The sequence below is a fragment of the Aethalodelphis obliquidens genome, unplaced genomic scaffold (genome assembly GCF_003676395.1).
Source record: "Aethalodelphis obliquidens isolate GAN/ISIS:26980383/991018 unplaced genomic scaffold, ASM367639v1 scaffold15, whole genome shotgun sequence".
Classification (NCBI taxonomy): Eukaryota; Metazoa; Chordata; class Mammalia; order Artiodactyla; family Delphinidae; genus Aethalodelphis; species Aethalodelphis obliquidens.
In genome coordinates, this window is record NW_020837959.1 from 14,975,467 (window position 1) to 15,119,645 (window position 144,179).

General features: G+C 39.8%; 2 protein-coding genes and 1 non-coding gene across 10 annotated transcripts; 1 reads left to right on the plus strand and 2 right to left on the minus strand.

Moving 5' to 3' along the window:
• Positions 1-54,337: 54,337 nt before the first annotated feature.
• GPR180 (G protein-coupled receptor 180) lies at positions 54,338-92,135 on the minus strand. Of its 6 annotated transcripts, XR_003434677.1 has the most exons (11): positions 91,917-92,135; positions 90,304-90,462; positions 83,824-84,024; positions 77,181-77,361; positions 76,989-77,038; positions 73,790-73,947; positions 70,669-70,860; positions 68,657-68,734; positions 67,346-67,669; positions 61,387-61,472; positions 54,338-55,133 (listed from the first exon to the last, which is right to left on the minus strand). XR_003434677.1 is itself a non-coding variant. In XM_027115998.1 (10 exons), exons 1-9 carry the CDS (start codon positions 92,059-92,061, stop codon positions 68,157-68,159), a joined length of 1,230 nt encoding a protein of 409 aa, XP_026971799.1. In that variant the 5' UTR covers positions 92,062-92,097; the 3' UTR covers positions 67,558-67,669; positions 68,150-68,156. The 6 variants fall into 6 exon arrangements, 5 of the variants coding, with proteins under 5 accessions (XP_026971794.1, XP_026971795.1, XP_026971799.1 ...); XM_027115998.1 differs by lacking the exons at positions 54,338-55,133; positions 61,387-61,472 and adding an exon at positions 68,150-68,222 and having other exon boundaries at positions 67,558-67,669; positions 91,917-92,097; XM_027115997.1 differs by lacking the exons at positions 54,338-55,133; positions 61,387-61,472 and adding an exon at positions 68,150-68,246 and having other exon boundaries at positions 67,558-67,669; positions 91,917-92,097.
• A 3,521-nt stretch (positions 92,136-95,656) lies between these two features.
• On the plus strand, positions 95,657-114,043 carry TGDS (TDP-glucose 4,6-dehydratase). 3 transcript variants are annotated; one of them, XM_027115999.1, is made up of 12 exons: positions 95,664-95,859; positions 97,831-97,897; positions 98,948-99,016; positions 100,239-100,329; positions 103,394-103,536; positions 105,740-105,838; positions 106,804-106,863; positions 108,209-108,252; positions 108,854-109,019; positions 110,445-110,503; positions 111,257-111,354; positions 112,580-114,043. In XM_027115999.1, the coding sequence occupies exons 1-12, from the start codon at positions 95,774-95,776 to the stop codon at positions 112,648-112,650; spliced, it is 1,053 nt and encodes a 350-aa protein (XP_026971800.1). In that variant the 5' UTR covers positions 95,664-95,773; the 3' UTR covers positions 112,651-114,043. The 3 variants fall into 3 exon arrangements, with proteins under 3 accessions (XP_026971802.1, XP_026971800.1, XP_026971801.1); XM_027116000.1 differs by lacking the exon at positions 98,948-99,016; XM_027116001.1 differs by lacking the exons at positions 110,445-110,503; positions 111,257-111,354 and having other exon boundaries at positions 95,657-95,859.
• A 10,525-nt stretch (positions 114,044-124,568) lies between these two features.
• TRNAF-GAA (transfer RNA phenylalanine (anticodon GAA)) lies at positions 124,569-124,641 on the minus strand. The gene has a single exon. It is a non-coding gene; the product is annotated as a tRNA-Phe (tRNA).
• Between the last annotated feature and the right edge of the window lie 19,538 nt (positions 124,642-144,179).

Sequence of the window (144,179 nt, forward strand, 5' to 3'; positions counted from 1 at the left end):
CGTTAACGTCAGCGCCCCACGTCGCACCCAGGCTGCCACCTTCGCCCCGACCCCGTGTGCGAGCAAAGGAAAGTCAACTTCCGCACCACCCAGGGCCACGCGCTCCGGGCGCTGTCCCTGCGGGGCGCAGAGAAGCGCCGGAGGGTGAGAGACGCCCTTCGCGCGACAAGGACGCGCAGGTGGTTTCCGGGGTGGGGTGCGCTCCCGCCCACAGCGAGCGCGCTCCCTGGGTTTTTTTTTTTTTTACCCCTAGAGCTTGTCCGAGGTCAAGAGAATGAGGCCCATAAGAGCAGGGTTTACCTTCCTGCTAAAGCTTGGGGAGATCAAGCCCCAGTTCCTACCCCATCACACGGCCCGCGGCTTTCTCGAAAAGTGTTCCCTGAAAATGACTTGTCCGCTGCTACAGGCTTGGGGCATGTATTTACCACTCGCCCCAGCCTAGGTCCTGGGCCAACTTCACCAGCGAAGTGAATGTAAAGGACACTGTAGTCCGCGACTGGAAGCTCTTTTTCTGCAGGAAGAACAGGGTCTAGCAGCTCTGGGAGGTAGAGCAAGACTTGGAGGAGGTCTGGAGAATTCTGGATGGTTCTGTCGGCTAAGGAGTGCTCCCTGCTGGGAAAGCTCTCTTAGGAGAGGGTCTGGAGTGGGTGAGAAGTAGGCACGTGGCGTCCTGGACTAAAAGATGGGGAGCAGAGCCGGACAGAATGCATGTGGGAGAAATTTCGTCTATATAAGAGCGAGGCAGAGAGCCCTAAGTCATCGGGGATGGGAATGAGCCCCCAGTAACAACTGCTGTTCCAGAGCTCCTGTTTCGTGCCAGTGAGCCTCTCAGATGTCCAAGGTCAGGAAGCACCGTCTTCGTGTGAATGGTGCCCCCTGGAAGCCATTTCCCCTGTTTCTCTCTAAAACTTTCCAGTACTTCCTATTTACAGATGGAAAGCCAGGGGGGCGGGGTGGAGTTTTCCCAAGGTAAATAGTGGAGCTGGGATTCTAGACCGTATTTGGCGGCCCCAGAGCCTAAACGCTTTTATTCACCTTGCTGCCTCCCACTATAGAGCTAAGGAAGAAACCTTCCATATTCTTAGCAACAATAAGATTTCCTCCCTTGACAGCCTTGAAAATCAAAACCGAAGCCCTTGATAATTTGCTGTTTCCGGTGTACCCCACTCTCCAAGTTGAAATCCACTCTGTCATGACTGCCAGCAGATCGGTCTGGGGATGCTGATAGTGAAGATAAAATGTTTGTCTCACTTTTCTGCTTTAACAAAACAAACCATCAAAAAGCCTTTCCCCTCGAACCACAAATGTTCAATGGCAAAAAGGCTTCTGGCTTAATATGACTTTTGAGAATGGGAGAAACCCATGCCTGAAATCCCAGCTGGGGAGTGGATCGCTCAGATGATGCCTCACCTTTTCTTCTCTCCCCATCTCCTCTGTGTTTCCTTCTCGTGCTCATAGTTCCTCGTGGGTTTTCTGACATTTTTCTGAGTTCAGGTAAGTAAAACTCTTAGCAAATCCTGGTGTGATGCTTTAAATGCTTCGTTGTTAAGGATGTGAGAGGGTAGAGAGCTGTGCTGTGCCGGATTTAGAATCCTTCTGGCTCTGCTGAAGGATACAACACAGGAACAAAGGAAAATGAGCCCTGGTTCCTCATGTTATCTCCTGCCATTTTCCAAGGTGCTCAGTGCTAATGAGCAAATACTTTCGCCTCCACCCTCACAGTTACCTACTTACGAGCTTCTGTGTGCCTTCAAATGCTTCCTTCTCTCCTGTGACAATGGATGAACAATCCTCGCTCCCGGTGAGGGCTGGCTTCTCTACTTGGGCACAAATCTCATCCCCTCTCTGGTAGGCGGCCTTTCAAATGCCCCCAGTGATCCCCACATCCTGGAATTCATGCCTCTGTGTAAACCTCACCCTTTGAGTGTAGCCTAGAGCTAGTGAATGGCTCCTAACAAATAAAATAAGGCAAAGTGATGGGATAGCACTTCCTGGTTAAGTTACAAAACAATGACTTCCCCTTCTTTCTTTCTCTTAGCTCTTGTTCTGAGGGAAGCCAGCTGCCATTTCGTGAGCTGCTCCATGGAGAGGCCCTTGTGTCTCTGGCCAAAGGCCAGCAAGGACCTGAAATCTGTCACCAGTAGACTTGAGTGACATGGAAATGGCTTCTCACTTGGTTGAGCCTTGAGATGATAGCAGCCACGGCTGACACCTTGATTGTAGCCTGGGGAGAGACACTGAGCCAGAGGCCCTCAACAGGTGCTCCTGGAACCCTAACCCACAGAAATCATGAGATAATCAACGTGTGTTGTTTTAAGCCATTAGGTTTGGGGATGATTTGTTATGCAGCATGAGATAACTAATACACCACGTGACATACTAGATATGGCTCCAGAAAATCTCTCCCCTTTCCTCTTGCAATGTCAAAAATTTCCCTCTACTGAATCATTCTTGTCAGTATATATACCAAAAAAAAAAAAAAAATTGCTATCCTCTCATTAAAAAACAAAAAACCTCTCATAACGCCATTTTTCCCTCTAGCTATCACTTCTCTGCTCCCCTTTACAGTGAGTTGATTAAAAAACAAAAGATAACTATATTCCCTATCTATAATTCCCTGTTTCCTCTTAAACTCTCTCTAGTTGGGGTTTGTCCCCCTCCTCCAACACCACTCCACCAAAATCTGCTCTCATCCAGGTCACCAGTGACTTCCTAAATCAAATGGTCAGTTCTCATCTACCTTGATCTACAGCATTTGACAGAGTTGGTCACTCTCTCCTCCTAAAAGCTACTTGGCTGCATGGGCACCACACTCACCTGGTTTTTCTACTTCCTCGCTGGATACTCTGCCATTTTCCCTTCCTGGTTCTACTTCTCTCCAACCTCTTATCAAGTTTTATCAGGAAAGATAGGAACTCTTTCAGTATTCTCTGCTATAGACCGAATGTTTCTTTCCCTCCCAAGTTCATAGGTTAAATCCTGATGCCCAGTGGGGAGTGATTAGCTCATGACAGTGGAGCCCTCATGAATGGGATTAGGGCCAAGAGATCCCAGAGAGCTCCCTTGCCCCTTCTGCTATGTGAGGACACAGCCAGAAGACGGCTCTCTGTGAACCACAAGGTGGACCCTCACCAGCTGTTGAATCTGCTGGCATCTTAATCTTGGACTTCCCAGCCTCCAGATCTGTGAGAAATTTCTGTTGTTTATAAGCCACTCAGTGTATGATATTTTGTTATAGCAGCTGGAACTGATTAAAACATTCTTCAATCTGCCAACAAACTACAATTGTCTTCTTTTCTTTTGAATTTTATTTATTTTTTTATACAGCAGGTTATTATTAGTCATCAATTTTATACACATCAGTGTATACATGTCAATCCCAATCGCCCAATTCATCACGCCCCCACCCCCACCCCCTCGCCGCTTCCCCCCCCTTGGTGTCCATACGTGTTTTCTCTACATCTGTGTCTCAATTTCTACCCTGAAAACCGGTTTATCTGTACCATTTTTCTACGTTTCACATATATGCGTTAATACACGATATTTGTTTTTCTCTTTCTGACTTACTTCACTCTGTATGACAGTCTCTAGATCCATCCACGTCTCAACAAATGACCCAATTTCGCTCCTTTTTATGGCTGAGTAATATTCCATTGTATATATGTACCACATCTTCTTTATCCATTCGTCTGTTGATGGGCATTTAGGTTGCTTCCATGACCTAGCTATTGTAAACAGTGCTGCAATGAACATTGGGGTGCATGTGTCATTTTGAATTATGGTTTTCTCTGGGTATATGCCCAGTAGTGGGATTGCTGGGTCATATGGTAATTCTATTTTTAGTTTTTTAAGGAACCTCCATACTGTTCTCCATACTGGCTGTATCAATTGACATTCCCACCAACAGTGCGAGAGGGTTCCCTTTTCTCCACACCCTCTCTAGCATTTGTTGTTTGTAGATTTTCTGATGATGCCCATTCTAACTGGTGTGAGGTGATACCTAATTGTAGTTTTGATTTGCAGTTCTCTAATAATTAGTGATGTTGAGCAGCTTTTCATATGCTTCTTGGCCATCTATATGTCTTCTTTGGAGAAATGTCTATTTAGGTCTTCTGCCCATTTTTGGATTGGGTTGTTTGTTTTCTTAATATTGAGCTGCATGAGCTGTTTATATATTTTGGAGATTAATCCTTTGTCCGTTGATTCGTTTGCAAATATTTTCTCCCATTCTGAGGGTTGTCTTTTCGTCTTGTTTATGGTTTCCTTTGCTGTGCAAAAGCTTTTAAGTTTCATTAGGTCCCATTTGTTTATTTTTGTTTTTATTTCCATTACTCTAGGAGGTGGATCAAAAAAGACCTTGCTGTGATTTATGTCAAAGAGTGTTCTTCCTATGTTTTCCTCTAAGAGTTTTATAGTGTCTGGTCTTACATTTAGGTCATGAATCCATTTTGAGTTTATTTTTGTGTATGGTGTTAGGGAGTGCTCTAATTTCATTCTTTTACATGTAGCTGTCCAGTTTTCCCAGCACCACTTATTGAAGAGACTGTCTTCTCCATTGTATATCCTTGCCTCCTTTGTCATAGATTAGTTGACTGTAGGTGCGTGGATTTATCTCTGGGCTTTCTATCTTGTTCCATTGATCTATGTTTCTGTTTTTGTGCCACTACCATATTGTCTTGATTACTGTAGCTTTGTAGTATAGTCTGAAGTCAGGGAGTCTTATTCCTCCAGCTCCGTTTTTTTCCCTCAAGACTGCTTTGGCTATTCAGGGCCTTTTGTGTCTCCATACAAATTTTAAGATTATTTCTTCTAGTTCCGTAAAAAATGCCATTGGTAGTTTGATAGGGATTGCATTGAATCTGTAGATTGATTTGGGTAGTATAGTCATTTTCACAATGTTGATTCTTCCAATCCAAGAAAATGGTATATCTCTCCATCTGTTGGTATCATCTTTAATTTCTTTCATCAGTGTCTTATAGTTTTCTGCATACAGGTCTTTTGTCTCCCTAGGTATTTTATTCTTTTTGTTGCAGTGGTAAATGGGAGTGTTTCCTTAATCTCTCTTTCAGATTTCTCATCATTAGTGTACAGGAATGCAAGAGATTTCTGTGCATTAATTTTGTGTCCTGCAACTGTACCAAATTCATTGATTAGCTCTAGTAGTTTTCTGGTGGCATCTTTAGGATTCTCTATGTATAGTATCATGTCATATGCAAACAGTGACAGTTTTACTTCTTCTTTTCCAATTTGTATTCCTTTTATTTCTTTTTCTTTTCTGATTGCTGTGGCTAGGACTTCCAAAACTATGTTGAATAATAGTGGTGAGAGTGGTCATCCTTGTCTTGTTCCTGATCTTAGAGGAAATGCTTTCAGTTTTTCACCATTGAGAATGATGTTTGCTGTGGGTTTGTCATATATGGCCTTTATTATGTTGAGGTAGGTTCCCTCTATGTCCACTTTCTGGAGAGTTTTTATCATAAATGGGTGTTGAATTTTGGCAAAAGCTTTTTCTGCATCTATTGAGATGATCATATGGTTTTTATTCTTCAATTGGTATTCTTCAATTGGTATACACCATATTCTTAATATGGTGTATCACATTGATTGATTTGAGTATATTGAAGAATCCTTGCATCCCTGGGATAAATCCCACTTGATCATGGTGTATGATCCTTTTAATGTGTTGATGGATTCTGTTTGCTACTGTTTTGTTGAGGATTTTTGCATGTGCATTCATCAGTGATATTGGTCTGTAATTTTCTTTTTTTGTAGTATCTTTGTCTGGTTTTGGTATTAGGGTGATGGTGGCCTCATAGAATGAGTTTGGGAGTGTTCCTTCCTCTGCAATTTTTTGGAAGAGTTGGAGAAGGATGGATGTTAGCTCTTCTCTAAATGTTTGATAGAATTCAACTGTGAAGCCATCTGGTCCTGGACTTTTGTTTGTTGGAAGATTTTTAATCACAATTTCAATTTCATTACTTGTGATTGGTCTGTTTATATTTTCTATTTCTTCCTGGTTCAGTCTTGGAAGGTTATACCTTTCTAAGAGTTTGTCCATCTCTTCCAGGTTGTCCATTTTATTGGCATAGAGTTGCTTGTAGTAGTCTCTTAGGATGCTTTGTATTTCTGTGGTGTCCGTTGTAACTTCTCCTTTTTCGTTTCTAATTTTATTGATTTGAGTCCTCTCCCTCTTTTTCTTGATGAGTCTGGCTAATGGTTTATCAATTTTGTTTATCTTGTCAAAGAAGCAGCTTTTATTTTTATTGATCTTTGCTATTGCTTTCTTTGTTTCTATTTCATTTATTTCTGCTCTGATCTTTATGATTTCTTTCCTTCTACTAACGTTGGGTTTTGTTTGTTCTTCTTTCTCTAGTTCCTTTAGGTGTAAAGTTAGATTGTTTATTTGAGATTTTTTGTGTTTCTTGCAGTAGAATTGTATTGCTATAAACTTCCTCTTAGAACTGCTTTTGCTGCATCCCAGTGGTTTTGGATCATTGTTTGTTCATTGTCATTTGTCTCTGGGTACTTTTTGATTTCCTGTTTGATTTCTTCAGTGATCTCTTGGTTATTTAGTAACGTATTGTTTAGCTTCCATGTGTTTGTGTTTTTTTCCCTGTAATTGATTTCTAATCTCATAGCGTTGTGGTCGGAAAAGCTGCTTCATATGATTTCAATTTTCGTAAATTTACTGCAGCTTGATTTGTGACCCAAGATGTGATCTATCCTGGAGAATGTTCCATGTGCACTTGAGAAGAAAGTGTGATCTGCTGTTTTTGGATGGAATGTCCTATAAATATCAGTTAAATCTATCTGGTCTATTGTGTCATTTAAAGCTTGTGTTTCCTTATTAATTTTCTTTCTGGATGATCTGTCTATTGGTGTAAGTGAGGTGTTAAAGTCCCCCATTATTATTGTGTTACTGTTGATTTCCTCTTTTGTAGCTGTTAGCAGTTGCCTTATGCATTGAAGTGCTCCTATGTTGGGTGCATATATATTTACAATTGTTATATCTTCTTCTTGGATTGATCCTTTTATCATTATGTAGTGTCCTTCCTTGTCTCTTGTAACATTCTTTATTTTAAAGTCTATTTTATCTGATATGAGTATTGCTCCTGCAGCTTTCTTTTGATTTCCATTTGCATGGAATATCTTTTTCCATCCCCTCACTTCCAATCTGTATGTGTCCCTAAGTTTGAAGTGGGTCTCTTGTAGACAGCATATATATGGGTCTTGTTCATTCAGTGATCCTGTGTCTTTTGGTTGGAGCATTTAATCCATTCACATTTAAGGTAATTATCGATATGTTTGTTCCTATTACCATTTCTTAATTGTTATGGGTTTGTTTTTGTAGGTCGTTTTCTTCTCCTGTGCTTCCCACTTAGAGAAGTTCCTTTAGCATTTGTTGTAGAGCTGGTTTGGTGGTGCTGAATTCTCTTAGCTTTTGCTTGTCTGTAAAGCTTTTGATTTCTCCATCGAATCTGAATGAAATCCTTGCTGGGTAGAGTAATCTTGGTTGTAGGTTTTTCCCTTTCCTCACTTTAAATATATCGTGCCACTCTCTTCTGTCTTTTAGAGTTTCTGCTGAGAAATCAGCTGTTAACCTTATGGGAGTTCCCTTGTATGTTATCTGTCGTTTTTCCCTTGTTGCTTTCAATAATTTTTCTTTGTCTTTGATTTTTGTCAGTTTGATTACTATGTGTCTCAGCGTGTTTCTCCTTGGGTTTATCCTGCCTGGGACTCTCTGTGCTTCCTGGACTTGGGTGGCTATTTCCTTTCCCATGTTAGGGAAGTTTTCAACTATAATCTCTTCCAATATTTTCTCGGGTCCTTTCTCTCTCTCATCTCCTTCTGAGACCTCTATAATGTGAATGTTGGTGCATTTAATGTTGTCCCAGAGGTCTCTTAGGCTGTCTTCATTTCTTTTCATTCTTTTTTCTTTATTCTGTTCTGCGGCAGTGAATTCCACCATTCTGTCTTCCAGGTCACTTATCCGTTCTTCTGCTTCAGTTATTCTGCTACTGATTCCTTCTAGTGTATTTTTCATTTCAGTTATTGTATTGCTCATCTCTGTTTATTTGTTCTTTAATTCTTCTAGGTGTTTGTTCTTTAATTCTTCTAAGTCTTTGTTAAACATTTCTTGCATCTTCTCTGTCTTTGCCTCCTTTATTTTTCTGAGGTCCTGAATCATCTTCACAGTCATTATTCTGAATTCTTTTTCTGGAAGGTTGCCTATCTCCACTTCATTTCGTTGTTTATCCGGGGTTTTATCTTGTTCCTTCATCTGGTACATAGTCCTCTGCCTTTTCATTTTGTCTATCTTTCTGTGAATGTGGTTTTCCTTCCACAGGCTGCAGAGCTATCGGTCTTCTTGCTTCTGCTGTCTGCCCTCTGGTGGATGAGGCTATCTAAGAGGCTTGTGCAAGCTTCCTGATGGGAGGGACTGGTGGTGGGTAGAGCTGGGTCTTGCTCTGGTGGCCAGAGCTCAGTAAAATTTTAATCCGCTTGTCTGCTGATGGGTGGGGCTGGGTTCCCTCCCTGTTGGTTGTTTGGCCTGAGGCGACCCAGCACTGGAGCCTAACCAGCTCTTTGGTGGGGATAATGGCAGACTCTGGGAGGGCTCACACCAAGGAGTACTTTCCAGAACTTCTGCTGCCAGTGTCCTTGTCCCCACGGTGAGCCAGAGACACCCCTCACCTCTGCAGGAAACCCTTCAACTCTAGCAGGTAGGTCTGGTTCAGTCTCCTATGGGGTCCCTGGGTCCCAATGTGCACACTACTTCTTTGTGTGTGCCCTCAAAGAGTGGAGTCTCTGTTTCTCCCAGTCCTGTCGAAGTCCTGCAATCAAATCCCATTAGCCTTCAAAGTCTGATTCTCTAGGAATTCCTCCTCCCGTTGCCGGACCCCCAGCTTGGGAACCTGATGTGTGGCTCAGAACCTTCACTCCAGTGCGTGGACTTCTGTGGTATAAGTGTTTTCCAGTTTGTAAGTCACCCACCCAGCCGTTATGGGATTTGATTTTATTGTGATTGCGCCCCTCCTACCATCTCACTGTGGCTTCTCCTTTGTCTTTGGATGTGGGGTATCTTTTCTGGTGAGTTCCAGTGTCTTCCTGTCGATGATTGTTCAGCAGTTAGTTGTGATCCCGGTGCTCTCACCTGTAGTAAACTTTTATGAATTTGTCTTGGCAAATAAATAAACAGAACACAAGTGTCTTGCCTCTCAATTCAAGTTAATTTAAAAAAATTTTCAAAAACTATATGGATGGGCTTCCCTGGTGGCACAGTGGTTGAGAGTCCGCCTGCCAATGCAGGGGACATGGGTTCAAGACCCGGTCCAGGAAGATCCCACATGCCGCGGAGCGGCTGGGCCCGTGAGCCATGGCTACTGAGCCTGCGCGTCCGGAGTATGTGCTCCGCAACGGGAGAGGCCACAACAGTGAGAAGCCCGTTTACCGCAAAAAAAAAAAGCAACTATATGGATGAAGACAACGTGGTATGAATGGAAGAGAACAAAACTAGAAGCCAGAGATCTGGTTCCACAAATTTCCATTTATGTCACCTTGGGCAAGTCACTTGCCCTCTCAGAGTTTTTGTTTTCTTATCTATAAAATGTTGACCTTTCTTGACCTTGATCTTTCACTGATCCTCAGAATAGACTAGTATTCTCTCCCCTCCCAGAAACACTTTCTTCAATTTGCCTCCAGGACTCTGCTGTCTCTTGGCTTTCCTCCTGTCCACTCCTTTCTGTATCTTTTTTTTTTTTTTTTCTGGCTTTTCCTCTTTTTGCTAGCTTTAAACATTACAGTGCCCCAGGGCTCAAGTCTTGAGCCTCTCTTGGTCCCTGTCTACACTCACTGCCTTGGTGATTATACTAGTTTTTTTAAATTACAGCCTAATAAACTACCACAAACTAAATGGCTTACAAGGACACACATTTCCAGCTCAGAAGTCCAGGTATGGTGTGGCTGGGTCCTCTGCTCAAGTCTCAAAAACTGAAGTCAAGGGGTCGGTTGCTCTGAGTTCTCATCCAGAGGCTCCAGAGAAGAATATGCTTCCAAGCTCAGTCAGGTTGTTGGCAGGATTCAGTTGCATGAGACTGTGGGACTGAGGCCCGGTTCTCCTACAAGCTGTCAGAGGGGAGCTGCTCTCAGCTCCTAGAGGCTGCTCATATTTCTTGCCACATGGCTCCATCCTCCAACTTCAAAGCTGGCAATGGAGAATTTCTTATGCATGCAATCCCTCTTACTTCAGATTTCTTTCTTCTTCTGTCTCTGCCCTCTAGAGCCAGATTCAAAGGACTTATGGGATTAGGTCAAGCCCATTTGATTATCTCCCTTGATTTAACTAAAAGTCAACTGATTAGTAACTGTTATTGACTGAATGTTTGTGCCCCACCCCTTCATATGTTGAATCCCTAACCTCTAATGTGATGGTGTTTGAAGATGGGGCTTTTGGGAGGTAATTAGGGTTAGAGGAAGTCATGAGGATGGGGCCCTCATGATGGTATTAGTGCCCTTATAGAAAGAGATGCTAGAGATCTTTCTCTCCCACAACCCCTCCACCTCTCTCACTGCCATGTAAGGATACAGGGGGAAGGTGGCCATCTATAAGCCAGGAAGGAGCTCTTCCCATGTCGGCACTCTGATCTCAGACTTATTTCCTCCAGGGCTTTGATAAAATTGATGAGAAAATAAATTTCTTTTGTTTAAGCCACCCAGTCCATGGTATTTTGTTATGGCAACCCAAGCAGACTAATAAAGTAACATTAATTACACTTACAAGATCCGTTTTGACATACACCATAACATAAGCACAGGAGTGAAGTCTCATTTCACAGCTTCCGTCCACAGTCAAGAGGCGGAGACTTTAAAAGGGCTATAGCATTGGGGTGATGTTAGAATTCCATTTACCACAGTAATCTCATCTAGTCTTATGGCTTTAAAAATCAGCTACATGCTCATGATTCTCAAATTTATTTGTCCAATCTAGACCTGTCCAATACTTAGACTAATCTGTCTAACTACCTCCTAGACATTTCCACTTGGATATTAACAGGCCCCTCAAACTTCACATAGACGCAACCAAACTCTCCATCCTCCCACCCAGACTTGCCCCTCCCACAATCTTTCTCATCTCAGTTAATGGCAACTCCATCCTTCCAGCTGTGCAGGCCCAAACCCTTGGAATCATCCTTGATTCCTCCCTTTCTCTAATGCCCTACATGTCACCCATCAGGAAATCCTCTGGGATCTAGCTTCAGAAGTCCAAACCATCATCATATCTCATGTGAATTACTGCAACAACTCCTGCCTTAATTTTCTAGTGCTGCCCTAACAAATCACCCCAATGTATCAACTTAAGACAACACGCATTTATTATCTCAGAGTTGCATAGGTCAGAGGTCTCAGGGTTTGGCTGGGTTCTCTGCTCAGGGTCCCCCAAGGCTGAAATCAAGATGTCAACTGACTTGGACTCTCATCTTCCAACTCCCTTAAGATTGTTGCACGATTCAGTTGCTTCTCATGGTTTCCCATCAACAACAGATGATTAAGTCCATCTCATGTGCTGTATCTCCTTGACTTCTCTTTCTGCCACATTTCTCTGACTCCCGCTGAAGAAAACTGCTTTTAAGGGCTCATGTGTTTAGATGGGGCCCATCTGGACAGTTCAGGACAATTTCCCTATTTTAAAGTCCATAACCTCGGGACTTCCCTGGTGGTCCAGTAGGTAAGACTCCGACCTCCCAATGCAGGGTGCCCGGGTTCGATCCCTGGTCAGGGAACTAGATCCCACATGCATGCCACAACTAAAGATCCTGCATGCCTCAACGAAGATCCCATGTATCACAACTAGGATCCAGCACAGCCAAAATAAATGAATAAATAAATACTAAAAAAATAAAAGTTCATAACCTTAATTGCATCTGCCAAGTTCCTTTGGCCATGTAATATATATAACATATTCCCACTTTCCAGGGATTAGGGGGTGAACATGGCAGGATCCTTCTACCTGTCCTGGCTCCTAAACTTCCTGCTCATACCCTTGTTTCCTTACAGCCTGTTCTCCAGACAGTGGACAGACCTGTAATGACGTCCCATCTCACACAGAGCAAATCCACATCTTCATAATGCCTCACCTGCCCTACACAGTTTGGTTCCCCATTACCTTTCTGACCTCATCTCCCTCACACCTAGCATGCTCTGCCTTCTAGGCATGTGCCCTGGGCCTTCCTCAACTGCACAATCTCTTTCCCTCAATATCTGCATGGCTCACCCTTCATCTCCTCAAAGTTAGTGCCAAGATTCAAACTTAGTGAGGTCCTTCCTGACCACCTATTTAAAACGGCAACCTCCAAATTCCCCAGGACTCTCTTATTCCCTTTCCAAGCTTTATTTTTCTTCATAGCACTTTTCACTTTTGAATGTAGTATTTTATCTATATTTGTTTATTGTAAGCACCAAAGCAAGCCCCATAAAATAGAGATTTTTTTGTCCATTTTGTTCACTGCTTTATCTCCAATGCCTGAAACAGTGCCTGACACACAGAAGTCACCCAGTAAAATTTGCCAGTTGATTGAATACAGGAGTATAAAATAAGGATAGTAGCCTGCCCTGCATAGAGGGTTGGGAACTAGGGGAAAGGGGTTGGACCTTACATGTTATGGTGTGCCCTCTGTCAGACAAAACTGTAAGCTCCATGAGAACCATGCTGGCGTCACATCTGAGGACCTGGCGCAAAGCAGATTCTCAATAAATGCTTGCTGAATAACGTTGATGTCACTATGCTAGATTCTGCAAGTACATTATCTCAAATGACCCGCACTCCTGTGGATTATTATTAATTTCATTTTACCACTTTAGCCATCTTCATAGAGTGAGCCAAATGAGACAGTGTGAGAGTATGTTGTGAGGGGTCAAAGTATCTGGGTCATCCAGTCCACCTCTGCATCACATGCAGGCTTCCCCTCCACAAATGTGCACATTTTTGAAAGCATTAACTGTTGAGAAGACAGCATGGCATGGTAGCAGGACTGTGGAGCCAGCCAGGGAAAGGTCTGACCATTGCCTCAGCCATTGACCACCTGTGTGAACTTGGGGTGGTTACATGACCTTGCTAAGCCTCCATTTCCACTTCTTTAAGTAGTGCTAATCACTGTACCTTGTAGGGATACTGTGAGGATTAAATGAGGTAACACAGGTGAAATACCCAGCAGAATGCCTGCTATTAAGCAGGTACACAACAACGTGAGTTTTCTTCCTTCCTTTACGAGCCCAAATCCACCTCTCTGTAACGTTTACCCTCTGACGCGAGCGCTGCCCTTGGGAGCAGTGGAGAATGAAACGGCTCTCTTCCAAATGGCTTTTGAAGGCAGTTATCATGTTCTTCCTCAATCTTCTCTTTCTAAAGGTGAAAATACTCAGTTCATTCAACCATTCCTTCTGAAAACTGGTTTTGACTTCTAAATGTGCACTAGTTTGACAACACAGCTTCTAAAATGTCCTAGGAAAGTCTAGGGAAGACTTAAGTTAGAATCTAAGTTCCATGGAGGCAGGACTTTTTTTGCCTGTTTAGTTCCTGATGTACCCCCAGCACCAGGAAAAGTGCCTGGCACACAGTAGGCCCTCAATAAATATTCATTTATTTAAATGATGGACCTCCAGAGGTGGTCTCTATGGCCCTGTTCTGGGCATCATTCTGCTTTTAATGCCAGCTGTGCTTCTCAAGTCTCAGTGGGTTCTAAGTAAGTGGGAATCCACTTCAAAATAGTTTTTTAAAGAGAATTTCTTGGACAATACCCTCAAGGTTTATCAGTTAGAAAACGTGAAGTTTGTACCACATGATTCTCAGGGACCCTACTAATTCTAGGCTTTGGTGGTGGCCTCTTTTTTAAAAATTGAAATATAATTCCCATAACATAGCATTCACCATTTAAAGTGTACAATTCAGTGGTATTTAGTATATTCAAGGAGTTGTGCAACCATCACCACTATCTAATTCCAGAACATTTCCATCACCTCAGAAAGAAACCCTGTACCTATGAGAAGGACTCAGTTACCTCGTCCTTCCATCCCCTGGGCACCACTAATCTATTTTCTGTTTCTCTGGATTTGCTTATTATGTCCATTTTATATAAATGAAATCATGCAATATGTGGCCTTTTGTGTCTGGCTTATTTCATCTAGCATAATGCTTTCAAGGTTCATCCCTGTCACATGTTCTCCTTTTTATGGCTCAGTAATATTCCATTGTGTGTATATATCATATTTTGTTTATCCACTCATCTGCTGATGGACATTTGGGTTGTCTCCACTTTGGGGCTTTATTAATAGTGCTTTTATGAACATTTATGTACAAATTTTTGTGTGGATTTATGCTTTCAATTTTCTTGGGTATCTCAGAATGGCATTGATGAGTGATAAGGTAACTAACTATATGTTTAACCTTTTGAGGAACTGTCAAACTGTTTTCCACAGTGACTGCACCATTTTGAATTCCCACCAGCAACATATGAAGGTTCCAATTTCTCCACAGCTTTGTCAACACTTGTTATTTTCAGTTTCTTTGATTTTAGCCATCCTAGTGAGTGTGAAATGGTATCTCACTGTGACATTTGATTTGGTTGTCTCTTCTAAGTCAGAAAATTTAAAGATGCTCCCTCCAGGGGCTTTTCTGGCGGCGCAGTGGTTAAGAATCCGCCTGCCAATGCAGGGAAGACAGGTTCAAACCCTGGTCTGGGAAGATCCCACATGCCTTGGAGCAGCTAAGCCCGTGCGCCACAACTCCTGAGCCGGCACCCTGGAGCCCGCGAGCCACCACTACTGAGCCCACGTGCCTAGAGCCTGTGCTCCGCAACAAGACAGGCTACTGCAGTGAGAAGCCCACATACCACAACGAAGAGTAGCCCCTGCTCGCCTCAACTGGAGAAGCCCTCGCACAGCGACGAAGACCCAACACAGCCAAAAATTAATTAATTAATTAATTTTAAAAATAGATTCTGATTTCAAACTCCACATGATAAAAAAAAAAAGATGCTCCCTCCAACTGTCCATATTATCCTCTTTGCCTTAATAGTAGTCACACATTTGTTCAGCAGTTCTTAATTTATGTCTTCAACCTGCACCACTTCTTGGAGTAACAAGTTTGTTAAATGTATTCTCTGCCTAAAATAATGCTTGCTTTTTTCACTAAAAAAAAAGAAGAATTAGTTCAACTTTCACCAGTTATGCCTTAGTCCTAATCATACATTAGTTGAGGGTTTTATACTCAACACCTCCTTACTCGTCAAGGTTCTGGGGATATGATGTGTCCCTCTAGGGTTTGTCTACCAAGAGCTCTGAGTTTTTCAGTGCGCTGTGAGCTCTGGCTGCAGGGAGAGGTTCTAGGTCAAAACTGAGATGAGAAGAGGGCAAAGAGGTGCCATTCATCCCTACACAACTTCTTTTTGTTTGTTTGTTTGTTTTTTAACATCTTTATTGGGGTATAATTGCTTTACAATGGTGTGTTGGTTTCTGCTTTATAACAAAGTGAATCAGTTATACATATACATATGTTCCCATATCTCTTCCCTCTTGCGTCTCCCCCCTACATAACTTCTTGTTGAGATAAAAGCCAAGCCTCGGCCAAATAATCCTGGACCACAAATTCACAGCAGGGAAAGAGCAACCAAAGACCACACACAATTAGCGTGACACAGTGGCTTTCAATTGGGACAACCTTGCCCCCCCCCCGCCCCCCACCCGGGGAGCATTTGGCAATGTCTAGAGACATTTTTGGTTGTCTACTGGCATCTAGTGGGTAGAAGACAGGGATGTCGCTAAACATCCTGCAACGCACAAGTCAGCTTCGGACAACCAAGAGCTACCTGGCCCCAAAGGTCAACAGGGTAAGGTTGAGAAACCCTGGTGTAATTAATAGGATATCAAAGAGGACTTCTCCTAGCTTTGATTTTCAGCGTATTTCGCAGGCTTTGGTTGACCTATTTGGTTCAGCCTCTCTAGTTGAGGCCCCAGGTGATAGTGGAAAACAGAGTTTTATACTCTTATTAACAAGCAGTACTCAAAAATCCTGTCAGTAAAATTAAAAGAAAAGAAGAAAAAGAAATCCCACCAGTGACTGCAGTGAGCTCTGGCCACCTATGAAATACATATTGATAGGCTCTACAGGGTAAGTAGAGAGGTTTACTTGTGTGTGTGTGTGTGTGTGTGTGTGTGTGCACACGCTATGTAAAAATCACTATCATGTAAAGAAGTGTATCTAGACAAAAAAAGAAGGAAAAATATTATAGAGGTGCACCTGGCATTTAATTAATAAAAGTTATTTTTCTGTATTTTGTTGTGCATGGGATTTGTCAGACTTTTAAATTTATAACTTATTTTATGATTTCTCATTCTAAATAGATATTTACATTCACACCTACTTCGTATTAACTCTGCATGATTTTTCTTGAAAAGAGCCCCCAGTGGTAGAGTCGTCAGGTCCCACAGGGATCTTCACCACCACAACGTTCTGCCTTTCCCCACCCACTGGCCACTGACTTGCTTATAATTATATGCGATCCTCCCCTGCCTGAGCTCACTGCACACCAGCTGTCCTCCCCACTCCACAGATGCTGCTCCAGGGATTACCAACAACCTCAACCTGGCACCTCCAAGCGATGGTCAGCTGCCAGTCCTCGTGCTGCCCAACCCTCTGCGGCATATTGTACACGTTGCCCGCTCCCTCCTTCTCGACCCTCTCCTCTTGGCTTTCAGACACCACACCCTGCTGGTTTCCTTCCTCCCTCTCCATCAGCCTCAGAGGCTTCGTCTCCTCCCTCACACCTCTACTGCAGCCTCTTATCGCCTCCCTCTGCCATCCCTGTCCAGATGATGTCATCCAGTCCCATGGCTGCAGGAATCCACACAGATTCCTGCAGTCCTCAAGTCACCAGCCCTGACGTGTCGCCAGAACTTAGACTTGTTTATCCAGTGTTCTGCCCGACATTTCTCTCTCTCTGCACAGCTCATAGGCGTCTCAAGCATCATGTCCAAACCGAACATTTGATCCCCTCTCCCACCTCGACTTGCACTTCCCTCCAGTCTTCCTCATCACAATAAAAGAAACTACCATCTACAGTACCTGGTTGCTCAAGCCCCAAATCCTAGGGGTCTCCCTTTCTTTTACTCTCTAGATCCAAATCCCTTAACAACTTCTCCTGACTCTTCTTCCCAAACGTATCCAGGATCTACCCACTTCTCTCCGGCTTCTCTCTCCTCTTACCTGGGTCACTGCTGCAGTCTCCGGACTAGTCTCTCTGCTTCCACTCTTCCACGCCCTGCCGCGATCCACTCTCCACACGGCACAGTCAGTGTAAATCAGATCATGGTTTCCATCATACTCAGAGTCCAATGCCCTGATCTGCCAGACACTAGCACCCCCATCTGAGGCCCAGCTTCCGCATCTGCTTGCCCACGTGCTCCAGGAGCATTGGCCCTTCTCTAAGTGGGACACACCAAACTCATTCTGCTGTAGTCTTTACTTGCTGTTCCCTCTGCCTGGAAAGCTCTTTCCCATGATCTTCTCATGGCTGACTTCTTCTCACTCTGGTCATCTCTTCAGAGAGGCCTTTGCCAAGCAGCCATTTGACACTCTGCCACATAAACCTATTTTAATTCTCTTCAATGCACCTATTACTATCTGATACATCGTTATTAATTTGTTTATTTATTTGCCTTTCTCCCTACTATAATGCAAACTCCATGAGAGCAGAGACTTTGTATGTTTTATTCACCCTGTGCCTAGAACAGTCAATAAACATTTGAAAAAACCAATGAATGGGACTTCCCTGGCGACGCGGTGGTTAAGAATCCGCCTGCCAATGCAGGGGACAGGAGTTCAAACCCTGGTCTGGGAAGATCCCACATGCCGTGGAACAACTAAGCCCGTGTGCCACAACTACTGAGCCTGCACTCTGGAGCCCATGAGCCACAACTACTGAAGCCCGCGTGCCTAGAGCCCGTGCTCCGCAACAAGAGAAGCCACCGCAATGAGAAGCCGTCGCACTGCAACGAAGAGTAAACCCTGCTCTCCGCAACTTGAGAAAGCCTGCGCGCAGCCACGAAGACCCAACACAGCCAAAAATAAATAAATAAATTTATTTAAAAAAAAAAAGTGAATGAATGAATGAATCCCTGTTTTACAGATGGGAAAACTGAGGCACAGGGTTAAGTCCCAAGGTAATGGTACCACAACTATAGGTGGTAGAGCCAGGGTTAGAACCCAGCCAGTCAGTCGTCAGAGTCCATGATCTTAACCACTAGAACATCCTGCTTTTCACCACCCACTAGGCTCAGACCTGGTTATAGAGACCAGGAGGGCAGGAGGACACAGGGTGGGTCTTCTGTCTTGGAACCAAGGGAGACACTTCCTGGAACACAAGGAGATGAAACAACCTAGTGGGGTCTCTTCTTAAATACTAGAAGGTGGAATGTGAGTAAATTTACAGAGCCATATGCAATCCACTCCTGTCCTGCTAGAACCGTAAAGCCTGCGGCTGACTTTGACAGACCTGCTCATCAAGGTTTCCCAGGGATTCCGAGCAGACGTGAAAGTCACCCTCATCTTCATCAAACTCAAAGCAAAATAAAGTCGCCTTCGGGAGCCAGCTGGGCCTGCCTAGAGGCTGCCAGTTTGGGATTTATAAGGTCCCCTCCCAAGGTGAGTGTGAGGGAGCTGGGAAGCCAGGGGCCCATTCCTTGCTACACCGTCTGTGCCATCGTTCCCTGAGAAAGGAATTTCCTTCCCCTTCAAGCGGCACGCACTTTCAGAAAGGGGTCTCAGGGTTCCTGAGTCTGAGGTAATTTGTTTTTGCTGTATTTGATGAAATATTGCGGCCTATTCTTCCCAGTGCCTAAGTCACTTCCTGAAGTTAAATTGGCCCACGGGGCAGCTTTCTCATAGAGTTAATGTATAGAGGCACCACTGGGGAATTAACTTTTGTTAATTTAAGTACTTAACAGTATCTTCATCCCACTCCACCCCCAATGTCCCCCCCCCAACCCGCCCCCTGCCTGCCGGTAACTAGTTGGTTGGGGTTTTTTTTTCCTTTTTTTTTGCTGATACCTAGTAAAGTAGAATGCTTTTCATGCGTTGTAGACATTCTCCTTGTGTTTTCTGCTCAGCGTTTGACAATAGTAAGGAAGAATGAAAGGGTTATATAGATCCTTGGAATTGAGTATTTTCAAGCTCATGGCTTGGAGAAATTACTAATCATTTTAGCAAAGGTTATGTATTTGGAATCTTTTGATTTAAAGACACATTCCTCCCTTTCAGATGTAATTTCTGTGAAATGATAATAATTCAGCAGTTAGTAGAAAGAGCAGTAAAGCCATATATCAAGATCACATTCCAGCCCTCTATGATTCCTATTTCTGACATACAATAAAGGGCAACATATTAATAAAAGAAATTCAGAATTTATTTTCAGCCAAGAACTACTGGAAAAAGGTTATTTTTTGACCTTTGTCTTTTTTTTTTTTTCTTTTGCTGAAGGAGAACTAAGACCAAACTATCAACCTTGGTAAACTTGAATGTCTTCTATATGTTGCTTAGGAATGATTATTAGAAAGCTAAAACGTATACAGGTGTATGTACTTTAATACTGGAATTTAAAAGTCATTACTTAAATATGGAGAAAGTTAAATCTTAGGCATATCAGAAAACTTGGGATGAACTGAGTTAAACTTAAATTAAATGTGTGTGTGTGCAAGTTTCCCCTATTTTTTGAAGTTTGGAGCATCCAGCATACATTTACTGATAAGGGCTTCGGAAAATCAAGGGCTGATGAGGTCATTACTGGGAAGGTCAGAGGCAGTGTTTCAGTTGAGTAGAGAGACCCACGGAATAGTGCACAATGTGTAACTATATTCATCTCAATCAAAAGACAACATGAGATTTCAGACTTGGAAGGGCCCTTAAAAGTCATCTAATCTCACCACCTTGTATTCAAAAAAAGGCTCTACTGATAATGTGTTATCTTATGAGGGTGGAGGAAGGAGTGCCTCCCGAGCTGATCCAGTCTGGCTGGGTTGTGTGGTAAACTTCTTGATTACTTAATATTATCTGTTATCTGCCAGCGAAAAGGTCTGATCACAAATAAAGCAGAATTCCTAGATGGGATCCTTTGTTAATTGCTTCAATTCAATGCATAGAATTGAGAAGTTTGAGTGTTTGCTACATTCAGATGCTTCTTGAGTAAGGAGGGGTAGGGGGTGGGCAGATGGTGTGGCCATAGAGATCTCAATGTTCCCTTCCAAGTTTCCCGTGGGTCTTGGGCAGCTGAGCTCAGTTAAAAGCTCACATTGTCACTTCCCTAGTCCAACTAGAAATGACTCAAAATGCTGACAGTCTCCTGGAGCGTCAGTGGAGTGTACCTCTGCACGAGGGCAGATACAAGCTCTGCGGTGGAATCAACAGAAGTGGACAGGAGTTCAAGCTCTTTGTGGCCAGATAATAAACAGATATGGTGGTCATAACTCCCCTGATATACAAGGATCCTGCTCGTGAGATGCCCTCACATTAAAAACACCACGGGGCTCCTAAATTCACAGATGGCAGCAGACACTTCAACTCCCCCCTTAACATCTCATGCAAGTCTCATGCAAGCACTACTCAAATAAATGCATTTGTGAATTAAGAGGAGTCATTCTTCTGGACTTGGAAGCCAATTGTTTACCACTTATCAGGTTAAAAAAATGTTTTTCCCTTGATTTTCAGATAGTGGCTGATTTGATTGACTTGTTCAGTCCCTTGAATTTCATAGCAAAACTCAAACAATGACCACTAACGTCTGAATTGTGTGGGGAGGATTTTGGCAGCTGAGTCCACACACCCAAGAGTGAAGTCCAAAGCAGTTTTATTTCCGCACTGGTCACATTTTTATCCATAACGTCCTACTTTTTAAAGGAAAGGGCCAGTTGGCATTTAGTCTGGTGGAACTCCAGGTGGCCACGTGCCACTGGTTATGTAGCACACATTAAAGGACGTGTGTGTCTCTTCTTTCTCATTCCTTTTGCCAGAAGGATGCACTTTCCTGATAAATGAAATGTGGGGACCTCTCTTCCCTCTAATTTGCATGAGAGAATTAGGCAAAGGGCCTACAAGGATCATGAAGGCTCTTGTGCCATTCACCTGGAGTCACAGAGCAGCTACAGAGCTCCACGCAGATAGCGCAATCGCCACCACGTTCGACACGGAAATTACTCTGTAATTGAACTCTATTAGACACTAAGGCTGAGCCTCCCTGAAGGAAGAAATTTGAACATTTGGGAATATTATCTGGGAAATTTAGCTTTAAAAAATATTCATTTGAAATATTGGAGTGATTTATTTAAAAGTACTTTCCCAGAAGTTTAAAATATTCAAAGGATGACCTGGATTCTTCCTTCCTGTTGATACGTAGGGACACATCTTATAATACACACATTCTATCCTAATTGCTTAGTCATTGAATTTCAGTTCTCTCTGGAGAAAGAAGTCAGCCTGCATCATAAAAGAGGAAAGTCTAGGTTCCTAGCCTGGCTGCTCTCCAAAGCCTCAGTGTTGCATCTCCACCTGCCTGCTGGACATTTGAACTTGGACGCCCTGTAGATATCGCAAGGCTTGGCTGACTCAGAGCCCCAACCTCCCCTCTGCTCCCAAATGGCTCCCCCTCCCAATTCAATGCTCACTGCCACCTTCCTTCCTTTTGTCCTGAAGAGCCATGAGCCCCCAAGGCTCACTGGGCATTCCCTTGCACTATCTCTCACACTCCACCCTTTCTTTCAATTCCCATTGCCCCCACACCCCTGCTGCTTCAAGCCTGGATGATTATAATAGCTTCCTAACTAATCGCTTACTTGTTTCTCCCCCTCCAATTCACTGCTGCCACAGTAATCTCCCTAAAACACCACTTAATCATGCCAAACCCTTAATTAAAAATCTTCATTATCTCTTCATTACCACCAGGATAAAGTCCAAGCGCCTTAGTTTCCTTCTACTATCTGGCCTCAATCCACATTTCCAGTTTACTGCCCACTATTTCCCCACAGTCTTCGTAGACTCCGTTAAAACCTGTCTAGTCACACCATTCATCCACCTGGAATGGTTTCTCCAGCCTGTCGCTGAGATTTGTGTTCATTCTCTGAGGCCCATGTCAAGTTCTCCTGCCTTTTTGTGAGGTTTCTTCCCTGGGCGACTGTGTCCCCCTAAGAGTTCCTAGAACACTCAATGTCCCAAGTCAGAGCCTACCATGCGTCATTATTTAGTTCTACTTTGACTATATGTGTCTTAAAATCAGGAGTAGTTCCAGATACATATTTACATCTCCCTCTCATTAGAATCACCACCACCACTTACTGCCTGCCATCCCCAATAAATACCGATTATGGTGTGATCTTGTTATAAGATAGTTGTAGTTTGATGGCCAAAGGAAACAACTGTTGTAGTGTGTCCATTGTGGTCCTTTATATTTGCGACAGCCCGTATGGGTGACTGGCATGCCAGATTATAAAGGGAATTTATGTGGTGTGGACAGGGGCTCAGTTAAATTCAACCAATCCCAAAGAGATACAGTAAAGAAGGAAAAACGCTGGGGAAATCATTTTCAGGGAAAGATTGCACTCCTCTCCACCTATAAGGACTAAAGAATACAATGGAGGAGACCCTCATGCACAGCTGTAGAATGGAAGAGGCTGAAGGGAAAGCAGGCACTCTGCCTGTCCTTGCCTTTGTGCTAGACTCACCAGAGGAAGGCACAGTACACCAGGCACGGAGAAGCATCAGGTGATTCTCCGGATTCTCTTCTGCATTTTAGTTCTGATTACAATATAGATACCTTGTCCTGAAGAGGCTTTAATGGCTTTTTTAAAAAACAACCATATCGTGTCTTCCCTGCTCTGTGCAGCCAGGAGTGCATTTCATCTCAAGGGCCTTTCCTTCTTATGCTTCACCTCAACTCACTGTATCCCTGCAGGAGTGAAGTGCTCTCCTTGTCTCCGTGGAGCCCTGAGAATGGGCACTCAAAATCTCACATGCCAGCATCACAGGAGTGAAAATTTTCCTTAGAGTCATTTGAATAGAGAATGCCTCCTTCCTGTCTTTTCTCACTTTCCTCCCACTTTTCACAGGGAAGAACCATGGGGAAAAAAAAAAACCAAAAAAAAAAACTTCACAAGGAAAGCAACACCAGATAGTTGAGGATGTTGGATCTTCTTTTTTCTTTTCTTTTTCTATCTCCACCCCCAGCCCTTCTTCTCTTTAAACACATTTCACTGGGGAAAAGGAATCTGGGCAACTTGGGCATTAGCATTGTTTCTGGAAGCCAGACGCAAATGATCACCTCTACAACTGGCATGATCCTGTGGGCACTAGCCAGAAGCTTTCCCATGTCATCTGTGTCCCTATGGACAGCTGTCACTCAAAAGGGCCCCCAAGGATGAGTTGATGCCCTCTGATCCACTTGTCCCATGTTTCCCAAAGGGTCTTAGAACAGGCTTTTTTTGTTTCTCCTAATAAAACATCAAAAATGGTATTTCAGTCAATGAGATCTGAGGTCACATTATGTGTGCAAGAGACCCAGAAGACATCATTTTCAAGAGCTTGAAATCATTCCAAGCAGGTGAACTGACACTCTCATGACTTGTCCCCAGGTTAAGATGACTATAAACACTTTTACAAATACAATAAAGTATGTGGCTTATGGAAGTAACCTGTGTTAGAAGGTGTCTTAGAAGAGGTAAGTTTGAGTGAGATTTTGATGTAGATGAGAGGAAGTGGGAGAGAGTGGTGTATGAAAAGACAATGTGGTTGAGTCAGAGTAATTTCTATAAGGATGATGAAAGTTCGATTAAGATGAAATTCTGGATGAAAGTTCACTTTCTCATCAGGCTTGAAACACAGATTTAGTCGAATCTATCTTTACATCCATGGTGACCAGCACAGTGCCAGGCACAATAAATGGGAAGCAGATGTCTGGTAAATTAATGTATGAAAAATTAATTGTTGCAGGATTAAATACATGTAGGAAAAAGTTAACTAGAATATTTCTAACTTTCTTTTATCTTGGTATAAGTTTTTTTTTCCTTCCCCTATTGCCTGCTGCTGAACTTTTTGACTTTATGACAGGGTTGAGTGGCAAACAGAAATGCCCAGGTTACTTTTATATGCACATCCATAATGTTCTACTTGACTCATGGAGGGTGTGTAACCAGAATGCATAATGCACTTTGATCCCTTCGTAGTAGAGAGGCTATGTTAATGCTTAAGAGAGATAATAACACCACTGAAGCATGTTTAAAAGCTTTTTGTTATTGGACGGACATTAATGTCCTCAGAGACCTTCCAGGCATCTTCCAGATCATTTATGTTCTATAGGGAACTTCTCCGTAAAAATTCAACTTAGGGACTTCCTTGGTGGCTCAGTGGATAAGAATCCGCCTGCCAATGCAGGGGACACGGGTTCGAGCTCTGGTCTGGGAAGATCCCACATGCCGCGGAACAACTAAGCCCGTGCGCCACAACTACTGAGCCTGCGCTCTAGAGCCTATGAGCCACAACTCCTGAAGCCTGTGTGCCTAGAGTCCGTGTTCCGCAACAAGAAAAGCCACGCCGTGAGAATCCCGCACACTGCAACGAAGAGTAGCCCCCGCTCGCTGCAACTAGAGAAAGCCTGCGCGCAGCAATGAAGACCCAAAGCAGCCGAAAATAAATAAATTTTTAAAAAATTAAAAAAAAAAAATTCAACTTACCCAGGGTTTTTTCCCAGGTCAAAGTAACAGTTGTCATGACCCTTTCTTGTCTGGGTACAAACTTTATATAACGTAACCTCCCAGTCTAAAGAGAAAACTACAACAATTTCACTCCACTTGGAAGGTCATACATAGGGTGCAGAAAAGAAGTATGAATAGAACAATCATTAATTAGAGGGGAGACAATATGGAGGCCTTTCCCTCTGTGTGACCCTGCAGGTCTCCACAGTAACTGTGTGCTAATTGGCAAACTGCATCTGCAGGTGAGGGGCGGCTGCCCCCTGACCTCCAGGAACACGAGCGCCACCTAGTGAGGAAATCCCACTTCAAAACTTTCAATTCTAACTTTATTCACTTCCCCTTGAAAATGATTACTAAGTTCACACAGACAGGTATATAATTTTAAATATTTTTAACAAAGAATTCTAACTCCAGAGTCAAAAGACTGAGAGTCAGGAAATTTAAAAATCCAACCCAACACTTTGTATCACTATTTAAGATTTCTTTTCACCCATGTATACTTTCAAAAGTGCTGATATGCTGTTTTTCAAATCTAAAGAACACTTTCAAAACTCTGGAAGAAAACAAAAGAGGCATGGATGAGTGGGTGATAATAGGGTGCTGGGTGGCAGAAACGAGGCCTTTTACTATAGACTATGTTGTTTGTTTTCAAACCACATGAATGTATTGCTAATCAACAAATTAGGTTTACAAAGAACAGTCTGTGTATATTCATGTTATAAGCAGCTGTGTAGTTTCAGCAAAAACAGTATTACTTAGTTACATTAAATTTATTTGCTAATTTGCAAAGAAAAATAATGCCTCCTCCTCCAAAAAAAAAAATAATGCCTCCTCATGTGGTTAAAGAATTTTCTCCATGTAAAAATACTTGCCTGCTAAATGTAGGAGGTACTCATAGAAACTTCACCTCAATCACACACACACACACACACACACACACACACATACCTCCTCAGAGTTTCTTACATCTTACATAGGCACACATCTCAGCTACTGATTTTTTAAAAAACACTTGTGTCAATGGTACTCAACTTTCTTGAACAAGCTCTACCAAGTACTTTACCTATCTTGATCCTTGGACATACTAACTAAAAAAGTAAATGGATGTTAAAAGTTACAAAGCAAGGCTTCCCTGGTGGCGCAGTGGTTGAGAGTCCGCCTGCCGATGCAGGGGACACGGGTTCGAGTCCTGGTCTGGGAAGATCCCACATGCCGCAGAGCAACTGGGCCCGTGAGCCACAACTACTGAGCCTGCGCGGCCGGAGCTTGTGCTCCGCAACAAGAGAGGCCGTGACAGTAAGAGGCCCTCGCACCGCGATGAAGAGTGGCCCCCGCTCACCGCAACTAGAGAAAGCCCTCGCATAGAAACGAAGACCCAGCACAGCCAAAAATAAATAAATTAATTAATTAAAAAAAAAAGTTACAAAGCAAAGTTCAAAGGACATGTCCTTCAGGTGGCCACAACGGCTGAAAGAAGACTTCCATTTATCTCCTGCAACCTGGAGAGAAAAGACGCATGGCATCCCGAGCCCAAAGCGGCTTATTGTCACGACAAAGACGGGAACCCAGAAACATCAGGCTGGCCTTGTCAATGTTCCTGCGACACCAGGCCACCATCAGTGTGTTCAGGATGGCAGACCACTGTAATGTCTTCCATCCTGCCTCTAAAAGAATGACAGCTTACTTTGAGGTTATTTTATAAAAACCAGAACTGTCTGGTTAAAAAAATGTGAAAAATATCACATAGTCCTGAAGATTTTTTGTGTCTATTTGTGATTTAATTTTTTTTGTCTACAGACCACTTTATGATTAGGTAAAAGACCCTGGAGACTCCACAATTGTTTCCACAAAATTAAAACAAAGCAATATACAAGCAAACTCGACAGCTTCTGCTACGCAACTGGGTGCAATTTTTTCAAGTTCATTTTGGAATTCTGAACCAGATTTTCAGTGAATAAAAACAACAGAACCACCATATTTTAGTGTATTTTGCATTTTAGATGAATATTTGGGAAAAATGTATTTCTGTCCTATTTAAAGCATAATAATAGAAAATAAAAATACAGGCTTGGGATTTTGCATATTTTAACTATATGGACCACATATTGTGGCCTAAACATAATCTAATCTTGTTTTCTTAAATTAATTTTTATTGGAGTATAGGTGATTTACAATGTTGTGTTAGTTTCTGCTGTACAGCAAAGTGAATCAGTTCATAATCCAATCTTAATAGCTTTGTTGGTGTACCTAATGCCAAGTTGAAGTACTATCTTTATATACATATATATAAACTATAGAAAATATTAATTAGCTTCAGCAATTATTATGTGATATATGTTCACAATTTTTCCTTACTCATATTTCCTTCAGGAATTACACTGAATAGAGGCTGATAGCTACAAAAAAAAAAGTTAAAGTACAGGTGTTTGGAGATTTTAGATACACGCATTTCTGTCTTTTACTGTATAAGGTAGTGACTTTAGCAAAAACTATAAAATGGGTAGAATTGGTGATGAGGCCATTATCTTGTAAAAATGGACTAAAATGAGAGATTTTTTATTTAACTGAAAGTTATGGCATTATTTAAAAAAAGGAAAATATGTACAACGGCAACTATTGAATGATATCCAATTTATAGCCCTAGTCACACGGCTACAAAGCTAAAAAGAAGTGAAATTGAACCATCTTCCAGTAAATTAAACTCATGCCAATATCCCATGGCAACTGCTGGCCCAGCCATTCTCTTCATTCCATCTGAGTTGATCCAGCCCTAAACCTGTCTGTTCTAAAATTGTTCTTACAGCAAGAACCGCAGTCCAATATTTGGTAACGAGTCATTAAGAAGGGAAAAAACCTCACAAAACAGTCAGAACTTTTATTGGATTCTCAATTAGAAAATATTCGTCTTCTACACAGATCTACTAGAGAATGGACCTGAGGACATGGGGAGGAGGAAGGGTAAGCTGGGACGAAGTGAGAGAGTGGCATGGACATATATACACTACCATATGTAAAATCGATAGCTAGTGGGAAGCAGCCGCATAGCACAGGGAGATCAGCTCGGTGCTGTGTGACCACCTAGAGGGATGGGATAGGGAGGGTGGGAGGGAGACGCGAGAGGGAGGGGGTATGAGGATATATGTATACGCATAGTTGATTCACTTTGTTATACAGCAGAAACTAACACACCATTGTAAAGCAATTATACTCCAATAAAGATGTAAAAAAAAAGAACATATTGGTCTTCTAGAGCTATTGGCAATATGGGAAAATTTATGCTATTTTTGTATATATGTGATTTTGAAGCTATTTCTCTAAAAGTGCAAGCCATTTTGGTTACTTAGTTCTTACAGCTGAGGAGAACCTAACATTCTCCATGAAACATTACACCTAGTTTGTTTTAAAAAATTACTGTATAAGACATACTTTACCACTTAGTAGATGGGTTTACATGTCCAACTGAACGAACCATTTGCAGCTCACTCTCCAATTAATGGATAGGAATGGTAACTGTTTCAATTTGACCATTTTAACAACTGGATTGGAGCTAATAACCTTTCTATTCAGAATTTTACCTTAAACAAACATCAGAGCTATTATCAAGATTATCTGAATGAGATAAATCTCTGGTTCATATATAATTCTTTGAACATCTACTTTCTAACATGTAATTACATACTATGGGATCTGAGATACTTCAACACTACTCTCAACATATTCTGTGAAAATTCCATTAACTTCCTAAAGAATCTCATTTTTCTCTGTAAACTTGTTTAAACGGTGACATTTAAATCAGCTGAAGGATGAACCTGAAGCAGCCAGGTGATGAGTGAGGTGGGATTGGCTTTTAATAAGCAACAGGTAATTTTTTAATATAAGTTTGCAATACTTGGAACACTCTTCAACTAAGAAAGTATTTGTTGTTTCTCTGAAACATGAATTTAACTGGGCATCCTGTATTTTATCTGGCAATGCCCGGTGGGCACCTGAGCACAAAGCGGGTGGGAAGGCTGCCACCACTTGAGAGGAAGTGAGGTGGCTGACATGAGGTGATGGAAGGGGCAGAGGGTGAGTTGAGATGGGAGAGCCAGGAACCCAAGTTCTCTGTATGACCTATAGGTATCATTCTGTCATGCCTTCTATTCTGCCTAAAGCAAAGTTTTACAGCACACTAACCACAGGCTAATTTCAATTTAATATAACTTTTCAATTAATAGAAAAACCTGAGAAACATTCTCAGGAAATAGATGTGCTGTAAACTCCAGAAAGATTTGCTTATTCTCTTGAAAGAAAGGTTAAATAGGCTTCAGTGGATAAAGCATGTATATGTTCAATCTCTGCTTTCCACTTGGCTATTTCATCCTGAACTGGCCGAGTCTGTCATGGTACGTGCAGGGGGTCCTGAATGATGCTGTCTGGGGAAACCTATTGTACTGGTGGGCTGAGGTGTCCTGCAGAGGCATAGGATTCAACTCTTGTCTATTAAATGCTGTCCATTTCTGCCCCCTTAGGTATTCTCACATAAACCTCTCTTAGTAGCACATGTAATTTGGCCTTCTCAGATCTCTGAGTCAAGTAAACATGTTAGCTTCTGTTTTACAATTTCTACCTGGTGTTAGAAATTATATCATTATGTAACCTCCCCTGCCATCTTCCCCCACCCCCTCAAAAGTGTGTACAAGTGTCAAAACGTTTGTTTATCATGTATTCCAAATTCATTAACATTTAGCTGGTAGCTTTTTGTCAATATACAATTAAATAATATAACGAAGTCTTTTTGCCCCAACCCTGAAATATTCTAGAGAATAATAGAAAACTCTGCAAAGAACGAAACTGTCTCTACTCTGCAAAGAACTAAAATACAATGATGTTAACACTAGCTGCTACAAAGTCTCCTGGCTTGTCATATGTGTGCATGTGTGCCTCTTCCGTAATTCATTCACTCAATATAGATAAAGCTCTCACGTGCTACACAAAGTATTTTCTGGCACTTTCAAAAGGAAGGTCAAATAGAGCCTTATTAAATTTACTAAATAACTCAGGCATTTTTGAGAGTCTATCAAGTTAAAAACTAAGCACAATGACAAATTCTAGGGATACTTATTGAATCACATTTAGAAAGAAAGATTAAATAATACTGGAAATTCAAAGAGTCCCTGAAGAATAGGGTTTAAATAGTTGTAAACTAAGGGTTACAAATCTCATTTCCTTTTAAGATCACCAAGGGTGCCTTTCTCCAAATACATTTAAGACCTGTAACCTCAAAACTGCCTTCAGCAAAAGAAAAAAACAAACACACATGAAGGAACCCACAAAAAGAAATCTGCATTTCATATTCCTTTTGGGAGGTATGTTAGCTTTCTAAGGCTGCTGTAACAGAGTACCACAGACCGGGTGACTCAAACAATAGAAATACATTGTCTCACGGTCTGGAGGCCAGAAGCCTGAGATCAAGGTGCTGGCAGGTTTGGCTCCTTCTGAGGCTGTGAGGGAGAATCTGTTCCAGGCCTCTCCCCTGGCTTCTAGTGGTTTGCTGGCCATCGTTGGCTTTCCTGGCTTGTAGATGTGTCACTCCAATCCTCTGTCCTCACCTGGCATCCTTCTTGTGTCCTCACATCCTCTTCCTGCCCAACTTTCCCCCTTTTATAAGGACACGGTCATACTGGAATAAGGCCCACACTAATGACCTCATCATAACTTGATTATCTGCAAAGAACCTATTTCCAGATAAGGTCACATTCACAAATACTGGGGATTAGGCCTTCAGCACCTTTGCGGGGAACACAATTCAACTCAGAATAGGGGGTATTGGACAACAATCCAAATACCTCTGGGTTTAAAAAAAGGAAACCATGCTAAGCTAGTATGATTTGCTTAGCCTCAATTTTGATTCAAGAACAGTTGATGTTTGGGTTCAAGAGCATCTTAATCTAGACAGTCACAGGAAGGCAAGTGTCACACCATAAGACACAACACAAGATGCTATTAGATCAGACAGCCATATGGGAGATGATTACAACTCATTTTCCTGACCCAGTGACCAAAAATAAATTATCAAAAGCTTCAAAAATATTGATTTCAAAAGCTACTAGTAAGGTCTGATTTTGACAAGTCAAGATTCCTTATAAAGACATTGCCTAGTTATGTGGTGAAAAGGGACACAGGACAAAGTAAGAGGCAGAGTTCTGCTTTCCAGTCATGGTTTCCTCAGATAGCTGGTAGCTTTAGGCAGATAATGACATTGGCTCTTGTATTTGTGGGTTCCGCATTCTTGGATTCAACCAACCATGAATAGAAAACACTCAGGAAAAAAAATTCCAGAAAGTTCCAAAAAGCAAAACTTGAATTTGCCACTTGCCAGTAACTATTTACATAGCATTTATATTGTATTAGGTATTATAAGTAATCTAGAGATGATTTAAAGTATATGGGAGGATGTGCATAAGTTATGTGTAAACACTATACCATTTTCTATAAGGGACTTGGGCATCCACAGATTTTGGTATCTGCAGAGGGTGGGGTATGGGAGGATGGAACCAATCCCCCTTGGATACGGAAGGATGACTGTAGCTTTTATTAGTCTCAGCATCCTCATGAGGGGATTGGACAAGCGATCCCTAAATTCCTTCGCTGACTTTTGTATCCATCACCACTGCACACTGAACGACCTGATGAGATACACCCATGCATCCCTGAGATGGGCAAGAAGTAGCCCTTTCCAGCGCTCCAAGGTGAGATCCTCAGGCCCTAATCCATGCTGTGTGCACACTGTGTGCTCCACTGATTTAACTTTGACCTGCCAGTAAATGCTATTTTCACTCCCACACACAGTGAAAGGATGGGGTGACGGAATTATCAAGGCCTTGATCACATGAAATGAAAAACATAGAGCAACTCTTACTAGGCAGCATGTCCAGGTGTTCCTCTCATCTCGTAATAACTAACTTCCTCTCCACTCGCTCACCAGCACTGGGGAGTCACTCTGTGAACAGTCCTACAAGGGAAATGGGAGCTAAGGCCTTTGCCTTTGATAGCTTGGTTGACTTATGTAGAAGGTTCAACCAACAAAGGCATCCTTGAACTAAAAGGATCATGAACACATTAAAAAGTGTCCACGTAAGTACAGAGGAAGAGCCACTCTACAGAGCGGTGAGGTCCGGGGACACTGGCCACTTTCACCAGGATGATTCAGAGATGCCTGACGGCGAGGTTGAGAGGCTGACTTTTGTCTTTTCAGAACAACAATCCTACAGAGCAGTTGGTAGCACATGCATGTTTTTGTGACTGTGAACACATTGATGGAGGTCATTAGCCGAATGACTGCTTTAACCGGTTTTCACAAGGATCCAGTTCATATCGACTGGAAAGTGTCTTGAAAGCCTCAGAAAACTACCCCAAATCTGGCTTCCCTTTGAATCCTTGAACACCTCCTCAAAACACACAGAATAGAACTGGACCCATGGACACCTATGGATGAAGACTTGGCAAGACCCTCTCCTTTCCAACATCTCGGCCAGGCCACTTGCAGGATTTTTGTACAATGGTCTGGAAACCTGTGTCTTTTCACTTTTATATTCCCGAACCTCATTTGCCGAGGAAGGGTGTATCAGGCTTCTTGATGTCAATTACTCCAGAGAGGTGGAACCAAGTTAGGTTTGGTTTGGTGAATTTCTCTGAATTTCCAGAGGGGTGATATAAGAGCCCTCTCATATCAGAAGTAGTAGCTGCCGTTGTCCTATCCAGTACCACGTGTGAAGGGGTAAAGAACGTATTTCCAGATAGGAAGTTTCATAACGCTTCCAGCATTCCATGAAGGGAAATGATTCTTCTTTGCCTGGAAGTTTAGACTGACTCCTTGGTTATGAGGATGGAACAGAGATTTTTCTCCGAGAACAAGCTGTTGGTTCCTGCTGGGTGAGAACATTGGAAGGGAATGTCACTACTCAAAGCAGTAAGGCTGAGATTGTCAAGTGATTTGTCCCCTGTCACTGAGCTAGCGCACTGATGCCTCTGTCAGGGCTTTTCTGGCATATGACACATTGGAGGAATCAGAGTGGTGAGCATACGTGTATTTTTACAAAGGCACATACCATACTGTTGATAGAAAGGCACACGTTGTGGGAAAAAAAAATCTGCTGGGGGGACTCAGTGCAGTTTCTACTCATTGAAAATCTTGATCAGATGCTGAGCACTCCTGTGTCAGGCGTGATTTTGGATTTACGATGCAGCTCTAGGCTTCATGGGCAGAAAACAGCCACACCAATATACACAGGAGTCCTTTATGAATCTCTGCGAATGCAAATCCCTAGTCCTTTACTCCCACCAAGCTGGTGATGTGCTTCCTTCTTCAGTTGTCGTAAATGACTCTCAGCTACACGTGTGTGCAAGTTACCACCTGCACCTCCTCATTCCCTCAGCTTCTACCACAGCGGCATCAGCCCCTGACTGCAAATGCAACTTAGCGGGTGTTTTGTACCTAGAGAGAGCAGCGCCCCAAATGTTGCTTTAGGGAGGAAGAATTCATGATCACTAATGGCAAGGCTAATAACACTGGGTATAAAGAAAAGCTGGGGTGAGGGAGGAAATAGGCCTTTATTGCCAGCTGATCTGCCCCGTCAGAGATAAGGGGATCCTTTGGGCTGGACAGTTGCATCAGTTGTCATCTTGGTTGCAGCTCACCCCTTGCCTGGTCCCATTTATCTTCCCCCTGATATTATCCGTGACTCAAAGACTCCCATCCACAATAGAGACTTCAGATAGGTGGGGAGGAGAATTAGGGGCTTGTAGACACCTGGTGATAGGCGACTTGGATTTAGGCTTAGACGTTATAGGATCTCCATTTTAAAACATCCAAATGTTCATTTTGTGCAGTTTGAAATGTGACTTTCAAAGATGACCCTAATCTCTGGGGAGTAGATAGTCCATCCAACCGATGTGAATTTCGCTAGACAGCCCGTTTTTGCTTCCCCGTGAGGAATTAAAGTAGATATGCTAAAAGGTTGTACCTCTTTCAAAGCCGATTCTCCCTGTAAGAAAGTGCTAAACCTCAGAAGGCGATGGAAATGGCTGATAAGGCGTCTGGTCGGTGCCACCGCCTCCGTGGGTGGCTGCTCTTTTGACACATCTGAATTCGGAGCGAGAGGCTGTTGGTAACAAAGTCTTATATACAAAATATCCACTGTCAGAAAGGTCTGCAGTATAATGAACACCCTTATCATCACTCGAATCTTTACAACAGCTTGGATGACTTTCTAATTGTGGCTTAATATAGTTAATTATGGCAACCCTTCCCCATTTTCCAGGATGATGCATTAATATTACAGATCATTAACGTTACAAAATTGGCATAACGATACAGTAGATTTAATGTCCTAGTTACGTTAAGACCTGCTTATAATTTGGCTCCTTTGTTATTTGCCTCACACAGGAAAAGTACGCAAGCAAGCCTCTTAACAGTAGGCAGCATGTAACTACTTGTGTCGTTTTCCCTAATAAATTATTGATACAGAAAACCCCAAATGGAAGACTTCTTCATCTTCAGACTGTATGGGAAGCCAACATTTTCTTTCTAATATCCACTTCATCAGTATAAAAGTTAGAAAGCTGCAGCTCTCGAGCCAGGTTTTATAATTAGACAAGACTGTATTTTACATCTGCAAAATACTCATGCTTAGTGGGGAAAAAAATGAGAAACGCGATATGTTCCATTCTGTTGCAATGGTTATACCATTTTAATCTCTTAAGTTCAATATATATCCTCTAGCAGGCTAGACTTCTAGGATTTCATTTTTAGATCCTTAAGGCTGCATATATCTGTCAAACCAACATAATGAATTTAAAGTGCTAATGCCTAGAAGACCAGAAAAACATTGAAATATATCCTTGGTTGATTAAATTACCACCTCCAGCCACTTTACATCCTTATGTCCAAATAGATTTTCTTTTTACTTACCAAGTGCTGGATCTGGAAGATGTGGAAGATGTAATTTTATGGTAAAAACATGCACATGTCTTTAGACAAGAGCATTTTATTTAAGCATCTTTTTAAAGTCTGTAGAGTATTTCTGTGATAGGGCTTGCAATTTGATTACGGGGCCTTTCAATTATGCTCAACCTGCAGGTTAACCAGTAACTTTCAAGCGTATTCTTGGAACGGAATTTATGTTAAACATCTGAAGTACTAATATTCAAATGTTCATGATAACAATATCTAAAATAATGCGAACTTGTTTTGCAAAAATATACAGCAACCATGAATACTAATCTTTATGTTAAAAAAGTTGTATCTTCAGGAACTGCTTCGATGACAGACTGACAACTCGAGATAGCAAAAATGACTCAGAGATATTCCCTTCTCCTAAACAGGGTGGCTCGGTCGTTTAAGTAGTCTGTCACTTAAAAAGATGAGACCGGGTGCAAAATCTTATTCCTCCTTGTAAAATGGGCAGTCAAAATCACCCTAGAAATAAAAATGCTGTGGACCTGAGTGGGGAGAAAATATTGGTTTTCCACTCAACTTTTACTGCTGGAATTTAAATAGAATCAAATCTGAAAGATTAGTCGTGTCTTTCTATATGCCTGTATTCAGAGACTTAACTACACTGCCTTAACCTGTACACACTTACCACGTGGTCTGGTTCAAACACATATATGAACACACACATACACACTCAATTACACAATCACAGAACTCAAATATACGCATATTTCAGTAATCGCCCTCACACAAAAGAAAAGTAGCAGCAAATGTAGCTGCAGGATGTGGGGCTCATGTTCTAGCGGAAGATGGCTCATGACAAGCATCCGCTGTTGGACACCTTGTCCTGGCCACCAGGCTCTGGAAGGACCAATTCTGACCATACGTTCACTGTTCATACCCCTCCAAACCTGACCAAGGGAGTGAGAGAATGGTCCTGCCATTCCAAGGGGAAGTTTCTAGAACCTTGCAGTACTAACACATGGTGTAAAGACAGTGGGTATCAGTGGTTAGACATCGGGGTGCTGTGATGTCGGGGGGTGAAACTAAAGACCGAAATGAATGCAAAATAAAATGACAAGTATCAGAGGAAACAGGGGCAGGGACCAAAGGCAAGAGAGCAGATTTGTAGTGCTTTGAAATGAAACGTTATAATCCCTCCGACAATCCTGTTGACTATGAGCTATAGCACTAGGAGTACAACACAGGGAAAAAGATACATTGTGGGATAAACAGCTTCTTATAAGGTAAAACCGAATGGCCAAAATAGATGAATAAGGACACACAATGGAGAGGAAAAAAAAAAATGAGTCAGTGGCAATACGAGAAAAAGGCAAAAGTGAACAGACGACAGAAAGGCAGAAGAGAAAAAAATGTAAATGAGTGAGACAAAAAAGCCAAAAGACAAAAAAGAAAAAGAGAACAAGAAGGGGAAAGAAGTAGTATTTTCCTTGATAAAAATGCACAAAAGGGAAGATGAACTTTGTTCTTTTTCTCTTTCTACTCTCCTCTCTTTTTCTGCTTTTCGCCTCGCAGCACGCCAGCCTAAGCTGAGAGCTGTAATGTCATTAAATTGCAAATGCTTTTTCATTTCCGACACACACTGTTTACTTATCTGGCAAAAACATATGTTGGAAGGAATCCGTTAAACTCTGCCCATTGCCTTGGGTAAAAGTGCAATGGAAACGGACCCACCGAGCGTCCTCTTTCTTCTTCTTTAGCACTCCCCTTATCTACAAGACGGCTTCGCAGAAAACTGGCTAGTTCAATGAAAAATGAAGATACAGCGGGAGATTAGGGAAGAACACTGAGCACAAAATTCCTGGAGAGAGGGTCACTCCATTGCAAATGATTTCACTCCTCTAGATCTGCATAAATTACTATTTTTAAGGCATCTCCAAAGTCTGTATATTTTTCTCACTCTGTCAAACATTTAATTTCACGCCCCGTGTTCTGAATATGCTAAAATGCATATCTCTGATGCACCTTTAAGCCAGAAAAACGAATGCAAAATTGAAGATAAAATGATGTGATTTGCACTACAAGCCTATTACTTGAGGTATTTACATATAGTTTACCTCTGCAGTTCTGAGGATGATTTATTAAAAAAAAATCTGGATTAAGCTCATATAAATATGTATAAATCTTTGTTTAGAAAATAGATTTTGCAGCTGTTGTGTCGAAAAAGTTCTTTAAGATTCTGTGAAGAATTTTCCTTTTAGCATGCTTTGAGAGGGAAAAAAAGGGGGACAGAATCTGACATTCTGCTTTGGTTGGGGGGAGAAAAGCGTATTCCACCATCCGACAGTTATAAAGACTCCTTTATTGCCCTTCCTGGCCCAAAGCAGGTTGGCCCCTCCTCGGCCTTTTATTATACTTATTTAATTTTCTTTTTTTCCCCCTTTTTTGCTTGGGCCCAAATAATAGTGCCCTGGATTACTAAACTCAAATGAAATATCGGTGTTTAATGACTGAAACAATCGTGAGCCTTTAGGATCTGCCCCCTCACGCAACCTCAGCCCCTTCTCGCGCCTTTTGTTAATACGCTCTCTTCCAGTGCATCCTCACTGACACCAAGCCCGGGACCTGCCGGGAGCGACTTCCAGCTACCGATGTGAAAATGATTATTAACACACTGCAAGCAAGATCTCTTATCCGATGGGAAAGCAACTCTAAAAATACGATGATTGCTCTAAACAATCCCCACGTGTGTGTTTTTGCCCCTCTTCCTCTCTCTCTCTTTCTCCCTTTCCCCGCCAATCTCGAGTTTTGCCTCTTTGTCTGAAAAATGCTTTATTTAGTCTGGGCTCTCCCATACCCCTCTGATCCCTGTCCCTCTGTAATCGTTGTAGGGGAATTACTCTTTGCTATTTTCTTGTGAGGCTTTGGGTTTAGGAGAATTTAGATAACAAAGTTGACTAATTCAGAGCTGAACACACATTGGACTCTGCAAATATACCTCCTGCCACATGATAAGGGCAGGGCCAGCTTCTGGGCTGCACCTGCCGAGATGCTGTGGGAACAGCTGCTTCTGGTACTGGGTACAGGGAACAGCTATTTCTTCAAAGCCTGCATTAATCCTTTCGCAATTAAACAAGAAAGGGATGTTTACAGGCATTTGATCGCTTTCGGGGGGAGATACGAGTTTGCTTGCAAAGACTGAATTCCAGTTCTGGTGTGCGGCGCCGCTTAAAGTTGACTAATGACAATTTAAAAGAGCGAAACTGCAGTCATTTTCAAAAGTTAAGAGTCATTCTTTTTGCACAAAATGGCTGAACAATCCCCCCTAGTGGTCTGTTTCCCGTTACTGTGATTTATGAACACTCTCCTTTCCAAAACTGCCCACTTGGTTTGTTTATAGGTTCATAGCAAAGAAATTGGAAGAAAAAAAACAACCACCAAAGTCAGACTATTTAGAATTGAGATGAGCTTTCACTGAATTCGTCCTTTCGACACCCAGACAGAGTCTAACTTCCCACAAAGTGATGGGGCTAAACCCTACTGTAAAGCCAGCTTTCTATCTCAAGGGTTTTCTCAAAACTGACAAATAACCTCAGAGCTCTGGTGTTCACACTCCCCTCACTGAAATCAAGGAATAGACCAGGGGTGTGATGCACTCAAAGTGCTGGGTTTGGGTTTCTGAAGGGAAAAGGAGTAAATCATGGAAATGGCCTGTGCCTTTTTTTCTAGAAGGTTTGGCCCCAACTGGATTATTTCAATCCTTTAGGATAGAATTACCTTTAAATGATTAAAGAACCCTGTTTCTCAAGTGTAACTGCTAAGAAAATGCCTGGTCATTGATGCCATCCATTGTCCCATCCTTCTGTTGACTCTGTGCACGAAGGTGGGAAATCCTGCTTCCGTCAGTGTCTGCAGGCGACATGAACTGCCTAACATCCTCCACTGCTTCCCTCTAGGCCCCCCAACACACGAGGCCAGCTCTCACTGGGTTGAGGTCACCCAAGCATTTCAAGCTCTGAACACTGAGATGAGGAGACATCCCATTCTCCTGAGCGCTGGCTTCCTTTCCGTCGGCCATGCTCCCAGTCACGCTCCTTTTCCAGACTAGATAGAAATGGAATCTAGCACATCCACTGATCATGGAAGAGACTATATAGCATTGCCCCTGGACAGCTCAGATGGGGAGAGTATCAAGATTTCCTATATTACTGGACGTCTTAGTCTGTTCAGGAAGCTACAACAAAATACCCCAGACCGGGTACCTTATAAAGAGCAGAAATTTACTGCCCACGGTTCTAGGGGCTCAACGTCCACCATGGTCGGGTTCTGGTGAAGGTTCTCTTCAGACTGCTGACTTCTCACTCATGGTGGAAGGGGGAGGGCTCTCTCTGGAGTCTCTATAAGAATACTAATCCCATTCATGAGGGCAGAGCCAGTCACCTCCCAAAGGCCCCCCCTCCTAATACAATCACATTGAGAGTTAGGATTGCAGCATATGAATTTGTCAGGGGGTGGGGAGGACACACATCCAGAGCATAGCAGTGGAACATGGGAGAAGAAGAATATTAAATATTTACTGAATATTCATCTACCAAAAACAGTGCAAGATAATCCTAAAACCCTAAGCCCTGACTCCCAAGAAGCTTATGACATAAGAAAAAAGTAACATCAAAAAACAAATCCATTGCCAACCTCCTTGCACTTCAGCCTTAAAGCCTGCAGACTTTTAAGTCTGGTTTTCTCCCAAATGTCTAGACTATTTTTTTCAATAACACTTGGACTTGGCTTCATTTCCTTCCTTTCAGTTTCTTCAGTCTCTGTCCTGGTCTACAAAATCATCATTTCTTGCTAGAAACATCTCTGGGAGCCCCAAGGCCTCTTTTTATTTATTTATTAATTCATCTTAACCCCAGTTGCAAGATAAGATCTACCTAACCATGTAACTTTCTTTCTCAGAAGTGTGCTCCAGTTCCCAACTACATCATCGTGAAACTTAATCTCCTTAGCTTTGAGGCCCCCTTAAAAGGACTGTGGCCTTTTCAATCAACCATTTAGTAACAAAACTGTCACCTTCCTCTATACGTTAGACCATAATTGGATAAATCTGTTTGCTCTTCCTTGAACCACGACTTAGATTTTTACATGTATACATACCCCTTCTGTGGAGACAAATTCACCGTCAGTCTAATGAAGCTTAGGCCTCAGGGCCTATCACCTCGGTCATTTCTAAGAACTTATACCTAATTTTGCCTTTGTTTCTTAAAGAGGATCCTTCCCCACCAAATTACGTAACTTTCAGGCTCCACAAAATTGGTACCTGCCCCAGTCCCTCATCACTGCACCTGGATGTGAGCATTCACTCAGTCCAGAAGCTTCTTAAGACCTACACACATGCCAGCTCATCCTCTCTCTGAATTACATGTCTCACTTGTGCATATTATCAGTTTTAGAAGGTTGAGGGCTTTTCCCTGTGATTATATTATCTTTTCCATAAGATGATCTAGTGAACGACTCCACAGTAGAGACTATCTTTTTTTTACATTCTGTACCAGAATATCAAAGTGTTGGTCTACTATTTGAAATGTACTGAACAAACATTTGGCTGACTGTTTTTGAGCACGTTGGAAATTGTTTATTTATAGGTATCAATATTAAAGATTATTAGAGGCTAAAATTGTAACTTCCCAATCGCAAGGTCATTCAAATAAAAATCAAAATAAGCAGACATTTCTGGAGCATGTTCGTTGCTGCATCTTTAAACTTTGAATGGGTGGGTAATAAATACGTCTTGAATAAGTCATACATAAGTCAGGACAGGGGTGAAGGGTGAAGACTGCTACCCATTGGCTTATCACTAAAGAAGCCAGGGGAATTTAACTGGCTTCTGGCATGGGCTAGACCCAGACATCAACCTCTTCCATCATTGGTTCCACTGTCTTCTGTGTTGGATTCACTCTCAGGCATGTCTAACCCGTGCACTAGCACGACCTTCAGAACCTCTAAGCATATATCCCATTAGCACAGAAGCCCCAGAGTAAAAACAAAACAAAACAAACAAACAACAAAACTCCTTTTCCCAAAAAATTTCCAACAAAAATTGTGTCACTGGGCCAACTTGAGGCACAACCTGAGTCACCTGTCCCTCCTGACCTGTGCCTGGGGAATGGGCCAGGCCTGGGCCACATGTGTGTCTGGGTAGTGGGATGGGGGCCAATCCCCCACTGTTTTTTTCATTATGATTGAAAAAAAAGCAGGAGGTGGTTTCCTAACAGAAAATTGAGGAGGCCACTGTCACTTCTTTATAGAAAAACATGAAGAATAATTACAAAGTGACAGAAATCTTTATAAACTGGTGGTTGGAGTATACATTGGTAGAACTGCTGTAAAATATAGTTTGGGATTGTCTTGTGAAGTTGAATATGTGTGTTGTCCCTGACCCAGCAGTCCTGCTGGGTCAGGGTGTGTCCCAGAGAAGTGTGTCCAGAGAAGTGCTTCCACACACGCACAGGAACATCCATGGCAGCAGTACCCAGATTATCCCTGAGTTGTCTGGAGTTGCTAAGTGGTGGCAGTCCATCACCCCTCATTTATGAGCCAGAATACTTGTATAAAGAGAAACGTCCCCTCATCTACTGGTACAGTTTACATAGGTAAGACAGGGTAAACATTTGATTTTTTTTTCCCTTTTATCAATTTTCAAAATCAAGATTTAGTTTCTTTCAACTTTTTGGTATCCTTATAAACTCACATGTTTAACTGTGTTTGATGCATTTTAACCCATTGCAGTTTCTGTTCTTAATAATATCAAATTGTTCCATCTTTGGCTGCTGGAAACCTTTTCAAGTTGGCTCCAATGTCCATTAGATAAGACCCTGGTAATCTTTAATAGTTTCCTTTCTTTCTGGCTTGACAAGATGCTCTGACATCATCTTAGACATTCCCTGCCCCAAAGCAGCAAATTCTGCAAGAAGACCTAGCTCCTTTGAGTGAGAAATGATATACGCAGATGGCACTAGAGGTGCTCATTGCTGCTGGGTTCACCATCGTTTCTGGGTTTTTCCAGTGGACAGTACTAGGCATGAATATATACTAAAGATAAACTATATCAAGAGTTCATAGTGATAGTTCTAATTTAAATTCAGGGCTGCAGGGTTTTACTTAAGCCCTTCTATATTACATTGTATCTCTCTTCTACATTGAGAATGCTGGTTCTCAAAGCACTTAATATTTGATCAAAAAAACTTGCTTTTAGTAGTTGATCATTTTTACTAATTGGACAATTTAATTGACAATAATGTTTCAATTGTTCTTACAGTTTTAATAAAGTTTACTCAAAGAAAATTATCTTAAAAATATCATTATTTTCCTACAAAAAAATTTAAATTGCAATATATTACATTTTAACTAGTTTTGCAAAACATATGGGGGGCTTCCCTCGTGGCGCAGTGATTGGGAGTCCGCCTGCCGATGCAGGGGACACGGGTTCGTGCCCTGGTCTGGGAAGATCCCACATGCTGCGGAGCGGCTGGGCCCGTGAGCCATGGCCGCTGAGCCTGCGCGTCCGGAGCCTGTGCTCCGCGACGGGAGAGGCCACAACAGTGAGAGGCCGGCGTACCGCAAAAAACAAAAAACAAAAAAAACATTATGGGATATCCCACTTCTCTTCTAGTAATGTTAGTGATATGTAATGTTGGCAATGTTAGTATTTTCCTGTTTGGGGCTTGAAATTCAAAAAACATGACTTTTGACTTTTAGTCAAATTTAGTCAGATAAGTCTTCTGTTCACACATTCCACATGTCTTTCTGTGTAAAACATGTGATACTAAATTAGAGCAATGATTATTTAGTTTTGTATTAAAGAATGTCTTGTGAGAGAGCTGGAAATGGCTTACAATGGCGTCAACACATAAAAAGATAGGCCCAAACTTTCAGTTCCTCGCTGGAACAATAAAAATTTTATCAACCCTCCCGAGCAGGTTAGTGGGGAGGTGGGCTTAAATGCCAGTCTAGGATTAAATGCCTGAAGGGTGGGTTCCTTCCTAAGCAGGCCCCTCTCCCTTCCTTCAGGAAAGTTAAGAATTTAAATGTATACAGAGTTATATCACTAAGTGATGGCAATGGAATGATCCTTGAGCTGTAAGAGGCCAATGTCCACACATGTTCTTTCCACTAAGATAAACTGTTATGATTTTTAAATACGTGAACTGGGACTTCCCTGGTGGCCCAGTGGTTAAGAATCTGCCTTCCAATGCAGGGGACGCAGGATTGAACCCTGGTTGGGGAACTAAGATCCCACATGCCGCGGGGCGACTAAGCCCACACACCACAACTACTGAGCCCACGTGCCCTGGAGCCTGCACCACAACTAGAGAGAAGCCTGTGCGCCGCGAAGAAGAGCCAGTGCGCGGCTATGAAAGATCCCACATGCTGCAACTAAGACCTGGCGCAGCCAAATAAATAAATATTTTTTAAAGTAAAAAATAAAATAAAATATGTGAACTATCCACATGCCTAGCTCTCTACATGCTCACATTGTATCTTGTATATATTTGCATATATATGTACACATGTGTATATGGCTATAAACTCATATATACACATATGTGAACATGTACATATATTATACATACATATATTCATATATAAATAAGATAAAGGATAAGTATGTAGGAAGTCAGGCATTTCTATAATTCATAGATATATCCAATACATATATATGGCTGACACAGTCTCTTCAGGTAATGAGTTTTTTATATTAACTACGTGTTTTAACAGCTTGTCTTTGAAGTATATGCTTATTTTAGATCATAAATCCAAGCACCAAGTTTACCTTCCAGTCTTGAATCTTGTTTAAATCTCAGCTTGTGCTCAAGAAATATTAAATTGTTACCATAACGTTACAGGAAACAGAGTGAACAATTCAAAATCAAAGGTCATACCAAGGAAAAAATTAAACTGGTCATTTATGGAAAAGCAACAGTCATTGTGATCTTAACTTTTCTAACCAAGATAGACTATTAAAAAAAAGAGCAATGTTCCAAGTAGATTACACACGAAAGGAAGTGTACTGATTTCTGAAATCCTTACTTATGTAGATGTTTGATAGTGCAACATCTGGTCCCCGGGGCAGGGTGGGGCAACTTAATTTTAGCATTTCAACCATAACTTTAAATTTCTCACAATGCAAAAATCTACTGGATGTACTTTTAGGGAAACCTATTAGTTTTCGTAATAAATGAGACCTTACACCTAGTAAGTATGAATACACATTTGTTACAATCAGGCAAAAACAAATGTTATTAAATTTTGTGTCACTTGGTGGATGTAAGGAGAGTGAACTAAACTGTATACTTCCAACACACAATTCCACAAATGTGGAATCCAATGAGTGAATACATAATAAAATGAAATGAGACATATCTGAAAAGTAGCTGCTGTACTTATGTGCTAATCACACCTCAAAGCATAACATTGTTTGTTTTTTTTAAATAACAGAGGCAATAAAATCCTATTACGGATTAATCTTGTGCCAAATTTTGTTTTTTAATCAAATCTATTCTGAGCTAAAGAAAATTCAAAAATGCAAATGAAGGGCCTGATCCTTCAGATCTTGTGAATATGTAAAGGCTGATACACTTCAAAGATTTTTTTTTAAAACTCAAATATTAAAGTCATCATGAGACACAGCAAAACATACTTATTTGTAAACATTTTAATTTTATATTCCATGTGAAATTTCACCCTAATAAAAGTCTTCAGGAGGGAGGGTTTTAAAATCCTGAAGTTAGATGTTTACTGAATAAATACTGCTCTAGTCTGATTTCTCACATATGTACCACACTTTTAGACTGCAAGTGAGAATTCTATTGTTTCACATGGCAAACCAAACCAAACAAGAAGAAAACCACGTTCGAAAAGAGTCAGTGCTCTCAAATGTGCAGCCCCGTCCTCCCTGGATACACACACCACTTGAACACAAAGGGTGGGTGAGTTCACGGAAGGGTTGTTAGTGCAGCAGTCCCCTGTGTGTTCCCTCCACCGGGGATGAAATATTCATTAGTAGACCTAAACAAACTCTTCAGAACATTTTTATCTCAAAGTGAGAAAATGCTATTCACACAGGCTGTTAATGAAGCCATCCACCATCTTGTTTGATGTTGTTCTTGTAGTTAAAAGGAGCTCTGAAAGGCCTCAGGCAGTGCCTACTCTCAGTTGGCAACTGTTTTATCCTTTGTGGGGCAACTGTGTAGCTGTAACACAGACTCTTCCCATAAAATGCCAACCCACATGCTGCAAATGCAAAATACAACAGTATTCATGGACACCAACTATATAATATCAGGTATCACATAAACTACATTTTACTGCATGAGATCACAGTCTGTAGAAGGACATAATAACATATCATTATAAGGATGCTTCTTCTTAGAATTCAAAGCATAAGAAAGAATGTGTTTTGGTTTCTGTCCTAAAGCCAGAGAACCCAGAAAATATTAGGAAATAAATGTATACTGTTGATGTAATACATTAAACACGTGGTTTGTGCATCCATTTTTCATAAGAATATCTCACACTACTTAGAAGCAAATATATCATGGGAAAGAACTTCACGTTATTTTGAGATATGTGTATATATACATATGCACAAAACTATAAGTAAAATGTATAAGATTGAAAATTTACATCAAGGTTGTAATGACACAGTCAAAGAAATTTTAAGATGCTCTTATCATTCATGCAACTACTACTTCTGTCCCATTGGATGGGTACAGTTATTCAGAAGATGATTTTGCAGTATTTGTACTGGAGTGGAATGGTTGCCAAAGTCCATGGGGACTGTGGGGAAAGTCGCCAAACACAGTATTCTACACCCAGGTGACACACGGGCATTTCAAACTCAATGCCTCAAATATTAGACTCAATATTTAACCCCAATAAAATTGCCCATCTTCATGTATTTTCTATTTCAATTCATGACACATTACCTGTGCTGGGCAGAATCCTAAGGTGAACCCCCATGACCCACACTCTTGAGTGTGGACAGGACCTGTGAGTATGGTGGGATAGCACTCACACTCACTGTGTGTCAAAGGTGAAGGGATTTTGCAGATGTAGTTAAAGCCCCTAACTGGTTGACTTTGAGTTAATCAAAAGGAAGATGAAACTGAATGGGCCTGATTTAATGAGGTGAGCCCTTTAAAAGAGGATCTAGAAGTCAGAGAGATTCTCCTGCTGGTTCTGAAGAAGGAAGCTACTTCAGATGTAATACATTGGGAGAGGACCACATGTGGATGGCCTCTAGGAGATGAGAGTGACCCCTGGCTGACAGCCAGCAAGAGAATAGGAACCTCAGTCTTAACAGGTGCAAGCGACTGAATCTTGCCAGCAACCGCATGAGCTTAGAAGAAGACCTTGGGCTCCAGGAAGGAAGATGGCCCGGCTGCTACCATAACTGTACCTTTATAAGACTCTAGGCAGAGGACCCAGCTAAGCCATGCCTGGTTTCCCAACCCATGGAAACTGACATAATAAATGTATGTTGTTTTAGGCCACTAAGTTTGTGATAATTTGAAAATTGGAAAACTCAATACAGTATAGTAAGGCAAGAACCTGTAAGCAGAAGCATAAGGGGGGAACATCTAACACTGCCTGGGAGAAGGGTGAGCCAGAGAGGCTTCCCAGAGGAGTTAACACTTAAGTTGAGGCCCAAAGATCAAAAGTCAGGGGATTCTTATTAGTAAAAAAATCATTAACAAACACCTTCCTTTATTCTGTAGTTCATGAGAACCGAAATGAATGAGGGTGTGTACTGACTTAGGGGTTTCCTTTAACTGATCCCAGATATCCTGGGTTCACCAGATCAGGGCTGTGAGGGGCTCTCAAATGTCCAGTAGTTCTTCATGCGCTTGCAGGCAGAACTACCAACACTGAACTTTTAAGGCTCCAGTGTCTAACCTTTGGCCAGCGCGAACATGTTCAATCACTAAATTCTTTCTAAAAGTCTAAACTAAATTGCTCTTACTATAGTTTTGAATTATTGCATATAATTGTCATCTGTGAAATATAAAAGAGCTATTTCCTCCATTGACTCTTTTATTCACATTATTGTTTGTTTTTTAAGAAGCCCCTCTGCCATTTCTTGAATCTGTAACTGTCACTCATTTCACATTTTCTCATAGAAACGACCACACTTTTGCTTTGTCTTCTACGCTCTTCAATATGTCCATAGTCCTCTCAAAATACTAAAATCCAATTGAACTGGTTTCAGTAACAAAATAATGCATTTCCAGCTCTTCCATGTAATGTTTCTAAACATTTAGTACATCCAGGCTTTGTAGGGTAAAATATATTCCATTGTTTAGTAATATTCAACAGTAGTCCAATATGAATTTTTCTTCGATACTCTGTGCATACTTTTTTTTTTAATTTAATTTTTAAAATTTTTGGCTGTGTTGGGTCTTCGTTGCTGCATGCAGGCTTTCTCTAGCTGTGGTGAGCGGGGGCTACTCTTCATTTCAGTGCACAGGCTTCTCGTTGCAGTGGCTTCTTTGTTGCAGAGCACAGGCTCTAGGTGTGCGGACTTCAGTAGTTGTGGCTCGCGGGCTCTATAGCACAGGCTCAGTAGTTGTGGCTCACAGGCTTAGTTGCTCTGCAGCATATGGGATCTTCCTGGACCAGGGCTCAAACCTGTGTCTCCTGTATTGGCAGGCGGATTCTTAACCACTGCGCCACCAGGGAAGCCCCTACCCTGTGTTACTTAGTTATACCCCCATTTTATGTGAAACAACTTTGTTAGCTACCTTCATAGCTATGAATACAATGGCATCTTTTTTTTTTTTTTTTTTTTTGCGGTACGTGGGCCTCTCACTGTTGTGGCCTCTCCCGTTGCGGAGCACAGGCTCCGGACGCGCAGGCTCAGCGGCCATGGCTCACGGGCCCAGCCGCTCGGCGGCATGTGGGATCTTCCTGGACCGGGGCACGAACCCGTGTCCCCTGCATCGGCAGGCGGACTCCCAACCACTGTGCCACCAGGGAAGCCCTACAATGGCATCTTTTAAAAATATTTTTTAGGTAAAATTTATATAGAGTAGAATGCATGGATCTTAAGTGTACAATTTGGTGAATTTTGATGTGTGTACATCCATGTAACAAACATCCAATCAAGATAAGAATATTTCTATTACGCCATAAAGTTCTCTTTGTCCCCTTCTAATCATTTCTCACTGTTCATGTTTCTATCACCACAGATTAGTTTTGCTTGCTCTAAAACTTCCTATGAATGTGAGCATACTCCTTCACGTATGGCTTTTTCTGTTTAACATAATGTTTTTGTGATTCACTTATGCTGTTGCGTATATCATAGTTCATTCCTTTTTATTGCTGAGTAATATTCTATTACATGAATATAGCACTATTTTTTAATTCATTCCCCTGTTTACAGATATTTGGGTTGTTCCCAGGATTTGGCCATTCTGAACATTCTTATTTAAGTCAAATGACTTGTGGACATATGTTTTTTCCTTCTGGATAAAGACCTAGGAGTGGAATTGCTGGGTCTAGGATCAATGTTCATTTAACCATATAGGAAACAGCCAATAGGGAATTCCCTGGTGGTCCAGTGGTTAGGATTCTGTGCTTTCACTGCCGAGGGCACAGGTTCAATCCCTGGTTGGGGAATTGAGATCCCACAAGCCACGTTGTGTGGCCAAAATAAATAAATAAATAAGAAACTGCCAATAAATTTTCCAATGTGGGTGTATCAGCTTACACTCCCAACAGCAATGTATATGAGTTTGAGCGGCTCCACAGTCTTACTATTTGGAAACAGCCTTATTAATTTCAGCCATTCTACTGGGTGTGAAGTGGTATTCAGCTTTGATTTGTATTTCTCTGATGATAGTGATGTTGAACATATGTCCATGTGCTTATTAATCATTCATATATCTTTTTTGTGTTCAAGATTTTTGCCCATTTTTACAAATTAGGTTGTGCTTTTCTTATTTGATTATAGGGCTTCTTTAGTCTGGATAAAGTCCTTTTTTGGATATATGCATTGTGAATATTTTCTACCAGTCTGTGTCTTACCATTCATTTTTTCATGATATCTTTTGAAAAGCAAAAGTTTTGATTTTGATGAAGACACTGTCAACTTTCTCTAAGCTTCATAAAAAGCTTACTGCTTTTTGTGTCTGAAGAAATTTTTCGCCAACCTGAAAGTCACAAAGTTTTCTTCTAGAAGTTTTGTGATTTTAGTTTTTATATCTTAGTCCTATTATTCCTCTCAAATTAATTTTTTGGGTGTGGTATGAGGTAGGTGGTTCAAGGTTCATTAGTTCATTATTATTTACATACATCTATCCAGTCATTTCAGTACCATCTGTTGCAAAGACTTTCCTTTCCTCATTTAATTGCCTTGATATGTTTGTTGTAAAGCATTTGATTATGTAAGTGTGGGTCCGCTCTGGACTCTATATTCTGTTCCACTGATCTGTCTGTCTTTACACCAAAACCATATCATCTTGATTATTGTAACTTTATAGTAGGTCTTAAAATCAACTCATGTGAATCCAATTTTGTTCTCATTTTTCAAGAATATTTTGATTACCTCTTTAAAATTATATACTGTTTAATACTAATAAATATAATTTTTGAAAAAAAGTCAGTTTTTTTAAATAAAACATTTCAAAATGGATCTTTTGGCCAACAAAACAATAGCCAACACGGTCCCTCTTTGCCGCGAGGGTCTTGACAAGTCTGTTTCAATAGATTAGCAAGTCTTATATCTTGTGTTGACATGTGTACATAAAATCATTCAAGGAGAGATTTCTGCACTCCCATGTTCACAGCAGCATTATTTACAATAGCCAAGACCAGAAACAACCTGAGTGTTCATCAATAGATGAATGGAGATTTCATATATATACACTTAGAGTATTCAGCCATAAAAAAGAAGGAAATCCTGCTATTCGCAAAACCATGGATGGACCTTGAGGGCATTATGCTAAGTGAAGTAAGTCAGACAGAGACAAATACTGTATGATTTCATTTATATGTGGAATCTAAAGCAACAACATGACAACAAAACCAAACTCATAGAAAAAGAGATCCGCTTTGTGGTTACCAGAGGCAGGGGGTGGGGAGAGGCGGAATTGGATATCAAGAGGTACAAACTTCCAGTTTTAAGATACGTAAGTACTGAGGATGTAATGTACAACATGATGACCATTGTTAGCACTGCTATGTGCTATATTTGAAAATTGTTAAGAGAGTACCTCCTATGAGTTCCCATCACAAGGAAAAAATATTTTTTTTCTTTTCATTTTCTTTATTTCTTTTTTGTATCTATATGAGATGATGCATGTTAACTAAACTTACTACGGTAACAGTAATCATTTAACAATATATGTAAGTCAAATTATTATGCTGTATACCTTAAACTCATACAGTGCTATATGTCAATTATACCTCATAAACCTGGAAAAAAATCATGCAGGAATGTGTGTGAACAGAACAAACTTTAACTCAAATTTCAGAATTTCATTAAAAAATTTTTTTAAAGAAAATGTTGCGATGACAGAGCGACATGTAAATGCTACATACTATTCCTGAAGAAAGCATTTTACAGCTCTTACCAATGACATGCCTATTTTTGAGGCCATGCTTAATACTTTTTTTATGGGATGTATTTGCAAAGGGATGAAAACATGCTTAAAAATTACAATTGTTAATAATGAGATGAGTAAATACACTACTTAAAACATAATAACAAAATAAAATAAAAGATTCTTATTTTCTTTAACACACCTCAAAAAAGCATAATATTTAATAAAAATGAGGAATAATCTGGTTGATGAGAAAGATGCTATGCTACTAATAAAAATCAGCCTATCTGGCTGATTGACCTAGGAGATTCGAATGCTTTTCTTTCCCCTCCCCACAAGTACAGCACAACAGCATCAGTGAAGGACTCCTCCCCACAAATGCCCTTCCTATTCTTCTCCTGGCTGGGGCTATGAATGTTTTGGCAAGTCTGTGAAAGTATCTTCTGCAAACGTGAGAGGCCCAGGATGTCCATCTTCTATGCAGTATAAAACACTTCACTTGAAGTTTGTTTTAATCAAAAGAAGGGAGTATCATGTGGCAGCTAATAAGCTTTAGAGCCTGACACACTCTCAGTTCTGTCACTTAACTGTGCAACATTGGGTAAATTACTTAATCTATTTGAATGCATTACCTCTTAAGGTTGTTGAGAGGATTACATTAGAGAAAGTACTTGGCCAATGCCTTGAACTCTGTAAGTGATAAGTCACCACTGCTGGTTTCTCTTTTAGATTTTCCCCAGAGTAGATGAAGCAAACACTTACAAAACAAATATGTCCAAATAAGCATATGATTTACAAATTCAGTGCATTTAAAATTACTTAGAAACCACAATCATCATATCCCTGAATACTGGGAATGTGTAACAGTGGAAAGTGCATATTAGACTGGGAACCTGGGCCTAGATTCCAGTCCTGAGTCTGCCTCTATGTGACCATGTGACCTTGAGCAAATTATTTACACCCCATTGCCCCTGCCCAGAGCCTCTAGATTCCTTATCTGTAAAATGAGGGGATTGTTTTAAGAGAATCTCTAAGACTCCTTTTCAAATCTGTGATTGTAAGATTTGACTAATTAATATAATTGCCACTCTGTTCAGAGTCAAACTAGTCAAATATTTATGATAAAACGTTTCAAATCCCCTCACTCCCCTCTAGCACTTAGGGAAGATGTCAAAGCTATGGCAAAGAGGGAGCCCGAGTCATTTAACTAATTAGAAAGCTTTTGCAGAAGAACGCTTACTAGCAATAAGACTTTACACTTAATATGGCAGAAACAAATGTCTCCAGTGTCACTTCGATTGGTAGGAAGACGTGGCCTCTGATCCTTCTCAGGTTGACCTCCCACAATAATACCTTTATCACTTGGACTAGTACAGCTCTTAACAAATTATCATACAAATCCTTTCTTCACTAATCTCAGTTATAACTTCTACAAATTAGTTGTCCTCATGGTATAGAACATTTGAATATTAAAGTTTAAATCCTGGATGTATTGGAAAATAAAGTCTCCTCATCTTTCTGTATTCTCATTTGAAGAGAAAAATGCCTGTGTTTCGATTCTAAGATGCATCTATGTTTCAAATTTTAAGATCTTGAAATTGAATGCATCTAATAGTCAATGTGTTTGGAAAGCATTGTGTCATAATTTGGTTAGCAGTAATTTGTTTCTTAGTAAAATTAACGGTAAATCTTAAAAACAATGGAATCTTAGATTCAATTACATACAGTAAAATCTCGCCAACTGAATACAGGAACTTGTGTAAGGCGCCAATGTAATAAATGGTCTTCAAAAAGTCTCGTCAATTGTCAACATAAACAATAGGGACCTACTGTATAGCACAGGGAACTATATTCAATATCATGTGATAAACTGTAATGGAAAAGAATCTGAAAAACTGAATCACTTTGCTGTACACCTGAAGCTAACACAACATTGTAAATCAACTACACTTCAATTAAAAAAAATTTTTTTTAATTGTCAATAGGAGAATGGACTGAATGTTGTCTAAAGTTCTTAGTTCCTAATGTCTACAGAAGTCCTACATGACTGCAAGGTCTTAGTATTAAATTGAATCCCTTCTGCAGAATGAGGAAATGTGCCAACACAAGCTAAGATAAAACCATACTGGCCACTATGATTTCCTCATTGGCCAAAGAAATCAGATGCTGAACTCTACAGATTCTTTTTATCAGTCTTCCCCAAACTGTATTTTATTCTCAGAGATAAGCTGATGTTAAAAAGTAAACATTTTGGGGTTTCCCTGGTGGCTCAGTGGTTAAGAATCTGCCTGCCAATGCAGGGGACACAGGTTCGAGCCCTGGTCCGGGAAGATCCCACATGCTGCGGAGCAACTAAGCCCGTGCGCCACAGCTACTGAGCCCACGTGCCACAACTACTCAGCCTGCATGCTGCAACTACTGAAGCCCACACGCCTAGAGCCCATGCTCCGCAACAAGAGAAGCCATCACAATGAGAAGCCCATGCACCACAATAAAGAGTAGTCCCTGCTCACCACAACTAGAGAAAGCCTGCACGCAGCAATGAAGACCCGATGCAACCAAAAATAAATTAAATAAATAAATTTTTAAAAAGCAAACATTTCATAAACTTAAAATCAGTTATAATTTAAATCATTGTCTATAAAATAAACATGTATTTGTTTATAAAAATATAAGCAGCAAACAGTAAAACTTATGTATGCAAGTGCAATGTCCTCATCTTACAAGCCACCTTCCCATGTCACAGACCTAATCTAATGAAAATTGTCACAGTTGAAACATTTCTCCTATTATACTACGTACTGTTTAAAAAATAATTAAGACTAGAAATTAATCTTTTAAAAAATCTTTTAAAAAATTAAATAAGACTAGAAATTAATCTTTTTAATTTTTCTTATTATAAAGGGTAATACATGCTCCTTGTAGAGAATTTGGAAAATGCAGAAAAGAATAAATTAAATAATTTGAATTCCACCACTCTGAGATAATCATCACTAAGATTTGAATGTATTTTTTCAGCCTTTGGTATAGTTCTATATACATTAGTGTAAAGTTGGATTCAGAGGGTATTGGTATATATGCCACACATGTGTAAAGTTTATGTCAATTTTTTTCACTTACGCTTATTTTGTCATGACCATTTTCACATTAGTAAATATTCTTCAAAAACATCTTGGTAAGGTAGATTGGAACAATTTGGAAAAACAAAACATTGGATTCATACCTGACTCTTTAAACAGTGATTGTTGACTCTGTTTGCACACCGTCAATCACCTGCAGAAATTCTAAGAAAAATACAATGTCCAGACCCCACCCTCAGAAAGTCTAAATGAATTAATTAGTCTGGGATGGCATCTAGACACACAAATTTTTTTCTCATGTAATTCTAATGTGTAGCCCTGGATGAGAACTATTGTTTTACATCTAGATAAACTCCAAGTAAATTAAAAAATTGTGAAAAAAAAAGAAACCATGTAATTAGTGAATAAAAATGTAACTGTATATATAATCTTAGGGTACTAAAGAACTCTAAAGGCAGAAACATCAAAGGAAAATATTCATATATTTAGCTGCGTGAAAACTTTACATTTCTGAATGCCAAAAAAATCACAAACAAAACGGAAAAGCAAACCACAAACTAGTAAAAATATTTCCAATATGCATTATAGGTAAAGCTCTTAGGAAGTATAAAGGAAAAGATGAAGAACTAAATAGAAAAGGTCAGGTATAGGTAAATCACCCAAGAAAAAAAAAGTCACTACATATATGGAGACAAAAAAGCATTTCCTCTTTAAATGAAAAAAAGCTGATCTTCACTTCAGACTATATTCCTCCTTTCCTGACTCCTCGCCTGCCACTCATAACTCAGGGGCCATACAGTAGCGTTTACATTTATACCCTGAAGCTTTACCTCATTAAAGGAAACCAAACTCTAAGCAAATATATTGAAACTAAAATACGAATACATAAAGAGGAGAGTCACACTGACACATAAAGGTCTCATAAAATCAGATGCAAAGGAACATAACACCGCTTTATTACTGAGTCCAGCTCTGCACAGGTTCAACTCTCAATCAAAGGAAGTCTTTTCAATCTGCTGCAGTGCCTTTACTCTTATTAGAATGCATACTCATTAGTTTCTGATTGCTCCTCTACATAGAACATGCCATTTTTGTACCTCGGTTTCCACACCTCTTGTACAGTATTCATATTTTATCTCTAAAGATTGTAATAAATCACTTCAAATACAATAACCCATTTAAGAATGGATTTTATAGGCTGAGAGGCACGCCTTTGGTGATGTGACCGCAATCATCAGATGCTCTGATTCTCAAGCCCGTATTACACGGTGTGTACATAAATGATGCAGCGAGGATAGGAGAGGTGATTATAGGCGAATGAGTCAACTCAACCCGAAGTGTACTTCCTGGTTTCAGGGTGTATCCATAGGAACCCTTTGAAATGTTTTGTTTTATTAATTTGGCTCCTTTCAATTTTTCACTTGTGCCAACACTTTCAAGATAATGCGGTTTAGACATGTCATAGCTGTTGAAAGTCATAGCGTGAGCTTGAGCTGACAGTGGTGTATCATCAAGAACTAGAAACAGCAAAATAACATTATGGTAAAGAGTATGAGAAAAAAGAAGACAAAGGGCAGGAAATATTGCCTTACCGACTTAAAGCAGAGCCCTGGGGGAAGACACCTGGTTCGGAGCACAGTGATTCTTTCAACACTGTGAAGGGGTCCTACTGGATAGAGTGAGAGAGATGGGTTCCCGGAAGCTGAAGAGCAGGCGGTGAAATGTTGCTCTCTGGAAAGGAATTTATATTTAAAAAGGTGAGAGATCTATGACCTTGAAATCTAGATATGAGCCATAATTTGTGATTTTTGATATTGTTCTTAAAGCCTGACTTTACTACATTTAGAATGTTTCCATCTAGAATTCTCAAATTAAGCTTATGAACCGCTCTATATGATTTTAGGAACAATCAAAGATAGAATTTACAGGGGCTTAAAAGGATTGTTAGTTTGGAAATAGTAAACTTTAATAACTATTGAATGCCATTTATTTCTACAGACCCTGATATCTTTACAAAAGGAAGAAAAGAATATTATAGTTTACTAATCTGATAAGGAACTTTGGTCATAGAAATTGGTGTATCTGAGAAGAAACCACTTTCTACTTTAACACCCCCCTCCCCCCCCAAAAATCTTTTACAAACACTCTAACTTCTGGATAAGTCTTAAAAGCTAATCTTCTGAAAGATCTATGAGGCTCACAGGCTAGGCAAGAGATTTTAAAGTTTATTTTGTGTGGGTGTATGTTGGAATGTAGTCACGTGTGAATTAGATAGAATCTTGAATATATTCCAGTCACACCTACTTTCTGTTCTAACCACATATGTACAATTATTTAAAACAAACACTTTCATCTCATGGACATTTAAATATTATCTCTATGAATGAATAGATCAGGAAGAACCTCAGGTTCGCTGAAAGTTTTGCACACAACCTTCAGGTCTATAAATAAAGAACATCGCACTGAGTAGGCACAAGCACCATACATAATCTTTACAACAATCCTATGAGTTAGTAATATTAGAACCCATCTCTCACTTTTGGACCCTCCTTACTCTATTCAGTAAGACCCCTTCTCCATGCTAAAGGAATCACTGTTTGCTCCAAAACCAGATTACACATGAGAAAATGACTGAAAAATGGCAGAGCCAGGATTGAAATCAGTCTGCCTTGTTAAAAAGTCCCTGTTCCTTCTAGTAGGTAATACTACCTTCTAAATATGAAAGATTTTGGCACCTTTTACAACTAACCAGCTATACTCTAAAGCATCTAGTGGCAAAAACCCTGAAATATAAGTGATGCATAAAGCAAAAATTCAAAATAATACAACTGATTTTAAACGCACTTTTCAGAACACATGACTCTTGTCTTTCAAAGACATTTACAATAGCCAGGACATGGAAGCAACCTAAGTGTTCATCAACAGATGAATGGATAAAGAAGATGTGGCACATACATACGATGGAATATTACTCAGCCATAAAAAGAAACGAAACTGAGTTATTTGTAGTGAGGTGGATGGACCTAGGGTCTGTCATACAGAGTGAAGTAAGTCAGAAAGAGAACAAATACCGTACGCTAGCACATATATATGGAATCTAAAAAAAAAAAAAGGTTCTGAAGAACCTAGGGGCAGGACAGGAATAAAGACGCAGACGTAGAGAATGGACTTGAGGACACGGGGAGGGGGAAGGGTAAGCTGGGATGAAGTGAGAGAGTGGCATGGACATATATACACTACCAAATGTAAAACAGATAGCTAATGGGAAGCAGCCGCATAGCACAGGGAGATCAGCTCGGTGCTTTGTGACCACCTGGAGGGGTGGGTTAGGGAGGATGGGAGGGAGACGCAAGAAGGAGGAGATATGGGGATATATGTATACATATAGCTGATTCACTTTGTTATAGAGCAGAAACTAACACACCATTGTAAAGCAATTATACTCCAATAAAGATGTTAAAAAAAATAAGAAAAGACATTCTCAAAGAATGAGAGAACCTGAATGTTTTCATTCTCTAAACTGCTAAAGTTTATACCCTATTAACTACCCTAGTTTTTAAAAATCTCATTAGTTTGGGATGGTAAGACTTTCGAAAATATATGGTTCTTCATCAGGAAATCTGATAATACTACTCACTAGTTAATAGAACAATAGAGAAAAATCCTATCATCATATTCTTGGATGCTGAAAGGCATTAGACAACATCCAACATCCATTTTTAAAAACTTATTTTATTCTCTAAATTATGACACAAAATTAATTTTTTTAGTGTGCAGCTTTTTGACTTTCAACACACGCATAGATGGATGTAGCCACAACAACAGTCAAGATACAGAAAAGTTCCAACACCTCCAAAATCTCCTTGGTGTTACCCCTTCATAGTCTTACCCTTCTCCCACCTGTAATTCCTGGCAACCACTGATCTTTTCTCCATGACTACAGTTTTTGTTTATTTGAAAACGCCATCTAAATGGAATCATGTAGTATATAATCTTTTAAGACTGACTTTTTTTATTCAGCATAATGCCTTTGAGACTCATCCAAGCTGTGTGAATTAAGTTTGTTTCTTTTTATTACTGACACTATTCCTTTGCATGGATATATCATACTTTATAAATTCAGGACATGTGGGTTGTTTCCAGTTTTTTATGGTTGTGAATAGAGCTGCTATAAACATTTGTGTACAGATTTTTGTGTGAACATAGGTTTTCACTTCTCTAGGGTTATTACCCAGAGGTAGGATTGCTGTGTCATATGGTAATTTATTTAACATTATAAGCGACTGCAGAACAGTTTTTCTAGAGTGGCTGTGCCATTTTGCATTCCCACCAGCAACACAGGAGAGTTCCAGATGCTCCACACCCCTGGTAGGACTTGGTGTTTTCAGTATTTTTATTTTAGCGTTCTAATAGGGGGTATCTCACCATGATTTTAATTAACATTTCCCTAATGGCTAATTATGTTGAACATCTTTTCATGTGCTCATTTGTCATCTATATATGTTCTCTTGGTGAAGTGCCTGTTCAAGATTTTGGTCCTTTTTTTTTTTTTTTTTGGCTGCATGTGCAGCTTGTGCAACCAACCATCAGACCCGGGCCCTCTGCAGAGAAAGTGCTGAGTCCTAACCACTGGACCACCAGGGAATTCCCTGGTCCATTTTTTAATTGGGCTGTCTTCACACTGTAGGGTTTTAAGAGCTCTTTACACATTTTTTAATATAGAGCACTTTATTGCATAAGTGATTTAAAATATTTTCTCCCAGACTGTAACTTGTCTATTCATTCTCTTAACTGTGTCTTTTGCAGAACAAAAGTTTTCAATTCTAATGAAGTCAAATTTATCAATACTTTCTTTTGTAGATTGTGCTTTTGGTATGTCAGAACTCTTTGACTAACTTTAAGTCACAAAGATTTCATCCTATGTATTCTATAAAAGTTTTAGTTTTGTAGTTTTACATTTAAATCAATGATTCATTTTGAGTTCATTTTTGTATAAGGTGTGGGGTTTATGTTGAGGTTCATTTACTTCGCATGTGGATGTCCGATAGTTCCAACACTGTTTGTTGGAAAGACATTCATTTCTCCACTGAATTGCCTTGGCATCTTTCTCTCTTTCCTCTTATATTTCTCTGGAAGGGACTGTGTAGAATTTGGTATTATTTCTTCTTTAAATGCATGGTAGAATTTACTAGTAAAACCATCTGGGCCTTGAGATTTCTATTTCGGAAGGCTTTTAAACCTTTTAAACAAGAATTCCTTAGTCATTATAGGACAATTTTGGATATTTAGTTCATCTTGAGTAGGTTTTGGTGGTTTGTGGTATTGGAAGAGGTAATCCATCATGAGCCCAGTGAATCCCCGCATATGCCTTTGCTGGGTATGTCAAGAATGCAAGGCTCCAAACACTCTCTGTCTGGGTCTTTCTCAGGATTGTGTTTGCAGTGAGAAAGGTGAGGTAACTTCTCCCTCTCAACACAAAGCCAGTTACAAAAGAGAGAAATTCCCCAAGTTCAGAGTTCCTTGGGGGCTACACAAATGCACTGCATGTGTAACATCCATCTAGTCTTACCAGTATTGCCCCCATGGACTTAGAGGTATGTGTAACCAATGCAAAACAGCCTGAAGCTCATGATGCTGTGTTCTGAGTAATAAAGTCCTTTGTCTCTGACCTAGGAGTCTGATGTGTTCTGCAGCCTCCATGAAGCAGTAACAGGTTAACTAGTTAGGTAGTAAGTAGGGTAAAATCTCAGACCCTTCATAGTTCTTTACATATGGTTTTCAGGAAATGATTATTTAAACTAAATTGTCATAGTAATGTTAGCAGAGGTTTTGTTTTTGGTTTTGTTTTGCAGTATTTCCTTGTTAGTCTGTAAATGTCTGCCGAGTCTGATATCTCCTCTTTTTTTCCTGATAACAGTAATTTGTGTTTCTTCTTATTTTCTTTGTCAATTTTATTAGCAGTTTATCAATTTTACTGATTTTTTTCAAAGAAGCAGTTTTGGTTTTATTGATTTTCTTCGTGGTTTTTTGGTGTTCAAGTTCATTGATATCTGTTCTTATCATATTATTTCCTTCCTTTTCATAGCTTTGGGGTTATTTTTCACTTCTTTATTTTCTTCAGTTGGAAGCTGAGATTATTAAGACTTTTCTTCTTTTCTATACAAGCATTATTTTTTAAGTTTTCTTTATGTCTTTTCATGCTTGATAGCTCCTTTCTTTCTTTTTTTAATTTTTATTTAATTTTATTTATTTACTTTTATTATTTATTTTGGTTGCGCTGGGTCTTAATTGCAGCAGGTGGGCTCCTTAGTCGCGGCTCACAGGCTCCTTAGTTGTGGCTCACCGGCTCCTTAGTTGTGGCATATGTGCTCCTTAGATGTGGCATGTGAACTCTTAGTTGCGGCATGCATGTGGGATCTAGTTCCCTGACCAGGGATTGAACCCACGTCCCCTGCACTGGAAGGCAGATTCTTAACCACTGCACCACCAGGGAAGTCCCTATACAAGCATTTGGTGCTATAAACTTCCTTCTAAGAAATACTTTTGCTTCCTCCCACAAATTTTCATATGCTGTATTTTCATTTTCTGTCAATTCAAAATATATTTGGTAAGCCATGGTTCATTTAAAAAGTGTTTGGTTTTCAAGTGTTTGTAGATTTCCCAGTTATCTTTCTGCTCCTGATTATGATCAGAGAGCATATTTTGTATAAATTCAATTCTTTTAGACTTGTTATGGTTTATGACCCAGGACATAGTCTATCATTTTTTTTTCAGTCTATTTTAATGAATGGTCCATGTGCACCTGAAAAGAATGTATATTTTTCTGCTGTTGGGTTGAGTGATCTATAACTATCAACTAGATCTGGTTGATTGGTAGTGGTGTTCAATTCTATATTCTAGCTGATATTTTACTAGTTCTGTTGATCACTAAGAGAACCCAGGTCTCCAACTATAATTATGAGTTTGTCTATTTCTTCTTTCAGTTCTGTCAGTTTTTGATGTATGTATTTTGAAGATCTATTGTTTGATGTATACATTTAGGATCGCAACGTTGTCTTAGTGAATTGTCCCTTTTATCTTTTAATCCTTTCTTTATCCATGGTAATTTTCATTACTCTGAAGTCTATTTTGATCTTAATATAGTCATTCCAGCTTTTAGTTGATTATTGTCTGCATGTGTATATCTTTCCCATTATTTTATTTCAACTTACTTATATCATTATATTTGAAGTGAGCTTCTTACAGATAGCATATAGTTGGGACATTGAAAAAAATCTATTCTGACAATCTCTGTCTTTTAACTGGTGATTTAGAACACTTACAGTTAACGTAATTATCGATGTGTTTGGATATAGGTCTATCATTCTGTTGTTTTCTGCTTTTCTATTTTTCTCTGTTTTTAATTCCTTTGTTTCCCCTTTCCTCTTTTTCTTTTCTTTTTTGAACACTTTTTATTATTCCATTTTAATTTTCCTGTTGCATTTTCAAAAAAATATATATAGTTTGATTTTTTCTTAGTTCTTATTCTAGGGATTACAGTATAAATATTTAACTTTTCAAAGTCTACTTGGAACCACTTCATGTGGAATGTAGAACTCTTACCACCATGTTACCAAAACTAATTAACATTGTTCTGGAGATATTAGCAATAAGGAGTAAAAATGAGAGGTATAAAAGGGAAGAAGAGAAGTTAAATGGTCATTATTTGCAGATGACATGACTGTTTATCTAGAAAGTACAAAAGAACCAACTAGAAAGTTAGTACAACTGTTAGGAGATTTCAGTTGGGTGATTGAAAGCAAAATTAAAATACAGAAACCAACAGTCTTCACATGTAAAATAGCCATATACAACATATAATGAAAGAAAACATTAAAATATCTTAGGCATTATCAAGAAATGTATAAGTTCTATATAAAGAAGTCTTTAAAAAGTGATTGACAAACACACACTCATATTAAAAAAATAGAAAGGTATTTCATACCAGTTTCATGAATCACTATGGAAGCAACCACAGTTCAGACAGTTGATGACATGCTTGGCTAAGGAGCCAAAAGGACAAGCTACCATCTGTGAAATTAACATCCAACATGTTAAGGAAGTCAAATCCCTAAGTTGATATGGAAATTTAATACATCTCACTAAAAACAGTAAACAGGATTTGTTTTTCTTTTTAAAAAAATCAGAAAAAAAAGGATTCTAAAGCTCATATGAAAAAATTGGCAAGAATAATTTTAAAAATTATGAAAAAGGACAGTATTAACAGGAAATTATCCTTATCAGACAGTAAGGCATATTTTAAAGCTATAATAATTAAAAGTGTGGTATTAGACCATGAATCAACAGTTCATTGAAAAGGCTTAAAAGTCCCCAAATAGGTTGGCTACAAATCAATAAATAAAAGGTGGATTATACAATATATGATGTTGCAATAAGGGGGCAACCATCTCAAAAAAATTAAGTTGTATCCCTAGTTCACATTTTACAGCAAAGCTAATTCCAGGTGGATCAAAACTTTAAACATATTTAAAAAAAAAGACTGTTAGAAGAAAATATGAGGGGTTTAAACATAATCTCCAAGAGGTAAGGTTTTTCTACCTATGACACAGGTAAAACACAGTGGCCATTAAAAAAAAAAACAACTTTTAATTCTACCTGTATTTAAAAAATCTATAAGCTCAACTGAGCTTCAGTGTGCAGAGTCTTTGTTGGGGTTTCACTACATGGGCATGATAGAGTCTCTCACTGACCACAGGGTTGAACTTAATCCCCATCCCCTTTTCCCTCCCCAGAGGTCAGGCTGATATCACTGTGATTCAAAGCCCCAACCCTCTAATCATATGTTTGGTCTTTCTGGTGTGGTCAGCTTTCATACTGAGTCATCTCATTAGCATAAACTATCAGTTTCCACCATGAATAACAAAGACACTTCTAGCACTCTGAAAATTCCAATGATTTAGATTCTAGAAAGTGGGATTGAGGGTGGGGGCCGAGCAGGACAGTCTGGGAGTAGGGGAAGAGGGCCAGGCAAATTTTTTATTCCAAGAGTTAAGAGGCTACCTGTAATAGCAAAAGGCTGGAAACCAAGTCTAGTAACAGAGGACTGATTAAAAAAATTAAGATTCATTCATATAATGGAATTCTAAGCAATCGATGAAAAGATGGGGCAACTCAGTAGTTAGGGATACAAAATAAACTGCTGAATGTGCAAAACAACCTGTATGGGATGCTCCAATCTGTGTTTCACATATGTTTATATATACATGGGGCCATCTCTAGAAAAATATACAAGAAACTGGTAACAGAGGTTGAATCCAGGGGAGGGAAATAAGTGGCTGCAAGGACTTGCTTTTTTACCCTTTTTAACCTTCTAATTTTTGTACGATCAATGACATATATTACCAATTTAACAAGAATAAAACATTAACAATGTATTTGAACATTTCTCTGAGGGTACTGAACATAATTTATAATTTAATCTTTGAATCCTAAGGGCTATTGTCATGAGCTATATTGAACAATAAAGCTCTAAGTGTCTATCGAGGCACACAGGGCTGTTTTCACCCATACTAAATGACCCCAGGCTGCTGTGATTTGAGTGTTAGGGTCATTTTTAGTTTTTCTTTCTCCCAGCTGCTTCTGACTACTGTCAACATTCCTTCCTCTAGCTAACTTAAACATCTTTTAAATTGGTGCTTTTAGTGCGGTAGGCTAAAATGCCAGTCACATGGTCCCAATACGGTCTATTTAAAACAAAGGGAAACTGGCTCTTTGACAACTTGAGGAATCCTCTTAAAATTGATGAGTTTTCGAGGTTAGACTTTATTTAACAACTACTTGACCACTCAAGATTTTTACACATTCTCAGTTCCATATAACTTAATAAAGAACAGCAAGGCATTATTGAAGTCACTATATAGTTGGTATTGCTAAATACATGCCTGAAACTTTTCCAGAATTGCTTTTATCCATTCATTCGAAAGTATTTTTGAGCATCTAGTGTGCACCAGAGAATGTTCTAGGTGCTAGGGATACAGCAATGAACAATACAGACCATGGCCAAACTCCCTCAGAATTTACATTCTAGTTGGGGAGAGAGGCAAGAGGCAAAGATAAAGCGGTACTACAAAGAGAAAAGAAAATACTGTAATAGAGTGATTAGGATGGGGTGCAGCATTAGACAGGATGGTGTATCTGTAGGGTCTGTTCAGAAAAGGAAAACCACTAGGCTCTCTCTCCCTCTCTCTCTCTCTCTCTCTCTCTCTCTCTCTCTCTCTCTCACACACACACACACACACTCCATTTTTAATATATAAAATAAGGCATTTATTATAGGGATTCTAGGGGGCTATTCCTTTTGTGTCTGGCAAGTGAGAGGGAAGATGAATGTGAAGTGGGGAAAGCAAAGATGCACTGGGACCTGCCAGGATGAGCAAAACCCATGGGAATTGGGTGGAACTCATGAGAATGGACTGCAAGTCTCCAACCTCGATAGTGGGGTTGTCCTGCACAACCCAGCACCCTTTGTCATAGAGTAATACACACATCTGGCCCAGGAGTCAGAGAAGCTGAAGGAGGTGACCCAGTAGGAGCTGGTGTTCTGTGGACCTGGCTGCTGGCCCACACACCAAGAAGGTGAACCAGCAGATAAGCAATAACCTGGCTGAGCAGCAACAGTGCGTGCCTTGCTTGGACCTTTCAGTTTTAAAAACAATCTGGATCTGGCTACTTTACTTCAGCCCACTAAATCTTACTCCAAACATCTCTTTGACCCATGCTATTCTGGAATTATGCAGAGGTAATTCTGAGAAACATATCTCCAGCTTAGCTACATTGGCCTCATATAAATCCACCACCGATGGTCAGAGGTCTCCGAAAGATATCTGAGCTGACAACTTGAAGGATGAGGATTCAACCATACAACCACATCAAGATTTGGAAGAGAATATTCCGGGCAGAAGAAATAGCTAGTGCAAAGGCTCTGAGGCAGTGATATAAATGAGGTATTTTTGGATGATGAGACTGGGGCATAGTGAGAGGGACGGTGGTATGAAATAAGATCAGAGATAGAGGGAGGGACAACATCACGTGGGGCCTTGTAGAACATGGTAATGAGCATGAGTCACTCTTTTCTAAGTGCAACGAGAAGCAAGCGGAGAGTTTTTAATAAGACAGCAGTAGTTTGATCTGATTTACATTTCTAAACTATTTTAAAATAATTTCAAATATAAAAGGCACCAGGTTAGCACAAAGAACTCCATCATCCGGGTGATTTCCCTTTGCTTTGTGGAGACTGGGCTGTAGCGGGCAGGACCACCCCTTCCACAACTCCAAGCTTCTTGCTCTTCTATGTAACTGTCACTCCTAGAGCACAATGTGCGTGATGCCCTTGGAGTTGTGCAGAGAAGGCACCCAAGTGTGGAAGCAGCAATATTACAGAACTACTGCACAAGTTCAGTTTTCAGATCTCATTGGAAAACCAATCTCATTATTTTAGTCTCAATTCATAAATACATGTTGGAACAAAAATTGCTATTACCTCTTCAGATCTAGTCTCAAATTTATTGGCTATATCAAATCACTTCTCAAAAACAAAGAACCTTAAAGATTTGACACCACTGAAGCTATTTAAAGTGAACGTGTCACAAATAATTCCAGATTTCCAAAGAATTTCCAGAGAATATGCATAACTGCCTAAAGGAAACATGGTGAAGGGGCCAATGTTTATGCTGATGTATAGATTCTAGTCTCCTTATCTTAGAATTGGTCTTAGACTTGTATATCTCCCATTTTCATTAGACATGGCTTATTTTACTTGAGATCATGAAAATTTTTCCTAAAGCAAGCTCTTCTGCCTGGATTATCTCTCCCTGCTAGCAATACTGTCTGGCTGAAAGCCAAGTGTTCAAATATTGAGGGTACAGATATTCAAGCTCATTTCTGATTTTCAGCACAATTCCAGGTTTAATGTTAAAAACCAACAGCTAAAATTAACTATGGATAGCCATTCATTCTCACTAAAATTTAACACAACATCTAATAGGTGCTAATTAAATCATGAGGGTAAAGTAGAAAAGTGAAGGAAAGTCAGGTGACTATGGGGAACCATTTATCCTCTCTCTTATACTCAGTTAAAGGGGAGTGTGGTTACAGCACTAGACCTAGAACCTTTATTCACAACTGCCTTATATATTTACTAACTGTTTTTCTTCATTTAACAGTGGCTCTTAAATAACAAAATAAATTATCAGCAAGTTCAACCATAACTTAAAAAATAGAGTAAAAAAACCCCTGTTCGAGCCTCATAAACGCAAGCACAGCAATATATTTCATACATGTTGATTACAGTTTCCATGTTCTTTGTGTAAATAACACAAAGATTATTCTCTTCCCACTGTTGCAAGTTCACAAAATTTATGAAAAGGCTTCACTCTTTTTCCCCAGCTCAGTTAACTGTACTTCAGTTGAACACAACAGACAATAACTGGGGTTGTTAGTGAGATGTGGTAAAAGCAAAGGTCATGACCACTCAGAACAACACCTAAACCTAAGATACACCTCAGATTTTCTAGTCTCATCCTGTAGCTCTCATTTATTAAATAATTTACAAAGAACTGTTGAGGATTTAATGAGCAGGCTGAACTCTGTCATTCTGCCATTTTGCTAGTCATGAACACACGTATTTTCCCTTTAAAATGAAGCAGAATACTATTCATTTCCAATGAGACTAGATGTAAGGGAAAAACAGACAACATCGAAGAGATTTTTAAGTTGTGCTATGTTGCTTTAACTGTTTAATTTTAAAAAGGTTAATTACCAGATCAGTGCACCATCTCTTGCTTAACAACATAATACCTTTGCAAGTAGATTAAAAAATATCTTTAAAATAAGCCAGAGGTAAAAATGTAAAGGCCTGAATGACTTGAAAAACAGAAACAGAATAATTTCTGATCAGTGACTATTAATGGGCATAGTCATTTTATACAGCAAGTAACAACAATTTAGCAATTTTTTAAACAGGCACTTGATAGAGTGTATACTCAATACTGGGGCATCATATGCAAAAATATGGCTTTATTACAAAGGATTCAAGATGGCAACTACTTAGAATCCAGTGCCAACACGGATTATAACAAATCCAGTGAGTATTTTGTTTTTCAATTATTCATAGAAAATTTAATCCTGATTAAGTATCCTTGGGCAGGAATTCATGGGTAGTTGATGACTGAAACCAGCATTTATGTGAAATGCTTCTGTTAATTTAATCTGTGTATACAGCTTAATTATGATTGGGGATTCAGTGTAAGAGAAATGAATTATATCAGGATTAAAACTTTAGTACCATATCACAGAGTACTTTCTCCTTCTTTCTTTTTCAACATGTAAACCAGCTTGTCCCTTCACCTAAGTGCTCAGATTTTAAAACCCTTTGTAAAACCAATGCAATGTATCTAAGTTTTTCATAAACTATCTGTCAAAAACGCTTTGCTAATCAAGCTAAAACCTAGCTAGAGCTAGAATAGAAGAAAATGGAGAATAACCCCACCCACAAATAAACAAAAGCTTATTCACTTAACTATGAATATATTTTATACTGATTTTCTGAAGTAACTTCATTTTCAATTTCTTTAACTCCAATACAAAATGCATTTTCCTTAAAGCATAAAAAGAAGCAGTTTTTAACCAGTGTATTACACTGATTTCATAACTGGACTTGGTTTAGACATGTATAAGCAAGTAATCATTTAACTGATTACTTTTTATAAGACTATCAAACCTGAGTTAATTATTGATATAAGATGAGGCATTATAAGTGGTGAATCTCTTACCAAAATATCATATAATTCTTTTCATCTTTATTTCCATATGGAAATTGCATAAATGATCTTATAACAACACTCTTTCTTGAAAGTTTATTAAGTATATCTCAAAACATTTATTACCTTTTTTTCAGTTTGGTACTGCTTAAATGCAGTTGTATAAATAACATGCTCTGCTTTCTCTGTTCAATTTTTCATACCAAAAGTATGAAAAGAAAAGTCACTGTATTTGAATCCTTATTGCACTCTGGTAAATAAATTTACTTTTCCTCTAAAGAAAATCAAGTATCAGAAGTGAGGGCGACTTTTGTGTCCAGATGATATGGTCAGTGGCAGTGTTACTGAGGAAAGTGAAGAAACTTCCCAGTAAAGACTGTGGGATAGAAAGAGTCTGTAGAGAATCACCATGGAAACAGACTGGCAAAGGATAACGCCTACTGTAATGACCTGAAAAGAAAAGAAAGAGAATGCTTTACTGCCTGCAAAAACAGAAATTATATTCATTTTATCATGGACCTATAAATACTTTATACATATATAAACTTATATATACGTTATATAAATATACATAAATAAAAAACTGTATCTGTCCCATCTTTACTGTGTGTACATTTTGTAAAAGAAATTTTCAATAGGAAAATGAGACTAATGTTCAACTATAATTGTTCAAAAGTAAAATTCCTTTAACAGTTAGTTTATAGATGTCAAAATAAGACACAAAAGAATAATTTGCTAAACCATCTTCTCAGGGTGCATGCACTAAAGAAAGTAATAGGAAAAATCAGACTCCTGGCTAATCTAGTAATAGGAATAAAGCATGCCCCTACCTGAATGCTGGAGAGTGCTCTAAAAGCCCTTTCCGAAATTCTCAAGTCACTTCTCTATTTTTGTAGACTACCTTCCTATCTATTTACCCTTTGTAAATACCTCAGGTTCAAGAAACATTTGTGTGTTCAACCGCACACTGCATTGCTTGTAAAGGGCTCCTGGCAGAACTCCACTTCGAAATGATGGAGTAATTCACCTAAGAAGGTAGGTATCAATACAACCAAAATGTGGCATACTTGAGCATGGCATTCCAGTCTGCAGGCTGTTAAAGCAACTAGACTGACTTTTAGAAAGCTGTCTTGATTTTTAACATTATGTAGCAAAAAATTTTAATCATTTTTTCTTAACTACAAAGATGAGTTATAAATTTTATAATTTAATTTATAAAACAGTATTATGAAATTGGCTAAAATAAGAATAACAAAAGCTATTTTCCATCATTCTGCTTATAAACTAAATTTAAATACTCACTGGTTCAATATTTTGTTTCAAAGTTTTATTTTAAAGAATCCAAGAAACCGCTGAATGGATAAACAGGCCTTTCCTACTTTAATAATTTCCCAATAAAGACTACAAAAAACTATTTTGATCATGTATATTATTTACCTTATCTCTTTGGTAGTCATTAAAAATGACAGAAATGCATGCAAGACCTGGATGGCATAAAAACCACAAGATACAGCCCTGAAACAAATGAAAAATAAGTCAAGTAAGCGCAGCTATGCTTTGTTTTCAGAATGTACCAGGTAAATAACAATACCAGCATATTTAGGAGGTCATGATTGATCTCAATTGGCCTGTACAGTAGAACTTGCAATAAAATGTAGAAATATATTTGCTACTGTTGTGACAATGATATTCTGTTTCTAATCAAATGGGTGTTTTTGGAGTATTTAAAATCTTACATCTTCCTCATACATATATTTTGAGGTTTTGATATATAAGTAACAAATCTGAGAAAAACAAGGTACAAATGTGTAATATTTCTATAAAAAACAAGTAAGAATATACATTCATATTTGCATATAGATACACAAAGAAATTCTGTAAGAATACACAAAAACTGACTAGCAGCGGTTACCTGTTTGAGATTTAGTACAAAAGACACAGAATTAGGCGAGTAGGAATGGGAAACTTTTTAACACTATACTTTTCAAATATATATGTTCTATTTTTCCTAGAACATGGCAACTTATCCTTTTCCAAAATTAAATTTGAAATAAAATAATAAGTTAATACTAGTAGGTGTTGAAATGCTTGGTATATTGAGGTTATAAGAAAAAAAAACAAGATATAGAAAAATGTGTTCACAATGCTACTATTTGTATAAAAGTGAAGGGAAATATAAATATATATATATTTTTTGAATTTTTGAATTTTATTTATTTTTTTATACAGCAGGTTCTTATTAGTTATCCATTTATACACATTAGTGTATATAGTAATATATTTTAAATTCTCTAAAAAATAAATTAGGAATTAATAGCAGTGATTATTTGAGGAGGTGATAACTGCATAGATGGGAGAGAAGAAACACGTTTGCTGCTTCTTAAATACTTTTGGATGTTTGAACCTATTCAAATAGTTATATTAAAACATATAAAAATTAAAGTTTAAGAAAAAAATTTTGTACTGTTTTAAACATAGAAGAAAAGAAGAAATTTAGTTTTTAAATACCTGAAGTATATACTGACTTTTGAAACAATAAGCACTACTGTCTCTGGGAAGAATTCCGAAGTGAAATGGCATATCCTTGCCTGTTTGGTACTCAGAGGCCTGACATGGGTTCCTAGGGCTGCAGCGGCAGCTTTAAAATGCTCCACATCTGGAATAAAGAAGGAATTTGGCCCTCCTCCGTCTCAGCCTCGTTCTACTGAGACTGTCAACTAGGGTGGGCTGACCAAACAGCTTATCAGAATGATGCTCTGAGTTGCCAAGATGATGGGTTATGGATTCTCTCAATCTGACCAAAAAAATATAACTTTCTAGGAAGGGAGGCTTCTGTAACGTTACTGACTCAACCTGTCTCCTGATCTTTTCCTTTATTAAATGGATACAGAAAAAAAATCCATTTGCCTTTAGATCTCACTAGCATAAGAAGGACACAACAAGGGGGAATGAAGTACACATGATCTCATATGGATGACATGAAATGGCTGAAACATAGTATGTACTCAGCGTCCTGGCTCCCTCTGCTTATGCTGAAGGACGGCTCTTCATAGTTTGTTATAAAACATTGCATAATTCTGGGAGTAACAGTTCATAGTCCATTAATGGCTGTTTTTTGAGACATGCAAACCGTATCCTAATTTTTTTATTAAAAAAATTCTGATACTACAGAAAAAATGTAAAATCCCTATTGATAAAGAAATTATAATACAGGCAAAACGGACCTGCCAAAGATTACATGGAAACTACTGTTTCATGAGTTCTGCAAAATGGGGATAATATCATCTATATCTCATAAGTTATGAAGATTAAATGATTTGAAGCACATAGAGTACCTGGCACGCAATAAAACCTTACTAAATATTAGCATATGGTTGCTCCTTAACTTCCCAAGTAAAGCAAAATGAAGTTGATAATGTGAAGAAGTCATTTTCTAACCAAACCCATACTTTGGCAAAAGTGATATAGAACTCCCTCTTGAGTGTACTTCTTTCCACTGTGATGATCTGGTAGAGTCCACAGCCTAATGACAACGCTAGGCAAATTCTTAAAACAATTAGAAGGATCCCTGCTAAGTTGTGGTGTGAATGGTGGCTGTGAGGACTGGTATCTTCAAACTGTTCCCAAAGTAGCAAAATACTCTGTAAAAAACAATATTTAGAGAAAAAAGTCATGTCTACTTACAATAAGGTACTTTTTTCAACTCTTTTCTATATCCCCTTAACCAGTATATAAACATTCCTAAGAGGCTCTAAGATTTATCAGACTATATAAGGTGTTGATTAATAAAGCACAATCAGTTTTTCCTTCACTGATACCCTCAGCTGGAGAAAAGGGATTGTAATCAAATGAGACCACATGCAAGAGATAAAAAATGCTACTGTTACCAGGATTCAAGTAAGACAGCTCTAATGATGAAAATAAGTCGAAAAGATGAAGAGAATAAACATAAAACTTTCTTCTAAATCTTTCTTACTTCAACACTTATTAGGAATCAAACCGTTCTGCATTCAAGCCCATTATCTCAGGATAAACTTTCAAATATCTCAGTATCTTTTGTAATCCAGAAATTAACAAGTCAGAATTGTTGATTTCAGACCTCATTCTTTTCCCACGGTAACTTCCCTGGGTAAAGGAGAGTAGATTTTCAAGTCCAACATAGCATCCAGGGCACAGTTACTTATCCTTATTTGTCTGTTCACCTTTTTTACCATATTGTTACTATCCCAGTGTAAAGCTCGCAAGTTCTTCATTAAGCTGTTCTGTTTACTGCTATTCAGTAGAAATCAGTGCCCACATTCCCTCCACCTTTACCAAACAGCAATCACTTCAATTACGATAATTTTCACCATCACACATGTCAGTAGCCCTCTGTGCTCCCTTCATTTGCCAACTCAGCCTTCAGAATTGGGTCTTCAGTGGCTTCCAAAGAATTTAGGTCGAAACTCCATTATTAAATCCAATTTTAGGCTTTATGGGGTTTACCAGCAACCACTTCCTTTCCTCATTCTCAAATCTTCCACCCTAATTTTACTCCAGCTACCATTCTCGCTAGGTGAACTCTTTTCTCATCTTGCACACATAAATTTCCTTCTTGAAACAAAAATTAGATCTTTATTACAGAAATTCATTCCTCTACGCCAAATTATACCCGTCTGATTCCTTAACTTGCATTTCTAAACGTAACTCTTTACAACAAAGAAGTGCTATTATAGAACTATCATTTCCTGCTATGTGAGGTAATGGATATGTTAACTGGCTTGATTGTGGTGAACATTTCATAATGTATAAATATATCAAAACATCAAGTTGTATACCTTAAATCTATATAATTTCTATTTTTCAATTATAACCCAATAAAGCAAAAAAAAAACCCCAAACTACTATTTCCCATGATTCACATTTTTACATATTCATACTCCCATATTTCCACATACGTATGCTAATGCAGGACCTGTGGAATACACTGTACACATTTACGTGATCTCTTGTTGCCTGTCTCGTCCCCCTAGTCTGGCTGCTGTTGAGAGTCAGGGCCGTGTCTAATACATTCTTCACAAATGCTCACATAAACTCTAGGGTAGTGTTATAATCTCAATTTGTATTTGTTTATGATAATGAATTTAAATTGCAATGAAATAATGAAAATTCGATTTTTAAAACAGTTATTGAGAAATGAGAATTTAACCTGATATTAACACTACTCTCCATAAATCCTGGATCAAAAACATTAAGTTGGCAGAAATTACCCTTATTTTAATCACCTCTAATTCAGTTCTTTCTCACTAGCCCTCCCATCCTGGCATTATCTCCTTTTTAAATATCAATATCTGTGATATGGTCTCTTTCTAAATCAATCATGTAAATTCAATAAACCTTCACTCAGCACCTAAGGTTCTAAAATAAGTACTAGAGGTAGATGGGCACAGGCCTTACCCTTCACTAGTGAGTTTTTCCATTTATTTAATGCATTAAAACTTAGATTATGATGTCCTTTACAGAGCCCAGATGTATATTTCATTTTCATCTATAGCTGATGGTCACAAACTCAATACAAATTTTTATGTTTATATCTTTCTTCTTAATTTTTATAAATCCATTGTACGTAGGCATATGGAGATCCTAGAATAATGTCTATAGGTCACTATAGAGAAAAACAAAAAAAAGGCATAGAGGACTCTTCTAAAAGACCAAGTTTGTTTTTACATTTGTTTTCAAAAACAAGATCCTATTCTTTTTTATTCTACGTTTTGTTTTTTCTTGAATCTGATATTCACTTGAATTCTTTCATGTATAAAGTAGATTCTGGCCAATGAATGAATCTCAAATTCATTAACTGACTCATTTAATATTGAGTACTTACTAAGTGTTAGAAAATATGAAAGAAAGCTCTTAATTAGGAAATGAGAATGTAACTGAATATTAAATACACTGCACTGAAATAATCTGATAGGAAGCTCAGATTCAGGTGAATTACAGTGAAGTTCTGCGACGTGCACACCTCAGCACTCGGAAAGCTAACAGGTTATTGATCTATCACTCTTGTTTCCCCATTTTTTAAAAACTGAAGTATAGGCGACTTACAATGTTGTGTTAGCTTCTGATGTACAATAAAGTAATTCATTTACACATATATATACATATTCTTTTTCAGATTCTTTTCCATTATGGTTTATTACAGGATATTGAATATAGTTCCCAGTGCTATACAGCAGGACCCTGTTTATCTATTTTATATATAGTAGTGTGCATCTGCTAATCCCAAACTCCTAATTTATCCCTCCTTCTCCCTCTTTCCCCTTTGGTAACCACAAATTTGTTTTCTATGTCTGAGAGTCTGTTTCTGTTTTGTAGATAAATTCATTTGTGTCATATTTTAGATTCTACATATAACTGATATCATATGGTATTTCTCTTTCTCACTTACTTCATATATGATCTATCACTCTTTAAATTCATAGTTTAAAATGACACAAATTCCTCATGGGTCCCAGGTTTCTTGACATGAGATATGTTCAAATTTGCATTTCTCAATATTGCAAAGCAGAAACATTTAGTATCACTACTAACCTGTGTTATGACAATGAAGACAGCAATGCCAGTGGACGCAGGAGTAGAATCCCACTGGAGAGGTCTGCTCTGAGACTTCTTCATTCTGACTATTGTCCAACCCATGCATAGACTCAGAAGTAAGTATAACATTTGAATTTGGGAAGCGATGTCAAAAACTAATGGGAAATGAAAAGCAAAGTCAACTGAGTTTTCACAATACGAAGAATTTTATCCTTTTTTTTTTTTGGTCACACTGTGCAGCTTGTGGGATCTTAGTTCCCCGACCAGGGATTGAACCTGCGTCCTCAGCAGTAAAAGCATGGAGTCCTAACCACTGAACCACCATGGAATTCCCAAATTTTATCCTTTTTGCATTGAGAATATAATTATTTTATTAACCACAAAAGACAGGCATTTTAAAAAAGAAACTGATGAAATTCAATAAGAGATATTCATGTATAATAATTCTAAAGAATTAAAATTTTGCCATTAAATTTGTAAACTTTCTGAAAATAGTTAAAACAATGGCAATACTCCTATTTTTAAAAATATATATGTGTCCATATCATATCTTTATTAAGGCCAACTTTAAATCTCTTTGTGTTTCTTATTCTTAGTTTTTCTAATCACAATCTATAACTCACTGCTTATGAAAAGAAACAAATTTTAAATATAACTTCTGCAATGTGGAGAATACTTCTGGGTTGTTAATTTTTTTTGGTGGCTGACCTATAATATGAAGAGTATTTTCTAAACCTATCAATAAGAAATAGCATGACAATAAAACGCAGAGCTGCTGTAACATCCAATTATGTTGGCCCTAGTGTCAGAGTCCTGAAGACGAATGAAGCGCTCCATGCATTAGTGTGATGTGCCCCCCGGTGGCCATTGCTTACACTGCAGGGGAAGCTGGCTGTGGTAGAAAAGACGCAACGAAACCGCCTGCACCCAGTTCAGTGCGACAAGAAAATAACAAGCAATAATACTTCAACTGCCATGTGTATTCATTTTAGAAGTTCTATTTACTGATTTTTAAAAAAATTATTACTTTTTCATCGGAGTGTATTTTGATGTGGATTTTGGAATAAACATGTGATCACAATTCAACAAAATAAAACTTTCTTCAAATTGCCATTTATAACTTTGATGTCTATGACTTTTATTTCTTTTATATAAAGATATTCTTAGAGAAACAGATAAAACTAGCTGTAGTATCAAACTTATATTAAAAGTTACAAGCCAAAAACTTATTAATAATAGACCTTTTCAGCTTTATTTTGCCATATTTTTCTCCAGCTCTGCCACCCAAATTAAAACCGGATACTTTACATTTATGCTTATATACTTGTAATAGCGAATTCTAATACTGAACTGTCACTACACTTTAATGATATAAAGTGTCATGGCCTTTCAGAACAAGCACAATTTTCTTACAACATAGATTTTAAATGACTGTGATGCTAATTATTTTTATTAAACATTTCACAAATACATATTCAGTTATTTAAAGAAGTTAGCCAAAGGAATATCCCTAGATAAGTTGCTAATTAGCAAAAACAAATACTGGGGAGGAGGGAACACTGATTTTCTGGCTCATTTCTTTACATACTAAGTAATGCACATATTGATATAATACCATAACTGTGAGGGTAGGTAGACACTGCTTATCTGTTCTTGAAAAATAACTAATGTAGATAAAATACACAGATGACACAAAAACCCCATTCTGTGGAATTTGATTAAAAATCTTCATTAACCAAACCTGTTGTCAGAACTACCAAAAATGATCAACATTGATTTATTGCAGTTTTTTTAAAAAGACTTTTGCTTTTAACTTACCATGAAGATGCCAGACAGCCTAAAACACTGTTTTGAATACAGTAGACACTCACAAAACTTCAAAAGTCCTTGATTTTAGTAACAGCTTTGCTACTGATGGGCCTCTGTGTGCTTTGCCTCTTTGGACCACAATTTCTTCATCTAAAATGCATAAGCTAAATTATTTCTATGCTCTGTCCAGCTTTAAAACTCTAGGATTCTCTTAAACATCCTGAGTCATCTAAGAGAAAACAGGGGTTGAAACCAGGGTTCTAGTAATGTCAAAAAAGGAGAAGCAACTCTTGTTCATGCCCAAGAGGTAAACAGTATCCATCCTCTTCACAAGGAAAAGGAAAGATTCTAGAAGTTTTAGAATCTTAAAATAGGCAGCAAGATCAGGATAAGTGGGTCCTGAGATGTTTATAGAGATTACTATAAGATACTCTATTAAAGAGTGAGGAGACTAGAAGAGAAATATGGAAATATAAGGAAAGTAAATCCTAGAATGTCTTCGTATTCAGAATCTGCTTTTTTTAGAGCAAATCTTAACTTGTTTTTCAGGATTGAGAATGGCATATGACCTGATGTCCCTCTAAAGTTCCCTTTAAAAAGTCATGATTATAGGAACTTTTAGTTTTTCACCATCATATTTAATTGAAAAACTACTTCACAAAAGTTCCTCTTATAAATTAAAGAACAAAGCTGAGAGGTCAGCTCAATTACAGGTATACTCTATGGCTCTGGGTTAGAAATAGAGACAAAAGAGTCACAAAAGGAATGAAAAAGGGAAAAAAAACCTTTAGCTTTGTGGTCAGAAAATTTGGGTCTAAATCTTGGCTCTACCATTCACTAGCTGACTGACATTTGGGAATGTACTTCCTGTCACTGAGCCCAGATTCTTTATCTGCAAAATAGGGATAAGCATATCTACTTCACTGAGTTTTTATTGAGGACAAAAATGAGAGAATGTGGGAATCTCCTGGTGGTCCAGTGATTAAGACTTGGCCTTTCCAATGCAGGGGGTGCGGGTTTGATCCCTGGTCGGGGAGCTAGGATCCCGCATGCTTTGCAGCCAAAAATCCAAACCATAAAACAGAAGCAATATCGTGACAAATTCAATAAAGACTTTAAAAATGGTCCACATGAAAAAAAAAAGAGAGAATGCATATAAATATGCTCTAAAGACAATGAAGAGCTCTGCACATTACCTATGACTAAGAAGAAACTAAATAGGATATGTGGAAACTAAATGTATAACCTTGTTTCCAGTTGAGCTGAATCTAACCAACCTTGGATAAAAAAACTGTATTATGACAAAAAGTAATTGACAAAAAAGGAAAACATACAAGAAGCAGATAGCAAGTTTATGTTTTAAAAAAATGCTCAGTAAGATACTCACATTCTGCCAAACTTCCCATAAAAGGTACCCCTATTCCATCTTTGGAGTAACTGAAGAATTGAAGAGGAAAATATTAGCATCAATTACAAGTGTGAAAAAAATCATTCATAATCAAAGCAAGCATAATTTTGGTGGACTAATTAGGATTAATTAGACGTAATGATGAACACAGTTTTAATGGTTTTGAGTTACCTGGAGAAATGAATGTAATTAGCAAAAGCTGAACCAGCTTGTAACAGCAATGCAGTTGTCAGAACCTTTAAAACCACGTGCATGGGTCCTCCTTTCTTAATAGCCTGCCACAATGATTGCGCATAAATGCAAGCAATCACAAAGTACACTAGGACTAGGAGGAAAAAGAACTCATGTAACCCTGTGAAGAGAAGAAAGGAACAAGCCAGTTATAGTGTTGGGTTGCTTTCAAACCTTCCCATCAGTATATTTCCAGAACTTGCTTTTTAACTGAAGTCATAGCATTTACTTTTGTAAAAGAAAAAAAAGGAAGACTGTTGAAACAAATAATTTTCTACTTTAGGATACAGTTTTAACTATAAGAACGCAGATTAAACTGAAGTCAATCTATAAGAAATCATATTGGTCAGAGAATAAGCCCAAAGACTAACCACAAGATCATAGTTTTGGTCGAAACAGTAAATTAAAACAATGATTTCAGCATTCAGTTAGATATGCTTTTTTACCCCCCAAAGTGGATTTCTTTTATAAGACGTTTAAAGATAGATTTAGTCAGTCAATAAGAGTTTTATATACCCTGACAATGATTCTCAAAGTGTGAGCCCTGTGCCAGCAGCACCATCAGTAGGGAAGTAGTTAGAAAGGCAGATTCTTGGGACTCAACCCATACCTACTGAATCAGAGATTCTGGGAGTGGGACCCAGCATTCTGGTTTTAGTAAGTCCTTCAGTGATTCTGATACAGCTAAAGCCTAAGAACCAAGCTCTGGAATGTATCATACCCTTAAATTCCCATTTGGACAAAGCGTCAAAATACCTGTCACGACCAGGCCTCCTTCTGAAGTAAATGGCATTCAGCTCTGTCAAAGAGGAAAACCTATGGAGACCATGGGACTCCACTCCACAGGTGACTGAAACTGAAACACCTGACCAAGTGGCTACCAATCCAGACTAGTCACTGGCCAGCAGCATCACTTGGTTCTCAAAGATACGAAGCCAGTCATGTTCTCTTGGGACATCAAACCACAAAACATAGAAAGGATGAGGCAAGGGAAACTGGAGTTGAAAAGAGCTGATGATGGAGCAGGCCAAAGGAGTCAAACCAGGCCATGATGAAATCAAAATTCTGGGCAAGCAGAAATTTTGAATGAGCAGAGGGAGCTGGTTGGTAGAGACAAGAACAGAGCATAGGAATGTGCAGATTTTATATTAAAAATGGTCCCAGTCATTAAGCAGCCTCCAGTTTCTACCACCAGCTTTTCAGTAGTCTTCACACATCCTCAAGATAAACACCCCTTTTTCTGTGTTACCTGGAATCTTTTGACTGTGTCTTCATTTTTCGGAAATTTCAGAAAATTTTATAACGAACCAGGGGCCAGCTTTGAGTTTAATGGCTTACATTTACTTGGTTACATCTAAACCTAGTCCCTAATATTAGGGCTTTTATATTCTATCTAAATAACACTGGATATCGTGACAGTGGCTGTAGCTGTCTCCATTGAATCTGTGTATGAACGTCTAAACTGTACTCACTTCCATTCCAACTGTGACCCCTGAATCTGCTCTGGCTTCCCACGTGGGATAAACTCCAAACAACAGGCAGAGAAGGGAATATTTACATTGTATGGAAAATAATTTTAGAAAAGTAATCCAGAAGATGCAAACAGTAGGAAAAATACTCAATAAACAGTTCAATCTCAATCATGTTTTTGGCGTTGTTAGGAGAAAGAGAGAGAGAGAGAAAGAAGTATTTCAGCCACTGGGTGTCTCTCTAGCTCTACATACATAAATGTTGATGGTCCACTTCTCTAGTCTAGGTTAGAAAGTATGTTTAGACTTCAGGAAGAGAATATCAAAGAACAGAATGGGCATATTTTCTTTTAAAATTCCTGAAACAGAGGCGTATTCTAGCTTTAGAAATAATGGGACAATAAACCTGGGATTGTTATAGTAATGGAACAAGGCAGAAAATAAGCTAAACATATTATAACTGTGTGTCAGTAAAAGTATGCTATCCTGTGTTCTGAATCTGTTTTTACCTTTTCTTCTTAGTATAAAGAATTAAATATGGCATTCTATTTAAATTTTTATTTATTTATAATACTTTACAAAATATTCATTACAAGATAAGGTTTCAGACGCTATTAGCTTAGAAATGCACCATGAAAAGAAAATCCCAGACTATTTATTGAGAACCAGAATAATATAGGAGGAAGGGACTTTTGAAAATAAGACACATGTCACTAGCAAAAAATGTTTTAGGATTATTCAAGATTAAATGTATCTTCCATAAAAAGCTAACACGGTAACCAAAAAATTATTTCATTGAGATAATATATTAAATAACTTGAACTAGGACATTTGTCCTACACTTTGCTCATTGCATTTTGCATAAATTATTCCTACCTTTACCCTGATACTTTAAAGATAAAACTCTGGGTCTGCACTCAAGTGTTCTTTTAAATAAACCACCTCTAGGGAAAAAAGTCTGTTTTTCTTTTTTCTCTTCAATCAACTTTACTTTTGTTCTGCCACCATCCTTCACAGGAAAGTAATCTACGTTCACCTTGAAATTAAAATCTAATTTTAAAACAGGTGGAGGGCTTCCCTGGTGGCGCAGTGGTTGAGAGTCCGCCTGCCAATGCAGGGGACACGGGTTCGTGCCCCAGTCCGGGAAGATCCTACATGCCACGGAGTGGCTGGGCCCGTGAGCCATGGCCGCTGAGCCTGCACGTCTGGAGCCTGTGCTCCGCAACGGGAGAGGCCACAACAGTGAGAGGCCTGCGTATCACAAAAAAAAAAACAACACACACAAAAAACAGGTGGATACTAGGTATTAAAACTTACATATACACAAAAGAAGAAAAACACTCTTAAATGAGCATGCAGTAGGTGACAAACACTTATGTTATAAGGGAATGAGCAGATTTTAAGGCAAACTTAACTGGAAGCACTGGCAAAATTCAGTAGGAAGAAAACTTCCAGGACAGCTTTAAAAAAATTCAGTTCTGGCTAAATGATGGGAGATGGGAGAAAATAGGGTAAGAAAAGGAGAGAGTCCATGGGTCATGAGGCAGCCCCTGGAACACTCTCGCCTACCTGTGATGCTTGTTGTCTCAGAACCCCAATGGCCATCCTACCTTCAAGGGTCTCAAGATAAATCCTGCTTAGTCTAAACCAATTAGAGAAATTCCAATATTCCCCTTTCCCAAAGAGGTAAACCTAACCCTTTACTTCGACATGTTGGTTTACCCTTATCACCTTTCTGATACCTTCACTTACATTTCTCTTATGATGTTAGACAACAAGGTCACGTGTCGAGTTCTGGCCAATGAAATAAGGGAGCTTCTGGGAAAGGTTTCCTTGCTCTTAAAAAAGAGACATTGAATTTTGCAATTGCCTAGATGTACGGCCCAGACTGCTGCAGTTAACTTTGAATATGAGGGAGCTGACAAAGCTGACAGTCAGAGGATAACAGAGTAGGATAATGTTAAATAAACTACCCTGAAGAAGCCTCAGAAATTATTGTCATGTAAGAGAATTAATTTCCTTATTGTCTATACCACTTGCATTAGAGTTTTCTGTTACTTTAAGTTACAGAGCCAAAGGTAAGATCCAACCCATTATCTTTCAGGATAACGGAGGAGAAAAGGGAACAAGAGAAAATAATAAACATATCTGGAATCTTCAGAACAGTGAGATGGCAGGTGTGACAGAGCCTGTAATACCATTCCAATGAAAACCAGTCTACTTTAGACAATAATGCTTTAATTCTCAGGATTCTGAGTACTTCTTCTTTTGGTCTCTACCAATCACAAATACAGTTAACAAGGATTCTAAGTTTTTAAGAGGTAGTTTTATTTTATTCTATCTTGAAGCATGATATTCCTATGTAGTATTTTGTCAAGTAGCATCAAACTTGCCTTAGTCTACATTCAAAAAAAACCCCTCCAAAACAAAAAAACCTAAGTCTGTAAAATACAGGACTAACTAGTCTCGTAGATATAAAATACATAGTTGGTTTGAAAGAAAACAAACTGTAAGATTTAACCAGAGTAGCATATAACATTAATTGTAGCTTTCTGCACCAGGTTATTCTAATTCAAACCTCTAAGATACATGCTTTAGCAGTCAATTCTCAGTAAAAAGCATAGCAAATCAATTTTCTCTACTTAGGGCAGAAAATTAGTCAAATGAGGAAAAGTTTCTAAAATGAGCTAACTGGGAATTATTCCCTGGAAACAAATTCTATACCTGAGGCTACAGAATAGGAAGAATCCCTCTTAAGGCTCTACGTTGAAACCAGCACATTACCAAAACAATGTGGAATATGGACTTTTAGCTAAGTGGTTCTGCACATTAGAATCAATTCCAGAGCTTTGACCAACTACAAGTGCCTGGCTTCCACTCCAAAACCAAGTCTCTCTCTCAATCTCTGGGGGTGGACATCTGTACTTTTTCCAAAGCTCTCCACATGCATACACAGTGACAGGTTGAGAACCACCGATTTAGACTTCAATGTAGAATTAATCATATTTTAAGGCATTTAAATAATAAAATGATGTGATCCTTGGAAATTATGCCAGACATCTAGCAATGAATACTTTTGAGTACTTATGGCACTTTTTAATAATCAATCCCTACAGATTAGCCTTGCACAGAATCCCATGCTTAATGAAAATCCATGTTATAGTGAAACTTCTTCCCTCATTTAAATACTCTTGGTGACATGACCAAAGTAACTTTCCCCATTCTAGTATAAGAAAGACAGATTTTAGACATACTATAAGTATCAAATCAAAATCAGTCACAGGAGAAGACAGGTCAAAAGGAGTCAGGACTAAGAACTGAGTCAGAATGGTTAGTGGGAACCCTAAAGAAAAAGCTAGCCATAATTCAGGGTGTTGAAAAAAACACTAGAAGACATGGGCAAGGTTCAGGATGAGCCAGGGTAAGGATGACTGACATTCAGTACTCCAAGCACCACACAGGGCACAAATGTCATTGCTTTATGGCCTATGGTCCAAGTTCAGATATCAAACTGGGAATGAGGAAAGAGTCCAGAAATGAGAGCCTAATAAGGAGGCAAGAAAAAGAATATCAGGATCCAGTGAGTCTCATGGATCCATACAATAAATAAAACCACCTCGAGCCTCCACTCTCCTGCCTGAAGGCAGGAGGGGGAAGGGCTACCAGATGTGGACTCCACTAGAGGCAGTAGGGTTTGCATGTACAGTGACTACAGAAGAGCATTACTTCCTGCTGAAGCCTGACCAGTCCTAAAGATAAGTGTCATATGAAATAATGAAGCCTTATAGTTAAAAGAAACCTTAAAAGCAAGTTAATCCAACCACCCATCCAATGCTATCACTAGACCTGGGTTTCATCAATGCCTTTCCAAACTATGTAAAATAAATGTCAATATCTCTTACTAAGATAAAAGAAATGGTAGGACAGAATTAACTTTCAATAATGATCTACATTGATCCAAAATAGTATCAAGTGAAATTTAACCTTTACATTCATTTGCACTCAAAAACAATTATGTCATTTCCTTCACAGTAAAGACTTTTAGAATGAATTATTTTTAAATGTTTAGGACCCCATTCTGTCACTATGTAAGTATTTTCTCAAACTAAAGGATATTTTTTAAAAAGTTTCTTTCTTCATACATTAAGTCACTTGTGACTTATTGTTTATAACACAAGCTCCTTGAGTTGCTTTTCTAGCTGTGGCAATTTACACTTTGAGCTTAACAACTGGTTTAGTCTAATGTGGCCTCAACTCCTGGCCTACCTCCACCCACTCACCTTGATGGCAAATGTAATGCAATGGGATTGAACTTTTCTCTAAGCAGACTGACTCTTCCAAGTGGGTAATGAACTCATGAAGAGGTAAACACCCAACCTTTTTTTTGACAGATGGCCTAGAGATTTTAGTTTTCATTCTGACATGTTAATTTACAAATCCATAATATTTTATAGCATGTCCACCATTAATCACAAGAAGTCATTCATTTCTGTTTGGGATAGGAATTCACTTCAGTAGGGCAGAACATAAAATTTTGTCAACCTAAAATTTTGATGAAATATTTTATGGGAGTAGATTTAATTTTGGAAAGTTTTATCAATTTTGATCATTTCAAAAATGGTTGCAATCTCCAATAAAGGCAACCCCTAAATATGTTCAAACAACCTAGTAAAGGACAGCTATACAAAGTAGTGGAGTTTCTATCTCACTTAATCACTGGGTTACTAATTTAGACTGCTCAGTTTCTTAACATTTTTCTGTTTATAAAAATAAAGCTAGCTTATCATAAAAACAAAAAGATTTAGAATGTAGAAACTGAAAATTATCCATAATCCTACCACCCAAAATATGGAAACAATCTGTTACTATTCTTGTACTTCTGTTTATTCTCCGCATTTTTTAACACACTTGAAACCATACAATACAAAATTTCCAGTTCTGCTTTAAAACTTAATAGTACAGCTGTTACAATTCTATAAGATTTATTTAACCATTTGTCTACTGTTGGACACAAGTTATTTTTAATTTTCAGTATTCTAAAAACATAACATGAAGATATTTGTGCATAAATCTTTTTCTGTATTTAGGACATATATTTAAATACATATTCTTACCAGATTCTCCAGCACTGAAATGATCAAATGGATTCCCTTCAGCATCCGGGTTTAGTAACATCATTTCAAATGGGATATCTTCCACCTGAGAATTCTCATTGTCCTCTTTGCACGTATACTTGTCTGCATAGAACACGTGCCACATTTGTGGATATGGAATCTGAGACACTGTCAGATTATGTTCAGTCTGATTCATGGCTACTTTAAAGAGAAAAAAAATAGCACTTTCAAAGCAAAATTCTCAAATGTATTCATTGTTTTAGTCACATAATCAATTTGAAATGAGAATTCTTTTGTTTAGTTCTTATTGTCTCAGTAGTCCAAGCCCTGATGTAGTATTGGAATAAGTTCTGTAAGTCATAAAGCAGGTAAAAATAATGTATTTTAACCAACCAAAGGAATCACTATAAAAGTTCTATGAGATACCACAAATGACTAGAATAGTTTCACTGAAACTCTGAATTTCAATTTTAAGTATTTTCAAGTGAGTTAGCAACACTAAAAATTTTTTTGTTGTGGTGGTAAAATGTACACAATACAAAAGTTACCATTTTAACCATTTTTAAGTGTACAGTTCTGTATTAAGTATATGCACAATGCTGTGTAGTCATCACAGTAACATTTCTGAAAATTACTTGAGTTAAATTTAAAATGGAGCATTCAACTTTGGAAATTATTATATCTAAAAACTATGACTGACAAACACCTTCAAAAGATTTCCCAAAATCTCTTCCTGATTTGTTATTCTTTAAAAAGGTACTAAAAGTCGAAAAATAGAAGTTACAGGAATATGAGTTGTTATACTGGGTCACATCTATATAGTGTGTTGGGCTGGGGTGGGAACTCATGAATGTTGGCCTCACACAGACCTGTGCTTGCATCCTGGCTCCAATCCTTACCTTCTATATGACTTTGGGCAAGTTACATAAGCAATGACACTCACTTTCTTCATCTGTAAAATGAAGATAATACAGCAAAGAGCTGATGCAAGGACTAAGTTATATGAGTCACTTAACATGGTATCTATCATATAGTAGTTGCTGAATATAGGTTAATTGTCCTTTTCCTTTCTTTAAAATATGGTGATTATACCAATAAGTGGTTCTCAATCCAGGGCAATGCTACTCCTCTGCAGGGCATTTGAAAATGCGTAGGGACAGTTCTGTCGTCACAGCAATTGTTCTCAACTTCAAGATACTTGAAGCGGGGCTGTGCTAAACGTCATACAATCCAAGCTTACGTGACAAAGACCCGTTCTGCCCAAAATGCCAGTAGCACCCCCTTTGAGAAACACTAAATGATGTCTAAGATCCCTTCTCAATCTAAAACTATGATTCTGACCTAAGAGAAACTCACTACTACCCTGAATGTTGTAGGAAAGTGGCATCTCAAACACTATGTGTAATAAAGACAATGGAAGAGTTAGAGAAGCAAGTCTTACGAATCATATTCATTACTTAACCTCTCTAAATTTCTTTCTTCAGTAGTAAACTTAAGATACTTGCCCAATCTGACTCAGAGTTCTTGTGAGGAGCAAATGAGACAGTATATGAAAGTCCTGTGTGGAGTCTGATTCTCTATAAAGTAGAGTATTCTTAAAATATATGATTATGTTGGGTGCAATTCCCAAGTCTAGATTGCCCCCACTGCATGCCAGTCAGTCTTGATCTTTTCCTCAACTGAAAAAATGAAACTTTTTAATAAATAAAATACATTTCTTGAGATAACTGGAAATTTGTATATGGAAGAGATTTTAGAGGTTATTATGAAATTATTCATTTTCTTAGATGCAGTAATGGTATTGTTATGGTAATGGTTATGGAGAAGAATGTCCTTACTCTTATAAGATGTATGCTGAAATACGGTGAACTGCTCAAGGCACCCATAGCTTATTTTCATTTCAGTTAAAAACAAAAATCACACACATACAAACATAAAGCAAATATAACAAAATATTATTGATAAAATTATTAAATCTAAGCCAAGGATATACAGATGTTGGTTGTACTATGCTTTCAACTTGTATGTATAATTGAAAATTTTCCTAATAAAAAGTTGGAGAAATATTATTTATACGTTGTCTTTATAAATGAGATACAGATTTATCTTGTCAGAATTCAAATTTTGAGGACTTAAACTTTACATTTGGGAATTTCATTAATAGTAGTTAAACTGGACAAGATGATTTTGTTAAGAATACCACAGCGCTGTTTTTTTGGATAGCTTAATTTAGCTGACATTTATACTGTTTTTCTTACTGCACAGCTTCTAGAAAGAAGTAGCAAAGACTCTAGTTTCTCCAGTTTCTGTTAAATTGATGACCTTTAATAAGAATTCAATATATGATCAATAGCAGCTCAGAAATAAGGCTTTTGAAATGTGCAGCTCAAAATTATGTAATCTGGACTTCATTATATAAAGGCTTTGCTGTGTTGAGGTTTTATCACTTGCACTTTTTCTCTTAGATAAAACAATATAAAAATTTAATCATTATATTTTCACCAATACACTTTTTGATGTTTCATTTTAAATTATGTAGATCTACATCAAATAAAAACAAAAGTGTGCTTCATAAAGTGATATTGGCCTCAGTTTTTGTCTTGCTGCCTTTTTCAGTACGCCTAGGAAATAAGCCTCTTGACAAAACTGCATGTTCATTGTTTTTGAAACAAAAGACTACTGCACAGCACGCTTACTGTATGCTGATGTAATGAGTACCTCAAATATTAACAAAACTTGAATTGCAGAGAATGGTGTTGAAAGGCTAATCGCCCAATAATATTATAGAGGAAATGAATACTGTTAACAAAATTACCCAGAATAATAAAATACTAACACCTTTAAGCGATTTATACAATATACCAAATGTACAAGAGGAAATATATGCATATGATGTAAAAAGACAAATTTTTTTGCATATAAACTCATCATTTTCTGTGCATTTAAATATCTTCTTTGTTTGCTTTAAAAACCTACAAAATAGTTTTTATCATTTAAAAAAATCTGATGTTTTATGAATTAATGAAAGAGAAAAAAGCAAAAAGTAAGACTGAAAAATAATTTCTCAAATATTAATTTGGGAGAATGTATAATCACAAGCAACATTCAACACTGAGATTTTTCAAATCTACTAATCTTTTCATAGTTTACAGCAGCAATAAGGTTTTACATAGGAGTTAGGCATAGTTAATGGGCTCATCACCAAGTAGGTGAAAGGCTATTAATTCTTAAAAGTCTCATTAATGGTCAGGAAATGAGAATTATTTCTATAAGGAATTATTTTCAAATACGTGATACTACTCACACTGTCATGAATTTAAGGATATGCTTTTTGTTTCAATGCATCAAAGCTTCTAAATAACAATATACTATAAATATGAAAATAATATATAAAAGTTGGAGAATACAGATTTTGTTAAGACTTGGCTTTTGTTAAGGGAAAAAGAACTGGTTACATATGTAGAAAGTGATATATATGTCATTAGTACTCAATTTATTTCAGACCTCCAAATTTAACAAAAAATCTTCATTCCTCAAAAATTCCAGTTTCCTGAGATCTTCCGTTCCAACAATTCCAAAGAATACCCTTGCACTTCAGAGTAGGGAAGAGGAAGGGAAAACAGAAAAAAAAAACAACAGCAAGAGGTTTTATAAATTATAGCTCTCTACATATGCAACTCCACCTAAAGAGTCATAATTAGAATCACAGCATTTTAGGACTTTTAGGAAGCTTAGAGAAAACTAGTCCAACTTCCTTGTTATACAGATAGGTGAAGTGCAGCTCAAAGATAACAAGATCTTATTACAAGTTACTAGCAGTGATTCTCAAGTTTAGCTGCCGTTGCAATGCAGCAAGTCTCTCTATATACGTAAGTTCTGTGACTGAAGGTATTTGACTGATAAAAAAAATTATGTTTTTGCAAGCGTATATAGTATATGGTATAATATTGATCATGTAATATAAGAAAACAAATCGATTCCTATAGCTCAAAGCTTTAAACTGTCTGATAAGTTACTATTTCATTTAATTTCACTTTATTTTATTTGGCTGCGCCGGGTCTTAGTTGCGGCACTTGGGATCTTCCTTGACGCATGTGGGATCTTTAGTTGCTGTGTGCAGGCTTCTATCTAGTTGTGGCCTGTGGGTTTTCTTTCTCTAGTTGTGGTGCGCAGCCTCAAGAGCACGTGGGCTCTGTAGTTGAGGCACGCGAGCCTCTAGTTGAGGCGCTCGGGCTCGGTAGTTGTGGCGTGCGGGCTTAGTTGCCCCGCAGCATGTGGGATCTTAGTTCCCCGACCAGGGATCGAACCCACGTCCCCTGCATTGGAAGGTGGATTCTTTACCACTGGACCACCAGGGAAGTCCCTGATAAGTTTTTAATAGAGAAAGAAAAAGACTTTGAGGTGCGAAGTACAAAGCAAATGACCTACTAACCAAAAACCCCTCAAGCACTAAGTTCCATGACAATTCATCCTACAAATACTAAGTCAATGCTTAACTGAGCACTAGTGTATCACAAATTCTCACTCATAGTACCATGTAACTAACATTCATAGTCCTTATCACAATAGCAGTTTCACACTTATTCACAGTGAACTTATTTATACCCTCACCAGCCTTAAGGACTGTGAGAGTGTCAGTATTTTGGTCCCTTGATGTATCACTAGTGCCTAGCATAGTACTGGAAGTGCTGTGAATGAATGAATGAATGAATAAATAGACCAAAAGAGCCCTGCTGCTCTCACTGATTGATTTTATAACAAATAAATAAAATGTAAACTTGTAACTAAAATAAATGCTGTGGAGGAGAACAACAGGCTCTAAAAACTCAAGTGTTAGTGGATGGATGAGCCAAAGAGGGGAAGGAAGAAAAAGCGGAGGAAAAGCCTGTGCAAAGGCCCAGGGTGGCACTGAAAGAACACTTGCACTACAAATAAAATGAGGCCCAACAGGGCAGTGCTGTGAGATGAAGCTGGGGTCGGGGGTAAGCAACAGCCAGACTCAGACAGCTCTGCTGATCAGATTAAGGAGGGCCGCCTTTGTCCCAGAGCAGTAGGAACCCACGGAAGTACTGAAGGGCCTGGTGAGGATGCCAATGTGACATGATCAAACCTGCCATTCAGAAAAATCACTCTGATTCCAGAGGGGCACCAGCATAGCTGCAGTGGCCAGGTAGGAGCTACTGCAATAGTACAGGCGAGAGATTACGGCAGCCTGGAATAACATGGTGGGGTTAGAGATGAAGAAAAGTAGATGAAATCAAGAGATACTGAGAGGTAACTTACGAAACAAGAAGGGGGTAACTGGGAACAGAAGGCTAGAACATTTTATACATATGTGGAACACCTAGATGATTAAACTGGTGTAGAAAGGAAAAGAGAATTGATAATGAGCATTTGTATGAATTTCCCAGATAAGTTCTAAAATTCAGGGTTGAGGTAAATAACTTTATGTAACTGTCTTTGATATCTGAATCCAGTCATTCAGGCTTCTTCAGCATACTGTCAATGTCATCTCACAAACCTAGACAAAAGATCCCCACAACGGGTGGCAATGACTGGGGACTTGGACTCTTATCCCTACTCAGGTTATGAGGGAACCAGACAGCTGCTAAGAGTAAGACTGGATGTTTAGAAATGGCAGTGCTTTACTGACTAGACTGAAAGAAGAGTCAGAGACTCGTCATTATGCAGAACATGGTAGTGGAAATACAGGGGGGAAAGGGGAGAGGGATAATTCCTATTTTTTTCTCATGGATGTCTCATATTCCTAATTAACAACCAGTTAACTTCCAAGGGGTAAAATGGGTAGCATGGCATATGCTCTTCATCTCTATATTAAAAAGATCTGCACTCACTCTGGATGGCAAACACCCTAATGCATGGGACAGTGTTGATGAGAATGGAACAGCTCAAGAATTCAGGCAACTAGAATAATAAAAGTAGAGCCTCTCCAGAGGCAAACCTAGAGGTTTATAAATGATGTGGGGCTGGTATATTCTAAAATGACACATTGTGTCACCATATGACTTGGTCCCGAGTCCCAATAACACGTTGCAAAACAGCATCACTTGGGCTAAATTATACAATTAACTGAGATAATGCAAGCTTAGTGTTTAGCTCAGTGCTACCAGACAATAAGCATTCAACAAATGTTATCATTCACTCCATGCTGCCACTTGGTCAAAATATATCAGCCATATTGGTATGAATTATGTGACCTGTGAGAAGTCTGAATGTAGGAACGTACACCTTTATAAATTATCTGGATATTTTTTCAAATATTTTGAATAAGAGGGGAAAAAGGCATTCTATCTTTTGATCAAGGAAAAGATTAGTTTCCTTAAACTTTAGCTTAAAATGTACTCAACAGAGTGTGGTATGTGCTGTGCCATGAAACATCTAGATATGTAAATATTATACTCCCCACATTAAGGAAGAAAAAAATATACATAACGATCAAAGACAAAAGGATATACTCACTTGTCAACTGAGCTTTGGATAATTTTTCGCTACAACTATAACCGTGACCACTTTCCTGCAGCTTTAGCCATTCCTGGGCTTGGAACAGGTAGAGTTTAGCTTCCTTTCCAATGGCTACTGCTATGTCATTGATTCTGACACAGAGAAGAGCATGATCACCTGGACATCAGAACAAAAATTATCAACTAGTTTGGTCTTGTATGGGACTGAGATGGTAGGACAATTCAATACCTCTATTTATCAAAATGGGAATTAAAAGAGCACAGTTTTTCTTAAATCTCATTTTAGCTAGGTAGGTCACATTAGAATGACCATCCCATTCAGATGCAAGTCAAGAGATCATTCACATTAATTATCCAAAACAATGTGTGGTGTTTCCTTATACTTCAGCTGATAACGCATGGTTTTTCACTGAATAAACAGCCACTTCTGTATGTAGACATTCACTGTGATAGAATTTTGCCTCATTTTACAACCACTCCACATCTTTAACACTTGCCTATAAACTATCCATAGAAATTTCCTGCCAAAATTTCTTTTGTTTTTTAATATAACATGGCTGTTAATATTTAATAATTTTTTAATATAAAATACAAAAACATCTTATAGCAAGAAAGGTTAAATAAATGAGTTTTGGGGTAGACCTGATACAAAATTTGACATCTGTGACTTTTACAAAGGAATTTTCAGAACAATATATGTTGTAAGACAACTATAGAATGAGCCTTGTTGCACACAGCAACTACATTTAAGGCCCAGGAGAGAAACAGCAAAAAGTAGTTGCCTCTAGGGAAAGGGACTCTGGGTGAGGAGAAGGGAAACAGGGCTGTTTTTTCATCTGAAGATCTTTTTATTCTCCTGTTTCTGTTGTTTTTACTATTATCACTTTGACTAAACATTTTAAATAAATTTAAAGTTATAGTGTGTATCAAAAACCGTCTAAGTCTCTGATATAAACTAATTACGTTATAAATTATCAACAGCCTTAAAAGTGACTCTAAGGCCCTATTAACATCTTAAATCACATTCTGAATTAGAGTTCATATTTCAGTACTGTATGGTCTTAGTATTATTATTTTCCTGAATTCGAATTCACTGAAAATTGGTAATAGTAAAATACACACACCCAAAAGATAGAAAGTGTGTATGTTAATATACTTGGAACACTCTATTCCTCAATCTTACCTGAGAAATCTGGATTTACTACATGTTTCTCCTCTATGTTTATCAGGTAATCACCATGAAATATCAGGGTTGTCTAAAACCTGTCTGGGAGTCACGAGTAACAAGCCGCGTCACAGCTTCCATACATGCCAGATTTTCTGGTAGTGTCCAGACTGTACCATTTATTGTAGTGACATTACTATCACTGTCAATAGTCAAAGTATAGTTACAGCCAGTTGATTAAGTAACTGAAAATGTTACCTAAAAAAATAATAAAACCCTCGAGTTTCTTCTTCATTCACCCAAGGTCTACTCCACAATAGATTTTGTTAAATGGATTGCATCTCCTTTTCTCGCCGCCGGCTCCCGGCTCCCCACGCGAGGCGGGGAGGGAGGGGCCGCGGGATGGGCCCACGAGCCTTCATCCCTCTCCCCGCCCCCGCACCTACCGTGGAACTCGAAGTGCCCGATGCTCTGGCCTTGAGCGTCTCGGGCCGCGGCGCTGCTGAAGCTGCCTCGCAGCGTCTTACCCTGGCTGCCGGGTGGCCACCAGCAGCAAGTGAAGGCCACCGCCAGCAGCCGCAGCCCCCCCATCCCCGCCTCCTGCTCGGCACTCACACCCCTGCCCCTAACCGCCTGTGGCCGCGGCCCCACGTCTACAGCTTGAGATGGGGAGGTGAGGGGAGAGGGACCGGCGTCGCGGGCACGCCCCCGGGGGCCTAATAGCCAATGAGGGGGCCCCTCCACCACGAGCCCAGGATACCCACCAATCAGAGGCTGAAATGGGCGGGACTGCAGATCTGCAAGTCCCATCACTCCCCGGTCTTTTGGCTAGTTCCCGCCTTTTTTATGGAGACTCAGGAGGATGTTGCTTCAGGTTACGGAAAAATTATTGCCCTCCTCTCCTCCGCGCGCGTGGTGCCATTGCGCATGCGCGGGCGCGCGTAACGGGCCCGAAAGGTTTCCAGGGATGTGTGGGATACGAAAAGGACTAAGAAACACACAACAGCAACGTTTCTGGTGGGGCGAGGAATACTCCAGCAAAGAAAGCCCTACGTGCCCATGTAACGTACTGGACGTTTCCAATTTAATGTCTCAAAAGCACCTAACTGCCCCTGTCCATTTAATGCCTGGCCTCTCGGCACCTTCAACCGACTTTTTCCTCCTAGGTTTCCTGTCTTCTTGAGCTATGCCATCATCCAACAGGCCAGATGAAAATTATAGCGACACCGCCCCCCCCCTTACCACCACCCCTCATACCTCTACATCCAATCAATTCAATGAAACAAGTTTATTAGCGCCTCTTCTGGACGGTTAGGTTAGGAAGTGCCAGCCACTATTCTACGCAGGCCACCATCTTACCATTATTTACTTGGCCTATGGCAACTAACCTGGCAACAGTCAATTTTCCCGAAGTGGTTACACACAGTCTATCTCTAGCCTAGTACCACAGAAAGCTTTGGGAAGCGCAGTATGACTGTATCGCTTTCCTTCAAAGTCTCTCAGTTGTCTTAGGACATAACCCAAACTCTTCAGAATATGACTTTCAAGTCTCTCGAATTTGTATCTCTCAACAGTTGATGTCCATCCTTACTGAGCCACTGTCAGTTTGCTAAACACACTCCAAGTTCTCCCCTCTGGGCCTATAGCAGATTCCTCCTGCTGGAATACTTCACATATTCTACCATTCAGCCTCCACTTCATCTCCTTTTCCTACTTTACTTTCCCAAGGCACGGTAAGAAGCCTTTCTCAAACCCTCACATCTGTGTTAGATACCCCTGGTACCAGAATCCCTTACTGCCCTACCAGGGCAGTTACCACACTATTTTGTAAATGTCTATTAATTTATCTGAATCCCTTACTATATGGTAAGCTCCAGCTGGTCAGAGACTATGTCTGTCTTGATGAGAGTAGAAGCTCAAAAATCATTTCATGAATAAATGTATATAAATTATTTTCATTTGACAACAAGCTTTTTTTTTTTTTTTTTTGACAACAAGCTTTTATTACATATAATCAAGTTCTCACAACAGACCTCATCATTTAGAAAAAGAAATCTTGAGGGAACCTTTCATATATACCCAGCGTTTTCTATATCTCTGGATGACCAGGAATAAACTGGAGATATTAATATAAGAGATTTTTATTTATTAAAATATTTATTAAAATATTTTATTTATTTTTAATTATAAAAGTAATTCATGCAGCTTAGAAAAAAATTCACAGTCAAAAAAGTACGGGGAAAAAAAAGTATGAAGTAAAAATTGAAGTCCTCATTTCCTTCTTTCCCTGCTCATACGGATACCCAAAGGTAACTCCTTGTTAATAGTTTAGGGTGGATCCTTTAAGATGTGCATTTACAAATTATGTGGTGTTTGCAAACCAAAGACAGGAATAAAATTGGTCCTGAAAAAAGTCTGAACATTGGCCTTGAATACTGTGAATATTTCTTCTTCTCTTTCTTCTCTTCATAATCAACTTTGTTTTTCTCTCTCACTGAAGACAGGCTTCTTCTCTCTTTTTTTTTTTTTGCGGTACGCGGGCCTCTCACTGTTGTGGCCTCTCCCGCTGCGAAGCACAGGCTCCGGACACGCAGGCCCAGCGGCCATGGCACACGGGCCCAGTTGCTCCGCGGCATGTGGGATCTTGCCGGACCGGGGCACGAACCCGCGTCCCCTGCATCGGCAGGCGGACTCTCAACCACTGCGCCACCAGGGAAGCCCCCAAAACAGGCTTCTTGATTCCCCGTTTCATTTGAATGAGTATAGCTACCAACAAGTTGCAAATTTTTATAGGTCCTCAGTTCAAGAAGAGCAACCACATCACACTATGCTAAAACCTCAGTCCAATTCCAACTCCTAGGAAGAGGATTCAGTTAGCCTATGGTGAGTCAGATGCACATCATGTGGTCTGGCTGGGTGGGTCAACTTAGGGAGATGATAAAGGGTAGGGAAGTCTGGTCAGATAGAACAGTAAGTATTCACTACAATATATTTTGGTCCTCATTCCATGTTGGTACATTATTTTTAAAGGCTATATATCAGCCCATTGCATTGAAGATGTGAGACAATACTAGTAGGCATTTAGATTGTATCCAGTTTTTCATTATAGCAATGAACATACTTTTGTTTTTCTGCAATTATCTATATTATACATCATGAAATTTGGGGATCATAGACTGGTGTGTACATTTGAACTTTTCATTGTTACCACTTGGCCCCCCAAAATGGTTGTAACAAATGATACACCCACATATACTGGGTATTCCCATTCTTCTTAGACTTCACCAGCACATTATGTGGAAAACAAAAACAAAAAAACAAGATATTTATTCATCTGAATAAACAGTATTTACTGATGGTTTATTCTGTACCTGGCCTGGTCCTGAAGCCTTGGGATTATAGCAGGAAACAAAACAAAGGCCCTACCTTCATGGAACAGTTAACAATAAGCAATTCAACATAAATGTTGAAGATGGCTATGGAGAAAAATAAAGAAGGGTAAAGTGGCTCGGCAGGGCTCGGGTACAGCTTGCTATTTTAACTGGAGTGATCAAGGAGGGACTCTCCACTAGGGTGGCATTCAAGCTGATACCTGAGGGTAAAAACTAGGCAGACATCTGAGGAAAGTGCACCCAAGCCCAAGAGAAGAAGCATGCCTGGGAAATGCAAGGAAGACCAAAGCAGGGCAGGGAGGCTGAGGCAGGGTGGGCAGTAGGGAGAGAACAGTAGGAAAGGATCTAAGGATAGGATCTAGGGAACATCTTTACCACGACTGCAAGCGGCCCGCACTGTCTGTAAATGGTGCCGACGAGAAAGTAAAAGGCCATTTTGCAATTCCAACCTCCCATCTCCACAGTTTGCAAGAAGAGAAGTAAGAGAACTGGAGTTCTCAGCTCAACCGGTGAGTAATCTGTGGAGATCGCTGTAGTTCAAGAATGAAAAGAAGGTAATCATTCCTAACTCCGACCACATGTGTAGCTAAGTAAAGCCTAATCCACGGTGGTGTTATTTGCCCCGGAACCTTTAAGACCCTACTTTCCCAGCTACTCCAGTCACTCCAATCCTCCGAGGTATTGGCAGAGAAGAGCTGCGCCTGCGCAGTGGCGCTGCGCGGACCGCACACCCGGAGGCCCCGCCCATCCGTCAGTGGGCGGGGACAAGTCAGCCCGAGCTCCGGAAGCGACCGCTGCCTGCCCCGTTAACGTGTCGGGGGAGGGAGACGCGTCGCAAAAAGTCGTAGTGGAACTTCCCTACGATCTACAAACGTGGCGTTTTACGGTTCCAGTCCCTGCTGAGCTGGGAGATGTCGGCTGCGGGACGGCCCGAGCCCTTGCGTCCTCCCAACGGCTTTGCGAAGCGGGTCCTGGTGACCGGGGGTGCTGGTTTCATGTAGGTAACGGCGCCGCTGGCAGAGTAGTGGCTCCCCAGTAAACCCCAACCTTTCCCTGCGTCTCTGCTTGCCCTTGGCAATTTGGGATCAGCTTCGGGGTTCTGATTGACAGGGGGAGGGTCTTAACGCACGACTAGGATCATCCCACTTTCTCTCCACTTCCCGGCCTGTGAAGACGTGCGTGGCTCCTTTGAAACGACTTCTTTTAAACGCCTCCCAAACTAAGCAGAAGTGCTGTGGTACTGTCCACCTTTCTATCTGGCCCGCGAGGTACCTGTCACTCTTCTGAGTGCGCCCCCTTTGCAGTAAGCTTCTCACCAACTGCTTCAACCCGAGCCAAGGGCCCACGATACACAGGCCTTGGACATATAGGCTCCATGAACCGGTTTTGGGATTATGATAAGGGTTTCATTTATTCAGCAGACTTAAAAAAATCCTCTGTCGGTGTTTTGACCTGGACTAGTCGTTTGAAGCCTCTTTCCCTCTCACACCCATATTTAATCAGCAAGTCTTCTCTCACTCCTTCCGAAGAGACCACTTCTCACCCTTCTCCCCTGTTCTACCCTAGCCCCTGTTAATGTCTGCTTTTGCCTAGACTGCTACTGTAGCCTCCTGATTGGTCACACTGCTTCTACTCTTGTTCCCTTAAAGCCTGTTCTCACGCACAAGTCAGTGTTTATTAAGTAAATAAGTGCGTAATTTCACTCCAAAGATTCCTGTCGGACTTTGAATAAAATGTAAACTCTTTACCATGTCTGGAAGACGCTCAGGTGTCAAAGCTCAAACCGGATCTCCTGTCCTTCCACCTCTTGCTTTTCTGAGCCTCTTGCAGTTCCTGGAACCCAGGAGGCTAGTTTCCCCTATTTTGAGGCCTTTGCACTTGCTTCCTCTTTGCTTAGGCTGTTTGCATCTCTCAGTTCAGATGTTTACACAGAGGTCACCTCCTCCCAGCCTTAGCTGAGCACCCTATCTAAAATAGCCCCTCTCCCAACTAACACACTTATCACTACCTGAAACTATATTGCGTATTTGTGTTTACTTGCTTATTGCCTGCATCCCAACCCTAGGATGTAAACCGAGTGAGGGCAGAGACTGTGGTTCCCTCAACACCTGGAAGAATGCTTCCCTCCCCCATTAGTATATTAGATCACCTCTTCCAATCTGACAGTGGTTTGGAGGAGGGTACCAGGCAAGTTTCACTTAATGAAAAGGGGAGCGTGGGCATAAAAGGGTGGAACAGTGCCGGTCCAGGAAAGGTACGTCCTAGAAAGTTCTGTGAAAGGGCTGTCAAGTACAAACTCTGAATTCATAATTTGTTCCTAGGAGCCCAATGTTTTGGTGTATATGATAAAAATCTGGTGGATCATCTCACTGAGAGATGCCTCTGGCTCCATTTCAGGGTCCTCTAAAACCCTCTGTGCCACTAACTTCAGGATGGTTTCAGCAGTTCTTAGCCTTGGAAACCTAGGTTTACCACTTTACACCACCAAATTCTTATACCAAGAAATAGCAATTGCAATAGGCTACTGTGAACATGGACAACTCCTATGCTCATAACAGCTTAATTTTTACATAGTTTATACCTGCAGTCTCTGAAAAGGCACATTGTCATTTAAGTCCATCTGCAGTGAACACCACCCATTGTATTTATGATACTGCTTTACTACCACGCTCGAAGTATGCATGGACAGCATCATTTGGTTAATTATTTTCTTATACCCAGGACCAGTAAATTCTCTCTTCACCATAGTGTAAAGGGAGTGTAAGACTTTGTATATCAGTACTGTTGAGAAGATTAATGAAAAGTGTGGATGTGTATATATTCAGCATAGTTATATCATTTCTGTTATCTTGCAACAATTTGAAGGTATCTTTGAATAGTTTCCTAATATTCAACAACTTAGGATAACGTTTGAGAATTTAAGGAAAAGGTTAAATTTTCTGCTAACAAGATATGCTTTTCTCTATAGTGCATCACATGTGATTGTCTCCTTAGTAGAAGATTATCCAAACTATATGATCATAAATCTAGACAAGGTAAGTTTTATAAAAATGAGCTCTGTGTTTAAAAAAAAAAAGAGCCCTGTGTGCTGATACTTATTTATATTTTAAAAAAGTATTAGAATCCTGTCCTGCTGATATCTTAGTTTTTTATTTAGTCATTTTAGCAGCTTAGGAGCCTATATAGTCATGTGTTCATACAGTTTTAGATCTTACATAAAGTCTTGAAACTTTTAAATTTGTTATGATAGCCCATAACGTAAAGGTTTTAAGTACAGTATTTTTACTAAAAGAAAATCTTCACTCTGAATTCAATATTTAGTGTAATCTTGTGATTGTTAACCTTTTTTGGCATTGAGATACTCTGATTATTTTATTATATGATTTTATAACTGCCACCTCCTGAAAATTATATATTTATTTTAAAAACTAAAGTGCACGTAAATTAATTTAGTTTTGAGAATTTTTCTGTAATAATTGGAAGTTCCCTGGAGATTCTGAAAGCCATGATTGGTAATCACTGTGTTGTTGACTTTGAACACAAGATACAGTTAGTTACCTTAATTTTATAAAACATAATAGTAAAAAATATATAGAGACAAAAAATAATCTGTAAGTCTTAATAATTTTTGCCTGCCATAATATCATGGACAGTAATTTTTTCCTCCATCTGTATACACTGATTTACCAACAGTTAACTCAGGAAGAAGCATAATGAGTTACAATATGTGTAACACAGGTGTAATTGTATTCAATCACTAATTCCTTTTCAGTAAGGAATGGTGAACTCTTACAGCCCCCAGTGGCTGAAGGCAAATCTGGGCAGGAAAATTTTTTAAAGGAGAGGCTTATAAAAATTAATTTTTTTGTATTTTGAAAAGGTAAAAAATTACATATTTTTGTTTGTTTTTTTTTTTACTTTTAAGATATCAGAAACTTCTAAAAACACTGAGAGCAAACACTTTAAGAAGACACGTTTTTGTGTTATGATCAGAAATCTATAGTATTTTAAATAAATTGATATTTTATAGGAAAAGCTGTTATCACTTTTTGTGTTGTTTTTCCCCCATCCTTACTTATTTTAAGCTGGATTACTGTGCAAGCCTGAAGAATCTTGAAACCATTTCTAATAAACAAAATTACAAATTTATACAGGTATGGAAGTATTCTTATAGTTATATAATTATTTTATACTGTGCCTCTTTAGTCATTTAGACATTATATCTTTCTACTTTGTAAACTTGTGTAATATGGGCTTGGAAGCATGTTTATTAAAGACCTTTTTAATTTCCAGTAGTACCATGTGCTATAGAGAATATTACTTGTAGATTGATACTGCATATAAAGCTACATGTTATTTTTGGTGCCTTGGCAGATCTATGAGTAGCTGACTGAAATTCCATGGTGTGTGATTTTTAGGTCCTCACTAGCCTTCTTCATAAGACCTTGCTGGTATTTAAAGAGATTGGTATAAAGTAGGGTATTACGCGGGCCAGTCAGTAGTCAAAAACCCCACCATACAAGCCCATGGTAGTCCAAAGTATAAACCAAGCAGCCAGGTCGCAGTACGCGGGCCTCTCACTGTTGTGGCCTCCCCCGTTGCGGAGCACAGGCTCCGGATGCGCAGGCTCAGCGACCATGGCCCACGGGCTCAGCCGCTCCGCGGCATGTGGGATCTTCCCGGACCGGGGCACAAACTCGTGTCCCCTGCATCGGCAGGCGGACTCCTCAACCACTGCGCCACCAGGGAAGCCCTGATTTATGTTTTTTAAAGTGATTCTATAAACTCTCTTTTTAACCACAAATCTTAAAGAATATACTAAGCAAACATTTCATAATTTTTTTCTTCTATCTCAAAGTGTCTCCTGTAGTCACTGAAGAATTGTTGAGAATACGTATTTTTAGAACTAAACGTACATATAACATTAAAAATACTCATAAGTTTACTTAGTTGTGGTGAAATCCATCATTCCAGTTGTTATACTTACTTTGAATATATTTCAATAGTGGTTATCTCAAACTTTTAAAAGTATGTTTAAATTTTTTCCTGTTAACATAGTTACCTTAGGTCGGCAAGAATGTTAAGAAAAAAAGCTGGCACAGTCCACAGAAGTAGTTGGTGCTCAAAAAAATACTGTTTTAGACACTTATTTGCAAAAACATATTTTGAATTGAATATCTGGTATTCTAGGATGCTGAAGAAATACCTCATTACTGTATTTGACCCCTCAGTTGAATTTTCAAGATATTCTCTTTTATACCTGGGGGAGGGGATTAATTTTTTTTCTTATCATGTTTTTGTTCATGAAGTAAAATGGTTATTATGGTTGGGAGTGCTCAATGAAACTTAGATTTTTCATGTTTTTTTTTTATATAGGGTGACATATGTGATTCTCACTTCGTGAAACTACTTTTTGAAACAGAGAAAATAGACATAGTACTACATTTTGCTGCACAAACACATGTAGGTAAGCATTGTTTAATGATGGGCAGATGTTTTTTTCCAGTGGCTAACTAGCCAAAATCAAGGTCCAATAATGGGGTTGAACAAGTAGGTACTTAATGTATGTGAAAGAACATATACCATGTTTTACCAGAAAAGCCCATAGTCACTCTGTCATCTGGATACTTGGTGCTATTCAGATCCCTTGTGTTAGTGTAGGGTAAAATGTAACCTTGAATGTTATCTTAAAACTGAGTTTAGCCAAATCCAGAATTAGTGATTACTTCTGGGGAAATGGGCCTTTAGCTATATTTTTATGTTGTTTTTCTTAAGGTGGGTGGTAGATACACAGTTGAACATTATATTGTTATCTGTACTGTTTTGTCCTAAGATATCTTCTAATAATTTGTCTAACATTTTATATTGTGAAATGTAATATATATTCAGAAGAATTTAGAAGTAAGGTTAAATGAATAATGATAATGTGAATACTCATGTAGCCATCACCTAAACAAAAGAATGTTGCTGAACCCTCTTTAGTAGTAGTATTACTACTGCCTTATTACCTGATTTTTAAGTTATAATTTCCCTTGGTGTTCTCTGCAGTTTTACTGTCTCTGTATTTATCTCTAAACAGTATAGGTTAGTTTTGCCTGTTTTTAGATTTTATAAAAATGCGTATATAAAATAACATGAAGGTTTTTGGTCTTGCTTTTTCATCCTTGGAGATTCATCCATGCAGTTGGGTGTAGGTGTAATTCGTTCCTTGTCAGTGACATACAATATTCCATTCTAAGTATATACCACAATTCCTGTGTCTGTTTTACTCTTGATGGACATTTGGATTGTTTGCACATTGGAGCAATTTTGAACAATAGTACCATGAGCATTCTTACACATGCATCTTGGTACACATAAATACACATTTCTCTCAATATATAACTGGAATTGTAAGATCTGCACACTTCAACATGGAGATAATTTCCAACTGTATTCCAAAGCAGTTATACCAGTTTCTTCTCCTGCAGGAGTATATGAGACCTTCTGTTATTCTAGATCTCACCAAAGCTTAGTTGTGTCAGTCTTTTCCATTTTTGTCAATCTGAGTAGTGTGTAGAGTGGCATCTGATTGTGCTTTTAATTTGTATTTCCCTGATTACTGATGAAGCTGTGTACTTTTTATATGTTTATTAATAATTTCAGTTTCTTCTTTTGTGAAATGCTGTTGAAACCTTTTGCCCATTTTAAAATTTTTAAATCAGTTCTCATTGATTTGTTGGAATATATATATATGTGTGTGTATATATATATGTGTGTGTGTGTGTGTGTGTATATACACACACACACACTGGATACTAGTCCTTTGTTATGTGTATTATATATATATCTTCTCCCACTCTGTGGCTTATTTTTTCATCTTTTTGCTAGTGTGTTTTGATGAACAGATGTTCTTATATAAATTCTCAGTGAATTTATATATCTTTTATGGTATGGTGAATGCTTTTTGGGTCTTAAGAAATTCTCTTTTACCCCAAGGTCATGAAGATATTCTTCTGTGTTATCTTTGAAAAGCTTTATAGTTCTGCCTTTCACATTTAGATTTGTAATCCATCTGAAACTCATTTTTATATGCAGTATTAGATAAGAATCCAATTTCATTTTTTTCTATTTGAATGCCAGTTGGACCTCTACCACTTATGGGAAAGTTCACCAGTTTCCACTGCTCTGTCATGTATCAAGCATCTATATGAGTATCTGTTTCTCAACTCCCCATTTGTCTTATCTGTCTGTGCCTGTGCTGATCACACAGTATATTGACTAATGTAGTGTTTTCATATCTGGTAGAACAAACCCTTTTACTTGGTTAACGATAAAGTGGTTTTCCTTCCAACAATTTATGAGATGCTTACCAGTACTTCCTGTTGTCAATCTTTGGTGGTTTTATTATATTTTTCCCTGATTATGAATGATATTAAAAACCTTTGCATTTGTTTACTGGATTATCCTCCTCCCTTTCCTATTTGTATATCTCTTTAGAAGGTTTCTGTGTAAGTCTGTTTACCATTTTCAAGTGGGTTGTCAGTTTTTTCCTTACAGATTTTTATAAGTCCTTTATATATTCTGAATTCAAACCTTTTCCACTACCTTTTTTCCAATCTGTGATTTGCCTTTTCACTTCCTTTCTATTTTATTTTATCTCATCTCATCTCACCCCACCTCAACTCACGTCACGTCACCTCACCTCACCTCAGCTGCGTTGTGCGATCTGGGTTCCCCAACCAGGGATTGAACCCAGGCCTTTGGCAGTGAGAGTGCTAAGTCCTAACCAGCAGACTGCCAGGAATTTCCCTGCCTTTTCACTTTCTTAATGATATCTTTTGATGATTTGAAATTCTTCATTTCAGTGTAGTCCAGTTTATCAGCCTTTTCCTTTATGGTCAGTGCTCTTTGCGTTCTGTGTTAGAACTCTTTTCCTACCTCCAAGGTCATGCAGATATTCTCTTATAGTCTCTTCATAAAAGTTATTGTTTTGCCTTCTACATTCAGATATTTTCCCCATATGAATATCAGTTTGACCCAGCACCATTTATTGAAAGAATCAACCTTTCCCCATTGCCACCTTTGTTGGAGATCAAGTACCCATATATGCATGGTTCTGTTTCTGGGCTCCTGTTCTGTTCCATTGGTCTTTGTCTATCCTTATGCCATGACCACACTGTAATTACTGTAACTTTATAATAATTCTTGATACCAGCAAAGCAAACCCTCCTACCTTTTAGTTCCAAAATTTTTTTAAATTTAAGAGCATTTTAAATTTTAGATGTATCATTTCTTTTTTGAATTAAAAAAAAGTGTTTCCTGCAATATAGCACTGATAGTTTTCTAGGTTCTAAGAATTCACATGTACTATGTAATTTGTGTTTAAAGAAATCATAAGTAGCAATGCACCTTATGTTATTTTTAACACCATTGCAGTTGTGGAGAATGAAGAAAAGTGAATAGAGCTTTCCTTAAGCCTGAGTCTACTGTTTAATATTTGCTTTGTCCCTTGAGTGGAATTCTTCTAGCTTTTTCTTCTTTTTTTTTAGATCTTTCATTTGTTCGTGCCTTTGAATTTACGTATGTTAATGTTTATGGCACTAACGTTTTGCTAAGTGCTGCTCATGAAGCCAGAGTGGAGAAATTTATTTATGTCAGCACAGATGAGGTCTATGGAGGCAGTCTTGATAAGGTGAGCTTAGAAAATGACTGTTTCGGACTTCCCTGGTGGCGCAGTGGTTAGGCGTCTGCCTGCCAATGTAGGGGACATGGGTTCGAGCCCTGGTCCGGCAAGATCCCACATGCCGCAGAGCAGCTAAGCCCGTGTGCCACAACTACTGAGCCCATGCGCTACAACTACTTTTTTTTTAAATAACTTTTAATATTTATTTATTTATTTATTTATTTATGGCTGCATTGGGTCTTTGTTGCTGCACACGGACTTTCTCTAGTTGTGGCGAGCGGGGGCTACTGTTCATTGCGGTGCGCAGGCTTCTCATTGCAGTGGCTTCTCTTGTTGCAGAGCACGGGCTCTAGGCGCGTGGGCGTCAGTAGTTGCAGCACGTGGGCTCAGTAGTTGTGGCTCACGGGCTCTAGAGCACAGGCTCAGTAACTGCAGAGCATGGACTTAGTTGCTCCACAGCATGTGGGATCTTCCCAGACCAGGGCTCAAACCCATGTCCCCTGCATTGACAGGAGGATTCTTAACCACTGAGCCACTAGGGAAGCCCTGTGCCACAACTACTGAAGCCTGCGCACCTAGAGCCCTTGCTCTGCAACAAGAGAAGCCACGACAATGAGATGCCTGCGCACCACAATGAAGAGTAGACCCCGCTCACCGCAACTAGAGAAAGCCTGCGCGCAGCAACAGAGACCCAACGCAGCCAAAAATAAATTAAATAAATAAAACAGATATTATAAAAAGAAAATGACTGTTTCACCTACTTACCCCATACCACCATACAAACCTGTCTTATGAAAACCTACTCTGGACTTTTTTCATCTTCTGATTATACACACTTACAGGATTCCCCAGAATATTATTCCATTGTGTCTTCTGTTCAAATCAAATAGTACCACCCCAAATGGGGAACGACAGCCTAGTCTGGTACAAATTTATATATGTAATTTGACCGACATATTTTGCAAGCGAGCAGCAGCTTTTCCCTGATCACCCGGTCTTACATCATGAACGTCATTCCCATGGGCCAAAGCATGTGTAAGTTACGCTGCAGCATAAGGCCTGTCTCCCTTCTCTTCCACTCAGCAAAGCATATTGTACTGTCAAGGAGTGAGTGTGAAATTGTTGTAGAAACTGGAATCTGTTCTCCTTTGTTAATCATTTGTAAACATTATACTTTTTATGTAAAGAGAGGCTCCATTCTCCAGTCTGTATTTTTCATAGTGTTTACAATGACCTCATTTTGTTTTGTTTTATTTTTTAAATGCATTTATTTACCAAAACACGTACATAGTGGAAAAAAAACCAAGTAGTTTGAAAAGACTTATAATGAGTAAAAGCAGACCCTGACCACTTCTCCTCAGTGCCCAATCCCACTTCTGAGGAACAACCATTTGCAAACTCTCTTTGCAGTTTTTATCAGGTAAGCTTGTACTCCTGTCAGCCTACATCAGATCTGACACAGTAGCCAGAATGCTTTTTAAAATATAAGTCAGATCATATTACTGTCATCAAAACCCATCAGTGTTTTTGACAGTGGCCTTCAAGGTTCCACATGCTCTGGCCTCTGGCTTTCAGACCTCATCTCACATTCCTCTTCCCTCACACTAGCCTCCTTGTAGTTCCATTGGACACAGTCTGTCTCAGGGCCTTTGCACTTGCTGTTCTGTCTGCCTGCCTTACAGGGTTGTTATGAACTTTAAAGAAGTTACTGCATGTAAAGTGCTTAGAAAAATGCCAGGCACATAGTTGGGTTTCAATAAATTTTTTTGTTTTTTTTTGGCTGCGTTGGGTCTTTGTTGCTCTGCGGGCTTTCTCTAGTTGCGGCGAGTGGGGGCTACTCTTCCTTGCGGTACGTGGGCTTCTCACTGCGATGGCTTCTCTTGTTGTGGAGTGTGGGCTCTAGGTGCGCAGGCCTCAGTAGTTGTGGCGCGTGGGCTCAGTAGTTGTGGCTCGCGGGATCTAGAGCGCAGGCTCGGTAGTCATGGCGCACTGGCTTAGTTGCTCCACGACATGTGGGATCTTCCTGGACCAGGGATCGAACCCGTATCCCCTGCATTGGCAGGATTCTTAACCACTGCACCAACAGGGACGTCCTCAATAAATGTTTTTTAAATGTACTGATTTACATTTCAAGTTTGTAATATGTTCTCCGATTTTTCTACTTAGAAAGTATACCTTATACTTATTTTTTAATATGTCTTTTTAAAATTAGGAATTTGATGAATCTTCTCCCAAACAACCTACAAATCCTTATGCATCATCTAAAGCAGCTGCTGAGTGTTTTGTACAGTCTTACTGGGAACGATACAGGGTAAGAACTGACCTCAGAAACTCTAGAATCATTTTTCTTTGGACTTAGGTGTTAAAACTCCAAGTTAACATTAGCAACATTTCATTTTTAGGATGGCAGACATAGATTAAGAAAAGTTATATATTAAGGAATTTTAAAAACTGATTTCCAATATTGTGTGGACAAAGCAGGGGCCTGCTTCTTCTTATCCAGTTCATCATTTAAAGGAATAATTTATGTATGTATTTTTTTCTGCTTCACTAATAGGTAGAGTGTTACAGCTAGAGTGAAAAGCCCTGTTGGAATGTCCTGATTCCCAGGAGTCCTCTGAGTGAAGGAAGACAGTGGGAGGGCAGATTCCCTTACCAGCCACTGCTCCTCTCGGCCCCTCATGAAAGGGAGATAGATTTACCCCAGTGGCTGTGTCAGTGTCCGTGCAGGAGCCTTGCCCACTATGAATCATCAGCTGGAACCCCTGCACTTGGCTTCCCACTGATCTTCCAGAGTTATTAGGGACTGGGTCAGAAAGGCGAACCAAGGGATTGCTTCAGCTTCTCTAGCCTTTTGTGTTCCAGTAGCGCTGGTCTTTTCCCTCCACGGATGCTCTTTTTATTTGTAAGGGTTGGTCCAACAGAGAAAGCCAACTTGAAGTTTAACATCTCAGGTGGTCTCTGAAATAATCAGGTAGAAATGTCCTTAATTTCCTGCTATCAGACCTACAAACACGCCTCCATCTGTATTCATCCTTCCCTTGTCTCGGTGAAGACACTATTCCTCTTCTTCCTTTTGGAACCTCTGCCTTTATCTGAATCCCGTCCTCTCCTGTCTTTTCAGGAACCTTACATTAGAAAAAAAATCCCTTTGCTTCTGTCCTTAAGGTGTGTGGAATTATTCAGTCAAAAGTGCCCATATGTTAAAACTGCTTATCTTTAGATAATCATTATTATTGGACCCTTCCATTACCTTAATGTCAAACTCTCTTTAAGTTTCCAGTTGTCATCACACGAAGCAGTAATGTTTATGGACCACATCAATATCCAGAAAAGGTACATTTTACTTTTGAATTCCTGATGTGTTTTAGTGATTGTAACTTCTCATTATTCAAAATAATCCCTCTTCAGTTATTTGTCCAAAGAATTTATGTTGCAATTAACCGTAATTATAAATACTTTATAGGCCACATGCAAATCTCATCATGTTTAGAGTTTGAAAACTTGAGTTTAAGTCTCAACTTGATACTCAGCAGCTGGGATGACCTTAGGTCCTTTGAGCATTGTCTTTAAATCGACGGGTAATGAGAATACTTAGGAAGGATTTTCAAGAGTCCAGTGAGATGATGTATGTGAAAATGCCTTGTACTTTGCAGGATTCTAAAACACTATAGAGTACTCCCATCACTACTGTCACACCAGTGAAGACTCCTTCCTAGTATGCAGTCAGACCATATGTCAGGCTGTACAGAAACGTAGACACTAGTTAGAGAGTGATGCAGGAAGCTTGTACATAAACTTGTCTTAAAGGCAGCCGATTAGCTGTTCCCCAACTCCTCTGTATTGTTGCAGGCCTGAATGTCATCCAGAAAGTAGTTTAGCAAATAAAGAAATGTAGTTAAAAGGCGGAAAATGTGTGTGGTTGATTCTGTATCATTAAGCCCTATGTTAAGTAACTACTAGTCTCACTGCCTAAATTTACTTATTTATTTATTTATTAAAATTTGTATTGGAGTATAGTTGATTTACAATGTTGTGTTAGTTTCAGGTGTACAGCAGAGTGAATCAGTTATACATATATCTCACTGCCTAAACTTAGAGCTGGGTTTTCTCACTTCTTAGCCGCTGGTTGCCTTGATCTGTCTGCCCAAAGGAAAGGGCCAGATCGTGATCTGTTGATATTAATACATATTTGGCTTAATTTTTTAACACTTATTATAAATTTAATAATTTCTTATCTCACCATGTTTGACACAAATTTTCTTTGAATCCAGTGGCACTGGAATTACTTTTTATTAATTTCACAAGCACTTATTGAATAAGTACTGTATGTAAAGTAAAAAGTATATGATTCCTGCTCGTATGAAATCAACACAAAAGTGAGCTTGCAGTGACAGAAAACTGTTCAGGAAGATTTCTTCTGAACTTTTTCACTATTTATATCATTTTATCTTCATTTTTATCTAGCAAATAACTCGTATTTGTGAATTAGGAAATGATCTTACAGTTCTTTTACTTATCAAAATTATAATAAGTGTTTCTTGAACTCCTGATAAGAATTAGAATTCGCCCATAAGTGTATTTCTTAACAATAATAATCTTTTAATCTTATGATGAGTTCAGGTTTATATTAATGAATGAATTTGCAAAGTCTGAAATGATAATTTAAATATTCTTTTAGGTTATTCCAAAATTTATATCTTTACTTCAACACAACAGGAAATGGTATGTTATTTACCTTTGTACCCATGTTTTTCTGGTATGCTAGAGTATTTAGTGTCAGTGTTTCTTGAAAATCATAAAGTGTTAGAGTTGGAGGCCTTAGGATTTAATGTCCCAACAAACTTAAGAATTCCTTCTACAGTCAGTGTAATAGTTTAAAAAATAATTATAAAGTATAATTCATCTTTATAATTTGATTACTAAGATAATTTTAATTCTTAATCCATCCTAAAACTTTTGAGTTATAGCATTAAAATTTGTCATCTATCTTTATATAATTTTACTTTTTCAAAAGATTTAACTGAACTGTAGATAGTCTTCAAAGTGAACTTAAGGTATAAAATTGATGAATAAATATTTCTGCAGGGGTCACTTACATGTTTGCCACTTTCCTAGTGAGCACCCACAGTGGGTTTGGAGGTCAGTTAAGAATTATGGATAAAATCTGGAAGTCATGAGAATTTGTATTTTCAGTAAGAGATGTCTAGGATCTTCATGGGAATTGCCTTCTCTGGAATTGTACCCAATCATTGCCTTACCCTGGTTTGGGAGAGCTTACTTTTTTTTTTACACTTTATGATTCCCTTTCATTTCACCTTTTTAGCTGCATTCATGGATCAGGGCTTCAAACAAGAAACTTCCTTTATGCTACTGATGTAGTAGAAGCATTTCTCACTGTCCTCAAAAAGGGAAAACCCGGTGAAATTTATAACATTGGAACCAATTTTGAAATGTCAGTTCTCCAGCTTGCCAAAGAACTAATACAACTGGTATGTATATATTATAAAAGGGTAGTATTTTCAAAATTGTCACTAAATTAGTGGCAGTAATCACTAATTTTGTCAAAATCAACAATTTACACCTTTGAAAAGTGAACCGGTAAAAAAAGGAACTTCATAATTCCATATGTATGCAGAGATGTGTCATTATTTGAAACTGCATCACTCATTTAGTCGCAGCTTTTCAGGAAAACAATTCCACAACGTTAAATGTGCATACCCATTGTAAGACATATTCAGTTTCAGAAAATCGAATGTTAAATTGTGTGTCCTAGAATCAAGGAACATTGATATATAGATAATAGTTATGAGTGTTTTTATGTACTAGTGAGCATCGATTATAAATCTCAGGATTCAGTAAAAAGAGCGACTGAACGAATGGAAAAAACTTGTTTTCCTTTACACTACTCACAGAACACTCTGTCCTCCAAACGTGTGAGTTTTCCACGCCCAGCAATTCTCAGACACCAGCTCGGTGTCCTACTATTTAACTCAGTTCTGACATTATCTATCTGGAGATGGTGTCAGATCCCACAGGTTAAGGGCTCAGTCTCACAAGACTGCCCTCACTTCACATGTCAACCCCAAGACCTGGCTGTCACCTGTGCTTTTGATCAACGAGGTATAAGTCTGAGGTAATTTGCTACAGGGCCTCACAGAACTTAGGAAAACAGTTTACCCACTAGATTACCAGTTTATTACAAAGGACGGAGGAGATGCATAGGGCAAGATCTGAGGGAAAGGGTGTGGGGCTTCCTGCCCTCTCCGGGTGTGCCACCTTCCCAGCACCTCCGTGTGTTCAGCAGCCTGGAAGCTCTCCTCTTGGGTTTTTATGGAGGCTTCATTAAGTAGGCATGATTGATTGAATCATGGCCACTGATGATTAGTTCCACTTCTGGTCCCCTTCCCCTCCCTGGAGGTGAGGGCAGGGAGGCTGAGTTCCATCTCTCCAATCACATGGTTGGTTCCCTTGGCAAGCAGTCTTCATCCTTAGGTGCTTTCCAAAAATCACGTATTAACCTGAACTCTGGTGTGGTTGAAAGGAACTTATGAACAGCAAAAGACACCTTTATCTCTCATCACCAGGAAATTCCAAAGGTTTTAGGAACTCTGTGCCAGGAGCAGGGATGAACACCAAATATATATTTCTCATTTTAAATCACAATATCACACTGAGTAATAACCAAAAGCCAAAAAAATTCATTTTCTCCTATAGTTTATATAATGTGTATTCTCTCTGAGCTTCAGATGGAATTCAGGTTATAAAGTATGGAAAGTGTTAATAAAATGCTATTCGTCTTAGCTGTCTTCCCCACTTGGAGGAGGTTGTTTTTCTTGTCTTTTGAATCAGTTGTTGAATACCATTTCCTGGTTTCACTTTATAATTTGACTCGAAGGTCTTCTCCATTTTGACAGATCAAAGAGACCAATTCAGAGTCTGAAATGGAAAACTGGGTTGATTATGTTAATGATAGGTGAGTAACAAGTTAAAATATTGGGGAAAGGTTGTGAAATCTTAGGTACTTATAAGATTTTAAAATGTATGGACTTAGCCAGAAAAGTTTACCTTTTTTGAGTTTTCTGCTAGAATGTTTTTTCCTGATAATAAATGTCATAACAGTAAACTGTAGCATTATTATTAGCTGTGTGACTTAAAGAAAGTTATTGACCCTTTCCAAGTCTGAGATTTCCTTGAGTGTGAAATAGGGATAATAATATCTTGCCTATGGAAGTATTTTAAAATTTAATTTATAATGTATATAAACTACCAGACCCAGGGCATGGAACTTGAGTCCTAACAAGTTTATGTGTATTTATTCATTCATTCATCAAACATTTAGGTATGAGACATTGCATTCATACCTAGATTGTGGTTGAAATGAGAAAAGGGTAAGCCACAGAGAGGGTTAGGCTTCTGGGTTACAGAGGATTTTTAACAGATACTTTATTTTACAAATATATAAGTGTGTCAGCAGGGAGAATTTTTTGAGAGAAAATTTGAATTATGGACACACATTATTTCTCTCAATATTTAAATTTGTAAATAGGGAATTTCCTGGTGGTCCAGTGGTTAGGACTCCACGCTTTCACTGCCGAGGGCCTGAGTTCAATCCCTAGTCTGGGAACGAAGATCCCTCAAGCCATGCAGCAGGGCCAAAAATAAATAAATAAATACATTTGTAAATTTACATCCACAGTATCATTTTAAATCTGTTTTGTTTTCCAAGACCTACCAATGACATGAGATATCCAATGAAATCAGAAAAAATACATGGCTTGGGATGGAGACCTAAAGTGCCTTGGAAAGAAGGAATAAAGAAAACAAGTATGTTATGAATTGATCGTTTGCGGGGTGGGGGGGAGAATCAGGAAAATGTTAAGGCACAGTAATTTATGTTAGGACGCTACAGACAGTGTTGCGGTGAATCACTTTCACTTTTCAAATTTTTACATTTAATGTATTTCTAACGTTAGTAATTAAGTATCCTGAATTGCATAGACTAACTTCTGAGTAGGCTTCCTTTGTCTTACTAGCATTTATCAGATACCTATTTCATTGATTCTCAGATGCACATTTTTCACATCCTTGAGAGGTATGTGTTTTACAATCACTAGTGTCTTATTACTTCACCTTTTTTTCTTTCTTACTAATATGTAAAGTAATGGTCCATCTTAAGATCAGGCATCTGAGGTTTGGTGAAATAGAGACAGTTGCCATCTTTGAGCGTCTTGAGTCTTTTTATACTGAAACAAATAGGAAGCAAATTTAGTATGTGCAGAAATAGCCACTAAAATAAGTGTATATATAGTCTGTGCATATATGTTAAATTCTGTTTAGAAATGTACTCAAGAGAAAAGATACCCAAGTGTAGGAAAAAGTCTCAGTTCAGAGCTTGACATACAAAATATTTGTGTTGAATTTGAAAAAGCAAATTCAGGGACTTCCCTGGTGGTCCAGTGGTTAGGACTCCGTGCTTTCACTGCTGTGGGCCCCGGTCAGGAAACTAAGATTTTGTAAGCTGTGCACACAGCGCAGCCAAAAAAAAAAAAAGCAAATTCAAAGATAATTTATTATTTTTCAACTAAAAAAACTTTATTAATAGGATAGCAACATAAAATAATTTTACATATTAACAAAAGGAAGTTGACATCATCTCACTGTGCCTATCATGCAGTATTGTGATGTTTACATGAACAAAATACTACACTTCTTTTCCTATGACTTTAAAACCAGTACAAAGTGACTTATCTCTCTTTCCCCCTGAATTCCCTAAAATTCGAATGTTTTAATACTTGTACCAGCAAATTCAGTATTGAAGGACTTTTGAAGTTAAAAAGAAAAAAATTGTTGATTTTTAAGTCTACGTTTTCAGGTGATGAAATATCTTCTGATTAACATCATTGGTTAGTTCAAAATCAAATTGTTTTCGTCATTAGGCAATCCTTGCCTACACATTAGCTGATGGGCAAGGCTTTTCTTACTTAGCAGGAACTCAGTAAATATTGGTTAACTGATGTTTAGTTTTATTTTTGTCTTTTTGTTTTATCAGTTGAGTGGTACAGAGAGAATTTTCACAACTGGAAGAATGCAGAAAAGGCATTAGAACCCTTTCCAGTATAACCACCGTTTGTATAGTCGGGACAGTTTTCAGAGAAAGAAGAAACTTATCCTACCTCAACAAATGATATGAAATCAAGCGACCAAATGAAGTGTCCTCTTTTCATTTGGAATTAGATTATGACTTTTTGTATAAAATTCAAATGTAAAATGCCTCAGTCTTTAGAAGAGGTTCAGTATTAGCATAGGATTTAAATATCAAAATTCTCTCAGAAACCTTTTCTCCTAAAAATTAGGAACCAGTACGCATAGAAAGACTCTTCTGTAGGTGTGGGCCAGGAAGGAGGAATCTCTTGGTTCTGAGAACAAGGACAGGTAATAGCTCTGGGCAGATGACAGCCTTCGCTGGCATTGAACTCAGCTTCCCATCCTTTCCCACTGCCTAGACAGTCTCTGAAGTTTTTTAGGCAGTATAGGATGAGCCTTTTGCCCTAATTTATCTTTTTAAGGTCTGATGTGCTACAATTGCTTTAAAAATGGAACAAATGGAAGCATATCTAGCACTTTTTTATTTGATAATTTTGTACAAATAGGTTAAATATTTTTTGAAAGAAGGATGTCGTTTTTATATTTTCAAAATTGGTCATTGAACTATGTAAGTAATCTTGTATCAGAGAAATTTTATCATGTATTTACTGTTTAAAATGATTTTATTTATAAAATTATCGATACTTTATTAATGTATTATGTGGCTTTTTTAAAAGTAATGTATGTTTTTGTTTTGCTGTAAAAAATTTTTTTAAATACTTGATTATCATGTATTTTTAGTTCCTCTCTTCCCTAAAGACTTTAAGATGATTTGAAAAGGTAACTGATTGGATATTACATTCAGAAAAGGGAAAGGGTCAAAGACTATGCCCAGCTTTCTGGCCTCAGTGTGTGACTGGTGCCTTGTTTTCTCTGTGGAGTGGGAAGCAAGGTTATTAACTCAGAGGTGGTTGAAGGAGGGCGATAGGAGTGGCATAAGGGCCTGGGGCATGTGGAGACTGGGAAAAGTGTAGTAAGCAGATTGAAAATTAGTAAGGGGATTTGCCAAACAGGAGTGAAACACAAACTGAGGCCGAACACTGTAATTGCAGAATTCTGCTATGTGTCGAAATAGATTGAGCCAGCGCTGGGCTCGGTGTGAGGCCCAGGGACTAGAGTTGAGTGAGATCGACTGAAATGATGGTCCCCTGGTCTTAGGTGTGTAGGGAAGAAATGCTTCTTGGAGGTAGTCTGTAGCTCTAGAGAAAATGGAGAGGGGAGAGGGCCGAAGGGAGCCGGGGGTACGATCTCAGGGAGGCAACTGTAGGAAGTTACAGGCAGAAAATGGGACCAACTGAGAGCAAATAGTCTTTGGTGGAGTTTGGTCATTGAGGGTAGCTGACAAAATAAAAACACTTGTTCTGTGTCATTTGTTCTTGCACATATTTTTGTGATCCTTCAGGCAGTGAAAATACTCTGTATGATAATATGATGATGTCCATATGTCAATTTACATCTTTCCAAACCCACAGAATGTATATATAACACCAAGAGTGAACCCTAAGATAAACTGTGTCCTTGGGGTGATTATGGTATGTCAATTTGGATTCATCTTTGTTTAAAAAAAAAAAAAGCACCATTCTGGTGAATGATGTTGATAATGAGGGAGACTATGCATATGTAGGGACAAGGGAGTCCATGAGAAATCTCTCTACCTCCCTCTCAATTTTGTGATAAACCTAAAACTCTAAAAAAATTGTCTTAAAATTAAAATTAAAAAAAAAGAACAACCTTAGAAAAGAAATCAGCTAAGTTGAAAGATTTTGGTCTCCAAGAGCCCTCTGAAAGCTGCCCTTTCCTCCCTGCTCTATACTCAACTTGCCGCCATCTGCTTCCATTCCGCCTCCGCTGCAAGAGTTATCCCTGTAGTTGCCAGCCTCAGAAACCCTCCTGAGAAATGTCATCTACTCTCATCGCTTTAATTACCATCTTTTTTTTTTTCTTTTTCCAATTTCAATTCCTTATCTCTATGCCAGGATCTCTTTTCTGAGCTTCTGATCTCCAGTTTGAAATCAGTTTGATAGGGCCTCAAAAATTTAAACATAGAATTACCATATGATCCAGCAATTCTCCTCCTAGGTATATATCCCAAAGAATTGAAAGCCGTATCTCAAACAGGTATACTTGTACACCAATGTTCATTGCAGCATTATTCACAATAGCCAGGTGGAAAGTACCCGTATGTACATCTACAGATGAATGGATAAATAAGATGTGGTCTATACAAACAGTGGAATAGTATGATTCCACTTGTATGAAGAACCTAGAGTAGGCAAATTCATAGACACAGGAAGGATAATAGAGGTTTACCAGGGCCTGGGGGAGAGGGGGAAAGTGGGGAGTTATTGTTTAATGGGTACAGACTTTCTGTTTGGGATGATGAAAAAGTTCTGAAAGTGGATAATGGTGATGGTTGCACAACACTGAATGCACTTAATGCCACAGAATTGTACACTTAAAAATAGTTAACATGGTACATTTTTTAATGTATATTTTAGCATAATAATTTTTAAAAATGTGTACCTAGACCAACAGCATTTTTATCAGTTGCTAGAGCTGCAAGTTCCTGGACTCCATCCCAGACTTACAGAATCAGAAACTTTGGGGAGAGGGCCCAGTGATTCTGATGCACACTAATGTTTGAGAACCCTGCTCTATAGTATGGGGAGATGAAGCCAGAGAGAAATGTGGTGGCCCAGTCATGGATGGCCTTGTCTGCCATGAAAAAAGTGCTTGGACCTCATTCTGCCAGCAGAGAGTTATTTTGGGATCTTAAGGAAGAAATCGACATCGTTAGATTTGTGAGATTTATCTAATTCCTATTTTCAAAACTAATAACGTGCTCATTACAGAACACTTGGAAAATTAAATCAATAAAAAACGCACACCAGCCATTGTCTACCACTGGAGGATAACCCCTGCTAATGTTCAGATGTATGTTCTTCATTTCATTTCTTGGAACACATGTATACATTTTAAAAAACCAAAATGGGATCTTAACGGACGTACTGTTTGGGAGCCTGCTCTTTTTCACTAAGCAGTGTATCAGGAATATTTTTACATATTATGAGATCTTTTGCCATTTTTTTTGACTGCAGAATTTTACGTGTTTGATAGCTCATTCCGGCAACAGTATGAAAGATAAATTTAAAGGAAGGCAAGATTGAACTCCTGCAGGGATCCAAGTTATGAAGTTATTGCAGTCAATCAGGCTGGTGATGATAAGGCCGGAAGCACAGCACTGCAAACAGGTCGCATCGGCGACAGACGTGGGAACTCTTCAGATTAAAAAAACTCGTTGATTGATGATACGTGGGAGGTGCACTTTCTTGGGGGGTATTTTAAGGTTTTGAATATCGAATTGGAAAGAGTGGAGAATGGTAAATCACATTTGGGAGATGGTGAGCTTTAGGGATCTGTGGGATATCCAAATGGAAGTATTTAGCAAACAAACTCATGAATCTGATGTTCAAATTGGTGGGCAGGGTTTGAGATCTACAGATACATATTTGGGAGTTAAATGGCAATTAAAACCCTAAGAGGGGTTTAAATCACCCGAAAGAGAACCTACAAAATGACAAAGTTGATGGTGGGCGGCGTGATTCATAGGCAAGCCATGAGAAATACCAGGGTTTTAATTGCAGGCAAGGAAGCCAGGGAGGAGATTAAGAGGAAATCGTTTTTAAAAAATAAATAAAAATAGAGGAGTAGAAGAGAACAGGAGGAAATAACACCACAGAAGCCAGTGGGACAGACATATAATAACAAGCAGGTGTCCAGTTGAAGTTCAGTAAGGCAAAGACTTGAAAAGCACCCACTTGCTCCAGCCACGCTGCAGGCAAATTTTCTAGGGTCGTTTTAGTGGAGTGTGGGGTGAGGGAGAGGGAGAGCATCGGGATAATAAAGAATTGAGTAGTGATTAGGATGGAGGAATGGAGAAATGGAATTCAGACCAGTCTCTGCCCTCTCTCTATTTGCTTAAAAGCAGGACATAAAGTTGTAAAGATGTCCCCCCTTCCCTCCCTACCAGGAAGGAGAGAAGTTAATCCCCAGAGACAACTGTACACCCTGATCAGCCCACAAATGGCACCAGAGGAATCTACGTAACAAACTTTACTAACCAGTTTTTGTTTTTTTTTTTAAATTTATTTTTGGCTGTGTTGGGTCTTCGTTGCTGCACGTGGGCTTTCTCTAGTTGCTGTGAGCGGGGGCTACTCTTCATTGCAGTGCACGGGCCTCTCATTGCAGTGGTTTCTCTTGTTGCGGAGCATGGGCCCTAGGCACGCAGGCTTCAGTAGCTGCGGCACGCAGACTCAGTAGTTGTGGCTCACGGGCTCTAGAGCACACGCTCAGTAGTTGTGGCACACGAGCTTAGTTGCTCCGCAGCATGTGGGATCTTCCCAGACCAGGGCTCAAACCCGTGTCCCCTGCACTGGCAGGTGGATTCTTAACCACTGCGCCACCGGGGAAGTCCACTAACCCGTCTTATCTATTAAGATAAGTTCCCCTTATCCATTAGTTTCCCTATCTATATATTTACCTTCCCACAATTTGCTACCCTAGAAACTTGGTGTTTTTCTTTTGTCTTGTTACTTCTCTACAAATTTATTGTTCTTTTGTAACATATAAGCCCCAGTTCCAACCACCTTTTTGAGTTACTCATCACTGAGTACTTCCATGAGTATATGCAATGCACAGGTTAATAAACTTCTGTTTGCTTTTCTCTTGTTAATCTGTCTTTTGTTAGAATAATTTTCCATCCAGGGAACCTAAAATAATGGGTAAAGGGAAAACAGATTTTTCCCCCTCTACATCCCCCAAATTCTCTTTATAGGTTGTTTTTTCTTTGTTTTGTTTTCCCTGTACCAGGCTCCAATAAAGGTCCACACATTACTTTTGGTTATGTCTTTTTAGTCTCTTAAACATAGGGCTCTATCCCCATCTTTTTGATTTTGTTTTTCATAACATTGGTATGTTAAAGACAGCAGGTCAGATGTCTTAGAGAATGTCTCATACTCTAGATTTGTCTAGTTGTTTTTTCATGGTGTCATCTAACTTATTTCACCATTTTCTGAATTTCTTATAAACTGGAAGTTAGGTCTACCTAGAAGCCTGAGTAGTTTCAGGGCAAACAGTTTTTGGCAAGAAGCCTTCATAGGTGATTCTATGCACGTTGTATTATAGGACCAGGAGGCCCATAAAAACTGGCTGAAGGACTTCTATTTATACTGACGTATAAATGATTCCTAGCAGGCCCTTTTCTGAACCCAGAGTTTTATCAGGAGACAGTGAATTGAAAGCAATTAGGCCTCAAGATTCTCAGAGTAACATTGGCATAAGATTTCTTCCTGTGCTGGGGGAATGGGCCAGGTTAGTGTAAGTAGCAAGATTCCACATTAAGGTCAAGAAGGCCATTTGCCTCAAAACCCAACATCCCCAAAGTGCATGTGGACCATAGATTTAAAAAAACTGCCGTATTTCAATAAAGCTGGTCGAATATAGGGACAAGCATGGTGCATTGTGACAGCCCTGGCCTGGGGGCTCAGAACAGGGTTCTGGTCCCACCTCTGTCACCAAATGACTGTGTAACACTGGGAATCATTAGCCGCTCTGGGCTTTTATTGACTCACACATAGGATAGAGGCTGCTGTCCCAGGTGATCAAAATGAGGTCATTTTGTAACTATTACATAAGCACCGATGTGATTGCATGGCAGTGTTTATTTCTTGTGGAGACAAGAAAAAAACACTTTGACTTTACTTCTCACATTCCTTGCGGGGCAAGCAGGGGAGACTCAGTCACTCCCAAGTCAAAGCATTCTTCTTTTTCCAATCACTCAATCATTATTAAAGGGCAATAGATTAATAGTCTGAACAGGACGCTTCTGTGTGTGGTGCGGTGGGCTCCTTCCCGTCCCTCAGGGAAGCTCTGGACACTGGACCATCTGTGTGAGAACACGTGGAGCTTCAGCGCCTTCTGAATCCTATGCAACCTTGTGTCGTTGGGGAAAACTGGGTGTAGTCAATTTTCCAATTGCTAATGATGGAAAGGGGCTGGATAGTTGAGTGGGAGAATCTGGGGTCAGGGCCCTGCTTACTGTCCCTGTAACGTAGGAGAGCCCTGGAGACGTGCCCTGACAGCTCCACCTGCAGGACAGAGGAGACATGTCCCAGGAGGCCTCCCACTGGGGGATCCCGAGCACAGGAAGCAGCAAAACTCAGCTCTCCCTCTCACTGCATCCCTCCTGCCCACAAACGTCCTCCAGAGAAACTCCGGCCTGTGTGTGCAAGGAAGACAGGGGAGAAGGGTAGAGAAGAGCTGACTTGTCGCCAAGCGTCCTGAGTAAGGTGCGTCAGGAAGTGGCCAATGCTGGCACACGGAGCTGGGGGTGTAAGGATACAACAAACAGGACTAGAGAAGTGGATGGAAGCAGGGTAGAGTCAAGAGTGCGAGGCACCTGGGAGGTTGGAGGGCCACAGGACCAAATAACACAGGTGCCTCTGTGGCCTCCTTTTCTGTGGCCTCCTTTTCTGGTCACTTAACACCATCTTGTGCATCTTCAGTGGTGCAGAGGGAGAGACTGATTTATTTCTTGGTTCTGGCTTTTTTTTTTTTAATTAACAAGGGATTTAGGAAAGTCCTGACTTAAGTTTATTCTGCCTTATTTCTTTGGGTGAATAACCAGGCCTTAGCCCTTAATCACTGGATAGGGGTTGGGGGGAAGATGGAGCAGGGATGCAGTTGGGAGGCTGGCCCAGTTCATCCAAAACGAGAGACAGGGCTTCCCTGGTGGCGCAGTGGTTGAGAGTCCGCCTGCCGATGCAGGGGACACGGGTTCGTGCCCCGGTCCGGGAAGATCCCACGTGCCGCGGAGCGGCTGGGCCCGTGAGCCATGGCCGCTGAGCTTGTGCGTCCGGAGCCTGTGCTCCGCAACGGGAGAGGCCACAACAGTGAGAGGCCCGCATACCGCAAAACAAACAAACAAACAAAACAAAACAAAACAAAAGACAGGCAATTAAGCCGACAGGTATTTAAAGAACGCCCAAACCTCTGAAACTCAAGCTCTGGAGTCCAAGTTTCCTGGCCTTTAGGGCATTGTTGAAAATCCACATGGTTAGTTAGGCGTTTGCTTGATGGATGTGGGAGGATTGGATTAGCACATAGGAAAAGCTCTGTAGGTTGTTCTTGAGTATAATTTACTTAATTGTTTCTGGCCTTGTAAGTATACCCGGAGGCGTAATATTGATGTCTGTGATTCAGCAAAAACAAAAACCAATAAGGTCTTTATCGACTTGTGGTTTAATGGCTTTAAATAAATTAACTTCTTTTGGATCAATTCAGTATACGGATGATATTTACAATCTATTACCTTTTTAACACTTCTCCCCTAAGTTATAACTTTAATATATATGTTTTGGAGAAATCACTTTCTATCCATCAAGAAAGAAATTATTTCTATATGCAGAGAACTTCAAAAGGCATAAACATGCCCATAAAAAAGCATGTATAGGTCTTCCCTGGTGGCGCAGTGGTTGAGAGTCCGCCTGCCGATGCAGGGGACATGGGATCGTGCCCCAGTCCGGGAAGATCCCACATGCCGCGGAGCGGCTGGGCCCGTGAGCCATGGCCGCTGAGCCTGCGCGTCCGGAGCCTGTGCTCCGCAATGGGAGAGGCCACAACAGTGAGAGGCCCGCGTACCGCAAAAAAAAAAAAAAAATAAGAAAAAGGGGAGCTCCCAAGCACACCTACTGAAGGCCAACGCCTGCACAGCCTCATAACTCACAAGAATGAATGAGCTCATAATTGGTGGATTAAGTAAAACGTTTCCATTATTAAGACATGTTTCTATTTGTGTTGGACTGTTTGTTTTCTTTATATCTCTCAGAACACAAAACCTTTATTTAGCTCTTAATCTCTGTTACATCTGGAAGGTTTTCTAAAACCTGTTTATCTAGAAAGTTATGTAAATCTTCCACTTAAGAATAGCAGTCAGAACATCTTAAGGGACTTGAAAGATGAAGAGAATGTTATTGTTGTTGTTAAGACATTTATTGAATGTCAACCATGTAATGTGTGACTGTGATCCCAGCTCATGGGTTTATGACCTGCATTAATGCGGGTTAGTGCCCTGGCGGATCCTGGTCCCAAAATGCTTCAACTTGTCTCCATTAGGCTAAGACAACCCCGTTTTCTTTCTGGAGCACTCACTCAGAGGTCCAGCTTCCTGCTCTCCTATGTTGAAGGGGGTTTAGAGCCCTTTTTTTCATCCTTTTTTTAATAATGCCAGCAGAAAAAAATTTTTAATACATGAACAGAAAAGAAAACACTAAAAATCATCCAGAATTTTAAATTAACTACAAACTCTTTTTAGTCCTTCTGAAAGAGTTGCTTATTGACAAATCAATAGATGTCAAGAAGCATTTCTCGAGAACCCAAAACGTTTCTGGCACAGGGCTGGATGATATAAGGCATAGAAAAGGAACAGGAATCTCAGTCCAGACCCTCAAAATAGTTCATTCTCTTGTTAGCGAACATAATAAAAACACGTACAGTCAGAGGCTATGACAGTGGTGATGAGTCACCACTGAGAGGATGAAAAGGGAGGTGTATTATCATTCATTGGATAAACGTGCATTGAGCACCTACTGTGGGCTCTCTGCTTTGCACATGGGTAGTTTTCTTTTTTTAATTGGGGTATAGTTGCTTTACAATGTTGTGTTAGTTTCTGCTGTACGGTGGAGTGAATCAGCTCTATGTATACACAGAATGGATGGAGACCTTAAGGAGGTGACAGCAGCCAGTCGGGAAATATAGATGGATAAACAGATAAGGTGCGGGGAAGTACCAAGTGGAAAGAACATGGAAGATTTCCTGGGGAGACAGGAAATGCTGATGCTTGAACCCATTCCTGAAGGAAGAGAGCGGCCCGCAGGGGGCGCTAACTGAGCACGAAGTCTATGCCTTGTGCCACAGGCTGAGCGCCGTACGTGGATCACCTCATTTAATTCTCACAAGAGCCCTATAATAGAAGTAATTTTTTACCCCCCTCTATTTTACAGACGGGGAAGCTGAAACCTCAGGGTTCTATAACCTATGAACATTACACAGCCAACAGATGGAGTCGGAGCTCAGGCCCAGGCAACCTGCCTGCAGGGGCTGTGCTCTTGGCCATCCGCCACGCCACGTGCGTACACAGAGCAGCGGCCCGCGCCGCCATTTCAGCCTTCTTCTCCGCCTCCTGCTGGACCGCGTTCCTCCTCTTCACCCACTGCAGAGGAAAAAGCACATGGCTTTGGTGCACCATCCGTCTGTTTTTACAATGTGAGAGTTCAAGGCTATAAACCAGAAACTGTTGCAGGGACTCTCAATTCAGATCCTTCAGCCGGGTTGGTTGAGGGTGACGGGCGCTCCACTGCTACCACGAACACGATGGAGAAGTCAGATTTACAAGGATAAAGCTGCATTCAGGCCCTCCTGAAATTTCTCTCGAGGTCTGGGATAAAAGCCGTCTTCTTAGGATTCCCCGCCTTCAGGGGCGAGATCAACTGTCCCAGCTGCCCGTCCGCCCTCCACCGTCACTCCCACTGCCACTGGGGGAGGATTTGACATCCCCTACTCCAGCCTGCCTGGTTTTCCCTGTCGTCTTTGCCCTGTTCCTTTTGTTCTGCGAGCCCAGCACTCCTACAACCTGTCCGGGAATCAATTCACATCCCGCCAGCCATTCCCGGTCACACGCCCTCTTTCAGAGCCCACTCCTCGATAATACTCACATGTTCCCGTTGGAACATGGAGTCTCTGAAGTATGTCTTCCTGACGTCCAAACCACCTTTTCTGAGGAGGTGGCATTGTGCCATAAGGAAATGAGCACACGTTCAAAACAGGTAATGAAAGATGGGACAGAATCCCATGCCCAGTGAGTGCAGAGTGCAGAGTGCACTGGGCGGTCAAAATGGGGAGATCAACAGTAACTCAATCTGCGGGGAAAGGTTTCAAGAGGAGGCAAAGCTTGAGAGAGAAATCGAAAGATGGCCATGAACTGAGGAGACACTAACAGAATAAGATGTGGAATAAACAGGCACCTGATTATATTTTTCTCCGAGCAGTTTACCAACTTGACCTAAGAAAATGCTTACAAGGGAGATGTTTCTATGCTGTGCGTACCCGTACTTCGTTCGTGCTTACTCAACAGCTGAAACTACTCAACAAATCAGGCCTTCATTTTGTAAAAGGAACATAGCATATTCTGCCCATAGAGCCTTTTCTGATTCACCAGCAAAAGCTTTTATTTCCTCCTAAAACTATTCTCATATTTATGCACACAAACATCCCAATAACTATTAACTTTTCATAACATTTAGGACGTGGCAGAAGTTAGATGCCTGACATATGTTTAAATACTTGCGTTCCTACAAGGACTATTATGTGTAAAATGAAGATGCTAATAATAGGTAACTTCATAGGGTAGTTACAAAGATCACATAATGCCTGGCACATAGCGGGAGGCACATAACTGAGGTCTAATTGATGAGTGAATTAATACCCTGAGGGCACACGAGACTTCATAAATGTGAGCGGCCTTCCCTTTCAAACCAACAGAAGCAGAATATATGCAAGATTTAATGCATAAATCCCACAAGTGACTGTCTCTCATCTGCTGACCAGCAACTCATCACCTCACTAAACTAAATCTTCCCTTTTCTAGTGACTCCAAAATAGACTGAAATTTCTTCCTTCTTTAATTCAATTCAATTCAATTTAAATTTAATTTAATCCTTCAATTTCTACCTCTGGGTCCTGGCTCAGCTCCCAGGAGCCAACACAATACATAATCAGGCCCCTGGGCTCCATTTTCTTTACTCCACAGCGCCTAGGTTAGCCTTGGGGTGGGTCCTACAGATAGCTACCAGAGTCGATGCCCCAGGACATCCCACCACCAACACACACACTCACCATGAAAGCAAAAATTTTCAGAAAAATTAATTCCGAGCACGTGCCAAAGTTTTATTTCAGACTTGCAGGACAAAAGACTGCACAAGGTAAAAGCTTGTTCACAAAAAAGGTCTTAGGAAAGGGCTCTTTTAAACATTGAAAGGAATGTCTATAGATAAGTGGCTCTCAAACTTTGACTGCTTCAGAAACCCCTGAAGACTTGTTAGAACACCTAAGGCTGGGCCCACCCCAGAGTTTCCCATTCAGTAGGTGTGAAGCACGGGCGGGAATTTGCATTTCCAAGTAGTTCCCAGATGAAGCCGTGACTGCTGGTGGTCCTGGGACCACACTTTGCGAACCACTGATCTAGACTCTAATGAAAGTTGTTGCGATGCAAGACTAATTTTACAGAGCTGTAAAGCTGCCATGCCTTTACCCACTGTCTAAGTAACCCTGGCTATGCCACCCCCGGGGGCCGCGCTTCGTGCGCTTCTAACCAAAAATACCTAGCTGCCTGGTTCCCTCCTCGGGCAAGGCCAGAGGGGGACCATCTGATTAAACAGCAGGGTTTTGCTTTTCAAATTGGGATGCTTTGGGAATGAGATTTGGAACGAAGTTTTGTTTCTCGCCCTCCGACACAGAACTATTCCTTTGGCACCAGCGCGGTGCCCCTCTCACCACCGGGCGTGAGCCCGGTACCCCGCACTTCCGGATCTCCAGCAGGGCGTCTCTGGCCCCGCCCCTACCCCCACGCTTCCCACTGCGCAAGCGCAGCAGCGCCTCCAACGGAGGCGCCTCGGAAGTAGCCGTGAGTAGCGGCCACATTCCCTGGGGTGACTGAGAACGGCTGTTTCCACTTCTCGCTCACCCTTCAAGTCCCAGTTTTTACCTGGGGTGGAATTAATGAGCCAGGTTACTCTAAACGGGTGATCCTACGAGAAATTCCAATCGAAAAAGAAAGACCCTGCCGAAACCCGGGATCGAACCAGGGACCTTTAGATCTTCAGTCTAACGCTCTCCCAACTGAGCTATTTCGGCGCCTGCTTTGTTGTGTTTGGAGTAAACTATCACTGAACTCTTCGCGTCCGCCCCTTCCGTCTTTTCCTACTAATCACTTACAGCGTTTCTTCCTTGTCCTATTAAATGGTTATATGTTAAAAAAAAAAGAAAAAAAAATTTAAATGGTTATCCGTATCAACATTCTTCTGCCTGCTTTTTACAAGCCATGACTAAGTGCACTGTACGTTACTTACTTTTTTCAGTATAATCCAAACCTTTGGTTTAATCATCGACAGCAGGCGTCGTGAACGACCCGGTGTCCCCGCTGCGGGATTGGGGGGGCAGGGGTTGGGCTGGCCCGCAGCCCGGCGGAGCGGAGTCAAAAGCAGCGACGGCGGCAGTGCGCGCCCCTAGCTCACCACTCCCCGCCCTCAGGGCTCCGCGACTCCTCGGGGCGTGGATTCGTCTTCCCCCAGCTGGTCCCCGCGAGCCCCGTGCAGGGTGGTCCATTTGGCTTGCCCTCTGCCCAAGGAGTCGCCCCTTCCCGCTCTGACCTCTCACTTTTCACGATTAAGGTGGACAAGAAGTAGACCAGGGCATGGAGGCAGGACTGCAATCTCCCTGTGTTCCTGGGTCCTCGAAATGCTCCCTTTCCCACCACCACTTCGCACAGAGCCAGGCGCACCGTAAAAGCTTGGCGAGCTCACTGAGGACGATCAGCCAATGTCAATACTACTTCCTACACGAGTTGACGAATGTTTCTGAAGCACCAACTACCTGCCGAGCACAGACATTCTGCAATGTCCGAACATCCTATTGTCTGTTGTTGTTGTTGTTTTTCCCTCTCCAATTAAGTTGTAATTCTCTGAAGGCAGGGGTGTTAATCTCACCTACCTTTCACCCAAGTAAGTGGAAGTTTCACAGCCAGTTTTGAGGGATGGATGCATGCATGCATACGAATATGAAAGAAAAAGAAAAAAGTTTTGAACATGGGAAGTGTTTGCAATCTCTAAGGTATAGAGTCACTTTCTGAATTCCTTTGTTGTGTCATATCCAAACAGAAGAGCTTGAGATTTAAAAGAAGTCATTGGTTAAGGAAGGAAAAGGGACCAAAGAGAGCTTGGGGATGAACAAAGTTCTGTGTAGGCTTGGGGGCAGGGGGGGTTGGAGTGGAAGAAGAAGAAACTTGGAGCAGCTGCCTTGTGCGGGTCAAGCATAAAGAGATGGGGAAAGAGGGGGCTTTTATAGCCTTTCTTGTGTGTCGTGAATGTAACTACCTTTCACATTCTCAAAATACCGCAGGCAAGGCTTGAACCTGGGTGACTAGGAAAGTTAAGTTTTGATGGGATTTGGGGTACGGGTAGGGGTGAGGAAAAGGTCCAGCGTCTGAAGGGAAATGGAAGGAAGAGGACTGGAGAGATAAGAGAAGGAAGAGCACAACCAATAAACTTCTTTTATCAGAATTTAATGTAAGATCCTTCAGCAAATTACAAGATAAGAGAAACTACATTGTAATAGTGACCATTCATTGACTAAAAGTGGATTTCAGAATATAAGTGTTATGACGTATGTCATGAATTAACTGGGTGGTCACACAGCCCGGTTTGCCCAGGACAGTCCCTGTTTACCTCCTAGAATCCTGTCATGGTAGCACCCCTTTCACTCTTAAAATTATCGTAGAATGAAGGGAAAATCAATGATGTGATCACCCAACTTGTAAACTATGAAAAAGAGTCCAGCTTGGGGCTACATAATGAACTCTACCAGTTTCACTACAAGAAAAAAGATTTTTAACAATCAACTCAATATTTGTCATTGGCGTTTTACAAAGGGGACTGAAAGTTTTCAGGACTTAGTGTCATAGTTTCTGTTCTGTGCAGGAAAGCAACCTGGGACGCTGCAGTGCCTTCACAGGGAGCTGCAGAATATGTTAGATTTTTGAGGGAAACGCAGTGATACTGGACATCTGTGGGACACTGCACAAACTGCTAGGTAGTTCATAGTTTCAGCAATAGATCACTCTACAGTTCTTTCAGTGATGTCATCTCTTTGCAAAGCTAGATTTTCAGCAGTTGTGATAAAAAGCAAGTGCACGTGAAAATAAATGTGTAACAGGAAATGAGAGTAGTGGTGTCCAATCTGCTTCCAAGGTTGGAGAAACTGTGCACTCCCCAACAGGTACACACAGCCCATTGGTAAGTAATGTTGGTTGTTTAAGAATGAAATAAAAATATACCTTTCTTTTCTTTTATGTGTCTAAGTTTTTCCAAACAAAGTCATTGGACATGAATACTTAATAAATTGTTTGGGCCTGAGTACTTCATAAAAGGAACTGTTCGGTATTTCTTTTGGCCTGGGAGCATTGGAAAAACTTACTGAGACACTGAGAGCATTATGAACAGAGAAGGTTTGGAAACCTCTAGCTTAGCACCTTAGTGTTGACAGCAGGAATGAAAATTATTACTGAGTCTGGGAGAAAATCTTCTTTGTTCAGCAAGATTACAGAGGCAAGAAGAACCATCAGAACTTCCACAGAGACCAAACGCCAAGGGCTAAAGTGAAGTGAAAAATCTATGAACACACTCACAGTCGGAAGGAACAGATAAAGAAATTGGCATTCAAATCAGGGAAAGGATGTTGAAGAAGGACTCCGTGTTGAAAAGAAGCTTTGGCTGTAGTCCTGTCTTCCAAATTAGTCCAAGGATTCTGGCCAACTCCAGTCTAATTACCTATGATAACCACGAAGACTAATTATGAGAACTAACTAGAAGATCTAAGAATAACAAAACTGAAGAGAATATGTTGCATGTAGTTGTAGTAACGAATAGATTTTTGAACAGCTATCAGTTGATTATCTATCCTGAACTTTGCTCCTGGGACCCCACAGTCCAAAAAAGTAGCACTTATTTTTATTTGCCTCTGATTTCAATCAGTATTTCTCAGAAGTGTTAAAAAGATGGGAATCTATCAAAAGGACATAGGAGCCAGTTTAAAGGGGCTCTTACTGGCCAAATCTAGGATAATCCCAGTATCAAAATGAATAAGAGAAGTAATAGATTATTTACCCCTTGAATAAAATAAAAATCCATGAGTACAATAATGGGGAGAGAATGAGATTGAAGGTTCTGGCTTACAGGTGGTAACTGTCATCAACTGATAAATGTGGAAGGAGTGGTTGCATTGGAAATAGCCATTTTCCAAGCATCATAGTAAAGGCTGGTTCCGTCAAGACTGATCAATGGATGCTAAGTATGAGGGGAAGGTTGTATAATGAGGAGGATCATTGCATGGTCTCAAAGTACCTCTCCACAGATTGCTCAATAGTTTCAAGGGGGAAATTGAAACTATACAGTGGGGAAACTGGACAAATCCTTGATCTGGTCACCAAGATGAAAGTCACCAATGAAGGACACTGAGACATCATGGGCCTCCTAATGTCTGGGCCTCCTAACAGTCTGGAAGGAAATCATCTTGTCCTGGTATAAAGGGGGAGGGGTCAGCTCATTTTGCTGAATTTAAATCCACAGATGGATTCCAACCCCCTTTTTTCCCTCCCTCTCCGCTTCTCCCAAAGTGGTTTCCAGCTTTTGTATACACATCCATACGCATTAGAGTTGGGTCCATGAATGGTTAGTGTTAACAAGTGACTTTGATTTGGGCTTTGGGGAAATGAAAAATGATTTTAAAAAATGAAGTTTTTAGAACATTTTCTGAAAACTAAAATAATTTGAGGTCATTTCTGCCTAGTCAAAGGGGTGGGGAAATGTACAAAAGAGGAAGGAGTAGGCTATCATACGTGTTTGCAGCAAAGCTTAGGGGGTTCAACTGGGGGTGTAAATACAGAAGAAGGAACAGATCCCTCCCCCGTGAGGCCAGGGCAAATACGTGTCTGCTCACGATGGGGCTGCTTAGAAATGGCCTAGTTGTAAAACCTCAGATAGGGGCCTGGCCAGGGGGATATGACGATGGAACACTTAACAGAGGGGCCATTGTTTTGCTTCCTCAAGGAATGGGTCAACCCCTGTAGAAGCTGTGATACATTCAGTTTGAAGTTGGAAAGCTAAAAGTTGGAAAGCTAAGGTCCTCCACCCCTGGCCATGTGGTCGCTGGTGACTGCACTTGGGGGGCAAATAAAGTTCATGGAGAAGATCTTTTATCTCCTCTCCACTCCTTCCACGGCACAAAAAGTGTGTCCTAGGCTGTGGACCATTCACACACCCCTCGCCGTGGGACAGGTTGACGCTCACTGCAGCTCAGCTGTATGAGGAAAAACAGGGACTCTGTTCAGAAGGTCTGAATTTGAGTCCCAGCTCTGCTGGTAATTGCATGAGGACATAATCTTTGCTAAGATGCCTGATTTCTTTGGGCTCATCTATAAAATGGAAAACAATGCCTGCCACCCAGGATTGTTGTGAGCTGCAGATAAAATCGCTCCTGTTCAAATGAAATCATGTGTGTCAGCACACCCTGCCAGAGAGAAAGCTCCTCTGTATGGGTGACTGTTGGTACTATGTGTTATGATGCTTTTATTATTTAACTGAATTTACAATTATTCTATCAAGGAATAATAGCAACGGGTAAGCGAAATGTAGTGTATCCATGCAAGAGAATATTATTCAGCCATAAAAGGAAATGGAATCCTTATATACGCTATAGCATGAATGAACCTTGATAACATGCTAAGTGAAAGCAGTCATTCACAGAAAGACTAGATATTACAGTAAGTCCCCTATATACGGACCTTCGAGTTGTGAACTTTCCAAGATGCAAACATGGAGCTTACTAATGAAGACCTGATGGAATTGGAGGCCTAGAGAAAGGACGAAGAGAAACAAGAAGAAGAAGAACAATTAACTGAAGAACCAAGGAGACTCACGATGCAGGAAATGGCAAGGGGACTTTCTTTATTTGAGGAGGCACTGTTAGTCTTTGAGGCACAGGACCGGAACGTAGGACGGTACACGAAGGTTGCAGCAGCCATTCAGAATGCAATCCAGTGCTACCGTATCATCTATGATGAGAAAAAAAAGAGCTACTACCCAGACATCACTGGATCCTTTTTTCAAGAGGGTAGATAGAATTGAATCCAGCAAGGAACCAGCACCTGTGCCATCAGCGTCAGGCATGAGCGACATTGCAGCTTGCCCTCCGTCTCCTGTTGCTGACGATCCTTCAGCTCTACCGTCTCCCACCTCCTCTCCCTCCTCCAGTCAGTAACTCTTCTTGCCTGTTCCCTCGATGCCAGCCCATGGATGCCAGCTGTTGTACTGGACTACTGTACTTTTCAAGGTACTGTATTGTAAGATTAAAAATGTTTTCTTTATTTTTTGTGTTTGCTTATTTTTTATGTAGTATTTGTGTGAAAAGTATTATAAACCTATTGCAGTACAGTACTATATAGCCGATTGTGTTAGTTGGGTACCCAGGCTAACTTTGTTGGACTTACGAACAGATTGGACTTACGAACTCGATCTCGGAATGGAACTTGTTCGTACGTAGGGGACTTACTGTATATGATTCAATTCATATGACATATTCAAAATAGGCAAGTGTATAGAGACAGAAAGTAGATTAGTGGTTTCTTAAGGCTAGGAGGAAAGGATGAATTGGGGAGTGATAGCCAATGGCTATGGGGGTTTGTATAGTAAAGAAAATGTCCTAAAGTTGATTGTGGTGATGGTGGCACAGCTCTGTGAATGTACTTAAAAACCATGGAAATGGACACTTTCAGTGGGTTCATTGAATGGCATGTGAATTACGTCTCAATAAAGCTGTTACCTGAAAAACACACAGCAGCAGTTGGAATCACCCAAGGGTTCTGAACATGAAACAGTATCTTTCTCTTTATGTACTCATTAAAGGTATCTGGGTTCCTCTATCAACAATAGTAGCAGCTCACCTTGATAAGCACTGTGAGGTGCCAGGCTCTCTGTTTCATCCTCACAACACAAGTTTTGGTCCCCAGTTTAGAAATATGTAACAAAAGCTCAGAGAGGTGAAGCAGCTTGCCCTAGATCACACAGCTAGTGAGTCGCCATGCTGGGGTTTGAAAGCAGGCAGATGGGCTCCACTGCCTCCATCCTGCCCCTCACCTCCTCATATCTTCATTGAGAGCATATGTTGAAAGGTTTGGGACTCCATGAACTTTCCACTAAAATTTTGTCTCCATGAACTTTCCACTAAACTTAGATGGTTTGGGACTCCATGAACTTTCCACTAAAATTTTGTCTCCATGAACTTTCCACTAAAATTTTGTCTCCATGAACTTTCCACTAAACTTAGATGGTTTGGGCTAGTCCTATTTAAATATTTACCATGTAATTTGCCATCTGGGAGGGAAAAAAAGCAGAGTCTAACTCTTTCAGGGAATAGTTATTCTAGAAAGGCATAAACTCAGTACCAGTGACTCCATCTGACTTTACTGCCGGGCATATATTTGATCTTGAGATCATGCCAGGAAGGTGTGTGTTTGTTTCTCAGCCTTTTCTTCCACCTTCCTAGAAAGCCAGAGCTTCAGATATTATTAAAAGCCTGTGTATGTATCTGTTTTCAGAGAAAAAAAAAAGCGCGGGGTGGGGGGTTAGGTCAATTAACTGGGGAATCATTTAACATTTTGGTAAGATTTGGGGGCCCAATATGGTTTTGTGATCTACCCTGTCATGAACCCGGAAGGCTATCGGTGAGGCGTCTGCCATTCCCCACACGCTCCAGATGACTTTCCCCTTTGACGCAGGGTGGGTGGCTGTTTCCCAGCACTGTGGCAGCCCTTGCCACTAGAATAGATTAATTTTGTCATTACCCTTTCTCAATTTCTGCCTTTGACCAGAAAAAAAGAGGTTAATTGTGTGCCATTTCTCAGGAGAATGAGGTATCAGCATTTCAATTCCTGATAGTTTATGAATTGTGGGTAGCTAATTAAAACTTAAATATTAGAGGAGCTATTTCGACTGAGGCCTTTTGCAGGATTGTGAAATGCAGAGAACAAAGGGTTGTCTTTTCTTTTTATTCGGACAGCTTAAATGAAACTTCAGGCTGGAATAGAGCCTTGAATTGTTTTACCAACTGAGTATTCATTGTATTGATTCTAATTTTAATTTGCAGCCAGTGGTGTGGTATCTGAAAGCTGTTGAGGGGTGAACGCTGAGATTATTGGGAACGTGAAACAGCAGGATTTGCGTTTGGAGGCTCCGTGTGATCCTTCTTGACTTCTGAGAGACATCTTAAAGTCAGATAGGAACCACTTACAGATTCTATTAGATGTCCTTAATTGCCGTCTCAGAACTCAATAGGAATTTAGAGCTCTTCTGTTGTGCCTCACAGTTAACTGTTTGAGTTGTCCCATGGTTGATTAATGGATCTGCCACAAGCATTGGAGTTTTCTTGGTTCCTTTCCTCCCTGGTTGGCTTCCAGGCTATTCCATTTGTTTGGATACCACCAACATCACCGAAAACCTACATCTCTGGCGTGTGAATCAAGGAAGCCCCCACCCCTGCCCTACTTTGTGCAAATTAGGAAGGGCACAGCTTCAGCTGATGCAGTCCCTGCAGACACGTAGCTTGGAAAGTCAAGTGTGGCTGGATTTTAGCTCCTACCCACCTCCTGACTATGTTCCCTTGAGCTGGGCAGAACGCACACAACAGATGACAGTGGCCATGAGTCAAAGGACTCTTTCCGTCTTAAATTTCTTAGCCATGTATCTCAATATGCTTCTTGATGTAAAAGAATTTCTTCTCTTTGAAATGAGATTAGGTTAGATGAGATTGAACAGGTGTGTCCAGATGCGAACTCCTTAGACGCAAAACCAGGCTGTGCTCATTTTTCATATCCCCGACCTTCTAGTTTTTTCCTTCTATCCAAATTGAATAAGCAGCTACTAGGGCCAAGAAATAACCAGATTGGGGGAGGGAGTGACAAAGGGGCAAAGGGGCAAAGGAGCAAGGACTTTCCATTCAATCAGAAGAGTGTGGGCAAAGACTGAAGCTGGAAGGAATTTGGTGCATTCTAGGAATTGAAATAAGACCAGCAAAATTGAAGCTTGGAGATCAGGGAGAAGCACGAGGCAAGAAGAAACTGCAGGGCGGGGAAGAGGACAAATCATGGGGGCGCTCTGGGTCCATGCTAAAGATTTGGGACTTGTATCCTATGAGGAACTGGAATCTATCCAGATACTCAGTTTTAAGCACAGACATAAGCTGGTCAAACTTGTCTTTTAAACAATAACTCTGGTCATGAAAAAGGAACCACCTGGAAGGGAGCAGGGAGATCTGTGCAGAGGTCATGACCCCAGGTCAGGCAACAGACCCTGGTGAGTTGAACGTGGCACTGGTGGAAAGTAGGGGAAAGGGAACAGTTTTAAGAAACCTTGAGAAATTAAAATCAACACGATTTGGTGATGGACTGACCAAGAGCACTAGAGGAGAAAAGCGCCGAGGGTGGCCCCCTGGTTTCGGCATGGGTGACTGGACAGTATTAGTGCCACATCTTGAACTGTGGGACCCCGAGAAGTAGGTTTGGAGAGTGAAATCCTGAGGTGGGTTTTGGATGCGTTGGATTTAAAGTCGCTGTGTGTCCTCCAGGTTGAGCTGGCAGCTAAATACATATGCTCTGGCACGTGACTGAGGGTAGGTAGTGTGGAAGGCCCCGTTGAGGCTCACACCAACAATTTTTGGTGGCATCAGTCTGCCTGGTTGAATCATCGTTTAACAGTTGCTCAGGTGCTGGCACAGAGATGGCCAATGGTTACGTTGATCTAGGGTGGAGAGTAAGTCAGCTGGTTATGGAAAGGGAATTATGAGCATCTGCGTTGTTATAATGATGGAAAATGGAATTTAGAATGGATGAAGAGGGAAGAGAAGACAAAAAGGAAAGTGAAGAGGGAGGGAGAAGGCCCGTGAGCCAAGGGTCTGGCAGTCCCATAGACTAATGTATCATCAGGTGACAAATAAAGGTTAACAAACATAAATAAGATGACGTCTATGGGTTCCAGGGCTTAGAACCTGTTATCTTTGGGGGGCATTACTCAGCATACTACAGAGTACTTGCGCAAGGAAGCAGGAAGGATGGGAGGTTGTGATCACAGAATTGGGTATTTACATGTTTTCAGGACTTCACCTCCAAAATTACACAGAGTTGTCATTTTTGGAAGCGACACAGTTTCAAGTGATACTAAAGGCAAGAACAGGACCATGAGGGTGGTGTCTAAGCTAGAGGAAAGGAGGAATATTGGAGATGAGGTCAAGGAGATGAGAGCCCGGATACCAGATGGGCATTCACACAGACCTTGAAGTCACATTGGACGATGGCAGAAATGGCAGTGGCCAACTGTCAAGGTCCTCAGAGAATGAGGAAATGCTATTATAAGTCAGAAGAGGACAGAAAAGGAGGAGATGTTGGCAGGTGGAATAAAGCTAAAAGAGCAGAAGAGAAATTGTCTGGAAGCTATTTCCAACCTATATCATTCCCCTCGATCCCCTATTTCACCACTTACCCTCTTGTGATTTAGCAAATGATCACATTTTGGGGGGAAACTTTAGAAACTATGTAATTAGCATGCCTTGACATTTATTTGCAACAGCGAATCTTTGTAAAAACTTCGCTTTTTTGGACACAGTTTTGATATTGGTTTATTTTGTCTTTCTTTGAATGAGCTCATAAATTACTTGGTATTAACATGGATCGCTTCAAAAGATTTATTCTTTTGAAAAGTTTTTTGTTCCCTCCACTGCAAATGACACAAACCATGAAATCTTGAGCACAAAGAAGCATTGCTTAGTTCCCTTAGCTTGAATCATGTGGTTTTCATCAGACATGTTTCTCTTCTGGGCGGCAGTTTTAGGAGGGTTTAGTTGACCCAGCTTGTACCTCAAGCCCTAACTCTGCCAGTTTTCTTCTTCACCCACCCACCCTTGACCATCATCTCTTCCTCCTTTGAGCTAAGCCAGGCTCACAGTATCTGGCAGGAACGCTAAATCAGCACATCCCTTCCCATACACAGGCCTGGTTCATAGGAGGCTTGGGAGCTACTGGGACCAATGGAATCTGGTTCCTGAGTCCTGCTCTGTGAGATGAAGGTGCTCTTGTGGTTAGGGTGGGTGGACGGCATACGAGAGCTTGGGTCGCTGCGTATCACTGCCTTGTATTCCAGCCACCGTGGATGTTGTCCTGTTTCTCATTTTCCTCTCTACAGCCTCTCTCGGAAAGGTCACTTTTCAGCCCTACAACTCTCAAATCTGTCCTTTAGTTCAGAGCTTGTTCTTGTGGTCTGGATGCATAGACCAAACATCCCACCAGGAGACCACACAGCACACACCAACTCAACTTTTCCTTCCCCAGCCAAGCTCCCAGATGAGCACATACTACCACATGCTCTGGCTGTGCAGCTGCAGGCCACTTCCTGGGCATGACCTACACCGGTGCTGCAAGCTGAGGCCCAGGCTCTCCTGAAGTTCTTTAATCCATTTTGAGTTTATTTTTGTGTATGGTGTTAGGAACTGTTCTAATTTCATTCTTTTACATGTAGCTGTCCAGTTTTCCCAGCACCACTTATTGAAGAGGCTGTCTCTTCTCCATTGTATATTCTTGCCTCCTTTATCAAAGATAAGGTGACCATATGTGTGTGGGTTTATCTCTGGGCTTTCTATCCTGTTCCATTGGTCTACATTTCTGTTTTTGTGCCAGTACCATACTGTCTTGATTACTGTAGCTTTGTAATATAGTCTGAAGTCAGGGAGCCTGATTCCTCCAGCTCCGTTTTTCTTTCTCAAGATTGCATTGGCTATTCGGGGTCTTTTGTGTTTCCATACAAATTGTGAAATTTTTTGTTCTAGTTCTGTGAAAAATGCCATTGGTAGTTTGATAGGGATTGCATTGAATCTGTAGATTGCTTTGGGTAGTAACATTGGGTAATCAACCTTTTCACCATGTTGATTCTTCCAATCCAAGAACATGATATATCTCTCCGTCTGTTTGCATCATCTTTAATTTCTTTCATCTGTGGTTCTGACAATTTTTGAATCTTCCCCAGTGGAGAGAGAGGGAGATGGGAAGAGAGAGATGGGGAGGGGGGGGGGGGAGAGAGAGAGAGAGAGAGAGAGACTGAGAGACCGAAATTTAAAGAAATTGGTTTACGTGATCATGGAGGCTGACAAGTGTAAAGTTTGCAGGGTGGGCCAGCAGGCTGGAGACCCAGGGAAGAGGTGATGTTGAAGTTCAAGTCCGAAGGCCATCTGCTGGCAGAATTCCTTCTTGCTTATGGGAGACCAGTCTTTGTTCTGTTACGGTCTCCAACTGATTGAATGAGGTCCATTCACACTATGGAGGATAATCTACTTTGCTCCAAGCTCACCTATTTAAATGTTAGTCTCATCCAAAAAACACCTTCACAGAAATACATGGAATAACTTTTGATTGAATATCTGGGCACCCAGCCGAGTTGACACAAAAAATTAACCATCACAGCAAGTTTTCCAGGGACCAGACTGAAGAGCATTTATTAACTGGTCCCACACTTCGTGTGTTCCCGTGTGTCTCGAAGGAGGCCCAGGACTTGGCTGTCCTCTTCAGCCCACGGGGCTGACCTTCACAGAACTTGCAGAAGCCCTTTGATCCATCTTGCTCTGAAGCCCTGACATCCAGAAGTGCACTGAAGCCTGCAATTTTTTTTGGTTTTCCCACAGTGAGCATGCAGGCTGGCCTTTTCTACCCACATGATGGGCTGATCTGCTTCTGAGGCTCACCTGTGTGTTCGTGAAACGCAAGGCTTCACGGGGCAGGAGCCGCCATAGAAAGGGCAGGATATTTTCTGAAGGAAGATGCATTTGCCTCAAGCTCCTGCAGGGGAGTCAACTCACAATCTCACCAAATTGAAGGAACTGTAGACATAGAAGGTGATCCTCAGCCCTAGGGGTTAAATATTTTCATGAGATAACCCAAAGATTGCCGATTTCACTGTGGAAAAAATGATGGATAATCTCAATATCATAAAATAAAAGACTAAAAATGCCACCTCGGCCTGCTCTGAGAAAACAATGCATACATAGTAACAGAATGCCTAATGTATGGGGGAGCTAAGTGTATCATGGCAAAGAGAAATGCACTGTTTGTCAAAGACTTTGAGAACTAGATGCTTCACAAGACTGGGATATTGTCTGCAAAACTACTGGTACGTTATATGATAGTCTTAGAAATTTCCCACACGATGTTCATCAGAAGCCAAGTCCTTAGTCTTTTGCAGAAGAACACATTGTACTTCGTATGGGTATAGCTCAAGGGATTCTGTCACTTGGGTGAGGAAAGGCAAAATACGGGCATAGCTCAGAGATACTGCAGGTTTGGTTCCAGACCACAGCAATAGAGTGAATACTGCAATAAAGCCACTCACACAATTTTTTTGGTTTCCCAGTGCATGTGAAAGTCGTTTCCACTATACTGTAGCCTGTTAAGTGTGCAATAGCATTATGCCCAAAAAACAATGTAGCTCCTTAATTAAAAATACTTTTTGCTGTTGCACAGCAAAGGAAACCACTGACAAAATGAAAAGAATGGGAGAAAATATTTGCAAATGATATGACCTGTAAGGGGTTAATATCCAAAATCTATAAACAACTCAATATCAAGAAAAAAAATTTTTTAAATGGCAGAAGACCTGAATAGACATTTTTCCAAAGAGGATATACAGATGGCCAAGAGGCACCTGAAAATAAGTTCAACATCGATAATCATCAGAGGAATGCAAATCAAAGCCATGATGAGATATCACCTCACACCTGTCAGAATGGCTATTGTCAAAAAGACCACAAATAAGAAATGTTGAGGATTTGGAGAAAAGAGAACCTTCGTACACTGTTGGTGGGAATGTAAATGGATGCAGCCACTGTGGAGAACAGTATGGAGCTTCCTTAAAAAACTGAAAATAGAGCCACCATATCATCCAGGAATTCCTGGATATATATACATCCGAAGGGGGAAAAAACCCACTAGTTTGAAAAGACACATGCACCCAATGTTCATAGCAGCATTATTAGCCGAGATATGAGAGCAACCTAATTGTCCATCAACAGATGAATGGATAAAAGAAAATATGGTGTGTGTGTGTGTGTGTGTGTGTGCGCGCGTGCGTGTATATGTGTGTGTGTGTGTATATATATATAAAATGGAATGTTACTTATAAAAAAGTATGAAATTTGCAGCAACATGGGTGGGCCTACAGGGTATTATGCTTAGTGAAATACTATGTGTTTTCACTTATATATGGAATCTAAAAAATAAAACAGACGAATGAATATAACAAAACAGAAGCAGACTCACAGATATAGAGAACAAACTAGTGGTTACCAGCGGAGAGAGGGAAGGGGGCAGGGGCAAGATAGGGATAGGGGATTAAGAGGTACAAACTACTATGTACCAATATATAGTAAATAAGCTACAAGGGTATATTGTACAGCCAATGAATATAGCCATAGTTTATAATAAAAAATACTTTATTGCTAAAAAGTGCTAACCATCATCTGACAAGCAAGGTTGTCACAAACCTTAAATTTGTAAAACACAGTATCTGTGAAGTGCACTAAAACAAAGTGTGCCTGGGAAGAAATTTGTAAATGATACTTTAATTCTAAATTTAGCCTAAGATGTCTGCTTGCAATGGGGGTAAAATAAGCATTTTCCCCTGAATTAACCTGATTCAATATTCACTTCTGATTGGCTATTTCAAACAAACCTTAATGCCATGAATCTCAGGCAGAGACACGAGGGGATAAATAGCAAAACATGGGCAGTTGTTCCCCCTCCTCTGGGCTCCCATAGCCCTTCTCATGTGCTTCTACTTGAGGGTCTTGCCATCTCACTTTTGTATTGTTATGTGTTTTTCTCTCTTATCAGACCATCACGGTGCCTGGCACATACCAGACTCTCTGTATGTGTTAGTTGACTGAATAAATGAGTGTATAGCCAGTATATTATGGTCTGTTGATTCTCTTTAAACATCACTAAGGGAGAAGATGGGTATAGTAAGGAGAAAATTACTCAAGAAACATTTTATTAGAAAGGTATTGAGAAGGAAACAGTTGAACAAAAGAAAAATGCAGGCAATGGGCAAGTCCAGTTGGCTCTGTTCCTGAGATCCTTCTCATTCTGGATGATTTTCTTGGGGGCTGGCCTGGCTCTGGTCTTTTCTTCTCTCTTCATCAGATCTTCCAACACCTCTGCAAGTTGGACTACTTCCAAGGAAGCTTGGGAATTTTTCTTTGTAAAATTTGGGGATCTAGCTCCAGCTATAATCTGAAGGGTCCACCTATGTTTTGGCAAACAGCATGCCAACATTTGGCACGGTGGTTTTGCAGCCTGGCTGGCTGGCCCAGAGCCCTCGGTATCATGGTGATCTGGGGTTGTTGGGAAACCATCCTGAGATAGTTTGGCTGGTATACAACCAGTCATTCTACTGAATTGGTGACCTTTGGAAATCTCTGAGCAACTGTAGGGAGCAGTAGGTTCTATTTTTTTTGTTTGTTTGTTCTGTTTTTTTTTTTTTCTGCCGTACGCGGGCCTCTCACTGTTGGGGCCTCTCCGTTGCAGAGCACAGACTCCGGACGCGCAGGCTCAGCGGCCATGGCTCACGGGCCCAGCTACTCCGCAGCATGTGGGATCTTGCCAGACCGGGGCACGAACCCGTGTCCCCTGCATCGGCAGGCAGACTCTCAACCACTGCGCCACCAGGGAAGCCCAGTAGGTTCTATTTCGATCATTGAAAGCCAACCTGATTTCACACAACGTTGTAATCTTAGTGCTTTAGCAGTTAGTGCTTTAGCTTCAGCGTATCAAAATATAACACACAAAATATTTTTTCTCCTTCACATCTATGCCTTAGCACATCCAAATTCTGTATTTTACCACCAGTCCATACTTGAAGAAGATCAACAAGGTCTGTTCCTGCCATTGTAAGATCTCTGAGATGGGTGGAAATGTTGATGACACGCCAGAATCCGTTCCAAAGACAGCTCGTATAGAATACACCTCTTAAGTTCCAAGGTGATTCATCTGGGTTGCACTTTGTAGGGTTCAGAAGATCAGAAGATAGGGTTGGGTAACAGCAACGTGTCACCGAAGATAAATGAATATTGACGACAGAGTGAATGGGGGGATGAGAAAGGCAGAGGAGAGTCAGTTGGCAATGCTCCGAGGCAGGCAGTATATTGTTCCTTTCTGAGAAGTGACTGCCATCTGGCTTCTTTTATACAACAGACTTACCATGCAGTGTCACTACGCCTTACAGAGTAATCTTTGCATGAATTCTGAGTAGGTGCTATAGTAAATTATGTATAACCAGATTTAAAAGAAATTCCTCATAATTGAAATATGGGATCATGTTAAACCTCTTATTACTCCAAAACGGCTTATACAGCTAAACCACATTTCTCTCTCTTTTGAGCTACTGTCCTATCCTCTCTCCTCTACAATTGTGGAGTGATTAATAGAGAATGGGTAACCGTGAACATTTAAGAGAAGTATTATAATATGAGTGTGGCGACATATTCGATGAAGGTCTCACGTTATATTCTTATTTTCTCTTCGAATTTTTGCATCTTGCATTTTGACACACAGTCCCCGATCCATTAACATGTAAACTGTAATGACGTGTGTAATACATTTTTTTCTGCAAGTTTTGGCCTTAAAGATGAATTTTTTTCTTGGGCACTTGCATGCTATGCTTTTGGGAGTGGAGATGCTGCAGTCTTTCTGGAAGGCAGTTTGGGAGCCTTCGTGTAAAAAGAACATTAAAATAAACGTGGACTTTGACACAACAGTCCTACTTCTAGGAATTTAATCCATGGAAATGGTCAGAGATGAGTACAAAGATTAAACAAAGATGATTGTTGCAGAATTCTTAATACAGGTGAAAAATTATAAACAGCTCTAAATGTCCAAAAAATAGGGAAATCGATTACACCAATTATGATAACATCATAATTATTTATGGTGCAGTGAGTTATTATGTACCTTTAAAAATCATGAGAAAAATTTGAATAATATTGCTAAATGGAAAAATTATAATATAGAACGTGATATCACAATTTTGTTTAAATTTATGTGTATGTACCAAAAACAGATTGAACATATAAATGTCAAATAGTAAGCCATGGCTATCTCTGAGTAAAGGACTTATCCATGAATGACTTTCTTCTTTGGTCTCTTTAACAGTTTAGAAACTTTCTATAATGAAATGGATCATTCCTTCATAAGAGGATAAATGCTAGGATAATGCTAGGGAAGACCCCCAAGAAGCCAGACAGCAAAGGGTTAAACGAGATTTCACACATAGTTGCTCTACTTTTGCCGCACAGGGTAGAGTACATGAGTGATGGCGGAAGGAACCAAAGATCCATGAATAGTATCAATTAGGCATTCTGGCATAGGACCCAGCCTAGGAACTCTCCAAAGACAAAGAGGAAGAACTAGTCTCAGGGAACCCCCAGTGAAATGAGTGAGCCGAACTGCACCTAAAAGAGACTTACAGAACCCAAACAAAAGGATGGAGACTGAGGAAGAAGTGACAAAGGAATAAGAAGAGATCTCTAAGGAAATATTTCCTGGGGCCTGCCAGGAGCCAGGATCCTGAGAAGCCATCCACCCCCAGAAGGCAGGTGTCACCAACCGTGAGACCTAGGGGGGGCAGGGGGGGCAACTGGCCGGGAGAGTTTGGGGTATTGGGGGTGGGTTTAATGGAGAGTTGCTGGAGCTTCTAGTCTTTCAGAGTAAGCTTGAACTTCTAAGTGGGATCTCCTAATTTTATAAATCCTGGCCATTAAAATTAAAAAAAATTAATAGGCTTTATATTTTTAGGGCCGTTGTAGGTTTATAGAAAAGTTGAGCAGAAAGCAGAGTTCCCATATACCCTCTTACCCCTGCCCCCCAGTTTCCCCTATTATTAACATCTTGCCCTAGTGCAGTACCTTTATTACAATTGATGAGCCAGTATTGATACATTATTATTAACTAATGCCCACAGTTTACATTATGGTTCACTTTTGGTGTTATACATTCTATGGGTGTTGACAAATGTGTAATAATGTATATCCACCATTACAGTATCGTACAGAATAGTTTCACTGCCCTAAAAATACTTTGTGTTCCACCTGTTCATTCCTCCCTCTCTCTCCCTGAACCCTGATCTTTTTACAGTCTCCACAGTTTTGCCTTTTCCAGAATGTCATGTAGTTGTAATCATATAGGATGTCGCCTTTTCAATTGGTTTTGTTCACTTAGCTGTATGCATTGAGGTCCCTACATGTCTTTTCATGGCTTGATAGATTATTTGTTTTTATTGATGAATACTATTCCATTTTATGTATGTACTACAGTTTGCTTATCCATATACCTATTGAAGGGCATCTTGGTTGCTTCTGGTACCTTTTTTTTTTAAGACAGCTTTATGGAGGTATAACTGACATATAATAACCTGCACATATTTCAAGTCGAAAATTTGATGAGTTTTCACACACCTATATATCAGTGAAACCACTACCAAAATCAAGATAATGAATGTGTCTATCACCCCCAAAGGTTTCCTTATGCCCCCTTTGTAATCCCTTCCTCATACCCCGACCTGCCACCCTGTCTCCAGGCAAACACTCATCTTTCTGTCACTTGCGATTAGTTTGCATCTTCTCAACTTTATATAAATGAAATCATGCCGTGTCTTTTTGTCTTGCTTCTTTCACTCAGCACAAGTGAGGGCAGGTATTTCCCCTGGATTCTGTAGAAGTCTAAATTTCAAGAAGCTGGCATGTCTCCTGAGGATGGTAACTAAGAAGATGCAGCCAGAGATTTGCCCTAGTGTCAAATGTCCCCTCCATGCAATATCTCCTTATACACTATATTAGTTATGAAAATAGCCCAAACTGTTCTTTCCTTCAGAGTCATGTTGCAAAAGAGTCTCCACTCTCGTGAGTCCACACACGCAGCACTGTCACAATCTCATGCAGTGAGCCGTCCAAGCACAACGCCCTGCCTTCCCCCCATACTGCCACTCCCTGTGACTGATGTCTTTTGATAGGACTGACCTGGTTTTGATGGAGTGAAGCTTTCAGCCTTCCTTCGCTCTCTGTTTTAACAACCACAAATTATGGAGAAGCGTTTTTGACATATAATTAAATGGAGGATAAAAGTAGATTATAAAAATGTGTATTCTATAATTCCAGTTCGATTAAAAAAAGACTATTGAAGGAATGACTCATTACATCCCTCTGGAATGATAAACAGCAAAAGAGTAATCAGAATTACTTCTGGATGGTGAGATTATGAGTGATTTAAATTTTCTTCTCCGTACTTTTCCATGTTTTTCAAATTTTCTGAAATGAATGTGTGTATTGTTATCAGAAATAGTGTGAAAAAAATTTATATTAAACCCCAAATTTGGGCTTTTGATTTGCAAGAAATTACCAAGTTATTTGGAGTAAGTTCCCACGCCCAACTAACCTGAACCCTAATGTTAGGGGAACTACTGACTGAAACTGCCCACCTTGGCCAGGCACCACAGTAACCATTTGTATGAGTTATTTTGTGACAGGAGATGCTGGTAAGGAACACAGAACTAACAAGCCACCACCAACCGGAAAAATTCGGGCAAGGTCAAAAGGAGACCCCAGTGTGTATGTCCTACCAACCTCTCAGAATCCTTCTCGCTGGAATCCATCTTGGTTGAGTGATGCGTGTGACACCAGGAAGGACCCTGAGTCAGAATGATTGGCCAGAGACAATCCGGAAACTAACCCCATCACCATAAAACTTGAGACTTCGAGCCACGTGGCAGAGCAGTGCTCCTGGGTCCCCTTACCCTCCTACTCTCCACCCGGCTGCCCCTTCCCAATAAAGTCTCTTGCTTTGTCAGTACATATGTCTCCTGGGACAATTCATTTCCAAGTGTTAGACAAGAGCACACTCTTGGGCCCTGGAAGGGGTCCCCCTTCCTGCAACACTAAGGTAGCAATAGTCACTGTTTATCATTCATTCACTTACTCCTCCAGCAAACATTTATTACTCAGTTATTACGTGTTAGGCTCTGTGTTAGATATTGGATACAAAGATGAACACAACAGTAATCCCCTTCCATTGGAAAGATCCCTCTTCAGCTGATTAGTTATTCAGGTCAGTGTACTGATTTGAAGAGGTCGGTCAAGTTGGGGGTTGGGAGGCGGGTGGTGGTTAAGAATTCAACTAGGAAGTTGGTTTTGAAAGAGAAGGAGAAGTGTATTGCTTTTGGTACTCAAGACTGTGGAATCCATTCCAATGACAAATGTCATTCAGCATGATTGTATTAGCGCCTCCATCAGTGAACTGGAAGGGTCATTAAATACTTGAGTGTAGTAGCAACTGCGGTTCTACCAATGTGTTTTCTGACTCCATTATTCTAGAGATTTTTTTAAAGTTAGCTTCTTACTTTGCAATAATTGTAGACTCATGTGCAGTCGTAAGAAATAGTACAAAGAGATTCCATGTACCCTTTACCCAATTTCCCTCAATGGTAACATCTTGCAAAACTATATTATAATATCACACATTCTCAGGATTTTAATACCTAGGA

Coding starts and splice junctions, on each gene's coding strand:
- GPR180 (XM_027115993.1), bottom strand. CDS start 92,061: ATGGGGGGGCTGCGGCTGCTGGCGGTGGCCTTCACTTGCTGCTGGTGG. Junction 84,025..90,303: donor ATCCAAAGCTCAGTTGACAA/GTGAGTATATCC, acceptor TTCTCTTTAAAG/TAGCCATGAATCAGACTGAA. Junction 77,039..77,180: donor AATTACATTCATTTCTCCAG/GTAACTCAAAAC, acceptor TCAATTCTTCAG/TTACTCCAAAGATGGAATAG.
- TGDS (XM_027115999.1), top strand. CDS start 95,774: ATGTCGGCTGCGGGACGGCCCGAGCCCTTGCGTCCTCCCAACGGCTTT. Junction 106,864..108,208: donor CACATCAATATCCAGAAAAG/GTACATTTTACT, acceptor ATATTCTTTTAG/GTTATTCCAAAATTTATATC. Junction 108,253..108,853: donor CTTCAACACAACAGGAAATG/GTATGTTATTTA, acceptor TCACCTTTTTAG/CTGCATTCATGGATCAGGGC.